Source organism: Rhopalosiphum maidis, chromosome 3 (assembly GCF_003676215.2).
Source record: "Rhopalosiphum maidis isolate BTI-1 chromosome 3, ASM367621v3, whole genome shotgun sequence".
Classification (NCBI taxonomy): Eukaryota; Metazoa; Arthropoda; class Insecta; order Hemiptera; family Aphididae; genus Rhopalosiphum; species Rhopalosiphum maidis.
The window spans coordinates 21,932,387-22,065,795 of record NC_040879.1 but is presented as its reverse complement, the minus strand read 5'-3'; the positions used below and the strand labels follow the sequence as shown (position 1 = coordinate 22,065,795).

The 133,409-nt window shown below is 25.5% G+C and overlaps 8 protein-coding genes across 11 annotated transcripts; 4 read left to right on the top strand and 4 right to left on the bottom strand.

The window, feature by feature from the left end:
* The first annotated feature begins 32,408 nt into the window (after positions 1-32,408).
* Positions 32,409-37,835, top strand: LOC113556435 (pro-resilin-like). Its single transcript, XM_026961376.1, has 3 exons — positions 32,409-32,591; positions 35,416-35,604; positions 37,104-37,835. Exons 1-3 carry the CDS (start codon positions 32,577-32,579, stop codon positions 37,560-37,562), a joined length of 663 nt encoding a protein of 220 aa, XP_026817177.1. The 5' UTR covers positions 32,409-32,576; the 3' UTR covers positions 37,563-37,835.
* Positions 37,836-43,351: 5,516 nt separating this feature from the next.
* LOC113556841 (max-like protein X) lies at positions 43,352-47,604 on the top strand. The gene is made up of 7 exons (XM_026962017.1): positions 43,352-43,870; positions 44,963-45,028; positions 45,117-45,224; positions 45,899-46,110; positions 46,415-46,582; positions 47,013-47,126; positions 47,426-47,604. The coding sequence occupies exons 2-7, from the start codon at positions 45,007-45,009 to the stop codon at positions 47,507-47,509; spliced, it is 708 nt and encodes a 235-aa protein (XP_026817818.1). The 5' UTR covers positions 43,352-43,870; positions 44,963-45,006; the 3' UTR covers positions 47,510-47,604.
* An 18,579-nt stretch (positions 47,605-66,183) lies between these two features.
* Positions 66,184-68,811, bottom strand: LOC113557490. 3 transcript variants are annotated; one of them, XM_026963039.1, is made up of 2 exons: positions 68,625-68,811; positions 66,184-68,069 (listed from the first exon to the last, which is right to left on the bottom strand). In XM_026963039.1, exons 1-2 carry the CDS (start codon positions 68,653-68,655, stop codon positions 66,400-66,402), a joined length of 1,701 nt encoding a protein of 566 aa, XP_026818840.1. In that variant the 5' UTR covers positions 68,656-68,811; the 3' UTR covers positions 66,184-66,399. The 3 variants fall into 3 exon arrangements, with proteins under 3 accessions (XP_026818840.1, XP_026818841.1, XP_026818842.1); XM_026963040.1 differs by lacking the exon at positions 68,625-68,811 and adding an exon at positions 68,143-68,343; XM_026963041.1 differs by lacking the exon at positions 68,625-68,811 and adding an exon at positions 68,237-68,338.
* A 665-nt stretch (positions 68,812-69,476) lies between these two features.
* LOC113556479 (probable ATP-dependent RNA helicase DHX35) lies at positions 69,477-76,170 on the top strand. Its single transcript, XM_026961445.1, has 12 exons — positions 69,477-69,500; positions 69,606-69,651; positions 70,504-70,721; positions 70,994-71,173; positions 71,238-71,378; positions 71,457-71,619; positions 71,681-71,840; positions 72,622-72,770; positions 74,195-74,336; positions 74,422-75,017; positions 75,083-75,236; positions 75,969-76,170. Exons 2-12 carry the CDS (start codon positions 69,624-69,626, stop codon positions 76,084-76,086), a joined length of 2,049 nt encoding a protein of 682 aa, XP_026817246.1. The 5' UTR covers positions 69,477-69,500; positions 69,606-69,623; the 3' UTR covers positions 76,087-76,170.
* A 10,235-nt stretch (positions 76,171-86,405) lies between these two features.
* Positions 86,406-91,546, top strand: LOC113556729. The gene is made up of 9 exons (XM_026961851.1): positions 86,406-86,713; positions 87,510-87,548; positions 88,046-88,100; positions 88,375-88,586; positions 88,671-88,810; positions 89,371-89,601; positions 89,747-89,909; positions 89,969-90,124; positions 91,045-91,546. The coding sequence occupies exons 2-9, from the start codon at positions 87,519-87,521 to the stop codon at positions 91,246-91,248; spliced, it is 1,191 nt and encodes a 396-aa protein (XP_026817652.1). The 5' UTR covers positions 86,406-86,713; positions 87,510-87,518; the 3' UTR covers positions 91,249-91,546.
* Positions 91,547-92,737: 1,191 nt separating this feature from the next.
* On the bottom strand, positions 92,738-107,230 carry LOC113556387 (protein ST7 homolog). The gene is made up of 11 exons (XM_026961290.1): positions 106,852-107,230; positions 105,191-105,273; positions 102,868-102,982; positions 99,581-99,751; positions 99,271-99,504; positions 98,608-98,705; positions 95,143-95,333; positions 94,195-94,297; positions 93,508-93,751; positions 93,294-93,433; positions 92,738-93,186 (listed from the first exon to the last, which is right to left on the bottom strand). Exons 1-11 carry the CDS (start codon positions 106,970-106,972, stop codon positions 93,091-93,093), a joined length of 1,596 nt encoding a protein of 531 aa, XP_026817091.1. The 5' UTR covers positions 106,973-107,230; the 3' UTR covers positions 92,738-93,090.
* Positions 107,231-111,505: 4,275 nt separating this feature from the next.
* LOC113555568 (protein catecholamines up-like) lies at positions 111,506-118,758 on the bottom strand. Of its 2 annotated transcripts, XM_026960000.1 has the most exons (5): positions 118,605-118,758; positions 114,923-115,641; positions 113,575-113,783; positions 112,904-112,979; positions 111,506-111,698 (listed from the first exon to the last, which is right to left on the bottom strand). In XM_026960000.1, exons 2-5 carry the CDS (start codon positions 115,569-115,571, stop codon positions 111,523-111,525), a joined length of 1,110 nt encoding a protein of 369 aa, XP_026815801.1. In that variant the 5' UTR covers positions 115,572-115,641; positions 118,605-118,758; the 3' UTR covers positions 111,506-111,522. The 2 variants fall into 2 exon arrangements, with proteins under 2 accessions (XP_026815801.1, XP_026815800.1); XM_026959999.1 differs by lacking the exon at positions 118,605-118,758 and having other exon boundaries at positions 114,923-115,802.
* A 2,239-nt stretch (positions 118,759-120,997) lies between these two features.
* Positions 120,998-127,417, bottom strand: LOC113556273 (protein Mo25). The gene is made up of 8 exons (XM_026961125.1): positions 126,765-127,417; positions 124,783-124,888; positions 124,107-124,274; positions 123,916-124,034; positions 122,603-122,771; positions 122,355-122,519; positions 121,418-121,522; positions 120,998-121,358 (listed from the first exon to the last, which is right to left on the bottom strand). Exons 1-8 carry the CDS (start codon positions 126,773-126,775, stop codon positions 121,173-121,175), a joined length of 1,029 nt encoding a protein of 342 aa, XP_026816926.1. The 5' UTR covers positions 126,776-127,417; the 3' UTR covers positions 120,998-121,172.
* Positions 127,418-133,409: the final 5,992 nt, after the last annotated feature.

The following is a 133,409-nucleotide window of genomic DNA, read 5'->3' as shown; positions in this document are numbered from 1 at the left end:
AACTTGTTTATTTTATATACCAAAACATTAATTATAAAATGTTACTTATACTATAATATAATACTGTTTTTCTTATTTAGTAATTAAGTATAGTTATGTATTTTAATATTATTTAAAAATATGTGTAGGCACATAATATTAAGTATTTATTTTGTTATTAAAGAGATTTAAATAAAGTATATTAATTGTATTTAAACAAAAATAAGAATTGAATTTTTTGTAGTTACCTTATTTACTGTCAATTGTCTTGCTAATCAATCTTATTTAATTTTAAGTCATCCGTAACTGTAAGGACAACACTTGTATGCATTTGCATATTTTTATTGATTGGTCAAAAAAATAACTAGTTTATACCGACCTTTGTTTCATAACCTAATAATGCAGTGTATGAAATTTTATTTTGCATGTTATGGTTTTTTTGCATTTTCAGGACATACTTAAAGATTTTGTACATCTTAAGAGCATATTTATGATTTTTAAGACTCGACTAATCGACAATCATGAATTATTATTTATTTCACTCATAAAAGTTATTATGGATAATTTAATTTAAAAATAGATAAGATAACTAATCTTAATCGATAACCGGAAAATAAATGTCCAATTTATATTGCATGACAATATCACATAAAAGCGTAATATTGTATTATATATTTTTTTATTCGCATTATATTATATTGTAATATATTTTATTTTATTGCAAATCACGTGAAATAAATTTATCATTTGCAATACTTAATTTATCATGTTTTGATAAAAATATGTATTGACATACAAATCCCAGTCTTAGTAATAACCATTGCTATTAAACGTATTAATATGGACACGGCTACGGCATTGCCGGACGTCGGGAATAGGATCCTGTCTTCACAATCACAAGACATCCGCTTTTTGGCCAACAAAATAAAGGGGAGAGAAATGATGATTCTCAGTTTCACACCTATCACTCGTACAAAAGAAACTTCTGAGCGATAAATAAACTAACAATAAAAATAAAATCGTGGTTAATTAAGACACCAGTTGTGTCAGCTAACAAATAAAAAAAAATTTTAAATCTTAAATAATAACCTTAGAGTTAAATAATTATATAAATTAATTAATTAGTGTAGGTATTTATGTACATTATATATATTAAATCATTATATTATTATTTATTATATTTAACCGTGGCCTGAATATATAGATTAAGCTTCGACTTCAAGAGTTTTTCACACATATTTATTATATAAATATGTAACTCGGCCGATTGCCCGAGCATCCGACTTCCGTAAAATATTTATTCGTGATTAATTTACCTATTAAAGCTAATGAAACAATGAGTAACAAATTTACAAATGCCACCTCCTGGCCATCACGGGATCGTTATTTACTATCCAGTAAAGAATAAAGACGAGTGATAAGAGCATGCGCGTAGTCTTCAGTTGGTACTTTAATAGAGTTCCAACTATTTCCAGCAAACTCTCGTAAAAAATTGTCAAAAAAAAATTTCCAAGTATAAAAATTAAACAAATTACTAATTATTATGCAAAAAATGTAACTGTGTCTAAATAACATGAATCCTTTTTTTGTTGTTTATTGTGTAGTTCAATTTACTAATATTTTAAGATGTAACAAATTCTTACAAATATAAATTAATTAAATATTATAATTTAAAAATGCTATGAATTTAAGTAACATGTCTACATTTTAAGATTCATCAGTATACCTACTTAATATAAATGCTATATAAAAAGGTCAATATGCTATAATTATTAAGTATTTATACTGTATAATATTTTAGTTTCGAGTGTTTCGATATTACCTTTTAAATACAACAAAATATAAAAAACCTATTTTTTCAAAAAATGGAGTTGCGTAAAATATTCCTGTTCTTCCATATTTTATTTTAGTTTTTCCTAAATTAGTTATTACTTATTAGTTATTACGGGAAATATTCACTTTTGGCCTTTCATAACAAATGCAATTTAGTGCCCTTTGGCCAATTTGATTTTTTTACTATCGAAACTTATCCTTTTGTAACTCGACGAGTTGAGTACGATGGTGCAATCAGAATTAGTCGCTCGGACTTACTTTTGAAGTTATAGCCTTTGGAACGATATGACGACTAAACCAAAAGTATGAAGTATTTTAATTTAATTGATTCAATTAAATTAATCTCAAAACAATAATAGTGGGTAGATAATAATATAAAAATATAATATATTATAGTAGTATTAGGTACATTTTATTCGCAAAATACAAAAATACTACGTGTCTATGTTAATTAAAAACTTATGTAACCAAATTATTTATAAACGGCAGAATTACGCTATAATAAAACTTTGTATTATCCTATATATATATTATATTAATTATTATTTTTAAGAATAATTACATAATAAAAAGATCATTAATTTTTTTGTAGACTTACTGGACTTAGTCATTTTTTGGGTGAAAATTAGAACTGTTCAGCAGTAATACTCACGTTGCCACCACTCGCTCGCTGCGCTGCGCTCAGATAAAAAAATCGAAAATATCCCTCGACTTTTTGTGTAAAACCACCTTAAGTAAGCATTGGAGTTAAAAAAAAAAAATGCGAAAATTACAAAAAACGACCAACTTCAAATGACTATAAATTTAGGGCCCGGTAAAGTAGAAATATACAGTAATAACATTTCGATTTTTTTTTTTATTTGTTAAACATGTTTGAAAAACTTACCAATTTTTCTATGCTGCGAAATTATTGTAGGTATTAAACGCTACTTCGAGGTGAAATGATGCTCAATCTACAGCAGTATGTTAAAGTAACATAAGTATATTAAAATGCCAAACTCGAAGTCCTCCGCGCGACATTATTAAGCAATGTTCCGCACATTCGTATAAACGTAAAATTGCAATCTTTGGAAAGCTATAACTTTAAAAATAAGTCTGAACAAAAAATTCTGATTGCACCATCGTTTTAATCATGTTTAAATACGTAATTACCAAAAAATAAAATAATTAATTATGAAAAGCGTGGTAAATTATAGTGTATTGGGTATGCGTAAAAAACTCAAAATTGCTAACTTCCAAAGGCCATAACTTCGAAACTAAGTTCGAGCAACAAATTCTGATTACACCATCGTACTTAAATCGTTGAGTTACATCAAAAAAACCAAATTGGCGAGGGTAAATTAGATATAAAATTTACATTATGCCTAATAATGTATCCATAACAGGTAGGCACTATAAATTGTGATGGATGTGTTAAACTTGAATTCAATTCATTGTAAACAATGAAAAACAATTCTGAACAGTCTTTTGGTAATAAAAGTTATCAAATAATTAAAATTTTAACTTAAGTTCATAATATGAACTTTAAATATATATTTTATCTTCTTGGTATTTTTGATTATTTTGATAATCTTCAATTTTAAATCCCGAAAGCATTCAATAAATTCAAATTTCTATAAGAAACCTCCATCAAAGTTAATTATTAATCAGAACACTTTTTTTATTAGAATTTGAGAATACCGACTTTCCCATCTTAGGTATTTTCCATGCCTTATTTAACGTCGTTATTATTTTATCAAGCCACTAGAAAATAACAACTTGTAATACTACATATTTTTACAGTATAGGTATTTAAAATTTTTAAATGTATAAGTGGCAAGTACATGCATATTCTGTCCTTTTTTGGACTATTTACCCTCTGATCTAATTATAATGGCTTAATAATTTTGTCTTATTAGTTATTAGTTTTTACTACCTATACGCATTGTTATCGTAATTCAGAGACAAATTAATTAAGTTTTTCCACGGTCGTATAATAGTACTGTACACTAAGGTAAAATAATATTATAGCGTACACTGTAATTGGCGTACTTTGAAGGTTTATATTAAATACATATAAATACAACATAATTCATCTGTAATTCTTACTTTAAGATCTCTCTGTTATCGCCTTTTAAAGCAACGGTAAATAATATTACAATAGCCAACTTTGAGGATGGTTTCTTAAAGAAAATAGGATCTAGTTGTCACTCTTCTTCTTATCTTTTTTTTTTTTTTTTTTGGGGGGGGGGGGATTAGAAAATTATCATAATTTTCAAAATTATTGAGAAAAACCAATAAACCAAAATATAGAGAATCAGGAATATTTATGCAACACCCATTTTTGTGTTATAATTAAAAAATTAACAACCGTTAATACTTTAAATTTTCACAAGTGATGTACAAGTATTTAATAGATATTTAGATCACCTCTTAACGCATAATATTATTATTACTTATTATCTTATAATATCTATTTGTATATACTTATAGGCGTTTATTTTGTTTTACGATCATATTTTCTGAGTAAATAATTTCTATAAATGAGTTGAATTTTTAATTATTAATAATTTAACTACTATTTTTAAGTAGGTACCTACCATTAAACCCAGTCACTCAGATACTGAATTATCTACAAATGCACAACAATTATAATTACATATTTATTTTAATGTTAAATGAAGAGATTAAGTTAAATTATTTTAAAAATAATCACTAATCCATTATGAGGTTACGAATGTTATCTAAAAACGAATTATTTCGTAATTAAATAATTCTTATTAGTTTGAGTTAGCTGCTCATAAAATCTTAACTATTATTTTTTCTTTAAAGTTTTGGCATATTTCAAATAAATATCTAATTCCATTATACGTTAATCAACATTCTCTTGAGAAAAATGACTCATTAAGTATATATAAATAATAATGTTATCAATATTATAAATAGTAGATATGGTTTTTATATTATAAATCAATCACCAAAAGTAAATTCAATTTAAATTTTAAAAGCGGACGGCAGGTTTTTGTATTCCTCATTTTTCGTCCACTTTGGCGTCAGATTCTAAATCAAATTTAGATTGTTATATAGATAGTAGATATTAACCGTAGTACCTACAGGCTGCAGGATATATCATTTCACATTAGTCTGTATAATATCGTATAAAAAAAATCATTATCGAAATGTATAGAATTCAAGTCTCAAGACTTTATATGGTTCATTGACTATGTATTTTTGTCAAACAAAGTTTTGAAAAGAATAAAACCACTTGATGTATATTTTTTATTTGCTAACAAATATTTGTATCACAATAAGAATATAAATATTATGCAGAAGGTAAAATATATATTCTATATAATCTAATGATTTTAAAATGATCTGATGTTTAATAATCAGTTTTCTTAACATAACATTTAAAATGCGATACTTTAAGATTCTTCAAATTCTTAATTGTATTAAAAAATTTGTAATAACAGGTAATATGTTGACACATTTAAAATATAATAAATGAAAGAAAAAGATTCTTAATAAATTTATAACCGTATTTTCTGCATAACTTACAGAGATACTTATCATTTAAGTCAAAACGGTCGTGCTTAAAAGTTAAGACTTATCATTTGTCCATTTCCAATAAAGTTATATCTACGCAGTTTCATTAAAATTATCGGAAAAATTCTAAAAATCATTTCTACATAGTAAATTTAAATATAAAATAATATAGGTGATATATTTAATGTAATCGAGATAATATTATACATATCATATTATAATATTGTTTTTATGTACAAGGTTGTAGGATAGTGTACCTACCTTAATATATGTTATATTGTTTTAATAACGTTTATTATATAACCTACTATATTTATTATTCCACAATGATCTGGGTAGTGTGTACTTGAATGTCGGTATATATTATATACATGACGACATGACGTGTCATGTATAACAAAAAATATTCCTAAAAAATATATTTATATATATATATCAGTGGCTATGATTGTCGTGTATTACCTACCTAGTATCTATACATATATGTAGATATTATTGCATTATATAACTGATATAAAGTGCTGTAAGTACCTATACATTATATTTACGTTATACAACCACTAATGAAGCAAATAACAAGGAGTTTTTATTGTGTCAAAGAATTTGCAAGACACGTCGTATTCCCAAGATGAAGTAAAGTAAATCCATGTTTTGTAAATATTACCTATTACCTACCTGTATGATCCTGTATGAAGACATTGGATGTGCAACCACAATAATAGGTGTGTATATAATAATATATAAAATTATAATAATGTTAAATCATACACGGAAGTCTCAAACCGAACAACACGATTCAAAAATATACTTGGGCACTTATTATAAATCCATAATATTGCAAATTTACAAATCGTATAATATCATTAAATTATACACATTTGGAAATTATTATTAGTATAAACTATAAGATGATAATAATCAATGACAATGATTAAAGTTATTAAGTTCTGAGTGTAAATAAAAAATAGTAATTTAGTATTTTTGTAATTAGATACTAGTTGTTAAAAAAAATAAAAATATTGATCATACGTATAACTATATATAAATATGTTGTTTTTATATATATATATATATATTTGACATTTCAAAACGAAGTAACAGCAACAAAACCACAAAATATTTGTTTGTTAATAAATGATAACTATACTTATCGTAGGTGCATAAAAAACTGCACCTACATCATATACAACCACATACTAGGTACTCATATTATTATGAAACAAACTATTTTCGTATAATCAGTGATTCCTACTGATACAACAGCATACCTATATGGCTATATGTACCAATTATTTGAAATTGCAATAGCTATACGTTTATATACTTTATAAATAATAAATTATGAATTCGACTATTGTACACAAAACATAAATAGTATATAGTATAGACTATATGGTCTATTGGTCTATCTAAACGGTCGATCGCGATCTATCGGTCGAAAGCAAACGATTTCAAAGTCGATGGTGTTAGAATTTATTTTTAGGCTACGCACACGAAAATTAATCATGGTGGTTAGGTTTATTATGGAAGTCGATCCTCAAAGGTAAAGTATATTTTTAGTAGATCGCGGCCAAAAAAAGTTTGGCCGTCCCTGGTCTATGGTATGAGAAATAGGTATATTTGATAGCAAGTAGTAACCCAAAACAATATACATTGACATAAAATACGTACTGTATGTAATTATGTAATAATTAAACATTGGTTATAGCCGTTATATATGTATATTAGATAAATCAGTTTGTTATTGTCGGAAAAATAAAAAAAGGTTTTTATTCTATTTTTACAAAATAATACTTTAGCTTATTGTTTAATTTTGTTAGGTATTATTAGAAAGTAATGGCTGATACCGAATTGATTCCCGAGCTCCAACCCTACGTGCCGAATAGGTTCTCGTATAAAAAAGGTATTTTATTAAGTTGAGCCGAATTTGTTTCCGTTTAATTACGCACATTTTCCTTCTCAATTTTACAGGCTCAGGACTGTCAACTTAAAAGTAGGCTTAGTTAAAAATGTGCGTTAATGTGTGTTATAAAAAATGATATAATATAAAAAATTTTAAATCGTTGATTTAGAAGTCAACAAGTCATCACTTAAGTTGGACGTACAAAATATAAATAATAAAATATAATAATACAATTATTTAAAATTGTTGATTTGCAAACTTTGAAGCAAACTTTCAAATTCGTATTCAATTCGCGTAAGCTTCTTATTAAGAGAACGTTATATCCGCATGTGTTGTCTTTGTCTTACTAATGTAGATTATAACAAATTTGCGTTCAGCAGAACACATTTTGTGATGTTAGCTTTAATATTAGAGTAAATTTACCTATTATCAAATTTAAAGTTAAGAATATTACCTAGAAAATATCATATGCTTTTATCAATATTATCATTTTAAAGTGAGTTATAGCTTTGTAAAATATTACAACTTTAAAATATTCATAAATCACTTTAAAATGATAATATCAATAAAAGCATATGTCATTTTATAGATAATATTCTTACCTTTAAATTTTATGGTTGGTAAATTTATTCTAATATTAAAGCTAACAACACAAGATGTGTTCTGCTGATTGCAAATTTGGTATGATCTACACTAGTAATACAGAGACAACATATGCGGGTATAACGTCCTCTTAATGTACTCAGTCATACAATTTTTAAATATTTGTTATTTCTTTCCTGTTTGCTAAGTAAGTTTGCTAGTATTATTACTTCAAAATGTAATATAATTTATTGTTTAAAGTCTCTATAAAATAAAATATATTAGGATTGACACTTGTAAATTTTTTATTCAGCTTTGAATGGAACGATTCGCAACAATTTGTAGTCCTATCAATATTTTTGTCAAATTTTTGACACAAACGGGAACCAATTCGGCTCAACTTAATAAAATACCTTTTTTAAACGGGAACCAATTCGGTTACTCGTTACTCCCAAAGTTATAATTCAAGCATAATATAACTGTTTGTGTGTGTACATTATTTTTTTTTCACGTTTTTATATTAAATTTGTTACTTAAATTAGACATTAGGTATTATACGTTATATCATACATTTAAAAATTTATTGATTTTTACAACTGTTACAACTTATACAGACTATACTTATAAAAATATAAAATTGTAGATACTTTATTATGATTTTGATTTTTAAATTGGTACAAAAAAGTTGTTTTAAAAAAATTTCAACAACAATACCTACTTTTCCTTAGGGCTTAGAATGCTTAGATACACTAAATTATTGGTTGAAAAATATTCAAAAAAGAATTCCTATAGTCGCTGTCGTTTCAGGATTCATCTAATAATGACTTTTTAGATTGTTGTATTGACGATTACTTATTAAGCACAAAACTGCTGTAGAATTTGTACCTACCTACTTATATTATCCATACCTAGAAAGCACGTGCTATTAACTACAGTCTGCAGATGCCAGATACCTATACTAGCTACCATATCGTGAGCATGATATCAATATACATTATATACTGATATTGTGTTTGTGTACACTGTATCACAAAATTATATTTAATAATGCATTCAATATTCATAATACGTTAAACATCGACTTTCGTTTTCTTTTTATCCGACAAAAACATACGATTAGTATTAGTAATAACCAATTAATAACCATTAAACCATGCAGTATTGATGATTTGATGTAAAAATTAACTCGTATCTGTGTTTTGCACTAAATATCTATGGCAGATATACCTAAGTGAGTTGTAAATATATATACTCATCCTTTAGTCACACACGAAGTAGCCTTACATTTATAATTTATGGAATTAAAACTTCTGTGTTTTTTACTTTTTTCTACGACCATGTGTAATCATGCATATAATCACCGTAATTAATATAACGAATTGTTATGCAATTTGAATTCGCAGAAGATAACCTTCACGCCCGACGGCTAATATAATATTTAAAAATTTTTATGAATACAACGTTATAAAATATAATAGAACTTGTATGGGTATCCCGACATACAGTATACCAGATACCGCAGCTACTATATATAGCTAATAAGCAATAAAATAAAACTAATAAAATAACATGTAAAAGTCTATATTATGCAGCTTGTCGTAGATACCTATTCGCGTAGTCGTGTCTTGCATAGTAACGAAATCTAATAAAATATATTTTAAAACATCATAGTAGATTTAAGTTATATATAAATATATGATTAACGCGAGTTTTATGATTTGTGAAAATAAATGTATTTCAAAAATATCTTCATGAATATATATATATATATATATAGGTATAATGTCTGTTTAACTGTGACAAAATCACAACTCTCACTGTTACATAACAATTTATAGTTGTGTAAATAAATGATAATTATGAAATGAATTTTCCTGTTAATGTACTACCAACTAGAATAAAAAAAAAAAATTCATTTAAACAAATCCGAGATAGTAAATAACAAAACATATACCTATATAATAGAATAAACGAATATAACTATTACAGTGGAATATGCCTGGTGTGGCTGGGCATTATAAAGTCGAACATAGATACCTCATCATAAATTTAATAAAATTATATTTGTTGATTGTGCGCTGCATTTGAGCAATTATTATACCAGCAATTTATTGTATCGTCTATCGACGACAAGCATTTATTTTAAGCAAATAAAATCACTATCATAAATGGGCTAAATGGCCATTGTAATTAATTTTTAATCCACTAAACGACGCGCGTATTGTGCAGGAATCAGTTTTAAATCTAGTAGCCAATACATAAACTACTCTGAGAGACCGTCGCACTAGTAGCTATATAATATAACATAATACCTGTACTGCGTTAATAAAATATCTTAATATATAATAAGTCTTAAAATGATCATCGATACTGAAATTAATGTGAATTTCATTGGCAATAAAGAAGACCATAAACAACTACTATATAACAATATACATACCTCTATATCTATCTATATGTATAATCTTTAAATAAGATATACTTAATGTAATGTATATATACACACAGATAATAAACTTAAAGGCTAAATGGCTAATTATTATATGCCGATACCACTGTATAATAACAGTCTGGCATTACAGTCTTTTGTTCAATAAAAACTTGTCGATTTGCTCGTTACAGAACGGAGCATAATATGCAGCGAATGCCGTTTATCCGGTTGAAATGACAGTAAACCATATTCAAAACAATACATTACACCGACCTATAGTGATGATTATATATCTGCATTCCACGTTGTGTACCTATACATAATTGTACGGGACAAATGAGTGTTCGACGGATACGACCGTCAATATATATTATTATTATTAGTATTGGCTGTACGTTTGAAGGTATCTACGTCAGCATATAATAAAAACTGTATGATAATAAATCAATTTTCAAATAATATACATCTTTATCACCATCATTGGGACTATTATTATACCTATCCATTGTACCAGAAATAAAATTAATGCCATAGATACTTTATCATGTCAACTGTTGCACACATTAATACATTATTGTTGGCAGAAATGTAGGTAGGCTAAGTCATAATAATGATATATATATATATATTATGTTATTATTATTTATATTTTATTGTACACGTCATGTGTGTGTTTTTTTTACACTTATATTATAATAATATAGTATTGTGGCGTGGCGCATTATATATACATATATATATTATAAATATATGATGTTATTAACATTATTCAAAAGCGAAAAGAATAAAGTTACAACAATAATATTATGTAAAAACTAACATCGCACAAAATACATTTATCAACTTGTCAGCATCGATGATTTTGAAATGAAGGCCCATCATCGTTAGTCCGGAAATTACACCGGACAACGCAGTGACCAGAACCTAACAATTCCGATTGCATAGTCATTCCATTTTGTTAATAATTTGTATTTTGTTTAGCGGTTTCATAGAATTAGTTTTGACGGTCACATGCGACCCATATAAATATTAAATTGAAACTAAATCAGATGTTTTCGATATGAGTCGGCAGGAATTTAAATAAAAATCAAACACGGGAATTTAATATGCTAATGGAAAACTTACATAATATAACCTATAGCCTTACCTTACCAAAATTACTTAATATATTATGTTTTGATTCGTAATTTACTGGTTTTATGTAATTATAGCTATCCCTTCATTTTTATATAAGATAAAATTACATGAATTACGATTAATGTCAAAACTACATAATATGTTAATATTTCGACTGTAAATATGTATATATAAAAGGATATTATTACCTATAACTTGGAAATACAATAATATCAATTATATAGTTTAGTTTTTTTATGTGTTTTGATTATATTGTGTAGTATATTGGTACAACTAGCATACCCAACCAAGTAACCAACATAATACTTATTTTATTTATGAATATTTAACTTTAATGTCGTACATATTGAGAACGTGTAGATGTAGTAGGTTTAAAACATAATAAATAATAATATAACGTACATATTATATGCCGGGAACTGTGAATTCAATTCTATGCAGACATACGTGTGCATAAACTCATATTTTTAGAATTTTCAAGTATACCAAGGAAAATAATTTTTATTTTTATACCATCAAACAATATATAAATCTAAATTTGAAAGAGTAGTTTTTGAGTATAATTAAAATGTATAATATACTAAGGATAATAGTCCTTGTAAAATTGTTTTATAAAATTATTAAATATTAGAAGATTAATCACTAGTATTTTCAAATAATCACCCATATATTATTGAAATAGTATCGCCTATTGTATATCCTTAACATGCAATGAGTGATACATAATTAAAAAATTATAGTCGTTTGAATTTTGATTATTATTAGGCACATTAATATTTAAAAAAAAGTCATATATGTATCTATAAATAAATAGTAAAAAATGAGGGTTATCGTTAGAAAACAAGAAATTTGTTTAAAATATTTCTTAATTATTTCCATTTCGTTGTTAAACATACTATTAACATCTTCATGTATCTATATATTAATAATTGTATGTATTTTTTTCTCTTATTTTTGTTTTATAAACCATAATATATACCTGTCATGTTTATGTACAAAAGGGCTCAGCCCGTATATTCTAAAATGAAATAAAATAAAAAATATATAAAATAATATATATATATGTATTTGAAAATATGGTCTTTATGAGTATACTTTACTAACCTTTCATTAATCAGAATAAATACATACACGAAAGTGACCATACTATAGGTGAACGATCATTCTGTATACTGACTATATTGTATAGCACACCCAAAACACCCTGGATTCTATATTCTAAGACTATAATAATTAATATCAATTTGGTAATGTAACTAATTATTATTATTGCTGGCATTGGCGGGCTAGTATGAGACATTAATAAACAGTAATAGTTTATTATATAATTTATATATATATATACATTTTATATTTGATGCCCATATATCACTGTGTGTAATATGTTTAATGTATATATATATATGTATATAATATATTATAAGATCCGCCTACATCTCAAACTGTGTATACAGAATATCCCGTCGTATCCCATTTATATATAGATACCTACATTTAAAGACACGCGTCACGCCACGCATACCATATGCATACAATCACGTTCACAAAGCCACAGAGACAAAGAAATTAAACATTCTCTGTGTTGGAGAAATATTCGATATTGCATATTATCGAGGATGTGTAATTATTCAAATCAGGTTATGCGCTGCAGGGGCGGACTGTACCGAATGGCGGGAGGGAAAATCTGCCCATCTGGGCCGTCTAATCGTTCGGTATAATATATACGATTTTAAAACAAAATTTTAATACACGCACGTGTACACCTAATATTACCCACCGTCAAGACCGAGCAAATGAACGATTTTTTTTTAACTTACTAAACTAAGTTAAGTTTATGCGTATAAAAAGATAATTAATAAGTTAAAAGTTACCCTATATTTTTAACTTCGTTAAGTTAAAAGTAAACGGATAAATATCTTATGACTTAAAAATAAATAAATATCGTTTAATTTGATTTGTTATGATTGACAACAAAAATAGCATACTTTAACCCAGAAACATTTGCGCCTATGAAAGAGATGTGGATTTATTTACGTCGAAAGTCGAGTTTCTGGAAAACTCGTCTCCCAATTTTTTCTATAAAGGACATATATATAAAGTTAAACCTACAAAAAATTATACTTAGGAAAAAATGTCATACTCTATAACCTGCATTTTGTGTTCTTTCATGTGCTCCACGACAGAAGCAAAATAATTATATAGACTATAGTGATCAGCAAAACCGATGAGAAAAAAATGATAGATATATTTTTTTTTTAGATGCCATTAACATAGAATACAATTACTATTTCAAAATGTTTCTTTTTTTTAAAAATGTGATGTAAAAAATATTATAGATACCTATTTTTGTTGTTTCAAATACTTTTTTTATTTATATTCAATATACATTTAATAATTTAAATGTATTAATATAATTGTAAATTATTTCTAAGCAAATATTACAGAAGGAATACTTAATTCTTTTTAGATTATTATATTATAATATTAAACGTGTTATAATATTGTATAGTCTATTAAATAATATGATTTCTTAGGTACTAGTTACAACAAGCTATTAAATTATTAAATGAAAATATTACTTTTGTATAAAAAAAAATTTCTTTTTTCACGTATCAATTTTTCTATTAAGAAAAAAATATTGTTTTTTGTTTAAAAAAAAACCTGATATTATGCTGTCCAAATTAATTTAACATACATTTGACATTAATTTTAATCCGATAATCTATGTGTATCGGATGTCGCCCAATTTATTGGTTGACTTTGGACAATTTTTAACTTTAAAATATATATATTCCACCGATACTCTTGCTATAATCAAAATTAGTATCAATTATATTGTAGATTATAGATACCTATTAATTTGACCCAGAATCTTACATTTTTAGCCTCTGACCTTCTTGACCCACGATGTTTATAACCATGTTAGTATAAAATTATTTTTTTATAAAATAGGAAACCTGATTATTCACGCCGATTCAACTATAGAGTATATTACTATACATGTTTATACCTACACGGCTACACGTAAAACCCGTATTGAAGCTGCAATTATATATGTAATCTGATTTATTATCAAAGTGTTTTGTGTTTACATTTAACAAAATACAAATTGTTACTTCATAAACACGTTGCACAAGGTACAACAGTAGTTATTACAATAACAATTACAATATTCAGCATATATTATAATGATATCTTGTTAATTACAATCGAACAGAATCGTAATATATATTACTATATTATTTAATAGGACTGGCATGTTCTATAGCCTACGGGTAGGTACCTCAAAATGTATAACCATCGCCGATACGGCTATACCTCTTTTTATACTCTAACATTTACGATATAATTATTGTATCTATATACGTCTATACTTTTACTTATGCCTATCTACTTTTATTAATATTACATATTATAATTAAATACTTTTTAATAGTACAGTTAAATATTTAATTAATTATTATCTAATTTTTTTTTTTTTAATTCAATTATTTTTAGTTTAGGTAATTACTAACTACTTATACTATCAGTTGTGACTTAAGAGTTACCTACTCATTATTTAGGCAAACGCATTAAAATATAAGTGCTTATTATAGTAGGTATAACATTTATGCTTTTTGAAATATTTTTATTCGCCCATATGGGTATTGGGTAAGCGTACCTAATAGAGTATGAAAGAAAATTTATGATTAAACAGAACATAACAATTCCAATTATTTATTTTTATATTTTACTATGTAGGTACCTACTAATTACTTTATTATATTATTATAAAAATAGCTTATAGGTACTTGAGTATAATAATAATTGATAACTTATAAGCTATTATATAAGTACCTTTTCACTGTTTTCGTCATTTTTGGTTTAACTATAGTTAATCAGTAATTTTAAATTCTATAACATGTAAATGTATAATAATGCTTAGAATTATTGTTAAATGGTAGAATTGATCTGATTTTATTATCGGCTTCGTGTAGAACTATTGAGGGATTTTTAAGATACCTATAATGTATTAATATATAACGCTTTTTTCGTTGTGACGGAGATTACTTTTTGGAATAGTCTTATAGTGATTCATACTTTCCGCATAAACATATAATAATTGAAACACAGTACACAGATAGTACAATAATACGAAATCAATTCCACTTAAAACATTAATATATTCAATAACAGCAATAAAAACATCAAAACACATTTATGGTACAATTATCTTCAACATTTCGTTATAAATAATTTTAAAAAATTGTTTTTTATTTCATCTATATGAATTCGATTATTTGTAATTGCTTTAATATAGCAAAAATAATTAATTGACATTTTAATTAATAAAACAGTAATAATTGGCATTTGAAAATAAAAATGAAGCAAGATAAGTGTCCAATATCCAGTATTTGTTATATATATAGTTATACATTTCTCGTGGAAAGTATTTATTAGATGTCGATAGAAATTTTAATTTAGGTACTCATTACTGTATGTTTATATCATATCATTTTTACCAACAAAAGATACGCGTTCGGGTAGTTTATTATATAGAATTTTATTTTTTAAATTTATAATATTTACAGATTCTACGAATTTTGATTCAATTATTACAAATATTTAAATATTCTGGTGCTGCTGTATCTGTCTTATGTTAATTATTACCACCCAGTTTTAAAAAGAGAAATTATTCATGTCTCGTGAGTCACTAGTCACAACTCATAATTTCGCAATCAAAGGTACATACTAAAATATCATTTAAAAAAAAATTGTATTTCCAAATCATATGTACTCATAACATAAACAATATTATATTATACATATAATTATCATGGTCTGTGCGTTAATATTTTGTACTAAGTCGTAATTAAAATGTATCCACGGTAATAGTAGAATGTAAGTGCTTAAATAATTTTTTTATTAATTTATAATATTTTTATAAATTTCATAATACCATGACACCACGTCGGATGCTTTCTAATAACCGTTAAGCCCCGATGGACGATGATTATATTCTATATGCTGATCTTCTTTTGAAATAGGTACTATTAGGTATTTTATTTTTCAAATTAAAACGTGTATGCAAATAAATTGTATTTATCTAATAGCCTAAATTTTAAATAAATTTGTTGTATACGTGAATAAAATAGTTTAGATAATATATGAATATCATAGTAAATCTGTAAATATCAATTGTCTTAATTATTGTAAAGTATTCGATTCAATTCAAAATTAATTTAAAGGTTATCTTTGTGAATATTAATCTGTTGTTATTTTATTACTTACGATATTAAAACAATACTAAACAATAAAAAAATGTAGGTAAATACTAACGTACCTATCTAGTTTACCTATACGTGACATAATATATTTGTTTTATATCATACGGTATAGAAATACAGTTTGTTTGCATTTTAAAACTAAATTATCAATTATAATTTTACTGTTTTCAATTTATTTCAAAAAGTAATCTTAAAAAAATAAAAATAAAAGTGATAGAAAACTTAGGTTACGGCGAACAAAATATGTAGGTATGCTAAGCTTTTACATAAATATCAGTATACAACATCGAAACATGTATTAAATTGTCGATTGCATGCGCGATGCGCTGTAGGCATTTTATAAGATAACTCGTGTGTTAATGTTAATCTTAAATCATATAATACATTATTTAAGATGTTGATGCAGGAACACCTATACGTTTGTGACCATGGTGTATTGATTTATGCGCACTGGGCGGAACAAATCACACGTCCACAAAGTGTATAAAATTAGTATTTAACCGATCTAATTGATGTGTATTGATGTTATCAATATTTATGCCAGTGAGGTGGTCTTCAACATACATTTTTTTTGGTCATTAAACCATTTAAGAAATAAATAATACCCATCAATCATTATTGACGTTATATCGCATACATCACATATGAGTAACTGTCCTTCGCATCAAAACATATTAGAAGGTAAATATAGTTGAGTGATTTTTTTTTTAATTTGTAACGTAAACACTTACGATTTAGCACTTAATTATTTCCAAGTATGACTTCGACGGATGTTTTATTCGCATAATTTAAAAATGAAATAAAGGCCACATTAAAATTGTTCATCGTGACATCCTTGAACTTTTTTTTTAAAAACATACCGATCCTATTTATTTTAAATAATTTACAGCATATTAAATGTGTAAGTATACATTATATATAATAAGTAACTGAATTCTAAATTATATTGAACATTTTGAAACAAATTAAAATCATATTTATTCACAATTATTGGCATATATTCCCATATTGTACATTTATAATTTGTATTTAGGTATATTATGTACAGTAGAATCTCATTAAATCGGACTAATTGGGATTCTAGGTTGTCCGTTTTAATGAAAGCCCGGATTAAACAAAATAACCATAATACGTGTATTATAGATTTAAAAATATGTATTATAATTTATAAGGTGGTACAAAATATAGTATTAGGCGAATAAAGGAAAATGTGAATGACAACAGTGGCGTATCTGGGGGGGGGGGCACACACTGTCTAAAATGTTATAAGACATATTGTAGTATGCGTTCATGTATATACAAAAAAATATAAATCTTTAAAATAAAAATAGTAAATACGGCCAACGAGGGAGGCCATTGGCCCCTGTGGCCCCTCCCCTGGATACGCCACTGAATGACAATATTTAAATGGTATTTAATCGCGATAACATGTAGAAAATTTGTGAAACTTATTATAACTTGTATTTTAGAATAAAATAAACACGAAAACAGCCTTAATAAGCTGTCCTGTATAAATGGGGTCCTCCGAATTAATGAGGTTCTACTGTATATAATATACGTATAGGTACAAATAGATTGCACAAGATTTTCAAATAAAAACGCAATTTAGTCTTACGAAAAATTGAACGTAACTATCATCTCATCGTCAAAGTATATCTGCATCTGTATAGGTATATTCGTTGCGTCAGATGATTTTGGATTATTCGTGTTAATTAAAAATCGAGGGTTAGATGTTTCTGGAGCAGACGTTTTCGTGATTTGCATACCGATTGCTGATAATGTATTATGACTAAAGAGTGTCTATATAAAAGCGAATATCAATAATGGTCGTTATTGAATACACATTATATATAAGTATATCAAAATTATGTTTTATTATGGATTGGCAATTGCCGATGATGGTCACGAATCATATGTTATATATATATATATATATACACGCCATCATCAAGTGTCTATATATAAGTTCTATATATATATATATATACACGCCACCATCGAGTACTTGAGTGCCTATACATATGCATGTATTATGAAGTTATACTGGGTGATTAGTTTAACAGTTAACGTTCATTATCTCGTAAAGTATCGGTGTTTTTTTGAAAATAATTTGAAATCATTACGATAAAACATATTTTTTCCAAAAAAAAAAATCAGAGTAGTGGATCGACATTTAACAAGAACCGCAATTTCACTCCATCTGGTTCTTATCTACACTTTAAATATAGGTATATGTGCTTGCAAGTTACAGCCAATTAACTATACATGCGTTCAAAATATTATTTTTGTACAACGAAATTCTTTGAAAGATATTCTGCTTCGGAGTGTATAACGTTAAAAAGTTCGAGTCGATCAAAAATCAAAAAACTGAAATAAATATATCGATATAAAAAATAATGAACATTTTGTTTTATCAGACAAATGTTTCCAATAAAGTTTATAGTTTTTGAGACGCTATGGGTGTTTACCGTTAAAGAGTATCACCCTGTACTTATGCATTATATACATTGTACGATTTATATTTTATATATGTATTAAAATGTATTAAACTCGCGCGCAGACTATTCCCATTCCTTTCGTTCACATGCTTTCTTATCGTTTTCTTTTTCGCATGCAAGAGTATACTAGACGTTCTAGTGTGTACCTATGGGTACCTATACGTTTCCGTAACATTAACATAAAAATGCATAGATTATATTACTTTTACTCGTAAGTCGGTGACGGTGATTGTTCCGACACGTACCGTCGTCGTACATGTACATACACAGGTACCTAACCTGATGTATATACTATATGTATAGACGAGACTGCACCATTAACGATCACGAAGTGATGTAAGAACGTCAAATACACTTAATAGAACAGTTCAATTTTGTAGTAAATTTAACAATTGTTTTAAAATATATCACGATATGCATGATATCACTGCGCTAATTCTCAGCACAGTCGCATAGCACTCGTAACTATTGTTGTTCCTTACTATAATAAACATACAGCAACGGTTCGGATTTACAACAGTTTAATTTTAATATATTATATAATATGTTTGTATTATAAACTATTATAAGTCGTAAGTTTGCCTATATCTCTCTACACAGATTGTTTTTCATCGTATATAATTATTTATCACTAAATTTAAAATGTACACATCAGTACATCACAGTGACCTACTTAATGACGAGGTATACTCGACACCTATTATGAAGGGTAGAACAATTTACTAAGAAGGATTTGCGTATTCAATTTTCAAGGCTTAACACAAGTTTCAAAATTGTTCGAAGTTTTTATTACAAAATAATTAGTTTATATTTTTGATTTAATCGATTTCGTCAATTTCTAATTTCAAATGATCATACAATTTGATGAAGATTTTTTTATTTTTTTATTCCAGTAAAATCATTTTTAAGGAACTTTGTATTAATTTTTCAAACTTTTTAGCTTAAATAGATAAAATCGTTTACTGCTGTTAATCATTTTTGAATTACAATAACAATACAAAATTAATTTTGTCGAAAATTATGTATTAGTTATGTAAATATTTCCGTTTTTCTTAATTTTTAGCTTTTTCAAATTATTAAGAAAAAATATAGAGCATTATTTGACTTTTAAACAGCAAGGTACCATTTAAATCTAATTTACTACTATAGAAATCCACCTTTAATTTAAAGTTATGAACCATTTTTTCTACTGTAATAATAAGTGTCTTCACAAAATAAAGCAATATTAAAACATCATATCATAAAATCATATTGTAAAATCAATACATTCCTCGCTCTGCTCCAAACTAAGAAATCACATTTTTAAATTGGTAAAATTCGTGACCGTATGTCGTAACATTTCAAAGATAAGAGCAAGAGCCGCTTAGATTAAATGTAACGCGTGATCGCTAACGAGAGGGAATGTCAATTATTAATCCTGATAGGACCTATATATAGTACATAGCATAGGTAATCTATGTTTAAAATTAAAATGAAATACTCAATAAATCATCATTAATTAAACATTTGTTCCAAAATCTGCCGACACATTAAAAAAAAAAAAAAAAAAAATATTTTTTTTATATTTATCCGGCAAACTTGCGATCAAAACGTCAATATAATCCAATATTATTATAGCTTTACGTTTAATACGCACACGCTCACAATAAGTCATAATACCGCATTAACGCAGGACGCCGTCGTTGTCATCGTCGTCGTCGTCACCGAGGTGCGTAGGCGCAACCGCCTAGCTATTACGAATTGTTTATCGCACCATTGTTGCGTTAGAATAAATCCATTACCAAGTACGCGCGCGCGAGAAGAAGCCTTGAGTCATCTGGCGCGAGTAACGCCCACGCAAACGTGACATTATTATAACATTTCACAATATATTATATTTATATATATATACATAATATTGTATATATATATATAGATCGCCGGGAAACTCAGCCATTCCTCCTTTACACATAAGGATGCGCGCAAACAATCAAAATTACATAATAGCGCCGCCGTTACCTTGAGTGCATTCGTACATTGGTAATAGGTATTCGATATCGGTAAACATATATAATGCGATCAGTAGCACATATTGTATGGAATGATCCATTTAATTAAATGTACAATTATTTTCTATAATTCTCTTCAAAGGTTTGAAATATTTTTACTATTTTTGATCCTGATAGATTTTAATCGCTTTAATAACAAGTGGCAGCTCGTTACATTTTTTATTTCAAGAATAAGAATTTTTTGATTTTTGGAATGTTTTTATGTATTTCATAAACATTGAACACTGAATAAAAAGTTTTTTTTATAATAACAATTTAAAGTTTAGATGAGCAAAGTAGTGGTTGGTGAACTACAACTTTTGCGGTATACTCCTCGCCATTTTAATCTAGTCGTCTACAATTTAAATGTTTATTAAATATAAATAAATATTTATGAGGTCATAAACTAAAAAAATAAACATTATTTTCTAAAACAAAAATAATTGACTTGAAATATTGATCTAGCCATGTAAACGGACCACCTGCGTGGATGCATAAATAATATTACAAAGGATAAATCGTATCGTGTGCCTATACATTAATAATAAATACGTTTACAGCACATAGAAATCGCTCACGATAACAGTTCGTGTATGTTACTATTTTCAGGAGAGAAAGACTTGGACGACGATGACGACGACGACACCTTATTAGTGTTCCCATAATATTATATTATACACATACATTATGTGTGTTTCGTGTGTATTGGGTATTGCCCATTAGGCGTATATATAATCGACAATATAGGCATATAAGATAATGTACGTACTCGTCTATCGTTTCGTATAAATCTATATTATTTTATGCAACCGTGTTATGTTTGCTGCGTGTGTGTAAATAGTTAATTTAATAATAGGTTTGTATTTTTGGGGGAAAATTTTTCTTAATTAAATACAACAGACTTACCGCGATCACAACGTGCTTATATTACGGATACCTATATTAAATATTTTAGAAGGTACCTCTGATAACTTCTCTCGTATTATAAATATTTGTAATACACGTACACCGAAGATGCGATGCTTAGTTAGAATTTCACACGGTCCTGGATGGAATTTCGTCTTTCTTTTTTTTTTTTTTTTAATATGGTAACTGTACGATAACTCATTATGCCCCACCGTCGAACGAATTTACTATAATACAGTACAGGCGTAATAGTGATCGAACACCTGCTGCAGCAAATTTATAATGTAAGAAACGTCATGTAAGACATTAGATATGCGGTCTCGAGAAGGGGTGTCGTTCGTCGTGAATGATGACTTCATTTTTATTCAAAAAAGTTAAATATGCACATATTCATAAACAATATAAATATCTAAATTATGATAATAAAATAAGCGAATATTTATTGATATACATAGAAATATTTTTTATTCTGTACTGTAATTACCATGTACCATTATTAGGTCCTTTACAATACTACCAGCTACTAATAAAGAAATTGAAAACATAATTAATTAAGAATAATAAAGAGTAATTTTGATAAAAAAAAAAATGTATCTTAGATGTTTGATTTGATATGGTCAAATTAAATAGTCGATATAGATCGACTTACACACATACAAAAATAAATTGAAAATTAAAAAACGATATAAAAGAAACCCAAAGAAGTCGCTCTGCTGAAGAGTAATTGTAGAGGTTTTGTAGAGAGTTGTTGTTTCTTGTCATTCAATCAGTCACTATAATGTTAAATTTGAATTCAATAATAAATGATTACATACAAAAAACGATTTTAAATGGATATAGTCTATGTCAACCTTAAAAATATTTTCTAAAGATATGGCATTATATATTTATAACTCTATTAATAATTTTGTTTTTATATTTTATTAGTGTATTTTTTATCAAAAATAAGGGTTAAATCACATAAATTATATAATCATAATTTTTATAAATTATGATATTATTTCATATAAAATTAGTAGCTGTTATTAACTTTTAACAATATAAATTAGTTATGGTATAAATAAATCAAATCATAGTGGTATTTAAGAATTTATTTACCAAGAAAAACAAAAAACCACTCAAATACTCAATCATACAAGAAAAAAACAAATTTTTATAACAAAATTGACTTAAATAATAAAAAAAAAAATGAAAAATTTTAATTTGCCTTTGGGATTTTGACTCGGAAAACCTATTTTCCACTAAGAGGTGAATTTAAACCCAAATAACTTTTTAAAAAAAATTGAAGCAAAGAAAATACCAACGAAAGTATTCTAGGCAACGTGTCTATATTATACATTCAAAATTACAGGCTCTTAACTACAAAACACACACACTAATAAGAAGAAACTCAAATTGCAAGATTTAAATTTTTAAGCTATATATTTTATCAACAAAAAAAATAAATACATTTTTGAATACTTTTTAGTTTCATCTTAAATTATGTTTTAACTTGGTTATACTCAATTCAATGATTTAATAACAAAAAAATATTGAATATTCCCCCTTAATTATATTATCAAATTGATAGTGGAAATAAGTGATGTGATACTTTCAATGTTTACTTTTATTTTATAGGGCAAAGGAATTTATGAAAATGATAATGATAATATTATAAAATTACAAAATTACAAAATATAATATCAACTGTAGGAAATGAGTGAGAGTAAAAATGAAAGTTAAAACAATAAAAACATTTTATTTAAAGGTGCCCTTCAAAATTAAGCTGTTTGGAGCAACAAATCGTTGTTGCCTTTTCCCTAAATACGGCCCTGCTTAAAATTAAAATTAATAAAGACATTTTAAAAATCATATTAGTTCCAATCCAAATGAATAATCTTTTTTGAATTACAATAAAATAACTAAAATCGTTGTTTTCATTTAAATAGGTATCCACAATTGGGCAGAAATTTGGATTTGAAATGTTTAGGACCTATATGACGATACGCATACAAAAACACGTACACATCATTGTAAAACCAATACATTTATCTCTCCTCTCGGAATCTAATATATATTATACATATATATATGAATTGTATTCACACTCACATAATTCTAGTTATGTGATGTTAATGACAATCATATCCTACATAATAATTCATATACATCATCTATAAACATAATATAATACTGTACGTGTTATTACTTATTATCTGTAAACAACAAATACTAAATCGCAGTTAAAAAAAATACTTAGGTTAGCAAAAATCTTTTGCTAAGAGGTAATAAGTATTACATGAAGTCATGACTCATGAGAATTTTTATAAATATAAGTGGGTACCTAATATAAAGCCATTTTTTATTTAATGATGATTTATTCAAATTATAACTTTCGAAAAAATTTAAATATACCTACTTAGAAACTATTTTTTTAAATTTATGAGAATCTATTACTTCCTATTAAGTCGTTTCCTGTGGTGATACAAACTTTTATTTTGCAAATGAAAGCCCCATTTTTTCTGGTCTCACAAACATATAAAATAGGTATAATATCAAATCTAGTATTTATTAAACTGTACCATTTTTATAAATTATAAATATTTATAATAAATTAATATAAATTACTAAAATTTTTAAATTAATATACCTTCATATCTTCCAAACCTATTATCATGAACCTATATTATACTTAGGAATTTAGTATACAGAACTAATCGTTTAAATTTAAATTTTGATGTGTCAACATTTTCAGAAAAATTATCTGCAAAATGATTTGTAAGAGAGCTTAAATGGGAGTTTGTCATTTTAAAAACAGAAATTTTAAACTTTTAAATAGAACAAAAGATCTTAAGAATTTTAAACTATGGTCTTCAGGCATGTTTACAAATTGCAAAAATCAAATTTTATTTAACTATACACTATTGAAAAAGAAAAAAGATGAGGGTGGTATACTTGGTGAATCAATTTGTATACGCATGTAAGTAATAAGTTATTACTAATAACTGTAACTCTTTGTAATGGCGTATTTATGAGGGGGGTGATATAGGGGATAACCGGATAGATTCCATCCCTTACATTTTTTTTAAACCAAATTTAAACACAATACAGTTGTTATTTATAATTTTGTTGTCTTATGGTCAGAAGCGTATATAGATGGGGCATTGGGCTATAGGAGCTACTGCTCTCGGTGGCAAAATTGTAATAAGGTTGGTAATTGGTTTAGTTTATACTCGTATTCAACTAGTATACCTACTGAAACAACAGTCTTTTAAGAGTAAGATCATACTTTACATCGAATATTAAAGAGGAATAATACTAAATGCATTGGCATTTGGCAATATTTACTGCACAACTTGATTAGATATCTATAATAATGTATTATTATATTAATATTATTGCTGCCAAACGAGCTCATCGAAAGTTTTATTTTTTATTATTATCATTTGTTGTTTAATAAATATAGGTATTCAAATTGTATTTTTTCATTTTTGGGGGGGTTGATGTAAAGAGTGGCCAAATTATATTGCTCTGGGTTGTAACTTTTCCAAATATAAGGGCGCATGTAGGCTGTGAGAGACATTACCAATTACCATTGATTAAATATAATATAATATATATATATATATATGTATATGCATATGCATATATTTAATCAATGAAATTACACAATGATAATAAAAAAAATTAAAATAGGACCATTCATCAATACGTTGTGTATAAAAAACAGAAAATTTGAATTTATTTTATAAATAAATATGAATGAGTGAAATTTACTATATTAATTATTATAAAATGTATTACACGGAGTAACTGAAGTTAAAGGTTGCAATAACCATATCAAATTTTATTTTATGATGAATGCCATTTTCGGCTGGAATATCAGCATTAAAAACATTATAGTATTGTACACATTATTGAGGGACTATTATTAATTATATAATTTATAAAGGCACTAAAAAATTATTTAAATGCGTCCCTGGCTTTTTGTACTTTTTATATAAAATAAAAAAAAATGTATAACGTTTAATATCGACAGCAAGCAATAAATAATAAATATATGAATTTACTTGTATTAATTATTTTTAAATAATAATTAGATACGTACTATCGTTTATTATTTTATTCAATCATACGTATTTAATTACAAATGTTATCAAATTTTATGAATGTTATGATAAACATTTTAAATGTGCCATAGAAAGTATAGAGTAGATGCCTACCTAATTTACCTATCTAATAATTGTGTGTATAATGTAAAACTATGTATAATATATTATATATATGCACATAAATATATAATATATATATGTTTTTAGTGTTTATATTATAGATAATATTATAATTATAAAAAAAATATTTTCTAGTTATTAATTAGAAGTCTTTTAATTATAGAAAATAAATACTCTCATCATTATAATGTATGTTTAATTTTAATAACACGCGCAGTTAGGAGGTCTTACATTATTGTTCGTAGATGCATCATAAGTTATTAAACGTAAAGCGTGTAAAATAAAATTGATAAATATAAAATGTAGGTATACCGTACACCTATTTGTATTAATTTATTATTTTCTATAAAAATTCATCATTAAAAATCTTTCTATTTATTACCAGTATTAATATAATTTTTAATACAAAAATGTATACCATGAAATATAGGAAAAATGTATTTAATTAATCTTTATCGGGAGTTTATTTACTTCATCCGCTGAAGTTAAGGGGGAGGAATGGATTTAAACGTGACATAATTATGTCGAAACAAATTTGTTTCTCGTAGCATTTGTAAATGCTAAATTTCGGATCGGCCTGACGACGAATAGTGTAAATCAAATATACCATATACGAGTAAAATACCGCGAATCGTATGTACAAGTCATAAATCTATAAAAGTTACGCTCGGAAAAAATTTGATACCATCTGACATCTCGATCCTGTTATAGAAGTCCACTGTTATATATATATATAAGTCATTGATCACTAAATTTTCACTTGGTATTAAGTATAAGCATACAATCATCAAATTTATGGGACTCCGTTAAGCGTATTACAATTTTTTGTATTTTGATGGTATATGAAATAACAGACAAATAAAAAAAAACTTAATTTAAATGTAGAGTAACGACTATATTAATAATGTACATAAGCAAATAAATATCTAATAGGGACCTTTGTCACCATATTTGTATCGGTACCCCTTTATTTTTAATAACTTTTCATCAATCACTAAAACAAAAATATATTTAACGATAAATAAATTATGAACTAATAAAATAACTATACTTACATAAAATACTTAAAAAAACAACGTTATTTTTATTATCATATTAATTATCTGATATATATGTATAAATGAAATGCAGTTCATTGGTAAGCGCATAACTTGATAACGGGTAGACAGATTAGGCTCATTATTATTTTTAATGTTCGTATTAATCCGGTTACGGAAAAAATAGATAAGTATTTTATTAGATTTAAAATTAGTTATACCGACTATATACATATAATTCAGTAATGTCTAATGAGTTTAATATATAGTATATACTCAAATATAACACCACATGTCCTATTGGCACTTATACCAGTTATACCTAAATTAAACATAATTTACAGTGAAAATAAAAACTAAAGTTATTTAATAATTAAATAATAAAATACAGTTTCAAATCTCAAAATAAAGCTCGTCAATTTGATAGATTAGTTAGTATAGCTTGAGTTAGTTTAACATAGTAAAAATGAAAATATATAGACAAATCTTGTTAATAACTTCGACGTTTCATGCTGCACGTTATATTTTAACATTACGTATTGGCGTATTTATTTCGTATCGTACGTCGTACTGTCGTGCTGTTTCAATAATAAATGTATGGAATAAAATAATTTAACGTTAATAATAAAAAAAAAAAAAAATGAGAATCAAAATACATGCTAGACTGAATATTGTGTGACTTTTTCACTTTATTAATGTCGTCCATCGCTCAAAACATTTTTTTCAAATGTAACAAGATATACATATACCCACTTACCCTTATAAAATCTAAGTTAAGTAACCGTTTATTTTCTTAGTTTATTTTGTTACGTTAAAATTTAAATGACATAACTTAAAAATATTAAATAATAATGTGTACGCGTAAAATACATTTTAAACGTACATGTGTAATTATATAAAAAAATGTAAATCTTCTTTAGGTTGATCACGTATAAAATATAAATTATAATCAAATTAATTAGTTTCATTTCACCTACATGACTACCAGGCCACATCACCAATAAATTACTATTACGCTAATCTAATGAAATATCCATAATAATTATTTAAATAATAAAATATATAAATATATTTTAATCAACGGTAATCAATACGATTACCTACATAATTATGAACTATGAATATTATATTATCGATACCGGCATCATAATATTCACATACTATTCGCATTAGGAATATTATAAACTGTAATTAGTTTATTATTAATTATTTGTTGTTATTAATGCTTTACTGATAATATTATTTCAAAGAATTAACAGCCGTTTTATTAAATACCTAACAAGAAGAACTAGTGTTGGGCACCACTTCGGCTAAGGGCTACACAAGTAGCCAGTGTGTAAACGAAAGTTTTTTCTGATAGCTGATATAACGACTAAGCTAAATCGATTTGAATCTTATAAGTTCTGTATAAGTATAAGTATCTTATAAGTATCTGTCTATTTTAACTTTTAAACAAAATGAACTTATTATTATGTTATAATTGAATAAAAAATTTAATCGTAGGTAACGTACATTGTTCATACAATAAATTGGACAAATTGCATTCATATAACACTCGTACACTTTATAGGCCCTAGAGCAACTGTGTAAAAGTTATGGCCCGATTCGTTATTTCATTTGTGACCAACGGGATTTTGGAAAATAAAATTAAAAAAAAAAGCAAAACAAATATATAAATAGAATTTTCATTTTGTGTCACAAACTCAGTAGGTACTCACAACTGTGTTAGAGAAAATGTATTTGTTATACATAAATACATATTATATATAATTACGTACTTTCCCAACAAGATTTGTAAAAAATGTATTTTTATAAGTTTTTTAGCGATTCACATAGTATTCAATATTATTGCTGATTTACGTTTGACATATTATACCCGGCTCTAGGGTTTTGTATTAAATAGTTTAAATGTGTGTGCAAAAAATAGTAATCTTTGACCGAAAAAAAAAATACATGAAACTATGAAAGTATCTGTGGAAGAATAGACTGCAGTAAATTGTAATTCTCGATGGTACAGACTAGTAGAGGGATGACATTATATTATATATTATATTATTATGTCACAGACATTTTTTCCATAAAACATTCATGCCAACATTAAAAACCACTTATTATATGTAAGCGTACAAGGAATGACGATTTTACTTCTTAACATTCGTTAACCCATATCTCGCTAATGTACAGTTACATTCGTAACGTAACTTATTTGTGATGAGATCGTGTAGGAGTAGAAATTGAACATTATACATAAACATATAAATGTTACGCAATGATAACTGCCACAGAACAGTCGTTGATCGATTGCCTTTGCTTTTATACCTGGCAACAAATATCATATTTAAATCAAAACAAAAGTAAACATGTGCATAATTATTTGATCTACCGCCACTGTATATGTATAATATGTAAATATTAGGGACAACCTTTTTCTTTTTATGTTGTTAAATGATTGCTCGCCCACATACCTACTTGTTAATTTTTTACTAACGATTTGTTATTTTTTCGAATAATGTATTATTCGATGTTCGATTAGTTTGCGTGATAATGTTTGAAATAATTTGCTAATAAAGTAGTGAACAATAATAAATAGTCATACACGCATACTAAAACTGTTACATATTATACTTATTATATAATTAATAGTTATTATATTTTTTTTATGAAACTGGAAAAACTTAAAGCCGGGATCCATATAGTTGTACATTTAAAATAATCTAATGGACAATAAATTATGAAACTAAACCAAACAATTAGATAAATTATTAATCTATGGAAATTGAATTTATAAAACTAAGGTATGTGAATAACAATAATCCATCAGGTATAGATAGGTATTAAAATAGTTATCTGCCTATCTATAAGTATTTTATTATACCTAATCTACAATATAACAGTATAATTATATTAGGTATAACATATACCTAATATGTTCAGTATCGAGGCTACCTAGGCTTAATAAATTCGTATAAATATTTTATTTTCTATTTTAGTACAAACATTTTATTCGCTATTAAAATTCAAGCTATTGTCTATTACTATAAAATATGCATGTATTACAAATTAGTTGTAATAATATTTAAACAAATGGTACGTTTTTACAACTTTACAAGTATCTAAGACATAAAGAGTACACTAAGTGTACTTTATTATTTAACTGATAGGCTTAAAAATTATTACACTGAAATAATATCGGGATAACCATTGTTATTGGTTATGTGTATAGATATAATAGTAATAAGTCAAATATTATTTGTTTAAACTTAAGAATATTGAGTGAATATTAATTATTAGTTGTACCTTAACTCATATTTAAACATACTACCAAATCTAAAAATACGTGATTTTTTTTATAAATAAACCTTTATTTCGAAAAATTAACATTTTTTATCCTTGAACTATAAGATGAGCTATATGTACATAGGAATAATATTTATTTTAATAATAATTATCGTTGTCTATTTTTTTATTTGATGGATAACCCTCAAAAAAAAGTTTGAATTCCACGATCTGAGTAATAGGTAGTTACTATTATGAGCATTAATTTAAAAATCATCTTCAAAATGTATTAAATTAATTTTAAATGTTGTTATTCTAGTATTTTGAACTTGCCTTGAGAACATAATATTTCAATTGAAGAATGAAACAAATATGCTCCGCCTCTGTTTAGTTATGGTCATGAGTAATCTACCTGTACCAACTACCAACTATAGTAATTTGTCTAGACATCTCTGATTCATCATTATCTGAAATCTCTTAATATTATACAAATAATGGATTAAAAATGATACAATGTAAATAAAAATGTTGTTATTGACATACATAAACAAAAAAAAAAAATTCAATTAAAACCCGTTGGGTATATACTGATTATTTAGCATTCCCGTACACAAAATGTACACGTTTTGCCTAATAATAAGTTAATTACGAATAAATAAAGTTTGGCAATAATGAATATTTCAGGTCACACCCAATGTCGGCTATCAACGGTCACGAATCGCACGAAAAACTATTAATTTTTTATATCGAAAAACGAACATCATGTTATTTCGGCGGCGAAATTTAGTCAGACAAGGTTTAATCGTGTTTAATTTGAACAAATATCTCGTAGGTACCTTTGGCGAATAATAATGTTATTATGTTCGGGTTGCATCATCTGTATGTTTAGAGTCGAAATTCGAAATGATAATTATATTTTATTATCGATGTTCGCATCGGGAGCCTAAGGGATAACGATTTACCGTGAAAATAACAACAATAGACACGGACGTCTCTCGCTGGATCGGTTGGTGATTTTGCAGTTCGCCCCGTGGAAACGATACGTCACAATAATACCCACATAATATAATAATACTATCTTTTATAGCTCTCCTATATAATAATACGGATCGAGGCGGCAGCGTAACACGACTTGTCGACATGATAATCTCGATTATAATATTATTTCGTGTATATTATGTATATTTATGTGTATTATATTTATATTTCCAATAGTAAAACGGTATTTATAATGTATACATATACTGCAAGACCGATGGCGTGCTTATAAGCAATAATTTCATTTGGTCGGCACTTTACCGTCGATTCAATACACTATTAACAGTATTAACATAATGGACATAATAAGCACACATTTAATCGCAATATTTTTACCTTTAGCGCACGCCGCGGCGTCGACGTTTACCCATATTTATTTTCTGGAGTATTTATCATTATCATTATTATTATTATTATTATTATTATTATTATTATATGAATCATGCTCCACGAAGTACACATGTAATTTTACTCCAAGTCCATACGTAACATCGCGGCGTGTTTCCGTTGCGATAAATAACCAATCGTTACTAGGAAGATCACGACGCTGCCTCCGGTAATGACACTTGACCTCAGTTTAGTATCGTATAGTTGCATGGAGCAATATTACATCATTGGAATCAGACGATGAATGGGGCTGATTATATAGATGAACTAACCCAGTGCCATCTCGGTCGTTTTTTTTTTTTTTTTTGTACAACCTAGATCTTACATCGTATGCTAATTTCAGTTGCACTCCGTTTGGCGACTATATAAGACGTCCCGCTGCAATCAAAGTAAATCATTTGTGATAGTGCCGTCGAACGGGAAAAATACCAACTCCGTTGCTGTTTATAACTATTCCAGTGTGCGTATATTCTATCGTCTACCTCGTGTAAATATTTTTTACTTACGTTTCACAGTCTAATATTATCGACTACACTACCATGAGCCAACAAAAGGTAAGCGTAAAACATTATTTTATATTTATTTACCTGCACAATACTGCGATTAATTAATGCCTATCTATGTATAGGTACTGATTTTATTATTAGTATTTCTGTGATTATTTTATACCATCATAGAAATATTTGTGTACATTTATAATATAAATGGTGACATTTGAAATAATCATTGCATAAATATTTAATATAGTTGTGACTGTTGAAAATTACATTACGTATAATACCTATATATACAATTACATTTAACTAAACAATCCATTTGAGGTAATATTTTATTTTTCACATAAAATTAATTTTAAATATAATATTATGATTAAAAAAAAAATAGTTCATTAATTCAATTCAAAGCAACTACCTCGGTTAAATCTAAAATATCCCCAAATTGATAATTTATTGAAAGATTATTTTCATATCCTATAATAAAATTTATTGTTTTAATATTTTGAAATATTATAATTAAATACGTTCATTGTCAAAATGTTTACAAACAATTAATATCCAAATATTTGGCTATTTAGTGTCCAATTATAACGAATAATGATTTAAAACTATTTATTTATTGAATCCAAAAATTATTAATAGTGTATATTTTCCACGGTACCTATTAAACTAATTTATATAGAAACTATTATACGATTAAATTTGTCCATAATAGCAGCGTATAATATTTTTTATGACGATCATTGCCTATGAAAACTTTAAAATTACATTTCACAAGTACCCATCTAATCTAATAGACGCCTAACAGTTTTACAGTAATAACCTACTTTATTCAAATCTTGAATACATTTAGAATAACTTAATATAATATCGTATAACAATAATAATTTGATATTTTTCCAACCATTTGATGGAAAAAACTTAAAAGATAATGAAATATTATCACAGACAATATTTTGTCAATATTTTCTCTATTAAAAAAATAATTAATCGCCAGTGCATAGCGCGTATTTGTTTATATATTTTGCATGTGTATTGTGTACTTGTGTGTACCTTTATACCTAATATAATATATTATACATAATTTTAAAGGTATCACTTTAATTTATAATTAGTTATTAAAAACATATTATTAAGCAAATATAATATTATAATTTTAATTATAATGTTAATCATTAATGATTCATAATCACAGTTTAGGTATAGTTAGGTAGGCGCGTAAAATTAGGTATTTTTATTTTTGTCAACATTAAAAAAAATGAAGTATTAAATTATTAACATCTTACATTATGTTTTTTTATTAAATTAATTTATAGACTTAATGAATATGAATGATAACACCTAGAATATCATACTTCATTATAATAACACTTAATAATCAAAACAAATATTTTTATAATATGTAAGTAAGTATAAAATATTAAAATGCTCACAAATATTCTGTAATACGTATCATAATATAATGTCTTATACATATATATGTTTTTTGTATTGTTATAAAATATTTTATTAATAACTTAACAAACTTGGATACAATTCATATTATTATGTTTTAAATGTTAATCTAATATTTTTTGTTTAATTATTATCAATTTTACTATAGTGATAAAATCATAATTTTATAAATATCAACATTTAAATTTTTCTAATCTCGCGAAAATATATAAAACTTTTGATAAGCAAACCATTATAATTTTATCCAATACCTACACATTATAATTCTAACTTACAATAAATTCAATACAATGTTTAGGTATCTAATACGACAATGTTAATTTAAACCTTGTAAAATTGTAACACAGAAAAATTAGAAAATAACATATTTATCTATCCATGGTATTGTTTTAAAGTGAAATAAAATAATTTTCTAACTTATTTACATATTAAATATTTATCAAAATATATTGTAATTTGTAGGTACTAATGGTACTATTTGGTACAATATAAACAATACTTATATAGTTTTAATTAATAGTTTTTATGTAAAATAAGGTAGTCTGTTAAACATTGTTCAATACTATTTTTAATATTTTCGTTTATTTGGTACCTGCCTACAGTACACATGCCCATAGTTATTCATAATGTGTTTATTATAATATATTATATCTTAATGATATAGAATAAAGTGTACTTCTCTTATTTTTCGTTACCATATATGAGTCAGTACATCTTCACTAATTTATGAAATAAATTGTGACCTCTGATTCGTCATTCATTTGTCCTTACTCCTTATAATACAACATTATAATTTTTCTATAATTCACATACTTACAAAAAAACAGTAAACACACAATAGGTACCCACACATGATTTCATTTTTACAATGCACTCTTTATTATAGGTACCCATTTAGTTTTTTCCCAATATTTCATACTTCCTAAAGAATATTTTAAATAAAACAAGAACGTTGTAAATTAAATAGGTGCATACTTTTTGTTGATATTTAAAATACTTAATATTATAAAATGTTCTTTCTGTTATAATTATTCGATAGGTATCTACATAAATATTTCAAATTTCAATTCAATCAAATTATTTGTTATATTGTCATTCAAAATGGTTCTATTACTTTAAATACTATTTATAATATGAATCTAAAATTCAAACAAAAGTACGTGAATAACATATCAATAAATTTAATAAATAATAACTAATAAAATATTATAATCAATGATACATACGATACAATTTTAAGATTTTATCATCTTAATAATTGTAAAGCCGTGTTAATGCCTACCTAATTTTCATAAGGTAGGTACCTTATATATATATACATATATATATGAGTGATAATATGACATATAAATATGTATACAATATACATATATATATATTTACAAAACTAAATACAGTGTTTTCATTACTCCTTTTGTATTTTTAGACCGTTGTCATCCTACTTTTGAATGTGTTTTTAACATCATTCGTCTGTGCCCAATATGGTAGTCCCGTTGGCAACAGCAATCCAGGATATGGTGGTACAGGTTCAAGTGCTGTACCATCAGGAGATTATGGACACAAAGGCCAAAATGCCATCGGAGGCGGAGCTAGTGGATCAGATGGAAATTCAGAGGTAAGTTTTATATTTAAATTTATTTATTTTATATGCGTATTGTATTTCAATATAAACCATATTTTCACAATAAGTCGTTACTATTGGCATAACTAATCATAATTTTGCATAATGCAAATTTCATAACAAAATATTAATATGTACCCACGTCAATATAGGTATTGTTATTTGTTATAATATGGTAGTTAACCATAAACAATGGTGTCAGCTGTCAAGTACTCGAATATTTTCGTATTATATGAGTAGGAATATATTCAATTGAATTAATTATAGCATTGTATCTTGGTATAATTACATAGTTTTTAAATAGAATTTACTAAAACTGTTGATTACCATAAGCCATTGAAACCAATAAATATACTCCTACAAAGATTATGTTTTTTCTTTTTCTTTAAAATACATCATTTTACAAAATTAATTTATAATGTTCAACATACAGCAATAAATTGTACACTTGTACGTCATGCAGTATGTATTTATTAGAAGTCTATATAATCATAGTTACTTATCAATTATTATTTTAAAAGTATATATATTTTTTATTCCTGTTACTTTTAACGTATTGTAATGATATATACAGTGTAGATGATAATAATAATTTTTATTTTTAGCGTCACAATACGACTATAAAGATAATATTATACTAATCGCAAAATATGACGTTATAAATTAGGATGTTTTAACTATTATCTCTATACTTTAACTAAGCTGCACAGTATTAAAATCAATTTATTCAATCATACGAAAATCAGTATTAATTATCGGTAATAGGTTTATAATTATTAAAGATACCCTACACAAATTATATTTGATTTGAAATGGAATAACAATAATAAAGGGTATGATAACAATTGAAACAATTGAATAACTGTGATGTGTCACAACTCGAAAATTACCAAATCATTTAAGTACCTATGGCCCGTGAAAATAATATAAAACTATAAATATAATAAACTTTATAAGTGTTAACCCATGTTTTAAAATTACATTAACACATTAAGCTATCGTGTTTAATGTGTATTTTTTTAGCAACTGTGTTGTAAGACCTGTATAGTTAACGGTGCCATAGGTAGGTTTTACCTGTTTTACATGTTCAGCTGAACATTTTAATGACTTATTTTCGTGCCTAGGTAACTCTTTTCATAATTGCATCTATTATTATTAGTTAAACAATCGTCTATTAACTTTATAAATTACCCCATCATCATTTGTAGAAAATGGGCTAATGTATAATGTAAATTATAAAAGATTTTTGTCCAATGGTACAGTTATCATTCTATTATTTCAGTAACAGTGACAATCGAATAAATTTAAAGTTAAAATTCTGAATTCAGACACAGGTTTATACGTAAATAGATGTAACAATATTGATGATGTAAACGATGATAAATGATCGATGTAAATGTAATATTTTTACAACAGTGACTAATAGCTGATAAATATAAATTTATATTATTAATTATATTAACTGAATAATGTTTTTAACTGCATTAATGCAGCCGGAGCCGTTCAACTTTGCTTATCAAGTAAAAGATGCACCCACCAACACAGACTTCAAGCACGAAGCAAACAGTGATGGCAAACGCGTGACCGGAGCGTACAGCGTACTTTTGCCGGACGGACGTAATCAAGTAGTGACGTACACAGCTGACGAAAATGGATACAACGCTAAGGTCAACTACGAAGGTGAAGCAAAACCACAACCAGCTCAACCCGGCAGTCAAGGAGGTTATCCATCCGCACCAGGTTTCCCTTCTGCTGCCCCTTCAGGTTATCCGTCCGCACAGGGTTTCCCTTCTGCTGCTCCTAGTTATCCTTCTGCTGCTCCTAGTTATCCGTCTGCTGCCCCTGGTGGTTATCCTTCATCGGCACCAGGTTTCCCTTCATCTGCCCCGAGTTACCCAACCGGTGTTAAGGGATCTTACGCCGCACCTCAACCCAAAAACGGAGGATATTAATAAATATGTACCTCTGTGACGTTTATTATTATGTTTAATGATTCATTTTTAATATTTTAAGCGATTTTATCGCCCTTGTACTTATTATGTATCTACATTTTTTTTATTTTTCATAAACGGTCATAATAAGCTATAAAGTGATCGTCGATCAAATTATAACGAACAAATATTAAGTACAATAAAATATTTATAGATGTATTCAATATTTTGACTAAAAATAGTTACTTAATTTAAATTATTTTATTATTTTATAACTAATAAAAATATTGTTTTTTTTATAAAATGCGTGTAATATTGTTATCATATTATAATTATTATTCATCAAATTATCCTCAATAGTTTCTATTTTCTATCGTCATTTATAATGGTCATAAGTTATAACACGGTTTTACAACTATTTTGTGTTTTCTAAATTGTAGTTTAGTTACACGCAAATAATATCTAAAGTATAAACTTTATTTCATTATGACTCAATTATGGTTATAAATATTTATAAATGGATAAGACAATTAAAAATTGTATTATAAGTTCTACCGTATCATCTATATTGTTATACTGGTAATTATTACCTGATATGATTATAAATTAATATAGATTCGGACTTTTCCAACATATTAAGTTCCTTACTTAACCTGATAAAACAATGTTTACACTTAAAATAAATAGCTCAACAGTTACTTAGCATAATATTTTATGAAATCATTACATTATTTTGAAATTGTATTTATGAAAATAACAATAAAATAAAACAATTTATTGTATAGTATGAAAAATTATTTATATTATTTTACTTAATAATGTATAAAAAATAAAATAAAAACGTTATTGGAGTACCTAAACTCCCAAAAGAAGTAGGTACCATCATGTGATTGTTGCTTGATAATGAGATTATAATATAGAAAAACAGTTTCGGCTAGACAAACTTACGAGTTAGTAGTTACGACTGTTCGACTGTTACGAGTACACTATTTACTGTATATTTACCAAATTATTACACTTCTTGGCACTTGTAGTAGAAGAGAAGTTCTCTTACTATGTCGTAGGGTTTTTAATTTCATTGATATAGAAACTCAATAATTTTTAATAAACATAATATGAAAATAAGGAATTTTTTATGAATGAATAATTTAGATTTTCTTAAAGTTATCAAAAAAAAATCGCACTCGAGACTACTGATACTGTCTCCATTAGCTTATCTTACGCACAACTATTTTCATGGATAAATAATTTCGAGCGTTCTTATGCAAGTATATCAGCAGTACATCATGATATTTTATTTTCTCTCTCTGTTCAACGTGGAACATATTATTAGATAATTTGCGTTCGACTGAATCAGCATCTATACAAGAGATAATTTACCTATTAATTATTATCAATTACAATCCATCACATTTTCTGTGTTTATACGTTGGCTTTTGAATTTTTACGATATTTCCATTTTACTGTGATGTGATAATGATCATTTTCAAATTGTAACATTTCACATGCTCATAACTGTTCAAATTGAAAAAATATAAAAAATATGCTGCATATTATACGAACACTGGTAATATTCTTACCTTTCAGTACAATAGGTCAATTAACTTAAATATTTAAGCTAATAAACAGTAATAACGCATTACACAAGTTATACAAATTAATAATTTTAAAAATTGTTTTGCGAAATAATATTGACGATTTTATTTGTCATAACTTTGTTTTTTTGAGGAGAGGGCTAAGACGCCCAATACCTCCTCAAATTGCGCTTATAGTAACATATATTAAATTATTATGGTTGTTCATACTACGTGAAAATCACAATTCATTCTCTAATAATACACTAATATTGTTTTGTAGACTGTAGTTCACACGGTGCGTAACCACTAACCATCTATGATTACCTACATTAAGCATGAGATGATTACCTATGAAACGTGGCTATATTATATCCATCATTATGCAACAGAATCACTTGGTCAACTAACAAATCCCGAATCCTTTTTTTTTTAAAAATTGTATGAAATGATATGTTATGTTGTTTAGAAAAATCTTAAAAAATCTTTTTTTATTGTTCATATTCATTAAACAATTTGTTTTTTTATTAATAAATATATTTTCACTTATCATAAGAGGACGTCGCACTCGCATATATTGTCTCCTTCTTACACACGTACGACATAGTAAATTTTCGTTCACCAGTTTGAATAGTGTGCTTTTAGTTTTGATATTGGAGTGAATTTAGTACAACTTATTAAAATATGTAATAATGTAATATAATACCTACTCAGCTACTCGATATTTTAATACATTGAAGATAAATCTAATAGCCAAACTCACTTTCATTATCAGTAGAATTCTTGGTCCCTACGATGATGGTGAAACGCGATATTCGTATCACTGCCGAAGAAGTAGATAATCGACGAATTAACAAAAAAATAATAGTTTTATAATTTAATTATTTTAATATACAATTTTGAAATTAATTAATGTATTAAAATATAATATGTTTACATTTAATTAAAATTCATTGGCCATTACTAATTTTTATAGATAACAACTATAATATCTATTTAATTTGATAAACATATAAGCGTAAGTAAATCACTTATTTTTTTAGATTCTTAACAAAAGATTATTGATTCTACAATGATGTTATTTTTTTTTTTGTGTGTATTAGTATAAACAATAAAGAGTCAAAAATATAGTATGATTTTCAACTGTGAGTATGGTTTTGGATAGTATTTTATATTTAACTAATAATCCAGAGAAGATAAAATTTTCCAATATTTGTCAAAATAATTGTGAAAAATAGAAATAAGGAAAAATCAGAATTTTTACACAAATCCAATTTTCGACAAAATCGATTTTGTTTTTTTACTGTAACTCAATAACAAAATATAACCAACAGTAGGAATACTTGAATTTTCCACCAAATATGTTTATATTTTCATTTTTGACGAGTATTTAAATTTGAAACATTCGAGCTTTTTTTAATATTTATAGACATGGACAAGTTTTGGATTTTTTTTTATTTCTGTAAATGTTAATAAATCAATAATTATTCATTCAGTAAAAGTTTTTGAAAATGTAATACTAGATTCTGCATAAATTGCGCTTATATATTTATTTAAAAATCATAAAAAGTACATAGGTACAATTTTTTTTATGTACATTTGAAGTTTAAATGTTTACAAAATCCGTCAAAATTATGAAAATTTACAAATCACATTTATACATTCTTTAGTTAAAAATGTATAAAATCTTTGATTTTTATACATAGTTGTTAAGGTATAACAATTCAATATTTAACGTTATAAGTTATAAGTAATTCATAGTAGAATTAAAAAATTTAAAAAAATATATAACCTCGATTTTTTTATATATAAATTTGTAATTTAAATTTGGACGAAAGTATGTATTTAACTTGTGAATAACGATATTAATTATTTTGTTATAATTAAAAACATTGTTCGTACTTCGTTATGTAAAATGTATATTATGAATTTTACTATACGCAATGCAATTTTTAAAAGTATTTAGATTAATTTTATGATGTTATCTATTTGACTATTTATACTATGAACAGTATGAACCTATTAACACTGTTTTACGGTATTCACAGTATAAGGTGTTATTTTCAAAAATTAATTACAATAGTATAATATGTTATCAAAATATATTATTATTATAGTTAAATACCAGCTACTCGTCAATCGACACTCGACAGTCATTAATTATAATTTATAAGTACCTATCGTAATACTAAAAGTAAAATAAATGTGTTTAATAACTTAATCAAAAATAAAATAAAATTATAAGGTAGTACTAAGCGATATAGACTGACAGCTGCAGACCACAGACCATCTCTGCTCAGAATCGTTTTTCGTTTACAAATTTACAATAATAGGTATATTATTGAATTTAAATTTAACATACCCATTAAAGTAACCCACTTGACATTTCAGTACAGTAGAGCAGCATTCACTTGTCTAATTTATACTATTAATAGTACTTACCTAATACCTAGGTACATATTATTTTAAAAGTATAATACTTATCTCTTTATTTAAAAAAATAAATAAACAAACAACACAAAATAACTAGATAATTGTTTTAATTAATTTCAATAGGGGTACCTGTATTGTTTATAGAGTATTTTTATACAAAATATTTCAACAACAATTAATTATTTAAACGTTGTATACTTGTATATAGATTATAGCAAATTTATAGGTATCCGAAAACTAGTTACCGAAGTTATCTAGATAGCTCTACAGACCAATTATAACTTATGAAGACATCAAAACTATAATTAATCTTCTGTGAATTGTAAAACTATAATATTATTATTTTTACATTCGATTTATTTAAAAGCATCTAGTTGTGCAAAAAATTAGGTATTTAACGTACTTATGTACTATTTAAGATTTAAAAAACAAAATAGATATGCTGACAATCAAAAATTGGTTCAGATGTAACTGTATTCAAAAAATATATGCAAAGTAATAAGATACTATAGCACATGATGGTAAGAATTAGGATTGATTAAAGATTTATATAACAACAACTTTTTGAAAGTTTTTATAATATAGTATTTTATTGCGAATTGGCACTTAGCTACAGTCACTATCTGACATAATTACTAGTAAATAGGTAACTATGATTATAGTGCACTGTTGTCTGTTTCTCATGGGAAAATAAATTCTGGAGAAGAACCTACATTCTCTCAAATTTGTCTACGTACAATATAAAAGAGCAAACTTTTAATAATATGTTTTTAACTGTTGTGAATTTTTGATTAATTTATCTGGTTTGGGAAATTCAGTTCTATAGGAATAGCTCTCCAATTTGCGTTGTTTGTATAAGCAAACAATACGTTATTATTATTTTTTAATAGATTTAAATTTGCATAAAAAATATAAGCCTTTTTATTATATTATGATTATTATGTAAAAAAGTATAGAAAAATAAGGAATGAATACTTTTGAAAAATTATGTTAAAATAAGGTTCATGGCTATTAATACAAATTTACCTGCTATTAAGGCTTATATAAGCTACTGAAGTTAGTTTCAAGCTGTAGAATGCGTTTAAAAAAAAAAAAAAAAACGTTTAAAAACCTCTGAGAGTGAGCTAGAGCCTCTTCTAGGATACAAAGATTCTACAGCAAATTAAAAATATTTGTTTCCAAAAAATTAATTGTGATGAACTGGTGAATACAGACACATAATAATATTAAAAAGAAGAAGACATTTGGACATTTAGACATGGTTGGCTTTTAAACTTAAATAATTATTGATACCTAATAAATACAACTAGTAAGTATTCATTCAGGTATAGTAAGTACTAATAGTCTACTACATATAGTCCATAAGACCATAATTAACTACAATAATTATTATTCTCTTAAAGCATAGGGAATGTATACTGTATATAGTTTAATGAATCTGTTGAAAACGTATATTTTTTAGTATTTAATTGTTATTATAAATAATTGTGTAATTATATCATAGTGCGACAGTGCGACACGAAAGAACGTAACCGCAATACCGCGTGACGATCGCCGCGATCGTCTTCCCAATAATCCCATTAACAACGACGACGACGGCAACAATTATAATAACAATAACAATAATAATAATAACTGTTATCAGCGTTTCGTTATCATCGGCGTGTCCCACGAGCCGTATGTCACGGCTCTACAGGTGGTTTAGCCGGTATCCCTCTCCTCCTCCCAAGGACATAGTGGTACGATAAGAGTCGTCGATAATCATTATTCATTACCATTTACGATTATTATCGCAATCGAAAATTTGTTACAACGATATTACAACTATTTTAATATTATTTTAATGAGTAATATCATTATTATATTTTATTATCGCGAGTCTCGTATCAAAATCGGGAGGACGTAGTGAACGTTTCCTATTCCGTCGAACCGCCATGACTCGTCATCGCCGCCGTCGTCTATAGTACAGCCGTACGTGACCGCGTCTTATATACTATGCCTCTCTATCCATTTCCCGACGGACGGCGGTCGTGCTGTTACGTTCGCTAAAAAACACGCCGTGCCGACGACGACCGTGACGGCGCTACCGATTAATGCGGCGCACATAAGATATTTCAAAAACGTTGGTTAAATTTAACTGTTTCTCTGCGTACGAATTATTACTACTCGTTGTTACCGTTCTCCTTCGCATTTCTTTTTGTTTTCGGCCACATTTTCCACACCCCCTCGGTAAGAGGAGAGAACCACCTACTTCGAGTGTCACAGTGGGTGAGTCGCCGGTCATTGTCACCGGCGGAATGACGGACGAACTCTCCGGGATTGGTAATTGGCATTTTTTCTTTTATCTGTATAATGATAGTGATTATTCGGTCGTTTATTGAGTGTAATTTAACTAGTATTATAAGTTACAATTAAAAAAAAAATCAACCATCACCAACTTATGGGTGTTCTTGATGTTAAATGTTGCTACTATTGTTTTAGTTATTCGTGGTGGTGGGAGATATATTTATAAATTCTCTTCTCTTTTCTTCTCAAAAAAAAAATTTTAATACATTACTATTACCAAGGCCATTATAAATTATAGGAGTCTGTACACTAATTAGTAATTTAATTTTTGTCCATTTATTGCTGTCTGCTAAAATTATCTTTGCACAGTCAGAGAATTCAGATTTTTCATAACCAAACAAAAATATAAAACTGTGTTTAAAAACATATCTATTTAAAAAAAATTAAAATTCCCAGGAGTGTGGGGCACATATACTACCCCAGAAACTTCACAAACGCATCAACAGATGGCTAATAAACAGCTTTTAAATTGATTAGTAGTTTATTTTATAATAGTTTTGTGGGCCAACAGAATAAATGCATATTATAGTTTTCATACTTTGTATTTATGCATTTCCATTATTTTAAAATATATGTTTGCCCAAGAAATTTTTGACATTATTGAATATATTCAATATGTTTTTACTTTTCTAAAAATTGTCTACTTAACTTTTATTATTAAATTAAATAATATTTTCAGTAACTATAATCGGTAGCTTTATTGCCATTATTTTATTTTGATATTTTAATAAATATGTTTTAATAGTTCAAATAATTAAGCATACACTAAACTATAAAAATAAAATTTAATTGATATTGAAGCTATACAAATATTGTATTGCTATCAATTATTTAAATATTCTATCCTTACTTTATAAATTAAAGAAACTTGGTATGTACATACATAGTTTCTTTCATTTATACTAGTCATATTCAGAATGGTCTATTGTATTGTATAATATACCATGATTATATGAACACTTCTAATATTACCTAACACAGAACTTAAAATTATGTTTTCTATCTATACTTGAGTTTTATGTAACAAATAAATAATAATAATATTTATAGATGTATTATTATTTTTAGATTAATAAAATTCTTGGATGCATTGCAATCATTAAAAATAAATAATGGATTCTAGAGATAGTGATGGTAAGGCATTGATATTTTTATAATACCTTAGCCTAAAAAATTATGTTTTACGTACTTATTATAAATATACATTTGTTTACATTTTTAGACATGAAAGTTGAACCATCTAGTCCAGTACGAAATACAAATCCATTTAGTCGATCTAGTAGTGGAAGTTCTCTACATGCTGGAAACCATAGTAGTAGTAGTGGTCATGGTATGTATTTAAATAACAAGTCGACTTTGTAGGCAAGTTGTATAATTAAGACTATTTATTTTTGTGTATTTATTTAATTTATAAATTTTAAATTTTAATAAATATCAGAAATATGTAATTAAACTATGTAAAGAATTTTTGAGTTTTAAATTATGTATATCATTATATTAGAACCAATAGGTACATTTTCTAGAACATACATCTATGTTATATACATTTTTATTTAAGAATTCTCTTATTTTTCACAATGGACGTAGTTAAATTAATAATATTACTATATAATACTTAACCATGATTTTAATTATGTTGCCAGTAATCCCGATGTGCAGAATTCGGTATAAACAACTTATACCAGATGATGAGTTGTATACATTAGTGTAGGATGAGAGAATTGGCCCATCTGGATTGTCGATGTCAGTAGTATCACAGTCTATAACTGGGTGTCTCTTCATAATTAATTATAGGTATACCGATGAGGGAGTATAATAAGATTGTAAGTTGATTCTTAATAATTTCCAAAACTTCATATCTATGTTTTCATTCTTTCTTTAAATATTTAAAACTAAAGCATTATTTTCTTAGCAGCTTGCCTCTTTTCATCTTTTATTGTTATCAACTTTTTATTATTCTTGTTGTTAGTTATCATATTTTTACTTGCTTTTCTATATTTGTAGAAGATGATGATAGTGAAGAAAAAGGTTCACCAAACAATTATAAAGAAAGACGACGAGAAGCACATACCCAAGCTGAACAAAAACGTCGTGATGCTATAAAAAAAGGATATGATTGTTTACAAGATTTAGTCCCAACTTGTCAGCAAACAGATAGCAGTGGTTATAAACTAAGCAAAGCGACAGTATTACAAAAATCCATAGATTACATACAAGTAATTTTTAAAAATTCAATATAACTTAAAAATAAAATTGAAGTGATAATTTGGAAGCTTAATAAAAAACAATAATTCCGTACAATTTAAATGTATTTAAAATTTTTTTATATTAAGGCAATAAAGATAACAATATTTTATCATTGTAATAAATTATTTATTATACAAAAAATATGCCTTAATGTTAAATTTGTATTTTAAAGTATGTTTATTATTATATGCATACATTACATACACACATACACATATATATAATATATGCCAAATTTTTACTAATATTTATTTATTACTTTAATTTTACTAGTATTTACTGTTGCAAAAGAAAAAATTAGAAGAAGAACGTAATGCTTTACGAAAAGAAGTAGTTGCATTACGAATTATGCAAGCTAATTATGAGCAAATGGTAAAAGCTCAACAAATTCCAATGGGTCATGTTGAAACTAGGATACCTGATGAAGAAAAATTTCAAATGGTAATTATAGCTGTTATAAATTTATATAAATATATTTTTTAACTTAAATGTATTTTACATATATTTAATTAAAGATAAAATAATGTATAATAAGCACCTATAGATTCATTATTTATTTTTATACACTTGAATTACTCTGGAATCTTTTATTTCGTCTTTTAAATCCTATTAAAACATAGCATGTTGTCTACCATCATTTAAAATTTGAACTTTTTCAATTGGTATTATTCATTACAAATAATTATGCCTGTACAAACAATACCATCTTATAAATCTAATATGAGTCTATTTAATAGGTTTAGTTTTATTCTTTTCGTTCTATCTCTCTTTCTCACCTCTTTTTTTCTGGTTTATGTATAATAATCAATTCAATTAATTTTTGAGCCATCTATATCTAATATGTTTAATTAATAAAAATTGTATTTTATAGTTTCAGAATATTATTGATGAATTGTTCTTTACATTTTGTAATATTAATGTTAACAATTTTACTGAACTTTCTGCTTGCGTCTTCAGTTGGCTTGAAGAACACTGTAAACCTCAGGTGAATATTTTTTACTTTAAAAATATTTTATATAATTCTCATTTATTTTATGATAATTTAAAATAAAAATAAATTCAATATATTTTTTAAAAATGTATAAGAATATTCTCTGATGTAGTAGACTTATTGTATAGTTGTAATAATATAGGTATTACATATTACACATAATACTATTTTGTATTAAATATTTTGTTCTATTATTCTGTCTGTATAGATTTTTGTATTTAATTAATTCACAATACATTTCATGAAGTAAATTTATTATAAGTGAATGTATCTATTAGTTATTCGATTTTCAGACATTACAAAATTTAATAGAAACTGTTCTTGAAAAGGAACCAAAAAGTCATACACCTACCTCAACCGACAAAACTTCACCATAAAGTATATTTTATTTATTGAATTTTATTTTTTACCAAGTATCCGATTATTGTTGTAAAATTTTTAATTATGTTAAAATAAAATATTTTTATAAATATATTGTTTTGTTATTAAAACAAATTCTATTTGGTATAACTCTTAATAAATATAATTAATATTTCATCATTTAAGGTCTCAGTGTATACAGTTAAAATATTATAATAAAGTACTATGCTTGATGTATCATGCTACAATGTCACATATACTTAGGTAGTCATGTGAAATTTGTATGGGGCTGCTATATCGCTAAATACAATTAAGTGAAATTTAGCGAAAATTATAAAAAAATGTATACAATTAATCTTATTTAGATTATACATTTTTTTGTCGAGCAGTTTTATCAATAATAGAGTAAAAAAGAAGTAACAATATTTTTTGTGCATTAGATGTACAGATGCATATTATACCTATAATTAAACCTCCAAAATTCCTTCCCATTTAATCCTTAGAATTAAGTTTACATGATTGTAGTGATAGCAGTACCCACAACATTTAATAAAATAATGAAATATGTCATTTTGTGATCCACTGAATAATTTATTCCCAGTTATTAGTTTATCTTATCTGTATTCTGTTATGCTTTATCTTTATGTGACAGTTAATTACATTTATTATTATTCTATGTATATTAAATTAATAATTGTTATTAGTTTTATTTTCTTCTTTTATTTATATTTAAAAAAATTTTATAGTTCTGAACTTGTGGTATTTTAAATATAATGACTACTTTCCATGAAAAGTAATAGTGTATGAATACTATCTACTGTGTGTCCACTCCCTATTTTCTTAACTTTGTTGGAAAACCAAACATCCTAACAATCTTTCCAGATTATTTTATATTATAAATTATAATGGGCAAAATTCATCCAAACGGTATGGTCATATGACTAACTATTTTTCAGAAAATCTTAATCAATTATAATTTGTTATTATATATTATTACGACATAATATTTCGTGGTAATTGATAATGATTATTACGTATGGTAAACAGCTTTAAAAATCTAAAATTTCTTCTTAATTTTGGCTCGACATAAATGCTTTATTATTTATATTACTTATGTAATATGTATAAATTTATAATGAACTGTAGTAAGGTGAAAAAACTTAATATGTTACTAACTGTAGTCTGTAGGTGCTAACATGCATAGATGATAGATAGATAAATGCATATGGTTGAACCATAAAATATAAATGAATAATTAAATAACGAAAAATAATAATATTTGGCCGTTATATTTTCATAAAAATAGTGTAATTTTATGTGTTAAACCGTATTATTAAGGATATTATAACAATGCAACAAAAGCAAGACCTATTATTGTAATTTTGTAGTACTGTCCCGCAAAAAAAGTTTTTCTAGTCACTATAGTTAATAGTTATTTAGGTATAACTAAAATAAATCGGAAAATTCGCTCTGATGTATAACAAATTTTGAGAACGACTCGTTATTAAGTAAATCACTAATAAATTATAAATTATTGACCGATGTACATGTACAATATACTTATATAAAAAAAAATGTTTTAATTTAAAAAAGGAAATTTCTATAGATATTTTATAATACATGTACTATACAGGTATTAAATTTAAATTATCTATTAGGTAGGAACTAATTAAATATATTTATTTTACAAATATATCATATAAGTAATACGGTTAATTGAACCAATTATTGAAAATTTCATCGCATAGATATTATATTATCTATTAATTATTCTAATATTATATCATACCACTATTAATATCTACAACTCAATAGGTTTTAGTATTCATTATTCAATATCCAATACCGACGCGACGTAAATGGCTTAATTAGGATTCATGGTTATAAATAGCTTAATATTAGTTTAAATATGTCGATACAATTTGTATTATTTTTTTTTTTTTAGTGCATAGAAAATAATAATATGTGTAGATAGGTACATCATAAAATCAAAAAGTTTCAAGTGAATATCAATAACGTTTTTAAATCATGAAAAAAAATCATTCATTTTCATTTTAGTATCAAAATTTGTGAAAATATGAATTTCAAGGGCTTACAAAAAAAAAAAATGTTATGGTACTTATTAACCACATTTTCAAATATCTGAATAGCTCAAATAGAAACCTATACCTAAATATTTTAATAATATAATAATATATAGTATATACCTATCAAGAAAATTCTGATTACCTTGTGAAAAATACATTTAAGTCTCTATGCAATTATTTATTTTGAAATTTTGAATTATTATAAGAAAAAATAATTAGTTTGATCGAACACTGCGTAAGAAATAAAATATTCTAGTTTTCAAGATTAATCTGAAAAATACTAAGATTTTTTTAGTTTTGCCCTCTGGTTTTTTCTTAGATAAATCCTTAGTAGGCCGCATGTGTAATTAACAATAAGCAAAAGTTTTGTCCACTGAACATTATCGTTTTTCCATTTGGTAAGTCCAAACATACTTAAATAATTGTCGGTCACATTTCTTAATTCTTTGGACGGTATTTATTTGTTATCGTATGTATCTAATAATATATTTTAAACATAGATTAAGTACATTTGATTTTTACGGCTTTATTAATTATAAAATTATCAAATTAAGTGCATTGTACCTTTGAATTTTGATGCCTTGATAAATGATAGGTATTCATTTAAAATAAAATAAATTAGGTATTTATGGAATAATATATTTACTTACTAAATGGCAAACACGCATACAGATAAACTTATCTAATAATATTTCGTGTTATCGTAATGATTTTATGTGTTATCAAAAATATCAAGGTTTCATCGACAACGAACCATATTAAAATAATTTCAAGGTCCCAGTCATCGAGAAACCCAAATAAATTGATAAATCCATTAAATAACAAAACTAAATTAAAGTTAGTAACAACTAACAACTACCAAGTACATACTTAATCGGTAAGAATCATCTTATACCTTAAGTGTATTAATAAAAATAAAACGAACGGTTAATTGTTATTGTCTTTTTAATACGTATTAGTACATTAAATATATAAAATTATAAGTAAATATTATACATAATAAATAACACACGGGTACACAAAAACCAAAATAATACATTGATACAAATATGAATTTGCCAATTAAATTACATAAATACATTTATAAATACAATAATTATTATTAAGAAACGATCTTATTATTATTCGGTGAATACATCTAAACACTTCCATTTTTAATAAGCAAAAATGTACATTAGCTTCAAGTTAAAATAGCTTACATTTTCACAAAAAAATAATTAAACATATGTATAAACCGCGTTAAATGCTAGACCGATTCATAGAATCAAATTTCATAAAATTACACAAATTTGTATTGACCTGGCTGTCTGTACTGTACGTTTTTTGGTTAGGTGCTATAATTTTAAATTTCACGGGTGATTTTAGATAGCATTAGCATATTAGATATAGTTTGTAGTGTTTGTATACTTTAGAAAGGTCAAAAATTCCTAGTTTTTTTTTTATAATCAGGAAAAAGAAACAACAAATAAACAAAAAACGGGAATTCTTACAAAAATTGTTTTCTTTATTTTGTTATGATTCAAAAACAAATGACCATAGAAACTTAAAATTTTCATCAAGTACTTATATTACCATTTTCTATGTATGTTATAATTAAAAAAATATTTTGACTTTTCTTAAGGAATTTATGGGGTAAAAATGGTTAAGAATGCTTTAAAATTTAATATAAGGCTACTAATTAGTGATTATTATTCGATTAAAAAATTATTGAAAATTTATATTCACAATATTTTTCATTAGCATTTAAATTTAAAATCTTGACAACATTGAATCTCGTAAAATACAAGTTTTTAGTTAGAAATACATAAAAATATTCTATTATAATAAGATCCTAAGATTATTAAATTGAATATAAAGTTTATTATAATTCATACATTTTTTAACCTAAAAAAAAATCTACCGGAAAGCTTAATAAATTTCGAGCATTTCAATACCTAACAATAAAAAATAATTCTAACAATATTAGATATTCACCTGTATAATAAATAATAACTATTTCTTTTCAAGCGATTTTTGTTGTAATTCAAAAATAAATAACCGTAGGTACTTAAATTTTTTACAAAATGTTGATATTACCATTTACATTATACGATAAAATTTTCAAAAATGATTAACTCATTTGGAGCCATTTATAAGCATATGAAATTTCCATTTTTTTTTTTATATAAATGTCGATAAAAATTATTCAGTGGGCCAAAATCCTTAAAAATTTAATTTAAGATTAAACTTAAGTTTTTCTTTTATCTATATAAAAAATATTAATAATATATAGTTACAATAATTTTATATACGCATTTGAAATTAGAATTTAAACGAAATTACTTATTTAAACGATAAATAACGATGTTAATTATTTTATTATACTTTAAAAACATTATTCGTTGAAATTTAAAAGTTTTACGTTAATTATATAATTATAGACTTAATTATACACAATGACAATTTTGGTTTATTTTAAGATAATATCTATTGATATTATGAATCTATTTTTGCTGTTTTATAGTATTAGTGTTTATTTATGATAATATTTAAATTGTAATAAAGGTATAGTATCCGGTTATTTAATATATAGTACCTACATATTCAAAAATTTCTACTTTAAAACTGACAAAGTACAAACTAGATCTAATTTTCTACCAGAAATCTCAAAGTTGATAATTTGAATAATTTTTCTACCAAAAAAGTTTCTATCGAGATCAGATACAAACATAAAATAAAAATAAATAGCGCATAATTATAAAATCAATATATTCATAGCTTCGATCAGAAATTTTTGGAAGTGTAAATCACCCCAAGACATTCTTTAGAATTTAAATGGTATAAAAATTTAAATAGTTTAAAATATATTTATTAAGTATAGATTGTGTTTAAAAATTCCGAAAATCTAAATCTCCACGAATTTATTATTAAAGAAAAATGGACATGAGTATGCCCAGTAAATCACTCTGTATGTATAATCGTATGCCATATAGTCATATAGATATAAGGTATATTAATTTTATATACTAGGAACTATTTATTAATGAAAATATATGTAAACATACTACCGAAACATTTCGTTTTATATAGATATATATAAAAATACGGAGAACTTGCCGGATGAAATTTCCTATTCCAGCAGTCATCTCCAGTAAAATATTAAATAATCAACTATGTCTAATAAGTTATAAACTATATTTCTGAAAATTAACTTGTGTTAACTAGATGTATAACTAAAATTCCGATTCAAAAACGTGAACGTTCAAGTTCATTTCTTGAAAAATGAACAAGTTCTTACCCCTCACTGGTCAACTTTATACATACTATATATATATATATATTAAAAATACATCATAGATTATAATATAATACAGACTATATTATTAAATTATGTATTTGTAAAGAAAACATTCATGATACATGCAAAACTATTAGTTTTTGATTTTGATTAAAAAATATTTATAATATATAAGTTATATAACTATTAATCAGTTACATTCTATATCACGCTTTCTTAATAAATACATCAATTTAATACATTTTACCTATTATTTAAGTACTGTGTTTTCAATTCAAATTTATTATCTTCAATTTTGTGCAAAATGCAAATGAAATACAAAATTTTTAATTTCAAGGAATGTCAAGTTTATCATTTCCCTACCATATTTCACAAGACATATTTTTAAATAAGAAACATAATAGCTATATTAAACCTATTACATTATTACTATATTTATGTTAAATTTCTGAATGAAATATTTAATCGTATTCATGACGAGTACTTATCTATCTATTTTTTTTACAAGACAAATTAAAATACTAGTGTTTTTTTATGTTTAATTGCCTATAGTAATTGTGTTATAATGCTACATTATAGTAAAACGTAATAGGTACCTATACTGTAATATATATATATAATGTGCGTGTATATATTATATATTATACATATACTAAGTCAAGTTAAAATTAGATTACCCCATAAAAATATTCTCAAAACAAAAAATTAATTTAGTAATTTGTTAATGTTTGGCTTTTCCCTTAAATATTTAATACAGTTTTTACGAGTACATAGAAACTACTGTCCTGGTGTATTAATAATATTCTTTAAAAATATAAAAGATATTTTTTTTATTTGAAAACCATCAGTGTTAGCCTGAGAAAATATAAAAATATATATTATTTCTAAAGTATCCTGCAGTGTATTAGCTAGTAGTAAGGTATATACCCTACTAGGTATAGGTAATAAGTTGGTATTTTATACCAACTTTACTTACCGTTTCTTGAACATTTAAATAATAGTTATGTAAATTGAAAGTAGGTATACAAAAACTTATATTAAATTAACTTATACCTACTTGAAGGAACGATATCGCTCACGGTGTCCACTCGAGTTCTTATGATTAAGTATTTTTTATCTTTGAGGGTCAGAGTGAAATCTGGGCTTAATGCCGTAATAAATTAATTAGGTATACCTACTGTTTACATGTAACACATATTTATCTAGGACAGATTATTATAATATTGAATAAGGTTTACTATTTGCATGTAATTTTTCATATAAATATACGAATAATTATTGCTAACGCAGGTTTATCAAAGTGTAGTTAGTTTAATGATAAATTATTGTTTCTGTTCTTATTTTTAATGTAATTTTACAGTTCTTATAACTACGCAAATTTACTTATGCCGGTTGGCCGTTAGAATAAATAACAGTTATCATTTGATGAATAAATATTTAACTAATTATGGTACCATTCAAATTAAGTGCTCCATAAATGTTAAGATTGATACCTACATTTTTTAATTTTTATGCAGCACTGCATTATAATTTCATTTACGTACATAATTTTGGGTGCATCCGAGTTGTGTGTCTGACTTTCAGAATGAACAATCAAATTGTATGCTTGTTTTTTCTATTATACAATAGTACAATACAATTTTAAAACGTCCTTTTTCCCGTTATTTTACGAATAGGACTGTCGACTAACCAAGCTGGTGGTACAACAGGTGTGGACGTGTGATTAAAAATCGTATTTACGCATGATATATTGTAAATATATTATCGTAATAAAAATATGCCTATAGCCTATAGGTATATTTATATATATATATAGAAGTAAAAATAATAATAAAAGTAACTATTTTTAATAGTTAAATTTAAAAATTTTATAAATTAAATTTTTGGTAAAAGTATGTACGTTGATTCATCGACAATTCAAGACATGTTTTGTTTTTATTTTCATATATTTTAACATTTTATCTATTATGTTTCTTATGAAATAATCTTTGTTTATTGCTTCTTGTAATTTTTTTAAACATTTTTTTTCAATTTAATTATGATTATGAATACGATATAGTAAATAAATTTAGACACATGATATTTAAGGTCTTGGTTTTCATTAATGACATACACAACTCAGACGCACCAAAATTAAATATTGAATGTAATAACTATTCGATTTTTATGATTTTTAATCTTTATCTGCCGTACACAATGTGGATGCACCGATAATTATACCAGCATACTACTACGTCCTCCAAAGCACAGGAACGTATTATATTATTATAATATATGTAGAGGATTGTGAGAATTAATCAATAATCATTATACTTAATTTGAATTATTACAGTAATATATAATAACTATCTCTGTCTATCTAGGAAGGAACATAGTTTTAAAAAATAAAAGAAACCAACTATGCATAATGCATACTTAATTAAACATTTTGATTATTTTGAAATACGCCAACGCAGATATATTATTTTTATAGATAAATCCATTTCAATTATTTTTTAAACAATGAGTTCTAATTAAAATACGTGCTTAATAAATATTAATATCTAAGTATTTTTTAGCTAAAATAATGTTAATTAAAGTTCGATAATATGTATTTTAAAATTTTTTGTAAATGTATTAAAAAGAGGTACTTTGTTTTTGTAATATTAACAATTAATTAATACCTAAAACCTATTACAATAGTAGTATGTCTACGTCTACCTATACTTACATTTCTATGAATCGAAAGCTCAAGTATTTTTTTTTATGCATGCTTCATCAACCTATTAGCACCTACAATTTGACAACATGCACGTATATATATATAGTTATTTTCTTTTTTCGTAATGTGTACCTACTTAGCTACCTATGTATACCCATTATAATTATACAAGGTATTAATACATTTTTCGGACGACCAGCAAACTTTGAATGAATAATAAATAAATCATAAATATTATAAAATAACGCGTTTTTTTTTAATAAAATATTTTACCACGATTTTTAATATTTGTATTATATTTATAGATAATAATTAGGCTGTGGCCTGTGAGTAGGATCATGAATTATTTTTATCTTATTGTGTAATATAGCTTCCTTAACACTAAGTTTGAATTAGGTACCAATTCAATGTTGAAACTTTTATTTTGAATTATATGACTTTTTAAGTTTTCTAATCATTTTCATCCAATAAAACTTTATACGCAGAACATTTTTTAAATATTTTACAGTTTTGTATTCATGTTATACCCACTACCCAATTAATAATACATGTATAAATATATTGATTTCACATTAATTTACACTTGATAAATTTTTACTTTTTAATTTCGATTTTTTTGTTCTTTTGTATGATTATAGTGCATCAAATTAACTGTCTTAAGTTTAATAATTAATAAATAATTCTATTAACTACAATAATATTATATTATAGTTTATAATATAAATTAATAGGTATGTACTGTCTACTATAAATCTATATTAATAAAATAGTTACACCTACATATTATATTAAAGTATAACATTACATAGTGTGATTATTATTGTTACCTGTAGATTGAACTTGTTTTGACTGAGTTCTTCAAACAACGAACAGAAAAAAACTAATTCTAACTTATTTTAATTTTGTTAAACTGGACACACGGAACTGTCTTCTGGAGTGCGACTGTGTGTTAATGAATCTCGGACGAATAAACTACGGTCATTTATTCGTTTTTTTTTAGTGATAGGAAATGAAACCATTTTTTTTTATTTTACATATAGGTAGCCCTCCGCTATTTGTTTTGAATGGCTTCCGCACAATCCGGAAGTAAACATGAATGAATTCATGTAGGTACAATGCATCATTAATAGACTGCAGCGCGACACGCAAAATGTATTAATCGTCCGTTGACATCTATAACACAATTGGTCCAAAATGTACTCGCGCGTATTCAAATTAAAAATCTATCGCGTGTTTATTATTATCAGTCCGGACGTGTATTTTTATTTTAACCGAGTATTATGTATTAATGTACCTATATCATAATATCATATACGTATATATTATTTATTAACCTATATAATATTATATTATACAAGATTGAATCGAGTACTTTTGTAGTTTTGTAACAAACTGATTCTGGAACTACTTATTCGACCGACATTATGAGATATTTTTAAATACATAAAGCATACCACTTAAATAGCTGTTTAAATTATAAGGAAAAAAATAGAACTTTGTATGAAAATGTATGTTTCAGGCGTTCCAGCATTATACTCTGGAACGTTTAGCACAATTGCAACTAAACTTGTTAAATGGATGCAGCAGCGCGGCGCGAATGAGGCGAGAGTGTTGTTTATCGGTAACAACAAAAAAAGCACATAATAATGGCTTGCTTTCCGAAAAAGAAATATACTGTTCAAAATTTGAGATAAAACACCCTTATAATCAATAGTGGCATAGTGCTGACCGCTGAAAAGACATGACGAAAGTAAACTATTCGGGACTCGGGGACATTATTTCGATAGGAAATAGAAGTATGCCATTAATGAATTAGTTTAGATTTCATAATTAACAAAGCCATAAGCCATAAAGGTTACTTACGTCCAAGTTTATAATTTAGGCCTATAAACCAGAGCGACTTACTTGTTTTTGATTTTTATAATATACCTATTATATTATAATAGTGGGTATATTACATATTATATAATCAATGTTATTAATAACAATATTGTTTTTTTTTTTTTAATTGCAATTATCTTTTACACTATTATAATACTTAGTTTAAATTATTCAGTCAAGAAAACTTCATATTAATAATTATTACCTACACAACAACTAATATTTGAACACCAAATAATTTCGTATTCAATGGTTGTAATTTTGCAAATTTTAAATATTCATAATTATTCTAGGTAGGTAATTACATTAAAATAAAGGTGTATACATTTAGGTACCTATAATAAATGCGTAGTAATAATAAATAATACTAAATTAAAGATATTATCCTATCTACCAATTCTAGTATTGCGCATGCAATGTGTAGTACAAATAACATAATAACTATATATATAATATATTTATTGGCGCTATTATATAATTGTTAATCTCATTAATTAATATTGCACAACATAACACAACGTATTTAATTAGTTGCACACCAACTTACATGTATAATAATCAATCACCATCTCAGACCTATGAGCTTTAAGTTGATAATTTATGGACATATATATGACGTATTATCGATATTTTTGGGAAATTGCTTTATCATAACTATACATTATAGGAAACAGTTTGTTATCATAAAAATACTGCTTGTAAGATTAAAATTCGTGCACGATATAGTTATATTGATAGTTTACAATAATGAGATTAACAATAATAAGCGGAGATATCAGAGTTCGACTTCAGTCCGCCCAATTAGCATTAGAAGGAACATTAATCATTATTTTAGTCACGGCCGCTACATGAAATAGGCATAAAAATTAAAAATATCTCTGGTGAAATAATTAATCTCTACATCATAGACCTTAAGGTCTAGTGCTTTACATACACTTATCATATCTCGACCAGACCAGCGTTATTATTGGTATTGCTGTAAAACCTCCGCGACAGTGCATTCCTGCAATTATGAATGTTTAAAATTCTATACAGTTATATCGTGTGTGACTAGGAATTAACTGAGAAAAAATGCAGAGGTAGTACGAATTAAAAAAAAATAATAAATAAATATTTTAACCTGTACTTGAGTCTGGTACGAAACGTCAACAATCAAAATATATACTATAATTATATTTGTACTATATATTTTACTGTTCTAATATATTTTTTTTTTTTATAGAAAAATGAAAATTTGTGAACTAATATCGTCACAAAAAGGAAAAGATAAACTGAATGTTAATATTTATATAATTCATATCCTATATTTTATTTTATTTAATTCGTCGATAAATTGACCTGTCGACATTTAGTATTTGTCGATGTTTTAAACATCGACGTTTCACTGGCTCCCCATGTACCTATTACTAGGTAGGTGTTAGAACATCTATCCAAAACAATAAACCTTAATCTTTAAGTTAGAAAAAATAAGTAGATATTGTTCCTAAGAAAAAAACTATATAAAATATTAAAGACACGTAGATTTTACATTTTAAATATATTTTTATTGCAAAGAAATGTAATTTAAGGGGCTTCTCTACTTAAGCTCTTTTCCAGTCAGGTATAGTGTATTTGTTAATTATATATAAATAATAAATATTACATTTTATAAAAAATATAAATTATAATTATTATAATTCATATTATTGGAATAATGGAGTCTTGTACGCATATACATATACTTATTAATATAAAACGATAAACTTCATTTTTATTACTAAACAATTCCAGATTCCTTATATGTAATTAGTATAATTAGTTATTTCGTAGATATATTGGTATACACTAAACAGTATAATATGAGTTTAATTTAGGGGGAAAATGTACTATAAAAAATATATTCCTATAGATACTTCTTCTATTTATACAATGAAAAAAAAACATTTTTTTAATAAAACCTAATAACCGATTTATATTAATATTATATTGAATAAAAATATTTTTTTAAGATTAAAATTAGAAGCGAAAAAGATCACGTTAACTTTAATCTAGTCAAAACTGTAGACCTTTTGGACTATAAACATTTCTTGCAGAGTAGAGAATGCGATATAGGATCAATAAATATCAATAACTCTTTCTTAAGTTTGGAAATATTTTTAAAATCTGCGATCATTTTTAAAATCTATTGGAAATGAGCTTATTTAGTATTAAGTAAATTATTAAAAAAAAAACTAACTGTACTTAATTGAACAATATAAAAGGGAAGAAATATACTTATCGATATAAGTTTGTCAAATATATAGCGTAGATACTATAAAAAATATTAAACTACCTACTTAGTACCTAGGCTACCTAATTGTTTATAATAAAATACAATTTTAAAAATTTTAAAATCAACAATTTTAATTTTTGACCAATTTTGTATGATTTACAATAATTATGACTTTTTGACTTGAATGTGCTATTTTAAAATATATTTAATTAATAATCAATTAACTAGGTATTATATTGTTTTTGTTTAATTTAAAGCTATTTTAAAAATCGTTAAAATTTTCAAAAACTATACCTATTATGTTTTCATGATATAAGGAGTTATCCAAATCTAAACACTAAAATTTGCGATGGCGGAAAACAGAAAAGTCAATTTTGGTGAATAAATAGATCACATGTATTTTTATCATTCTGAAAATATTCGTGTCCGTAAAAGTTGATTTCAAATGTTTTAACAAAAATGACAATAAATGTCAAATAATGATAAAAAAAAATGTTGTTATAAGAATTAAGAATATAAATATAAGATACATTTTATAAACAACTTAAGAGAAATCTTGCATTAATTTGTCAAGGATATAAATTGAGCAAAAATTATCCATAGAAAAAAAATTATTAAAATCCATCAAAAATTTCAAACGTCTGGTTTAAAAAGGGTTAAAATATATTTAAAATTTTATTATTTATATAAAATAATAATATCAAATTTACAAGTTTTCAGAGTAATTTGTTTTCAAGTTAGGTACCTACACTAAAAAAAAACAAATAGATTTCGTCAAAAACTGGTTGCAATAAAATTTACACTTTTCTTATTATTTTTGTTTTTTTTTCCGATAATTTTGAAAAATACAAGGAATTATTCACTTTTGACCCCCCCCTCATCTCAACTAGATTTCATAAAATTATATATTAATAAAAACAATTTTGATTTTTGCTTCTTTTATTGCTATAATTTAAAAGGTTTCAATATTTATGTAATACTAAAATGTTGCATGAAACTATTCGATGATAGATGTGAATCTATCGGCTGTTATATAGTTAAACATTTATAATTAATGTGATTGCAGAGTGCAGACTGCAGGATATCGTCAGCACTCAGCTTTAAAGAATTTAATAAAATTGCCTAAGTACCTACGTGTATGTGAGTCGTATAAATCTGTGCAAAGTGATCATCGGTGTGTTGTGTGTGTGACTGTGTAAAAAAAATAGCAGAACGCAACAACATGCTCAAGCAACTACGTTCGTCACGCACGTGAACGAGTGAACGTTAATTCCGTACAAAATAATGAATACTTATTAATTGTACTATAATATTATCATTATGTTACTTTTTGTCAATCCTAGCGTCCTACTGATAGGTGATAGACCTAATAATTCGATACAACTTCTAACAACTGATTTGATATGGTTAATACTTAATGAATCTACTTGAAAGCGACTAGGCCATATTATTTTAAGATTTTTAATTTCGATTTCAAATAATCAGACAACAATAAAAATGTGTAAGATTTCTAAATTTCTATTATTCTATTGAATAATAATTAGCTATTTAGCTAACATAAGTTTTAAATGTTTTATATTTTATGTTAATTTATAATTTTACTATAATTTATGTATAATTTTATTTTATGTGGAATTTAAAAAAAAATTTAGCGAATACCACAAATAATATTTTTAATTTAGATACTTTGGAGTAAAATAACAATTTAGTTTTTTGTTATTTTTCGTTAAGTATTGACTGTAGAAATTTGAAACATTCCACTGTTACTTATTAAAATTATCATTTTAGATTTTAAGCGATACAATAAATGTAATGATTTTACAATGGGTTTTTCTTAAAGTTTTCATTGTCTTTTGAGACAATACGACTAATAAGAGTACAAATGCTTTAATTTTTAACTTTGTGGATTGTTTAGATAGCAAATTAGATTCAGTTTGGTACTTTAGACTTTTAAAGGGTCAAAAGAAAAAAAAATGTTCAAAATAATATCTTTCCTTAATAATGCAACAAAAAAAATTAGAAAAAACGGAAAACTACGGTAAACCAGTTTTTGACGAAATGTTTACATACCAACATACCTATCTTTATTTTGTTATAATTTAAAAACGAATAACTGTAGAAACTTGAAATTTTCACCAATTAACGTTTATATTATTATTCTTTAATTTTCAAAATATTTTCTCTTTTTGTGTTTTAAAAATGTTCGATTATTTTTAGTTGTTTTTTCGTTTGAAACACCATGATACAATGAAAATCATTAGTATAATTATTTATTAAAGATCATTTAAAGTTATAAGTTATTTACTACTTATTTATAAATTATTATTACACGCTCTGAAATGATATCATTAAAACCATGTATTTACTATCCTATCAGAACACAAAATTCTAAATTCGTATATATTTTTTTTAACAACACTTATTTTTCTTTGTTTTTTAATAAAAAAAAATTATAAATATCAACAATTTAATTTATAGAAATTATAATGAGTCAATTGTACTTCAATGACGCTATATATTTTGAACTTATCGATATTATGACTGTGGCATTTTAATCCATTGATATTTTCATTCTCAATGTTTTGTACCACATCCATTTTATAGTTCACATCAAGTGATGTATAAAAATTACATAAGATTTTTCTAATAAAAGATACTAAAATATAGTCGCGTTTTGCAACTCATTAAAATGTTTAATTTTAAATGTATAGTTATAAAATAATTGTTTAGATAATTTTCAACATTAGCTATTTAAATCAATTTACATTTTAGATTACTTTTAATAATATAATAAAAATAAAACCACAAATTGTTTTATTTATCAATAACTACCTGTAAGTTAGTTAAAATATATTTGATATCATTGTGTTTTTAGGGCCTGATTTAATAAAATTAGGGCCAAGTGAACAATTTTTTTTGCCCTCAAGTTAAAAAAATGTTCTAGAAAAATTCTACATAGAAAGGGGGGGGGGGAAATGTTAATAATAAAAAAAATATTTATATGTTAAAAGTGGTAAATACCAAAATACCTATCTCAAAACTCATAAAATATTTATATATTATTTCATGTACTATAAATACAATTTTATTACTCAACTTAGTTACTTGGTCTAGTAAATTAAGGACAATGAAAAGGCAATACTAATTAAATAACATAACAAAATTATACTATATAAAAATATTAAAAATACTTAAGGATTTTATTACATAAATTTAAATTAAAATGGTTAATTTTCAGTCTTCCATAAAATTATAAAAATGGAAAATAACTTATTAATTTAACAATTTATTTTATATAATTAAAATTAAATAAAAAATGACCAATTTCTATAATTTCTATCCTTATAACATTTTATCATAAAAGAGTTTAAATTAGTTATTAGGTATCAAATATTTCTGATGTTCAAACAATTTTCTATTATTATTATTTTAATATTTTGTGATGGTAACTTATTAGCACTGGGGTATCGAATGACAAAAATAACCAAAATTTAACTGATAATTTAATGATAAGAATATACTAAAGTTTGAACATTGACAGTTAGTATTACATTTTAGAAAATACATTTTTGTGGAATTAATTTAAAAAAAATAATTTTCTACAGAGTCCGGGGGCACCCCAGAAATTGGGGGCCAAGTGCCAATCTGCACTTGCATAAATCAGAATCTGTGTGTTTTAAAAAGTTTTGATAAATTCAAGTTAAACAATGAAAAAATGAAGTTTTAATCTTAATCAGATTTCACACACATACAAATTTGTTTTTACAGTTTTTATTACATCTATGGAAAGATTTTTTTAAATAATTAATAGGTCTTAATTACTATGTTCCATAAATATAGAAAATCACAACTCTATTTCTTAAAACTAATATAAATTTTATCAGTTATATCCTATATTCTATTGGATCAATTATTTTATTGTTGCAAAAAAAAAAAATCAATTTTAATAGGTTTAAAGAAATCAATATAGATGCAATCAGTTTTAGTGATCTGTCTAAAATGAAGTTACAAGGCAGATTATTATGATCGAACACTTAACATGAATAAAAGTACTAGAAAAAAATGTAATTAATGGAAGAAAAAACTATAATATTTTAACTTATAAGTGAACTATAATTGGTGTCTAACAGCTCTAACTCGAGAACAATTTAAGATTTTGCATACATTAAATTTATTCAATTCTTTATTTTATAGGTATCATTTTTTCAATAATTTTTATATTTTATTATCATAAAATTTGAAAACTAAATACCATTTCTAATGATTATACCAATAAAAAATAACAAAATAAATTGTCATAATTATTTTAATTTTATTAGTTAGGCTAAATAATTCAAATTTGGCTATAGTTGACATTTCTTTATAAAACAAGTTTAACTTGTTAAATATTTAAATTGGAATTAATTAATTAATTTTTTAACAATTTTTTAAGAAGGGAATTTGTCTAAAATATGCTATATAAATTATGAATATGATTAATAAATTAATAATAATACTTATATTTTAAAAAAAGGGATCAAGTAGATACTATTCTGCTGTACATAAGGTGTCAAACAGGTAACTTTTATGGATATGTCAAATTTAAATTCAATGATATATCATACGAAAAATGATTCCGAGCATAGACCGTCTGTCAGCCTATATCACACATGAGTATATTTCATGCTATGTTTTTTTGATATGGCTATTGTTATTTGTTTTAATTTTAGTATTACTATAGTTTAATATATTTTTTTCCAAAAATATTGCATTTGTTATACTATTAGTATTTAATTATTAAAATGGTATATAGTTATAGCCAATTATAGATACCATATTATTTCAACTTCAATAACTTTAAATTTAATACAAACTTTCTGTAAATACAGCAAAACAGCAAAAAGAGGTTCATATTATAAACAAATAATATGATTTAAAATAAATCAAAAATAACATTGTGTATAGTAAAATCCATAATAATAAAATATACATAGGTTTAAGCCTGCACGAATAATGTTTTTGATTTATTAATCATATATATTATATGAATATTCATCATTTAAAAATGTAATTTTATCAAAATTCTAATTTAAAATAACTATAATATTTATTCAATTATATAATTATTTCAAGTTTCTATGGTTATTAGTTTCATTGTTTTCACTAATTGTTTTTGAATCGCAACAAATAACAAAAATTGTTTGGGGAGAAGAATTTATTGCAAAAAATTAATTTTAATTTTTTTAATATAGGTTAAAAACATAAATAATCTTTTATCAAATTTTCAAATCTAATGTAAAAATAGAAATATTTTATAAGTGCAAAATAATGTGTACATTTTTGAGATTTTGACAAATTTTACTACAATTATATTATGACTTTAAAATCTTTAAATTTTCTTAAATTTTCTTAATACTTCATCATAGTTTATAAAATCAAGTTTAGCGTAAAAATTCCTATTTTCCTTAATTTTTTGTTTGTTTTCCCAATTATAAAAAAAAACACTGGGAATTAGAAAATTATTATTACTTACTTAAAAATAATTTTTAATACACCATGATATTGATCAATGAAGTTTGTCTGCTTATGAGTTATATAAAGGTATTTATTTTCTGTTGAAGTATTTCTCTACTTCATGTATAGAATGTGCTATTGTGTTCTAGCTGTATAATATATATATATTTAATATTTAAATTTGCAACCAAATAAATAAGTTGAGTAAAAATATATTTAAATTTAAATTACACTTTAATATATTATTTTATATAGTTAAATATGCATTATTTACCCATCTGCAGACGTATATTGTAAATGTATAGGTAGTTAGAAAGGTCAGGGGAAACCAAGCTTGTTCCAGTAGTATTTAATTTCAAAAATTTATTTAGTTTGAATCAACCTATTTTGAATTTTATTTATATTTATAATTAAATTAAAGTTATTCAGTAAGTTCATAGGATTATAGGATAAGATAAATGAATATCATATGCAAAGAATTTGTTTTTGTTATAATAAGTATAAAAATATTTATTATTTAATTTGATTATAAGTAAATAGTTTATCGTATAAAATTTCATGTTGATAAATGATAATGAATCATAACAATCATATCAATGCATGGTAAAAATAAAATTACAATTTAAATAGTTGATTTTGACATTACACATTTATATGTTCAAATGTATTCATATAATTTAGGCTTATAATCAATAACATTTTAAGTAACTTGCAAAGGATCAATAAAGAATAAAAAATTAAAATGTATTATTTTAAAATTAAAGAATTCACATTTATGCACAGTTTTATTTATAAATGTCCTTTTCAATTGAAATTATTTAAATAATACTATGTACTAAAATTTCTAGTACATTCAATATTTAATAGATTCATTGAGGCAAGACTACTTCTTCAAGTAGGTATATTATTATATAATATTAAAATTTGAACACAATATACCTAATCAATTTGATAAATAATCAAATTTAGTATTTACAAAATAGTAATATTCAGTCTTAAAATTGTCATTTGTTTGGTTTTAAAAGACTTGTTTCTAGTATTTATATAGCAATTGAATATATATCACTTATTCTTGTTTTTTATTTTATCTGGTTTCTTAACTTTTAAGTTTTTTACTCTTCTTAGTTTTAAAAACTATACTTCTTTTAGCATTATTTTTTGTTACATTTTCGATTTCTAATTTTTCTGGTGTATAAGTAAATATTGTAGTCTTCTCTTTATTTTTTTTTATCTTGTAATACTGGTTTTAGATATGGTTTGATATATTCTGGTGATATAATTGAAGTTGATGGTTGTAGGTCATTAATGGGAGTAGATGGATGAGTTGAATTTTTTTTTGGTCTTAAAATATGAGGAGTAATAAAAATATGATTCTTTGGTTCTTTAATAATATTATTTTTTATCTCATTAATTACATAATTTATTGGTTCTTCAATGATACTATTTTTTGTCTCATTAGTTACATAATTTATTGGTTCTTCAATGTTGTTATTTTTTGATTCTGTAGTTATATAATTTATTGGTTCTTCAATGATTCTATTTTTTGTCTCTTTAGTTACATAATTTATTGGTTCTTCGCTAATATAATACTTTGTCTCTTTAGTTACATAATTTATTGGTTCTTTAATGATTCTATTTCTTGTCTCTTTAGTTACATAATTTATTGATTCTTCATCAACATTATCTATTACCATATTGTTGATATCTTCTGTAACTGCTGGTGTAACTATATCCTTAGCAAATGCTTCTCGGTTTAAAGGCCAAATTCCTGACATAAAAAATCCGTCAATAATATTTCTAGGTATAGCAGCATTAATGAATGCACTAGTTGACACTGAAGGCACAATGTGTGATTCTAATTTTTTTCCAGGGTTATTTTCTAGCCAGTCTGACATATATTGATTCAAAAATTGATTAAATGGTTTATATATAGACCTGTTCAATGGCTGGAATTTATGAGAATAGTGAGGTGGAAATGATAATAGTAAAATTCCAGATTCCTTGCAAAAATCAATCACTGGTAAATATAAATGAGATTCATGGCTGTCTAGTAAAATAAGAACTTTTTTATCAACTGAAGGTTTGACATACATGGCAAATTGTTTCAAAACCTTCAAAAATTCAACTCCTTGTATAAAGTTAAAATTATTAGCAGCTTTAGAAAATATATACATGGGAGGAATAAAATTACCTGTAGCATTTATAGCTAAACACATGGTAATTGTGTTATCTTTACTATGCACTTTAACATGTTTATTACCTTGTGATGCAACTATTTTTTTAGTATTTTGGACAAATGTAACCCTTATTTCATCTAAATTGTAAATATCATGTGCTTGCAATTTGTACTTTAATAAAATTGATTCATATTTATCCATAAAATGTTTCACATTTGCCGGGTTGAAATGTATTGCCCTTGATATATTGTTTGTTTTTGGGAGACAAATGGATACTGATGGATTTCTTTTTAAAAAGTCTGTAATCCAATCAGGACCTGCTTCATTATTATGTTTCCAACTTTTTGTTACTGTTAAATCAAGTTTGACTGCAAATTCATAAGCAAGTTTTCGAATATTTTTCAAATTTAAACCAAAATACATATCAGCAGAAATTTGTACGTATTCTGCAAATTGTTTTTCTTGAAAGTCATTAAATATTTTATTATGCGATCGGTAACCTATTGCTGGTAAACAACCACCTGTTTCCCTGTGGAGTTTATATTTTTTTATGTACCTGTTTAAACTCACATGACAAATATTAAATTGCTTAGCTACAGATCGTTCAGACATATGCTCATCCAAACATAGTAATGCTGCTTTTTGCATTGTGCTCTCTGATGTAGTACCTCTATTTGTAGCTTTCACACGGTTACGGGGCATCTTGTCAGCTATAGTCAGATAACAAATTAATAAATGTAAATTAATGTAATAGAAATATCAATAAATTATTATATTACATACCAAGGTGGATGTATCCACTTTGTTACGTACGTAATATAATCTTAAACGATATTTATAGAACTTTCTTGATTTCTTTTGAAAACGATAAACTTACTTAAACATTAACTATATAGACCTTATACTAAGGCACTGTCGAGATTTTTATAGGGCTCTACTTATACTAGTATACAATTGGCGGGGAAAAAAAATATTCAAAAAGGTTCATCCATCAACATCAATACTATTACTGTTTATTATTTCATATTAAAAAACGCGGTGAAGCTTAACTGATAACAGTCAATGACTAAACATATCGAAGTATTGAGTACAATGTTGTACAAATGACACTTCGGTACAAAATACATGTACACACGCAGTACGCACGGCGCATATCGATTCGTGACGTTTCGTTTGTGAGAAGTTTAATACATACTATAGAAAACGAATGAAATTACTAAATAATATATATTATGTGCAATATGCCAATATGTCAATATACTTACCATGAAGGTAGGATAATTGTTCAATTATCATTCAGATCGACCCGACCATGTGAGTTTGATATTGAAAACGAATTTAAACGTCGTATTATGCTAACTTTGGATCATTTAAGCAACTTTTTCCATTTATTAATCTGAAGAATAAACAATTTTAAAAATCCACATAAAAAAAGAAGTTATTTCAGTAAAAAATCAGTTACCCAATCAGTAAGTACCTAATAATAAAAATAAATAAATAATAGTAATTAATCAGTCATAGTTATTTAAATTTTAAAATAAAATATTTAAAATTACATCAGAATTAAATATTTAACCAATCACCAATTTTATTTTTAAACCAGGTCTTAATGACCAGTGTTAGCGTTATTAATATGAATCTTTTTATAGAAATAAAAAAAATATTTAACCAACTCTAAATTAGGTATTGACAACTGGCGTACTCCGAATACCTGGCACCTGCTTAATTAATGCGGTATTAAACGGTATAAGTTAGACACCTACCTATTTAAATTTAATTCAAGTTAATAAAATAGAAAATTCTGAAGACAAAATATACTTGGACTATTGTGTATGATTACTATAATTGACAATTGTATAATAATTATACATTATAATATTATTAATTATTATGGACTATGCTACTATAATCACTGTGGTGTTATTGTAAGTAGTACCTTTGTACTATAGATAGCTGACTAATGAGGGACTAAATGACCGAGGAAATAGTTTACTTAGCGCCTAAATTGTTGTATACATGCAACAGTAGTAGTTGATAACAAATTCGTGATAACTAAATCAGAATATTTCGAAAATAATAACTATAGCTATTAACTAGTAAATATTTAACTAATAACTATTGCATTGTTTTCAATTGATGAGGTATGTTTTATTAATTATTCCATTCCAATAAATATTTTATTGTCTAAACTAAAATAATTGCAAGTTAAAATCTATAACAGTTTATCGCTTCCATGTTGTTACTAGCCTAGGGCAATAAACAAAATGAGCAGTTTTCGATTTAAAAATTGTGGTAAGTTTTTTATTTATTATTTAGCTACATAAATTCCAATTTGTTCTCTGAATAAATAAATGTTAATGAATTTTATTCAAATTTCAATAACATTTAGTCTGTAATTATTTTTTTTCTTATACATTTTTATTCAAAACATCACAGAATATTATATCAATGTTTTTTAATACATTGTATGAAGGATAATCACAAAATAAATTGCATTGTGTCATAGCTCAAAAAGAAATCCAATAATAAATTTTATTTAAACTTGAAAGTTTGCATTATTTTCTTTTTGATTAAAGAAACTTATACTTTGTGTTCCTCTGTTTGAATTTAGAAATTTCTTGTTCAAAAAAACTCCACTAGAGTTTATGACCTAAGTTTCTAATGGTAGCTATGACTTAATCGTCTGAGTTATCGCTCCTTCGAAAGTTCAGTTTTTATGTGGCTAAACACGCAGTCATATGGAGTCCAATCATTGCTATAATAAAAATGCTCCTAAAATTTTTTCTTGAAAATATTTAAGAAGAGGTTTTTTGTGACTTAAGTTAGCTGAATAAGGCATTGCGTTTGTTTGAAAAACCACAATTTTCAATTTTCTAGAAAATAATTTCTTTATCGCCTTCTAAATTTCAGAATTTTTAAACATAAAAATCTAATCATTGGATGAATTTCAATGCTATAAGTTATGACATAGTAGCAGTAATGATTACTTATATCATAATTTAAGTAGTTTTTTCATATAGTACTTTGAAAGAAAAGTTTAAAAAGTATTATCATAAAATTTGATCAAAATATCTTTAATATTCTTTGACTGTTGTCCAAATTAATGAATACTATTTATTTTTATATTACAAATGTTTATTTTAGATGAAAAACCAGGATATGGAGAAGAGGATTCCAATTTTGAGTCTGCTATATCCTCTTCATTTGTTTATAATCCATATATGTCATTGGATTTACAAAGCCAAAGAAATAAATTACCTATAACCAAATATCGTAACGAAGTTTTATATCTTTGTGAAAAGTTTCAGACATTAATATTAGTTGGATCTACTGGTAGTGGAAAAAGTACTCAAGTGTCTCAAGTATGTTTAATTTTATTTATTTTAATAATTAAATGTTATTTTTCTTGTTCATTAATAATTAATAATATTTTTTTAAATAATTACAAATTTACACCAAATATTGACTTTTTTAAATACATATCTTTTCCAAATGTATACTAAGAGCTCTAGTTACTCTATTCTTTCTGTGAGTAATTCTTTTTCATGAATTTATTTATGAACTATATTATTTATTTATTGTTAATTACAATGGTAAAAAGTTTTCACTATAGTTTGTCAATATAAATTTACAGATGCTTTTAGATAGTGGTTTATGCCAAAATGACAAATCAATTGTTATTACTGAGCCCAGAAAAATAAGTGCCATAACATTAGCTACTCGAGTAGCTCAAGAACAAAAAACAAACCTAGGTCAACTAGTAGGTTATTCAGTTAGATTTGATAACTGTTGTCAACCAAGTACAAAAATTAAAGTTAGTAATTAAAAATTATTTAAATTTTGTTTATATGTTCTAACACAAGTTATTTTATAAATAGTATATCACTGAAGGTATTCTTTTGAATGAAATGATGAGCAATCCTTTATTAGTAAATTATTCTGTAATAATATTAGATGAAATACATGAAAGAAGTTTGATGACTGATATTTTAATGGGACTAATTAAAAAAGTTTTGAAAGTTTGTATTTTATTTTTATTTTTTTAAATTGTATTTATGTATTATTTTTAATGCATTTTTTTAAAAAATTATTTTTAGAAACGACCAACTTTAAGACTGATAATATTATCTGCTACTTTGGATTCCTCACAACTTAAATCATATTTTAATTTAAACCAAAGCAATGACCCTTGTAATGATACTGCTACTGTTTTGGGTATTGAAGGAAGATCCTATCCTACAAAAATCTATTATTTAAAAGGTGAAATTTTTTAATGTATATAACTTAATTCGGTATTCAATAAATAATATATTTTTCTTAGATCCTACACCAAATTATGTAGAGGAATCAATTAATACAGTATTGAAAATTCAACAAAGTGGTGTATCAGGTGACATTCTGGTGTTTTTAACAGGAAAAGAAGAAATAATGCAAGCAGTTAATACTTTGGATGATTACAACATTAAAAATGCTAATGAAAAGTACCAATTAATTTTTACTTTCATTACTATATTTACCCTAAAAATGTATAAATTTATTAATATTTTAAATTTACTGTTCAAATAATTAAATGAATCTGTGCAATACTTTAATTTAATTGAATGTTTTTCTGTGGGCAACTAATTAATGTAATATGGGTGATTAAAAACAAGTGCCATACTTTTATTATTATTATTATTATTATTAGGCGATAACTATTCATTTTAATTATATAATATATTTACAATAATTTATTTTAAAAATAAGTATATATTTATTAACTATATGATATATAAATCAATAAGCATGTTTAGTTGTATCAAATTTTTGCTGTTATATACTATACATTGCATGAGTAAATTCATTTAATGGTTAAATGAAATGTAATGGATCAATCACGGTCCATTAAATCATATTTAAAGACCATTAGCTTACTTGATTCATTCAGTGTCTAATAATTGTTTATGCAACTCGGTATTGTAAAGTTTAATATAATAGGCTATAGTTATAATATAACATGTTGTATTAATTTTAAATAAAAATGTTTGTTAGATTACTTTAAAAGGTTAGAAACATAGAACAAATATATTAAAATTCTAATAAGAAATATGATTGAAGATATTACTAAAAAATATATAAATTATTAATTAATACTCAGTTAATTTTATATTTAAAATTATTTTAGTAACCAAGTTAAACTAATTAAATTTTTTTTTCTGTACTACTATATTATATTCTAATTATTATATTATTTTTTGATGTTTAATGTTTCATTTTTTACAGAATAAAACTTCTTCCTGTACCTATGCATGGTACATTAACTAATGACGAACAACTCAAAGCCTTTCGTCCAGCACCTAGAGGATACAGAAAAGTAGTTTTTTCAACTAATATTGCAGAGACGTCAGTTACGATTTCTGGAATTGTTCATGGTAATTTCAACTTTTTAAATAAATCAAAAAGAATACAATAATAATAAATAATCAAATAACTATATAATATAATAGTATACATTTGACCTTGATAAACCAGTTTTAAAAAATCTTCCTGTAAGGTAATTAAATTTAACAAATAGAAATGAAATAGAAAGAAATTAAAATTGTTGATGTATACATTTTCGATAAATATTTATTAATTAAAAAATTATTTTAAAGAAAATTAAAGAATAATTTGAATGTATTTATTTTTATAAGTTATATGAATATATTACATTGGTATATTGTTATTTTTCTTTATATTAAATCATAACATGGTAAATATTTTTTTTTGAAAATTTCATGTAACGTTTTATAATTTACTGGGAATAATCAATATTTATCAAAAATGTTACTATTAAGAGGACCTCAACATAATATTTTTTTTCTCAGACTTGTGTGCATAATAAAATTGAGGGTTTGACATGTAGTTTTTACATTATATTATTATTTTATTAAACTAAAAAAAAAAAAAAAAAAAAATGTAAATGTTATTATTATTATTTATTTATTTTAATTGTTTTAAATTGATATGTCAAAACTTCAATAATATTATTCTATAAAATTATTGTAATAATATGTATTCTAAGATTACTCTTAAACATAAAACAATAATTTTGTGTGAATAAATTTTGTGTTAAGTAGTGTGTATGTCTAAAATAAAAAAAAATAGCATAATTGTAGAATTTTGTATTAATGTATTGTAATAAGAAAATATTGTATAAAACAATTTATCATAAATTAATATTTTTGTTAGGTTAAAATTCAAATATATTTAGCTAATAAAGAACATAAAACTGATTGATTATAGAAATCAAGAGATTTAACAAAACAAAAAATTTCTTAAACTTCAGAAATAAGTAAAAATTACATTTTATTACTAAATAAATATAATAGAAACAAATTATTATCAATGAATCTTCTCAAATTTAAAAATATATATTTATACATACATAAATGTTATTAACTCTTAATTTTTAAGCACTTAACTTAGATTATCAAATTTAATAATGTATTATTAAACATGGTATTTTTGCCAGATTCATTATTACTTGTCCAAAATTATGTAACTTTATTTTTTATTTTTTAATTGATAAATAATAATATATAGAATGTCTTATGTAATATTCTAAAAATATTATTTGAAAATCCAGAGATTCCTATAGTATAATTTATTGTCAAACTAATATTTATAAATAATCCATGTTACTTAGTACAATTTATATAAAGTTGCATATTATCACATTTTAATCTTAATTAATAAAATATTTTCACTATAAATATTATGTTATATTTATTATACCAGCAGTGGTAAATAAAATGAAAATGTGTATAATTATTATTGTTAATGTCACTAATTTTACCAATATCTTATTTTATAGTTATTGACTGCGGATTTGTTAAACTAAAATGGTTTAATTCTAAGTTTGGTGCTGATTCATTAATTGCTGTTCCTATATCCAAAGCATCAGCAGTCCAAAGGGCTGGCCGTGCAGGAAGAGAACGACCTGGTAAAGTTTATAGGTACATGGTAATTTTTAATACTTAGACAGTAAATGCTTTGTCACTTAATTAGTTATTTTCACTCAATTATTTAATTAATTTTCAGATTATACACAAAAGAATCATATCAAAATTTGATAAATGCTACTCCTCCGGAAATGATGAGATCTGATTTAACTGATGTAACTTTGCAACTTAAAGCCATATATATTAATAATGTTTTAAGATTTCCTTTCCTTAGTCCACCTCCGGCTAAAAATCTCCTATATGCTATGGAGATGTTAAAAGCTTTAGAAGCTATTGACGAACAAGGAAATCTTACAAATTCATTTGGTACTATTATGGCTGAATTACCATTACCAGCTAAACATTCAAGAATATTATTGAAGTCTGGTGAAATGGGTTGTTCTTCAGAAATTGTGTCTATATTGGCTATGCTTCAACTTCAAGATGCATTTGTACGTCCAAAGTATGGAGCTACAATACAAAAAGCTAAAATACAACATAGAAATTTTGAAGTCGCTGAAGGAGATCTACTTACTTTATTAAATGTTTACAACGGATTTGAAAAAAATCTATTCAGTCAACAATGGTGTCATCGATTTTTTATAAATTATAATGAATTATGCAAAGCACGTAAAATCCGTTCACATTTAATAGATTTAATGAGGTCATCAAAAATTCCACTTAAATCTTGTAAAGGTGAATAAACATTTTTAAAATCAAATTTCTATAAAAAATAAAAAAATTTTTTTTTTAATATACAGGCAATACAAGAACTATTGTAAAGAGCATTGCATCGGGACTTTTCAAAAATGCTGCTTATTTACATTATACGGGAGTATATAGATCGGTTGGCCTTGACGAAGATCTTTATTTTCATCCAAAATCTGTTCTGAATTATGTGAATCAACCACAATGGTAACGTATAAATCATATTGAAGTTTTGAAAAAAAAATTTTAATTAATGTTTAAAGAGTTATACATCACCAAAAATTGATTAATATTTTTAGTAGAAATAATAAATGTTGGTTAGATTGTATAGATACAACTTTTATTTATTTCTTAAATTTGACATAAAAAATTGAAAATTTCTTTGTGATACCATTATTCTATGTCATATATTTCCTTTATTTAAATTATTGAATTACACCGATTTTTAAAAAGCATTCCATTTCAATAGTATTTAAATAAGTTTAAATTATATTTATTATAATCATTGGAAAATATTATATACTCTTGAGTACAATTATTTTGTTAATTTACTAATCAAGTATTATTACATCATAAATAACTAATAAGTACTCACAAAATTCCCTAAACTAGAACATTGCCATTTTTAATACGGATTTTCATACACATTGTACCAATTAATGTTTAACTATTGTGCATGAGCTATTATTTTTGTTTTAATTTTCTATCAAATGATTTTTAGCTAGTAGTTGTGATAACTTAAAATTATTTCATATTATATTTAAATAAATAAAAATAAAATTTTTTATGAAACCTAAATTGTTTAAAAAAATTTTATTTTCAACCATATTTAAGTGTTAAAATTGTGTATTTTATTAAAACTTTGTTGTATGACATTCATATTTTGTTTAAAGTTTATCTTCAGTTATGTTAATAATTATTATTTTTGTGTTTTTTTAGGGTCCTGTATGATGAACTTCTGGAAACTACAAAAACATACATAAAAAATTTGGTTGAAATAACACCGTCGCTGTTATTAGAAGTAGCTCCTCATTATTTTTCTACGCCAACATTATAAAAAAGTATTATTTCATAATGTTTACATTTTCACTTGTTAATAGATTATTTTGTGTCATTTAAATTTTTAATCCATTTTCTTTTATTATACCATTATTGTAAATATATCTAATGTTCTTTCATTATTTAATTATTAATATAATAAATTATATGAAATAAAAAATTATTTATTTATTATTAATTTTTTTATCATCATACATTTTTAATAATCTTAATTTAATTTAATTAATTTGTTTTACTTTAGTTTGTCACATGTAATTACTATTGTACGTATTACCATGAACTAAAAAGATTTTTTTATTTCATGGTATTAACCAATGCTAAATCAGTTAGCAAATACTCCAGTTGTGAATTAATCATCTATAGATATTTACTATTTGCATGAATACATATACCTGTATGCTCTAAGTAAAGAATACGACAGTCAACCATACAACTAAATGAGTTATAAGTTACTTCGTTACTTGAACTTTTTGCAGTAGGTAGGTAACGCAGTACAGTAAAATGTAAAGTACGAACTACACGCTTTAGAGCATTAAAAAAAATATATATATATATTATGAACATTGATTAATCAAATTTTAAGGTTTTAGTTAGACAGGTGCACTGATTCATGGGACATAGATGCATAATATTATAATACTACTAGTCCACTACATCATTATTATTATGTCTATTATTAAAAAATAAAAATAAAAATAATATTAATTCCATTTCAAAATAATATGATAACAACGTATAGAGCGATATGAGAAAATACAAAACGTTTTGTATAGATATGCTGCTGAAAAACTTGTTATATTTAAATAATTATACAGGCCGCCCCACATCACATATGTGGCCCTGGTGCAGAACTAAACTCGGGCCCCTCTTTAACCCTTTAGAGGGCAATGGAAAACAATTTCCAACAAAAAAAATTAAAATCTTGAAGGTTCTGTTTCAGTAATTCATCAGTAGAGCGCGCCAAAGCAAATTTCAATAAATCACTAAACTCAAAAAATTGTATACTATATATTTCATTTTTTTTCTCTATTTAGTTTTTTTTACACGATTTAAAATATTATTATTATTTTTTTTTTTTTTTATGCTACTAAAATGAATTTAACAATTAATTTTTTGAAATGAATTTACCTTAAACATTAGTTATATGTATAGACTATAAGAGTAGGTATAATTACAAAATAAAATATTAATAAATTTATAGGTATCCCTTAAAAATTGAAAACAGTTGTAATATTTTATACATAGTACTATTGATTATAAATACTATATAGTATATAGTATTTATAATCAATGATAGTACTCACTAAAAATGTATGTTAAACAATAAAATTTCGGAAAAAAAAGTTATAAAACATCTGTTAGGTAAAAATAAAATAGTATAATTGTTATAACTACTTAATACACATTATCACTTAAATTTATATTTCTATATTAACTAATTTTATTTTCTTGATTCTTAATCAAGTAAGTATGGTAATTGAAATGAAAAAAGTCTGAATTTTAAAACTTCAAATATTTGAGTTAAATAGGAAAATGATAAAAAATATAACTCAGTTGTAATGAGTAGGTGGATAATTAAGCTAGCTTTAACATAAAATATTAATGAGAGAGATCCGATATCACACCCAAATGGTATAACGATTTGAATCCACAAAAAAGTCGGCGTGAACAGTCCCAAAATGTCTATGTTTTAACTTTTCTCCAAAACTAATATAGCTAAAAAGTTGGTTGATAGCTCATTAAAAAGGGATTATCAAGTAGATACAAAATGTGAGATTAAAAGTTTTGAAAAAAAATTATTTAATTTTTCACAGTTAAAAAAATAGTTATTTTTTGCTAAATTTTCATTTAGCATGGTAGATTACCGAAACTGGAGAATAAATTTTGTTATTTGGAGTCTTGTTAGATTTATATTAGCTAGGAAAAGTGCAGTGATGATTTTTAGAACCTTATTTTCAATCGTTAATAAAGCTAGAAAGCTAAAAAACATAAAATAACGCCCAATTAAATGTGTTTTAATTTTTTTTTGACGCTCTGTAGTAAATTAACTATAAAAGATAAAGTCCTGAAATTGTTCACTGCACTCCTCCTAGCCAATGTGAATCTAACAAGACCCCAAACAACAAAATCCGCTATCCGGTTTCGGAGATCTATCTCTCACTAAATGAAAATGAAAATAAAATACATTATACATACATATTGCATATTTCTAAAAATTGAAAATTAAGAAAGTACAGTAAGTTTACATGCCCATCTCTGACTTGGCAAGCGTTTTTTCATGAGTTATTGTATAAGTATTAATATTACTTATATTTCAGATAATACATTTTGTTCATACTATAGTTATTATGAAATCCGTAAAGTAAAATACGTAAATATTATTATTATATCTGTGTGTAGAACTGCACGTTTGTCGCTCATACAAAATAAATATATGATAATAATACGACGATATTATATATGAATAAAAACCACGGTATATTATACTAATATACTAAATTATTATGTATACATAATATACCGCGATAAAAACTAACTTATGACTAATGACTAGAAAGATATTCTTCCATTAATGTTACACAACTAAATTATTATGAAAAATAATATCACGTAAATAAACCAACTTTGGTTACTAGCACGGAGTACTACATGATTATGGAATCGATTCGTTTTTTGTTTAAAAAGCGAATAGGTAATCGACCGTCGACATCCGTATTATATCTCAAATATTATATTAAATAATATAATTAACAGTATTATTATATCTACCTACGCACGAATGCGAGTACCATAGCACGTCGCGACGTCGCGTCAACTCGGCGCACTGAGCAGTTTCGAATGACGATCATCGGCGCCGATAGATGGCGTTGGCCGAACGACGGTGTATCGATGACCCATCGAAAGCGATCCGTTGTCTTCGGTTCGCGAACTTTTGTCTTAGCAACTGATTACACCGTGTGACGATACGTCTTTTTACGACTTTTCGATCGGTCTATATCACCGACCACTGTCTGCCGACCACCTTAGGACGTCAAAGTGGCAATGATCATAAACGCAAGACTGGTGTTGGTGACTAGAACATTATAGCATAAATAGGCTGGCGACGCGTTCTACCTTTGCATCAGTAGTGGTTACAACTTAACCATTACATTTCATATGATGAAGCAACTATATGATCTTTACTGATTAATCGTGTTGCGCCAACGAGAACTTCTCCAGAGGATCTCGTTGGAATTCTGATGCCACTCCTAACTACTGATGCCAATTGTTATTGAATAATAGTTAACTTATTTATGTTAAACTTGAGTTAATGCTGGCGTATCCATCTCAACTCGAACTTGATAAAGTACTGTCGATTAAATATATTAGATGATAGTATTATTTATTAATATGTAACATTAACAGTTCTCTAATGAATTTTTCTAATAATATTCTGCTCATTTACTCCCTTATAGAAAATGTTTGATAAAAATGCAAAATGACGCAGAAGCATTTGTTATGAATTAATACACTGCAATAATCACTCATTAGTCATTACACCAATAATACATAGTATTAATAATTACAATACCTATTTAAATGTATAACTATTATTCATATTTACATTTTGTATTCAGTTTTAAACGGATCAAACAATCTTTTGACTTTTTGTTTCACAATGCGTGCCTTATATATTTAAATCCATACCTGTGTACCTATAATCTATATATTTATTTTAAAATTGTTTATTCTCGCCTTTTGCAGCAGTTAAAATACTTTCATTAAATGATCGTCACTGAGTAAATCACTGTATATATTTAAAAAAAATATAGTGATATATAAAATATCCTTAAAATAATTGATCACAGACTACTACTTGTAGTAGTTCATAGTTACTAGTTTAGGAAAGAGAAAGAAAAATTTCATAGGCGATCGATTGTTTTCAAGTTATTAATATTAGTGTGATACCATAGTATTTAAGATGTAATCCTAAATTCATAGCTCATAGATTACGCGTATGATTTTATAGTTGATTAAAAATATCCTAAAATAATATTTGAATCTTAAAAAAAATTTAAGTATTTAAAACATTTTTCTAATATATTTTGAAGTAATTATTATTAGCCAGACACGAACGTCGGGCCGCTCGAAAGTCCGGGGCTCTGTACCTATATATATATATATTTAAATGTATTAATTATAAGTGAACGAATTTATAAATTAATATATAAATCGTGGTACATTTTTATATCTTAAAACTTAAGATACCGATTTGTAGTAGGAAATTGGATGTAGTTGATACTTAGATGGGTCGATATTGAATTAGGTATATTTATAACTTAGTATTTAGTAGTAGTATTATTAGGTATACTGTAATAATAAAAATATTCTTAGAATTATAGGCTCCACTCAGATAGTTTTTCGTATTCCAAAATGCATCATCAAATTATTCAAATTGAAATTTAACACATTCATTAGATACGCTATCTACACTAGGTACAGCTATAGTGACTTACATTCAGAAACTGATTAGATTATCAAATAATCGAAAATTCTCGATTGGCTACGCATCGGGTTAGCACGAGATTGCGACTAAACACCACATAAAGTAACAATTATAGTTATAGCATTTTTTCTCATAGACAACTTTGCAAACCAACATAACAATAGCCAATATTAATAATTAGGGACCGGATTTATATGCAAATGCATATATGTATTGGAATAAGCTTTTTGAAACATGATGAACATTGTTCCCGATTTAGATCATTCTTATTAAAATAACTCTTTATTTTGTTTTGCATATTTTGCATATTTCAACGTTTTTACCTATTAAATGCATATTGAATGCATATTTATAGTTTTATAGTGCACATTATTATTTATAACACATATATTCGTTTTTCGTCGTATTGTCACGTTCACAGCCATATAATATTCGTTTGAACACATTAAGGAACTTATTCTGATCATCCAATGCAATATATTAAAATATGAATTCAATTTTTGTTTTCTGCTTTTATTAAGAGGACGTTTATGGTTATACCTGCATATGTTGTCTTTGTCTTAATAATTTAGATCATAGCAAATTTTTGTTCAGCAGAACACATTTTGTGATGTTAGCTTTAATATTAGAGTAAATTTACTTATTATCAAATTTAATGTTAAGAATATTATCTAGGGCATCTCATAGGATTTTATTGATAGTTTAATTTTCAAGTGAGTTATGGTTATGTAAAATATTAAAACTTTAAAATGCTCATAACTCGCTTAAAAATTAAGATATCAATAAAAGTCTATGAGTTACCCTAGATAATATTCTTATCTTTAAATTTGATAATAGATAAATTTACTCTAATATTAAAGCTAACATTACAAAATTTGTTCTACTGAACGAAAATTTGCTATGATCCACATTAGTAAGACAGAGACAACACATGCGGGTATAATGCGTCCTCTTAATGTGAGCTAATACTTTATAGATTGAAGATACAAAATGTTAAATGGCGACAAAGACGACAAAATACTTTAAAAGCTTTTTTATACTTTTTTTAATACCGTATTAATTAATAAATATTTTTACATAATTTTACATAATACATTTACACATTAATACATTTTAGATATTTTTATATAATTTTAAACAACATTTTAAGTGCATATTTAAGTACATATTTAAAAATAAATACATATTTCATAACATATTACAGCATTTTTAGAAGCATATTTTGAGGATTTTTGTGCATATAAATCCGATCCCTATTATAATAATAAATATTTTATACTATAATAATAGAAACTGAAAAATGTGTAATATATTATATTTTTAGTGTATACGCTGCGACTGTTGTTGTGAATGTAATAACTAATAATTATTGTTATAATACCTACAACCTACGTAAAAAAATAATTTTCTCAATTAGGTAACACGAAAAAATAATAATTATTATTAGTATATTTCATATTTAAGGCATTTAATTAAATTTAAGAAAAAAGTAAATTAGGTATTGGTAATGTTTTTTTTAAAACTATTGTTAGGTAGACACGCAACGCCTTTAACCTACTATACAATAGAGCAAAGTCCATAATTTAAATTAAATAAAGTACCTAATACAGTAATACCTATAGCTATTATACATGGTGAAATCTTTTATAATTAACTTAACCACTCGTAACGTAATACAAGTGCACTTGCAACTGTAAATTGTATTTCTGAAAATACATTTTCGGTATTCTTATGATGATATTATGTTAAAATTGGAACTCGACTACATTTAACGTATTCATCAATACATCTTATGTATATTTAATTATTTGAATATTATTTTACTGTAACTGTACCTATACTGTCATAGATTAAATATATTAATGCTATTTAATCTATTATTATATTTGTACCTACATATACATACATAGATACCAGCGTTAAAATCTCTTTTAGTTTTTTAGACTTCTGGTATTGATACCTAGCTATAGTGTACATTGTGTACAAGCATAAATTGATAATATTTTGATCATAAATCATAATAATAATTAATTTTGAAAAATAATGATAAATATTTATAGGAACATAAAGCTATATACATTACTAAAGCCTCAAAATCAAAAATCTATTTTTAATAAATATATTATACATACTACAGTCAATTTTACATTAAAAAACCTTGAGTATTGTCTGAATAAAGAGTAGTTTACATTGTCCGCAATAATTCTGAAAACAATTTTAATTAAGCAGAAAAATATTTAGATATAGATCATACCGAACATTTAAAAAAATTTAATTTGATTTAATTTTTAACTGTAATTGAATGGATTTTATTAAATCATGCTTTAATATTAAAAATGGTAATTATTCATTTTTCGGCTGAACTCAAATCGTTTTTTAGAATTAAAATCAGACAACGTCAATTTACTTGAATTTTGTCAAAATAATAAATAATAACTTATAAGTTGCCTTAAATTTTGCAGTAATGTGTATTTTATATATTATTATCGAGTATTTTAGTTATTAACATGTGCACGTACAATAATGTTCATACGAATGCATTTATCGCAGTATCTGCATTGAATCTTACTGTCCTCACTCATACTAGAATTCATTAGTTTATGTATCGTCTCAAGCGACGACGACTAAATTATAAATTGCCTAACTGTTGCCCCTTAATCTAAGAATAATTATTAAAAAAAAATTGTAATTGATTGTTCAATATTAATATATCATGACATTCTACCAAAAGTTTAAACATTTACTGTACCTATATATATTAAAAAATTAAAAATTAATTTTGTTAAAACTAATAAATTAATAGATTCTGCAGAACGTATCCCGATATTTTGATACTATATATTATATTGAAAATATTATAGATATATATATATAAAAAAAACTGTATATACTGTATACCTTAATATTATTTATGTCATAGCGTCACACTGTAATAAGAGAAATACCTATAGGTAGGTACTGTGAGTAGTTTTACATTATACTATATAGTCATATAGGTAGGTATATCTGTGTAATAGATTTGACCATACCTTTAAGGCTATATCTATTTGTTCACTCCTTGTGTGGGCTATATATTAGCAATCAGCATTAAATACTTTTTGGGCACCACTGTACTGTATGTACCCACTACTGCAGTATTATTGAATTAGAGCCTAGAGGTAGGTGTATTTATATCGTATATACTATTTGTATATGTACCTATACCTAAATATATAATACTACACCTACCAACGCGTAATATCCGAGGTCGTCGCGCCTGCGAGTAGAACCGATTTTCGTAATATTTTCACTGTCGTCCTCTGTAATATAATAAAAGAATAATATTATTATGCAATGCCGTTGTGTGCGTGTGTGACTGGCGGCTATCACGGTATAACCACTTCCAAATAAGGATTAAGGAGTAGGCGAATCGCCGCCTATATGTGCATGTTGTTGGTATACGTGCAAAAATTGTACGTACTGATGTACTTTTCTGAGGTACCTATATTATAACAGATACAATGCTATATTATGAGTATATGTACATAAACATAAATTATACTTAATTATATATAACAATAACTTAATAATTTTAAATACCATAGATCTGTATACTTAGCCATAACCTAAGTACCCATAACATAGGTTTCATACTACATATACTATTATATATATTATTACAATATAGGTAGGTATAGTGTTATTAAGTAATATATCGTGCACACGCACAACGTTTTTAATTAGGTATCTGTTTATTCTGTTTAGTTGTTCCACTTGTTCGCAGAGTACGAATTTGTATGGACCATAAAAAAGTTTAAAATATATTGTATAAAAAATGCAGAACTTGGAATATGCTATTGATGTTAAACAAAAATACAAAAATATTTCCAGAACTAAACACATTGATTTTTGGTAAAACATTAAAAGGATGATTTAAAATTTTGAGCTAATAGATATCAACCACAGTTAAAGTACAATAATAATAATAAAAAAAAATTAGATGGATTAAAACCGTCTTTCTTTTTAAAATAAATATTAAATATATTTTCAAAATAATGCAATAGGTACATTTATAATTCATGAATTTGTTCCTTCAATTTTTATTATTTGCTTTTTCAAAATTTTAAAAACTTGGCTGTATAGGTATCAAAGTTAAGTAAGTAATGTAAAATATTTTATGCTATTTGAGTGAAAGTTTATTTTTAAAATCATGAATTTTAGTAGGTAGGTTGTAGGTAGGTGATAAATATATATCTACATATTTAAAAGGTATTTTAAATAATTTATAAATTATTTGTATTGTCGTATTTTGATTACATGAACTTGTTTATTTAATACAAGGTGGTTCATTTATTTTACTTTTTTATTAATAATAACTTGAATTGTGATTTTTGATCTGAATTGAAATTATTATAATCTTGTTGTGAATTGTTATTTATAATGTCATTTTTTAAAAATTTAATTTCATAAATTAATTAGTTACAATATTACTATGTTGATTTAGGGATTTGCTCTAAAAACTTATGTCAAATATGCACAAAAAAAAGTAGTTTACCGAATTATTAAAGTTTTTATATTAAATTAATAAAAACTAATTTTCATATTTATTTGTATTGTTATTTTTCTTATTGTACATCTTATAATTATAGATACCTCGGATAGACATGGCTTTTATATTAATGTTATCCGATTCAAAAAAAAAAATAATAAGCGATAGGTAAGTTCTATATGTATAGGCTATAGGCTATAATTATGTTATATTATGTGTTATAAAATGAACATCTCCCACTATCGACGGCGACTGCGAGGAACGTGAATATGTGTATATAAGCTTATTATTTCCTATACTTAAGGAAATAATAAAATTATATATAATATAATATTATAGGACCTATAGTCTCATGCCTACGCACATTTGTATGTAAAATATAAACATTTTAATTTAGATGTGTACATTATTTTCTCCAGAATATGCATAGGTAGGTAGGTACCTAGTTAAGAAAAATATATGTACAATGTACTCTCAAAAACTAGGTGATACATGAATCCGTATATGGTAAATAATATTATATTTTGTTCTATTAAGCAAAATCCTTAAAATAAATAAAATACATTTTCCTTAAAGGTAGATTCTTAATATCCCGTAATCGCATTAATATTTAAAAAATAATACACGTAAATGTCAGAAACCCAGAAGTCTCTAGGCCCTACAGTCGTATATGTAAACAAAACGCAGTAGACAACATTACGAACAAATACTGTTAATATGATAAACATGACGCGAAGAAGTAGGTGTAATAACGACTTTATTAAAATAAATTGAGTACCTACACAAATTCTAATCGAATTTTGGTTTTTCCGCACTAATCATAAGCATAACATTTGAAATGTGCCGCCTGTAATAGTAGTGATCGCGGTAGCGTTCGGCGCGTGTTTTAAATAGGAGGTGGTCTGAAGGTACCTATGCATATTTTTCAAAGTATCTATTCTCTACAGTTTACACCACTGCGGACGTACCTATATATACTACTGATGAGACTACACAGTTAATATATTATATAGGCACTATTGTACCTACGCAGTAACGGGTCGATGGTCGTAATCGTTACAACAATAAAATATTATTGTACTAGCAGCACTATAATACACGTAATAATAATAATAATAATAATAGTTACCTGTATGGACATGTTGCGGGGGCGAAAACCGTCGGCGGCGTTACCCGCCACCCGCCGCCACAGCTTCACCTAACGACCTATCCGGTCGTCTTCGGCGGCGGCGGCGAAAACGGAAGAGTGGGATAACGCCGCGAGTCGTGACTATATGTATTTATTCTACCTACGTGTCGTCATTCGTGTGTAACACCCACCCACCCACCTGCCGTAGTGTACCGCGTTCTTACGGATCAGAGCCAGTCAGAGCGGATTGCGCAACGCCGGAACCTTTCACTGACGACAACGACGACGACGACGTTCCGCCGCCGCCGCCGCCCGAATAGCAAAAAAAATCCGTCTCTCGTCGCGAACGCGTATTGTCCGCTGCAGTTGTCGCCGTTCGTCATCGTCGCCGTTGTCGTCGTCGTCGTGTCGTAACAGCGTCGCTCGTCGGATTCCGCCATTATCCCGTCTGGCGGACACCGTTGACGGCCACTGCCAATCCCGTGAGTACTGTCTATCCTATATACTTACCCTATGAGTATTGTACTGTTAGTATACCTACCCGCCTAAACGTTTTCATCTCGTCGCCTCCCAAGTATTACCCTCCCTGACCACCGGATATCCGCGATGACTGCCGCAGGTGGTTAAGACAATGTCTCATGCGCCTGTGATGTCTATGGCTTACAAGCTTACCTATCTTCCTAATTATCAAGAAATATATGTATAAAAACAAAATTAACCCGTTGAATACGGGCAACTTAACATTTTAAGACAGTTAAATACTCGCCTCCACATCCACTAGTTGAGTCTGGACTAGATCAAGGTATCAGCCATGTTCATGAAATGAAACTTGAATAGGCATTTGTTGAAAATATCGCTTTTCATGGTTTAATTACACAATGATAATCATAAAAAGTCATTTTAATTTTAAGCAGTCAAAAATGGTTAGTCTTTCTTTTAAAGACTAACTTTGGTACACAGTGATAGATATATTTATCAATATTGTCATAATGCCCAACAAAAAATGGACTAGTTATTTTTAGGTATATTATACCAGTCAGCACTCACCAGTATACTAAGTATACTGCTGAAGAAACTAAACAATATAGTACAGGTGTTACTGGTGTTAGGTTAATTGAAGTTAAATTAAGTTGTGTACCAATATATTTAACACTTAAACATGTAGGGGTATAGAGTATTGTATTTTATTCTGAGACCAAATGGTTGAATAGACACTAAACTATTACTTTTTTGATAATTACCTGTACTAGACTAATTAAATCTATTTTATTTTTTCAGGGTCATACCATGGCTAACAAATGCATTCTTCTTTGTGCAGTAAGTATTTATAACTAAAAAGATACATTTATGTTTAAGCCAATATCAAATATTATACAATTTTAGATAATCTAATGTTGACCTATTTCAACAATCAACTAATTTAATTTAAAATAAAATTTTTTTATTCTATCAATATAATATTAATCAGACTATTAAATAATATGTAGGTTCCTTAATAATATAATTTAAAAATTTAATTACTTGTACCTTAACATTTTATTCTTATTAATTTTTATTTGACACTGTTAAATCAAAATATAATAAAATATAATATAACCATTTATGATTGGCAATACAATTTACTATTTAGTAAGAGAGTATATAAATATAGCAATATTTTTAGAAGAACTATTATTGAATAATCACTTTTATAGAAACATTTAATTTGAATGTATTTTCATTAAAAAACTAATTGGATTTACATAGATTTTTAAATATTTGTTAACTAATAATATAATTTACATATTATTTTCTAAATCATTTTGTTATTTTAGTTAGCATTATGCTGTGTTCGTGCTGATCATCTGATGTCTAATGATGCTTTATCAGGTATATATTTTAAATAGGTTTGTTTATTATTATTAATAATTCTATACTAGTTACTGTTTATCTAAATTAATAAAAACACATTTAAGAACATTTTTATTTGTTTTGTAATAAAAAATGTATTCTTTATGATTGAATTTGTTTATAGTTAAGCATGTACTAAGACTTAAATTATTTTTAAAAACATTGTATATGTATTTCTAATTCAGAAAACAATTTTACTATATAATAAGTAATAATTAAAAACTATAATTTGTTATTTTTATTAACCACATAGATCTGAACGATATGTCTAAAGATATTACTATACAATGTAACAATAAAGAAATAAGTGTAACCATTGATACAAAGTCAAAATCATTCACTGGAATAATTTACCCTAAGGGTTTATCCAAAAATTCAAGTTGTATGGCTGAATTTAATTATGAAAAAAGTCCTGTGGTTTATAAACTTCCGTTGAGGTCATGTAACACTATGAGTACATACCTTGTAAGTAAATCTGAATTATATGAATTAAATATATAATATTAAATATAATAATATATATATTAAAAATAACAAAAATATTTTTAGAATGATGGTTTAGTAGAATACTTCAATACAATAGTTTTACAACCTCATAGAAAATTGGTGACAAATCAGGGTAAAGGCTTTCATATTCGCTGTAAATATCAAACAAATGATCAGCTACTAACTAATGTGTTAAATATGAGGTAAAGTTTCTTTTAATTTGAACTGTTTTGTATTACTTTAGGAAATACTTATAATTATATTAACAGTATGCAGTTTATGAAATTAATAAGCTTAATATATTATTATTATATATTGTTTAAAATTTAAAATTATTAAATTATTATTGCTAGGATTCATAAGAGAAAACTAGGTATTTGTTTATAAAAAATATATGTTTGCAACAAATTAGTACAACAATTATTGTACAAATATTTAGTACAACAATAATGAATATACGTCTAGTAGACCATTATTATAACTGTTAATACTAAATATTTATATTATTAAAATAAATATATATGCTAAATTAAATACTATTAAAGAAGTATTATATATTTGCATATTATAAATATAATATAATCCATCTATATAAATTGTTTAACATAATATTTTTGATTAATTAATCATTTTATTGATTAATACTAATTTAGTTATTGATTTTTAAAAATGTTTAAATATTTAATACAGTAGTATTTTAATTTTTAATACATAAATAATAATCTTTATATATTATACAATTATGATTTTTATGATTTTGTAGCACAACAGATGAAGCAGCAATGATTGAAACTGCCAAGATGCCAACATGTACAATGAAAATTTTCTCTGGTAAAACTGTAAAGCAAGACGTAGCGGAAAATGTGAAAATTGGAGATCCCTTGACGATGGTCATTTCAATCAACAATGAAGACACTTTTGGATTGTTTATTACAGATTGTTTAGTTCGAGATGGTTTGGGTTGGGGTGATCAACGTCTTATTGATCAATCTGGGTAAGTTTATGTATATATATATATATGTATATACCTGTACACAACATAAGCATATTAATACAACTTAAAACATCTTTGTTTCAATCTTAACAGTTATAAATTAAATTGAACTATTCTTGTTATACAATTTCTGACTTCATATTAGATGTTCAATTGAAGACGACATAATGGGGCAATTTCAATACAGTGCTAACAAAACAACTGCAGTGGTGAACTTTCAAGCTCATAAGTTTCCTTATACTACCTCTGTATATTATCAATGTCACGTTCATTTGTGTTTGAAAGCAAATGGGGGCTGTGCAAACACGGTAACTATTTTAAAGGCAATTGCACTAGGTACATGTTTTTTGATTTATTTATATTTCAGCCACCAAATTGCAGTAACAGAAAACGTTTTCGGCGTGAAGATCAAACAATTGAGGATGAAAGTCCTGCTACAATAGAAGTTTATAGTGGCCTTTATGTAAATGAAGGAGTAGATTCAGGAAATCCAGAACAGATGGATCAAGTAGCACGAGAAAAGGTATGTTTTAATTATTTTTTCTAAAGTAAAAAAGTGTTTGCAAAAAACAATTTATTATCTAGTATTTCAATAAATTTTAGGTATAATATGGAATTCTAAACACAATTTTTGTATACAACATGTAAAAAGTATTAATTACATACATTTTAGATTAATTAATCTCATGTTGCATTTTGAAATTCAATAATTTCTATTGATAAATTATTATAGTAAATGTCTTGTTCTGTACTTCTAAAATCATGACATATTTTGATTCATATTGAACTATATAATGATAAATGCATTTAAGGTGCTTTAAGGTGTTTAATGGTTTTAAAGTATAAATTTGAAATGCAAATAATATAATTGTTTTTTGCAATCATATAACTGCTGGTTTCACTTTACAATACAAAACATCAATTAATTTGAAATGTATATTATACGACAACATTCCACTATACCTGTGTAGTTTAGATTGTAGTAAAACCTTCTCTAACGGACACCTCAAAGACGAATTTTGGGAACAAACTTTCTATAAATTATAATAACCTTATAATTAGCAGACAACATTTCAATAATTAAGAGTATTCTGTATTTAGAGGATAAAGGAACAGTTATACTTATTGTATTCTAAAATTAAATGTAAAATATAAAAAAAACTGTGTTTTTGATGAAACATGAATTTGACCATTAAATATTTTAACTAACTGTTTTCCACAAAAAGTTACTTTTTAATTTTTATAAACTGTGTGGATACTGTTATGAATATGATAACATAATAACCTGTTAAATTAACAAATGCCTACGTGTTTGACAAATTTTACCATTGTTACATTTTTAAAGTGCTGTATGTAAAAAGAACTACTTCATATGAAACTTACTAGAGAAACAGTTAACTGTAAAAGTATTTTAATAACAACAATTTTATTATTTTGTTACAGCTTTTGGATGATCCATACAATATTTGTATTTCTCAGCGAAATTTTGCTATAAGTATTGCAATAGCCGGACTTATCCTTATGCTTTTAACAGTAATAACAGCTTTAATATTGTTGATGAGAAGACACAAAAAGTCTGTTTCTTCAAGTGGAAGTTCTGTATACAGTGGCCCATACACAAATACAGCATTTAGTCATACTAGTTAAATATTAGCAATTAAGAATCTGTGGTGCTCTTTTTATTAACATTTAACAAAATTTATTTTTATTTTATTCCCAAAAAATAATCGATATTCATAGTATGTAAGAAATATCAAAGGTTATGAGATTTACTAAGATAATTCTCTATCGTTCTAAAGCATACATTTATTTTTAGTAATTTAGTATTTTTTTATTAAATGAAATTTAATTTGAATCGCGGACATATATTAAGAAGAACTTTACTCTTATAAAATGTGTTTTCAGAAATAGATAGCCTATTCTTTAGCTAATATGCTTTAATTATTAGACTTTTCCATTAATACAATTTGAAAATGTATACAATAATATGAATGTATTGTAATTAATATTTTTCATTTTTTTATTATGTCATTTAACCATGTGAAAGAGTGTATATTTTAATGATAATAACTATTTATATATATTTTTTAGATAAATATAATTTTCCTCAAGTTCCTTCTTTATATTTTGTCAAAACTAAATTTAGTTTTATGTTATGAAATCATATAAATTTATGTATTGTATTTTATATTTATATATCCATTATATAAATAGTTTGGTCTCTGTTGTATTAATATATGTCCCTGATTTAAATATTTTATTAATATTTATATTACTTTATATTATGAAATTAATATATTTAAGAATTATATTATATTTCAAATACTATGATCAATAAAGTGTGGTATTATTATTATTATTATTATTAAATTAATTTATATTTTTATGTATTTAATATTGTGTTGTTATTTAGACAATCCGATGAATGTTAAGAAAACCAAGTGTTAATACTAAATTTTGTTGAAGATCAACACAAAAAGAAAACATAATTGGTATTATAATTTATATATAAATTACCTTGTAACATTAATTTTATGTTATAAAAAAATTAAGTGGTTTTTGTAGTAATTGATATTTTATAAATAAGTCATTTATGTTTTGATTAATTCAACAATATTTCCTCAGATGTAGCATCTAATATGCCTAATCAAAATGTCTGTTTATAAAAAGAAGAAAAATTCTATATTTTTGTAGTACTAAATGTACCTTACACTACATCAAGTATTGATATTTTTAATACCCTTCAAATGCATTTACTTATGAGGATCTACTTATTTGTTTTTATTTTGAAAATTTTTATACGAGCTTCTGTAAGAAAAGTCTTTTACGCTTCAGTTAACAAAAATGTAGCTGAATATATTGGTTTAAACTAAATAATTATCGTTAAAGGTTATATTCATAACAGTCGTATGTCTAAAAAATGAATGTTTGATAGATGAGTTACAGTGTGTGTATCATCAGCTTACTTTTGAGGTAGATATCAACAACAATTTATCCTAATACTTAAAACACCAAAACGAGATTAATGTTTTAAACTTCTATAACTATTCACACATTACAATTTTTAAATGTGATTTTCAATAAATGATAATCAAAATAAAAATAACTTTCATATTATGATCATTTATTAGTCGAGTTTTTTTTTACAAATACTTAAAAGCAATTTCACCTCTAATAAAAATAAACATAATAGCTAAATTTAAGTTTATATTTAATATATTAATATTTGACAATTGTTCAGTATTATTTTTCATCACTTGTGCTTGTCCCATGGATTGGACCCAGGTTGATCAATACTTACTTTAAACTTGGCTTCAATTTGACTAGTTCCAATTTAATATTAATTTAAAACTGGTATTATATAAATAAGATAATATTATGATCATAAATTACAATGTCAGATCGTTGTGCTCTCCTTTGTTAAATATATACATAATACATATAATATTTACAAAGAATTTAATAATAATTTACAAAATATAGATCAGATCAAATGTTTGAGAGAATATCCATAACATTATTTGGAAGCATTGTCTCCAAACGATCAAGACAATAGTTTACTGGCACAATAATCCACATGCCTACCTATAAAAATTAAAATGACAATTTTTAATAAAACATATATATATATGTTACTTTATTAGTATTTTTAAACTTTAATTTATATTAAATTGAGTACAATATTAACTTACAACGTAAACTAGATTGCCTGTGAATTGTGGATGGAGATATATCAGCAAAGCGAGTAATGCTGAAAAGGAACTTAGACCAGCCGTAAAATGAATAAAGAATGGCAAATCCTTCTTTGGAAAAACGCTTACTTTGTGAAAAGCTAAATAACAAAATTAACAAATAATATTAGAAACAAAGAAAGCGTTAAACATTATAGGGAACTGAATGAATTACTGGGCAATAGTTCTCTGTCGGCTAACTCAGTACATGTTGGATAAGGGTGAAATAGATATCCTTTTTCTAAAGGATATGGAATTTGGTTAAATGCACTTTCCCACGATACACTAAGTACAGTCAATGCTCCTTTTATTCGTTTCCAGTGTGCCAAGTGAAAAAATGCATATGCTACAGCTTCCGAATCTCCTCTTTTCAGTATGTGTTCAGGAGGAAAGATATATGATTTCATTTCCAATAAATACTGAAAAATTAAAAGTTATACAATCACACAGGGAAAATTAAATTAGGTTATTTTGTTTAAAAGAAACTAATTAAGGATTTTATAAAAATGTTTGTTTGAAAAAGTATTTTTATCACTAAAATATTGATATGTCTAACTGTATTAAGTAATTATTAAATTAATTAAAAATGTTCTTTCAAAACAAACTAATTTAACAGTTTTTTTTAAATAGATATGAAGATGATTTTTAAAGTACATATTTGTACATATTGTTTAATATTATTAAAAATAAAGTAATAGAAAATGCAATTTAGATTATACATAAATCTTTAAAATGTAATTATAATAATTGATACACAGGTCTTAGTTGTATAAATAAGAAATATAGTGAACAACAGTACTCTAATATCGTATAATTTATAATCAATTATAATATTGAAATTATTTAGATTCTTTTAATATACTTTTGGAACATGTGGATTAAATTCTACAGCTCGATGAATAGCTTCAAGCGCCACTTCTTCTGCTTGAGAAAGTCCTTTTTTCAATGTATTTCCTACATGATATCTGTAATTTATTAAATTTTCGTTATATTATAAAGAAAAAACTATCAAAAAAAAAAAAATATTAATATCATTTAGGCAAATTAAATGCAATACAATACAATATACAAAATAATAATGTCCATGCGTTTTAGTTAAAAAAAATTTTCATTTAATATTACAGTAATGGATACTTTTTTTATTTTTATTTTTTTTTATTATAACATCCATTTTTTAACATTTTTATTTTTTAGCAATTTGAACAATTTTAATTGAAAATTTGATGACGTGTGTGAGGCCCATTTGTAAAAATTAATCTGGTTTATAGTTAAATAGATAACTTGAAATTCAACAAAGAAGGACTAGAAAATATCAATATTCCTCATGTGAATCTATTTTAACATAACACTAAAAAGTTTGTTGTTAACAATGTAATAAATGTTATTAGTTTTCATTAATTATTTTGACATGTAAAATAAGCAATACAGTTTTTAAATATTATGAATTATGATTGTAAATTTATTATCTATAAACAGTGCAGCATAATTTATACTTCAGGAGTCAGGGTATCAATTAACAACTAATAACATATGATTGGTATAAAATACTAGAAACTTATTCTTTTTTAAAGATATTATCAACTACTAAGTCATATCTACTGAGCACTACTAAGGTCTAAGGTAATACAACAATATTAGGTATTCAAATTTTAAGTTATGAATAACTTAAGTATATTTATAGCAATACAAGCTTGTTTAACTAATTATCAATATTAAACAAATGACAAAAATACATGCATGGACTTGAATAAACCTGAAATTTTCTATGCAAAGAACATAATTAATATAATCATATCAATAATAAATTTACTTGTCAGCGATAACACGGATTTTTAACAATGCAGAAGTATAACAGATGACCGCCGATTTAGGTAGATTTATATCATCGTATTTTGCTAGTACCGATTGTACGTCGGCATATGACTGCGTTTCTAATAGTACTTCTATTAAGTTTTCGTGAACATTAAGTATGTTCATTATTGGAGGCATTTCCTTGCTTAACTGTTAATAATAAATCCTTTCATAAATATAGGTACACACACAAACACCTCACACACATACTACATACATACAAGATTCATTATTTTCATGAATTCATTAGGATATTATGATGAAGAGAAAGTTCCGTATTGATTAACAAATCAATAATACATTTTAAGTTTTAAGTAAATCATTGGACTTTCCTTCAGCCATCAATATAAAATTATAACTTGAATTTAAAATGTAGAATTTAGAAGTGCATAAATATTAGTAAAATAATTTAATTAACAACCTAAATATTGCAAGTCATTATTTAAATTATTTTAAATCACTTTTTTATCCCATAAAAATTTCAGTTAAATATTTAATTAGTTAACAAATTGAAATATATTTAATTAAAAAATCAAGTATACCACTTTATAATTTGAATATCAAAGATACTAAAACATTACAGATATCAAAATTAGTATACTCGTATTTAAATAATTTCTTTAATTTTTATTATTCTTTAATGTATATAAGTCTGTTTAGTAAAAAATGAACATTCTAACATCATAATATATTTACTTCATAGTTAATTTTCAAAGCACTATTCTCATGGAAATAATTGTACAAGGTTATTGATAATATTAATTTATTTTTCTTATCAAAATTATTTTTGGTAAAGGCGGTAATGTCTATTGTCTACTACTAGAGTAAAGACTACGTTGGTTGGACGACAGGTATAAATTTTCTTATTTAGTTTCATCTAAATAATTCCAATTCTATTTTACGATTATGTAAACATCAATCAGTCGAGCATTAACTACAATGTTACAATTATGTTATGATACTATAGTGATGTGCCAAATGGAATAATATTTTTGATGCAAAGAAATTTAAAAAATACGTGAAAAGTTTGCCTATGCCTAAATAATTAAATTTACATAGTTTATGTTATGGTTACAATATATGTATAATTTTGTCATAACTCTTAAGTCAAAGATAATGCATAGTGATAGTAATGCTGTAAGTAAGTAATATATATGTTATCAAGGTGGATTTTGACCATTAACTTAATTATACATAATGTATATATATTTTTAAACATTACATTGTGGTTGTTTTAATGTTATATAAGACAATATGAAATTAAAATGGAAAGATGAAATAGAATTATTATTGGCATATTATTATTAATATTTAAAAATTATAACTACCAATTATTACATATTAAGCTATGCTATTAATTGATAGAATTATACTTACATTTATTTTGTTTTGTATTTAATATCTATGATCATATAGGAAGGTTTAATGTTTAAATATTTTAAATCTAAATAGTTTAATTATAGGGTTAATTAATTTATATACAGGGTGATTCTTTTATCAAACAACACTCATTATTTCAAAAAGTATTAATATTATTTAAAATATTTTTTTACATAGTTTAAAATTGTTAAAAAACAACGTTTTTATTAAAAATTTATATTTTTAAATATTTTTTATCCTTATAATTTTTTAAGTTTCTTACTTTTTTGAATGACAACATAGATTTTTAATTCCATATTCCAAAGCAGAATAATTTTTTGAGTATTTTGATACATAAAAATCGAATTTAAGGTGAGTAGTTTATGAGTTATACGTATTTAAAGTGTAGTTGCGCGGAGTGGAGTGGTATGGGGTTACCCCACAAAATTTTTGTCCACTACGCTTGTCTAAACTTTAAATAAGTATAACTCATAAACAACTCACCCATTCAAATTTTATGTATTAAAATACTCAGAAAATTATTCTGCTAAAATACTATGTTGTTATTCAAAAAAGTAAAAAACTTAAAAATTATAAGGATAAAAAATATTTAAAAATATAAATTTTTAATAAAAACGTTGTTTTTTAACAACTTGAAACTATGTGAAAAAATATTTTCAAAAACATTAATACTTTTTGAAATAATGAATGTTGTTTGATAAAATATCATCCTGTATTTGTTTATTTTTAATCCAAATTTCAAATAAGTGCGTGTTATCTGACACAACATAAGTAAAGAAGAAAATAATTATTATAAATAATGTAGAGTTACATATCCTATAATCATCGGTTAATGTTGAAGTTGCCTAATATTAAGCAATATAATAACATATAAACATATATGTATATATATATGTTTGTAGTACCATAATTATAATTTTATAAAATAATACATAATTAAACAATAAGAAAAAAAAGATTAATAGTGGAAGTTCTTTGTGTCATTAATCTTAAATTCAGTTTAAGAAACTTAAGTATTTTAAATGGATTAATAAAATGCATTGATTAAAATCTGTTTATATTAGTGTTATCTTAATGACTTGGATCACAAACATGAGTTTTTACTTGATATCTTAAGAATGATTAACTTGTACAGTTGTATACAACATTTGTTTTAGTCATTTGATTAATTTATATAATTAAATTGAAAAATTACAAATTCGATGAAAACAATTTATCATAGTTTTAGTTGAATATAGATTTTATAATCCATGATGTATTATATGTAATGGAGTGTATTATTTATTATTAATTATAATGGACAATGAACATAAACCCAAAATAACAAAATGCAATATGTTTTAGATAAATTATCCAAATTACAAAAAAATAAGTTAGCAATTCATAAAAGTTATCCAAATTAGCCTTTTTCATGCACCAGGTTATTGCTTTACTATTTAAATAATTTACAGAGCGCATGGAATGAGAAATGTAGTAATGCTTCTTATGAAAATATATTCCAATAGTATTAGTTAAATTGTTATTCAATCTTGTGTAGTATTATATACTTAGGAAGAATTAAAAAATATAAATTAAAATCATTTCTGATTAATAGTTTAAAATCTAGTGATGACATTATTTTTCATTAAAATTAAAAAAAGAAATAAAAATAGTTCACATTAATTAATATTTCTCACTATATCTAACTTAATATAATTATTATTTTTTAAATAAATATATATAAAATGACTGAAAAAAAGACAACAATTTAAACATTGGATACTTAACTACTTAAATCGAATCAGGAACCTTCACTTGTCATAATTTTAAATCTATTAAAAGTTTAAATGCCATTAACTTAAAAATATAATTTTAAGATCTTGTACGTTCAATAATACAAACATTTGAAATAATATTTAAGACAGCTACATCATCAACCAAATAAGGTCTTTTATTTAATCAATTATTATTTGAAGAATTATTATTGCTAAGCATACTAATGATAAATGAAAAAGTTAATTGTTAATAGAATATTTTTAATATCATTGAACAACTGTTAACTTACGTCTCTAAACATTTTCACAGCTTCTTTTAATTTTCTTAGTTTTCTACAACACATAGCTATGCGCCTTTTGATGTATATTAAGACATTGAGGTCACGCCCTGGAAAAAATAAATAATATAAATATTTATGTAACTATTATATTTTTATAAAAATATTTTCAAAAATAAATAAATTCACTTAAAATATTATTAATATTATGTTATCTGTATTATCTAGTAATTTACTATTTTTGGTATTTATTTTGAGTTTATGGTAATTTATTATTATCTTATTATTTACTTCTATATATTTAACAATTATACAATAATAAAAAATTTTCCGCTTCAAAATAGATTCCAATATAGGTGTGATATAGTCTCCTATTATTAAGTATCTAATAAAAATATATATTTTGTATTCATTAAATCATTAAGAACTTGTTTTGCTTCTAAGTTTTAACAGCTTTTTTCCATTTAATATTAAGATACTATTAGAGTCAAAGACTTAAAATCATCAAGTTAATATACAAGTCTTATAAGCATAACAATAATAATACAATGATTTTATTTGAAGACCTATACATTTAATTTCTATATTTTAGTTTTTTTCTTATATATAGATTATTAAAATTATTTATCAAACTATGACATATAAATAGATAAGAATCATAAAATAAAATATTACTGTGTTGCATTTCAATATTAGAATCTAGATGATGAGATTTTTGTGTTTTTTTGTAGTTTGCTTCGGCTAGTTTTAATGCTTTACGTAAAATTTTTTCAACTTTTAGCATAGTTGGTGCCTCTTCTTCAGCCAACATAATAAGAGCTGTGACGCACTCTGCATTTTTTTCTAAAGCCAAATGTGCAGCTTTCACTCTTGCGGCTGGTACCCTTTCCCTCCACGCAGCTTGCATTACTTAATTCAAAATAAAATATAGGTGAGTTAAAGTAATTTATGCAACAATAATTTAATGGTATATATTTTTTTTTACTTTCGTAATCTGGTTTTCCACTATCTGCATCACAAATGAAAAATGCCTGATGGTCTTGAGCTGATAAATTCATATCATAAAATGTCAAAGGTTCTCGTTTGGTACAATTGAGGTATCTTGAATATTCTGCACCACGAAAAAGTCCTAGTGGATTTCTCCATACTTTGCATTCTAAAAAAGATAATAATTTTAATTTAAATAAAATTTAATTTAACAAAATTGGCATATTTATAAATAAAACATAAAAGTTGCAAACATTAAACACTAAATAATGTGGTTTATAAAAGTCAACATAGTTATATTACAAAATATGAGTTATTAAATTCTTAAACCTAGTAACTAACGCTAACTAGTATCAATTAGTTAATTTGTTAAGAAGACGTTGTATCGACTAGTGTTGTCTTTATCTTACTAACTACATACCATATGAAAATATTCAGTAGTTCTAATTTTATATGTTTAAATTAAATTATCTTAAAGTTATACATTTAAAATGAATAATTGTGTAATTGCAGTCAGTCTTAATGAGAATAAATTGTTTTCGATGATAATAATTAACGGATTTTTAACAGGAAATTTAACATGCTAACATTGTAATTAAGAACTCCACATTAGAATATTGGCATAAATACTATACATCAGAATTTCAAACATGTTCCTGAGTATTTGAAACACAATAATATACAATTTATTGATACACAAGAAGAATTTTTCTATAAACCATACATTTATGGAAAATAATCTATAACGATGTAGATCTATAAAGAGGAACTTATTTCACTACAAACAAGTATGGAGACAATCAAAGTGCGATCAAACTCAAAAAAAAAAAACCAGAATTTCATAGAAAAATAAAACATATAGATATTCACATCACTAAATATGAGAAAAATCGAACGAGGCGTTATTTTCATTAAAGTAGATATCTAGCAAAAAGCAAATTGCAGAAATTATGAAATATTTAATTCCATCAATGCAATTCCATGAGCTTAGAGACAGCTTTAGGCAAAATATTACCTAGATAATTATTCAAATAAATTTTTATTTGAATAATTTTGTTAGGGACTATAAATATTTATTTAGAAGGGTATATTGTTTAAGTGAAAGTATTGGAATTATAAACAAAACACTCTATATTATGTGAATTAAACAAAATATTCACACTATAGTACAACAGGTAAGTATAGACATTTTTATAATAGTATAGCATGCATATTTGACTTATGTAGAAATAAAACAGTTAATTATAGATTTATATTATATCTTGTAACATCATTGAATATCATATAATTTTACTATACACCATGTGTCTGTAGAAACAGGGTACACTTAATCATTAATTACCTGTAAATATTTTTCAATTCAGTTTGCGGGATGTTAAACTAAACTAATGGATTGTAGTTTCCTATGACTTATAATTTTTTTAATGTGTATGCATAACACAACTTCCCTTTTTTGGCAACCCTTATTTTGAATATAATTTTCGAATTAATCGATTTTTTTCAAGTCATTTTGATTTGTCAACTTGTATTTCAAACTCAAAATTGGCAAAATTAGAATTAAGCACAACTTTAAAAAATATTTATTAAATATCAATTTTTTTTTTTAGTTGTACGTATTTTTTTTGTTCTAATAACACTGTTATGATACATTATACATTTCTTTTTAGAGTAATAAATTATTTACTATTTATGCTATGCATTTATAACATAATATTTGTTATTAGATATGTATAGTATTGTTCAGTGGTGGCATAAACATTTTTCATTCATGAGACAAAAACAATTTTAAGGTCCACTCACCCCCAAAATTGTTAAGTATTAAAAATAGTTATATGGTTACCTAATATTTTTGATAATAAATAGTTTACGAGTACTTTAGATTTATAATAATGTCAATAATATAATTGTAGGTATATATTGTGTACTAACTACTAACACAGCATCTACATCCACCTACTCAAGCAGCCATGAGACCCGGTGGCTGGGTCTCATAGAGCCTTTGTTACGCTGCCACTGATATTGTAAAAAAAAAAAATAGAAATTTAGAATTTTATTTCTGAAAATATATGTTTTTATAATAGATTATGTAATTTCATAATGTGTAATAATAAAATAAAAATGTATGTATCATTTAGTGTTATTAGAACAAATTAGCTCTAATTTTACCAATTTTGGGTTTAGAATACAAGTTGATAAATCAAAATTTAATGCAAAAATTGATTAATTCAAAAATATTATTTAAAAAATGGGGTTGCTATTAAAAAAAATTAAATTGTGTTGTGCTAGTGCAAAATACATGTTAAAAAATTGTAAGTTATGGGAATTAATTATCCAATAATAGTTTAACATTCTGCAAATAGAATTGAAAAATATTTACAGGGTTATGAGTGATAAAGTATACCTCGTTTCTGCACACATATATTGACATATATTCAATTTAATTATATTGTTAAGACAAAAATAAGGAGATAATAAAACCTGGCAATAAATAAAACAACTTTAATAATTTTCAAGCATAACATAGGTTGATTGGTTATTAAATGATAATTTAAAAAAGTTGAAACTTGAATCAATTTTTTCGACTATTTACCTTATTGTGTATAAATAAAACATAATACAAAAAAGTGGGCAAGTGGGTATCGCTTTGCTGTATAGTAGAGATGGAGAGTAAGTCACTAGTCACTATAATGGGTGTGTTAAATTTGAATGCAATGACAGATATCATTGTATATAAAAAACGATTCTGAACGGAGATGATTTGTAATATATCGTTATTTTACGCGATTTCGTAAAAAATTAAATTTCATACGCTCATAAAATTTTTCCTATATTGACGCTGGAATTTTTTTTTTTACAGTTAGGTGAAAATTTCAAGTGTTTGCAATGATTCGTTTTTGAGTTATAACAAAACCAAAAAATCGATTTTGTCGAAAAGTGGTTAAGCGTAAAAATTCCCGTTTTTCCGTTATTTTTTCAGGGTCTTTCCTGACGCTTTAGAAAACTACTGGACATTTTTTACTTTTTACCTCCCAAAGAACCAACTAGATGAATTTTCCTTTTCAAAAAAGGACTGAAGTTAAAATTTAAAGTATTATTACTACTCCAAAACATGATGATAGACACAAAAATAAAAAAAAACACACATCTTTGTAGAATCAATATATTCATCACTCCGTTCAAAATCTAAAAATTACAATGATTTATCATAACTTGCTACATTGTCTTTTCTCACTAATTCTTATGATATGTTTTTTTTAATTGTTAACAAATTTATTTTATATATACCTGGTACTTGTTGATTATTATCGTTTCCTCCGCCAATCCATGGACTAATATAATTCAATGAAAACTGTTCAATAAATGATACTCCATATTTTTGGAAATATATCCATTCAAGAATCTGAAAATAGTATTATTTGAAAAATTTTCTAAATCAAAAAATGTACATTAAATAAAACGATACATTATTCATTACTAAAAAAATATCTAAAAGACCAAATAGTTATATAATATGTATTTATATATTAAAAAACTGAAGGTACTTAATTAATAATTAGTAAACACAAATTGAAATGTGCAAAAAATAATACAATAGTTTAATTTTTATAAAAATTGTAATCTATTTTATTGAAACTTGGACTACCTTTTAAATAAAAAAATGTTAATTAAATGTAATTATTTGTTAATTTTACTATAATTTGTTTTTCTCTTTCTAAAATTTTTATATTTGTTTTTATTACAATCTAATTTATTGTGTACCTATTTTAATAGGGGTATGTTAATTTAAATGTATTTATTTTTAAGTATCAATTGGCAATGTGTTATATTGTAATGTAGGAATTAATTTTAAATGTAGTATATTTCACTATCTATATTATATTATAATAAAAATTAGTAAATAATTTATGTTTTATTTAAGCTTGTAATATATATTGACAAAAGTACTCAGAACATTAGATTTTTTTCTTTTTGGTGCATACCAAACTTTAAATACTACAGCACATCACTGTAACATAGGTAAGAGTTAGTTACAAGCAAAGAAACCAGAATTAAATGTATTAAAAGTATTAAATATTATGAAAATATGCATGACAAAAATAGCAAAATATGCAACAATATATTACATACCTAGTAACATTCAAAATATAAATTAGATTAATAAAAATAGTTAATTAACATTAATAATGAAATAAGGAAAAACTATAGCAGTAACCATATTATTTTTTTTCTTTTATAGAAATAAATGCAATAAAATATATTTTTTTTAAATTAAGAAATATTATTTTTGATTTTTAAACATTTTATCATGATAAATTTTAATTAATTGTTGATTGACATATTAATTCTTAATCTTCATTGCAAAGGAGCTAGAGTTTTTTTAATTAATTTATGAAAAGTGTACAAAAATATACAATTATAAGCTATGATAACCAAATATGTTTTAACCCTTCAAATCTTCGTAAATATGAAAAATAATATTTAGTCCATAAAATTAGTTTGATTTTAAACCTCCACATTACAAACTATCAGTCATGCATACACTCAGTAGAGTATAAAAATTCATATAATTCCAGTCTTTAGTTACATAAGTAATAACATGGATTTTGATTTAAAAGCAAATGTTTTTTTAATTTTTATACAGAAATGTGTTACTTTTTATTTCCATTCTTACAGATAAAAATAAATTACACCATCTTTGTTTTTAGATATTTTGTGTTAAATTATTTGTAACACATTTGATACAGAACAAGTTTTACTTAATAGATTAGATTAATCAACGTTTTGTACAACGTAATTTGATTTCTAATACAAAATACAAAACACAAAATCATAATTATTATTTGTGGTAAAAATCAATAAGAGTTTGATGAGGAGATCATGATAATTAGGAAACTAATACCCCAGATAATTCTTTATTTATAAAATATAAACCGATAATTTTGAAGTTAAAAGATCGTTTTTAATGTACAAAAATATTTTAAATTTAATCAGTCTACTTTTTTTTATGGTTAGTTAGTCAAAATAGAGGAATGAACATTTATTTTTCAACAATAAATAATTAATTGTTAGTAACATTAATTTATTATTCTTTTTATATATTTCATTGAAAATTTAATATATTTCAATTTTATTTAGCAACATTTTTAAGAGTAATATAATTTAGGTAATATAATTTTACAACCAAATAAAATAGAAATTAGTTTTTAAACCAATGTAAAGTTTTTTTATTACTATTAAGATTTAATCCAATTTCAAAATTATTTTTAACTTAAAATACTATTCATAAGTTGACTAAATAAATGTATTATATTTAATGTATATAAATGATATTGAAGTTACCTTTAGGTATAGATTTTTTTTTACTTTTATAAAGTTAACTGCATTTTTTACAAATTATTAATCCATTGAAAATTATAATGTCATTAATAACCATAATTATAGAAAAACTTTTAAAATATTAAACAAAAAAGATATTACAAACATAACTTTTAACTACAATACCCAGTATATTAAAAATTTTATTTTATATCTGTTACTTAATATAATAAATATATATTTCATAGTATATTATTTGATATTTAAAGTAATAAAAATATTAAAAACATACCATTATTAATGCTGAGATGAATGATGAAGTTGCTGTAAGAGCAATGTAAAACTTTGGTGTCAATGAATCCATAAAAACTGCCACTGTAAGGATACAAATAAAGGTATAATTTAAGTTTTAAGAATAATTTAAAAGCAAAACTATTTTAAATACCTAAATATTAATGTAAAAAAGGATAATATACATTACATGATAAAATGCAAGTGAATTACTTATTATTAAACTAAGATTTGTAGTAAAAAGCATTTTTCTAGCTTTTTGTGAAATTTAGAAATTTTAATACTAAGTTTGAATTAATATATAATTCAATTTCTCATTTTTTTTAAAACATATTTTGATTTTCAAATATCTTTTTGTTTACTAAGGTTATATTTATTTGTTTTAATTGCATTTAATAATAATTTTTAACAATTTCTGCGGATTACCCTTATTTGTAAATTTTATTTATTATGTTATTTTATTATTCTATCTTATGACTATATAACTGAAAACAGTATAACTTGTTTTATAAGATAATTAGGAATATTGTGACAATTATGAAAAGGTACTTGAAATAAGGGCATTGGTAAAGCAGCGGCATGTTTAGGGGGTGAGCCTGGTAGGCAAGTGCCCACCCACATTTTTATATGAGTACAAGACTAGTCTAAGTTCAATGCTCAATGAAAATATGATTTATAGTTAGAAAAAAATTGTTTTGATTAGGTTATGTATTTTAATAAAAATGTAATATTCGAATATTTAAAGAGAAATTGTGGATTTTTTTTTATATTATATAGGATATTGTATTCTAAATATTGTTTTTGTTTCCATAGCTTTTCTATTACAATAATTTTTAGTTTATGGTTAATCTAAAAATAAAATATTTAAGAACCAAAGTAAATTTTATCAGAAAGTCTATATTTTAATAAAAAGTAGCTACCATTAATTATAAAAATTTAAAAATTAGTCATTTTGAATAAAAATACTAAAACATAAATACATCAAATTATAGTATGAGGAGGGGGTAAAATCATTCTGAACTTAGCTTTTGTGGCCTACCCAAAATAAAAAGTTCTGAATACGCTACTGTGGTAAAGTGTAAATATGAGTAGGTGGGTATTTAGCCATAAGAAAAATATATTTTTGAAATTTATTAAATAGATTTTTTTCTAAAAATATTTTCATATTCTGATGTAAACACATCAATCGCATTATTTAGATAGATACCCACCTGCTATTCCAACAAATGTTGTTTTTATGATGTCATTCATAAAAGAGAAGTTATCATTTCAGAATACAAAAGTTTTTGACTGTTAACTTTGTTTTTACTACAATAAATAAATTTAAAAAAACCGTTATGATATACCTAGTCATATAACAGTAATAATACAGTCATTTAAAATAAACAGACTTGAGTCTAGTGACTAGTACCCTGCATAATTCACACGTAGCCCCATGCAAACCATTGGGAGCAATTGAATTGGCTCTCAAATCTAGATAGTCGATGTTTTACCATTGAATATGCCACCTGAGTAGAATGTAACGAGTAAAATACTTACGAGCGTCTGACATGAATTGTCATCTAGTATCTACACCTACCACACTTAATCGAAAAGAGCTTAACCGGTATCGTCCCTAACAGTCAGCACACCCATTGAGTAAGATTATGCGTTATCACCCACCTACGTCCCAGATGGCCTTTTTCCTCAGACATTCCCTGGTGTAGCACACAACCAAAATAATGGCCAGATACCACGCCCACCACAATTTTCTCCAGATCCAACCGAGGAACGTCTTGACCATCTTCGTACGGACACACGGAGATGTAGCTCAGCTTAGGTAACGTGCGACTTCCGCCGCGGACATTACCGGTCGGCGCGCTTGACGAACCGACAACTGCTACGATTGGAAATGTATCGTTTAAACGGAAACCAACAACATGGAGTTGTGGGTAAGACGTCGGGGCCAAGTGACTACGAAAAAACGATAAACGGATAGTTAAATCGCCGCACATACGAGACGGCAGACGCTGTTTGGTCGTTTGGTGTTTACTGTTTAATGTTTATGTCGCTCGGCCGATCGATACAGGGCTTATCAACGGCCGGCGAGACAGTATTCGACGCGCCGTAATCCGCGAAACGTTTCGCCGCCTACTCGCACCGCACCAAATAATGGCGAAAAGCCGACAACAGCTGATTGACCAATAGCGACTGTCATCGACCGACGACCACAAAGCTATTTAATTTGACTGCATCGAATTCGAATATCATATTACTATAAAGATAGACATCTTTAATCGTGTTACTGCTTAATATTTATGTCCGGTCAAGTGTCGGTTAACGCTAACCGACTGATAACAGATTTCATTACCGGCAGAATTCCGCTTAACCGGACGTTGTAAGAACGGCCCTTAGCTAGTTGCTAGTAGCTACTTAAAATAATTTTATTAATATTAATGTTTAAATAATAGTATGTTTTCAGTGGTGGATCAAAGGGTATTTAACCAAAACTGCAGGGCATTATAATTAGTAAGAAAATTAAAGTTAAGTTAGAAAGTTTAAAGTTACTTAAAACGCAAAACTGCATAGTGCGGACTTTCAAAATTCTAATGGTTTTGTCTATGAAAAGAAACAGGTAATTAAACTGTTCTTTAAGAGTTGATCAACTTATAATTTTGATATCTAGGTTTAGTTGACTGTAGTTTCATAGTAACCTAACCTTTTAAGTGAAAATCGGTATGGCCTAACAACGTTTAATCTAATTTCTTTTTAAACAAAGTGTCTTCTGTCAACTAGGGTTAAGTTCTTGAGTCAAAGTTATCAACATATGATCCCAATACGAGGCATAATATAGATATTTCCTTACTTCCTAACAGCAAAGTATATAATAGAATATCATAATAATTAGTAGGTACAAAGTATTATATCCTTGTCTACTAGTAATTCATTAATATGCTCTTTGTTAAATGGATTACCTACATCATAAACTATAATTATTTCTGAATTTTTAATTGTAAATTGTATTATTAGCTTTAATTTATTGATTGTTGCATTTGATAGAAGTTGTTTTAATTAATTAGTTTATTGCACTTATTTGTTCATGATGTTTCTACTGATTGTATTATGTTTGAACCTTGATCACAAACTGTTGCTAGTTGCTACCATATTTCACACATCTCAAAACACTTACTAAAACTTATAAACTTTCATTATTGGTGTTATAGCTATCCATTAGTAAAAGTAATGTATACCATTTGGCTACTTCCATTTTTTACCTTTAGGTATCTTAAAGTATGAAAACTGAATCGCAGTAGATTAATTAGTAACAGACTGATAACTGACCAATGTAGTACTCCGGTGTCTAAAGTCTAGTGATTACACTCTAGTCACTAGTTAGTTATGCGACTAGACGCAATACGATACAGTCACAACTCACATTTTATTTGTTCTAACATCAGAAGTGGAATAAATTTGTCTGAGTGTTATGCATTGTGCCAATTTGTGTTTTTCTTACATGGATCGACCATCAGAAAGATAAGTACTCGATTTCCCAATAGTTCAATTATATTATATAATTATTTTATTTTTTTCCTTGGATCTACTATAACTATATGTGTTAGAATAGGAAAAATTCAAAAATACTACTATATGGTTTTGAAATAGTTGATTTTATTATTTCATCAAACATCAAGGAATGATTTAGTAGTTAGTGTTTAATTGCCTATTTTTTTCATCAGTTTCCAAAAATGTGTAATATTAAAAAAAATTTAATTAAAAGATGTTTTATTTATTATTTTTATTGAAAATATTAATGTGTTATCTATCAGTATATTTTTAAAATATAACAACTAATTTTCTTTATTAGAATTTAACAACTTTATTGACTTTTCAAATAATAAACATTTTACTTAAACACAAAAGCATCAACACACCTCACAGCAGTGTAGGTCGCCCAAGCTTGCTAAAACAACTGGTTTACTTTCACTAAGCAACGACATCTGTAGCATTGGTGAAAACAACAGTATCACTCCTAATGAGAGTGTATAAATACACTTATTATAAATATGTATTTAATTTAAATAGTGTTGAATATGATATTGAACATTCATGGTCTATGGACAAATTATCATACAACTTCTATTTAAATCATATGAGTGATTATTTTATCAAACATTACTCATTATTTCAAAATTTATTAACGTTTTTAAAAGTATATTTTACATAATTTCTAGTTAAAATATTTCTTGTTATTTTAACTTTTTTTACCTTTTTAGACGGCAACATACTTTTTTAATTTAATATTCTGAAATAGAAATATTTTGATTCATAAAAATCAATAAAATAATCATACAAATAATGAATGTTGTTTGATAAAAGAACCATTCTGTGTATTAAATACTCTTGTAGAACTCAAACCTATAGAATCTGTTTTGAGATTATCAATCAAGATTATAAAATAACAATTGTCTGTAAATTATTAGTGATGTTTATAGGTATAGTAATAATTTTAATATTTAAATGTTATACTATAAATTCTGTTTGATACTACTATATTAATTAAAATTTACCTATGGATCTTATTGATTTGGTTGGGTTTCTATAGTAAATATTAGCAACATATTTTATAACAGTTAGTAAGTAATTGTAATACCATTAATTTAGGCACTTAAGCTAAGTTCTACAAGTTACAAATTATAAATATATCAGTGGGATGTCGAAGTAAGATTTTTTGAGACTATTTTCTCAAGACCAAAATAAGTCTTAGTGGGTACCGGTCAATGAATGTAGTGCGATAAAAAGTTTTTAATAATAATATTATTTATATTACTTGTTAAGTAAAAAAAACGAGTATCAACACTGCATGCAGATACATTAGTACATGTTTATTTCTTACGGCTACTGAAGAATTTACCACAACAGTAAGTTATAAATATAATTATGAAAACTAGGGGGTCTCCATATTTGTATGTTTTTTTTTAATTATTGGTGAAAAGTTGAATCGGTTTCATTCATGACATCATGACATCATGGTAACGCTCAAAACTCTGAATAACTCTCAGCCAAAAAACATATACATGTAAAAAATGTAGAAAACTGTGGGTGGAAAAATGTTAGTTTGCTTCAAATTTGAAAATTGTTCAGTATGCTACTGATATTTATTGTATAATTATTTATTCAATATTTAACTAAACATTTGATACCTATAAACATACACTATACTATTACAATTTATTCTACAATGCATACTAATTACCTGCTTAAATATATTTTAAACTATGTTGATAATGATTTGTTGTTAACAATTTTTGTTTATCAGTTATTCAATATGAATTATCTTTAGTAAACTATTATTTGCTGAGAAAACAAAATCTTAGTATGTGATAACTAAATTTGTAATAGAATTTACATAAAAAAAAAGTAAACAGGATGTAATGGACATAATTACTAAGTCATCTTCTACAATTTAAGACAAAATTCATAAAATATGTGTTTTAATTTCGTAACAAAATTACAATAATTATTCAAATAATACATCAGCGTTTCGATAACATAATACAATAAATGGTCATATAATTTTGATATTTTTATTTTTAAATATTAGAACTCTCATTTATAACAATACCTGCATTAATAATTTAGAAAAAATTGGTAGTTATTATAATTTACATATGACATAATATGAAAATAGTAATTGATAAAAAAGGCACAATAGATACATTATTATAAAAATGGCTCATTTGTAAACATCCTTAAAATCTTTGAATAATGAATATTAGTCAGCTTAAACTTATTTATTTGACTAAAAATTAAATTATGTATATTATCAATATATTTGATAGTCGTTGTTATTATGCATATTTTCTCATTTTATAGTATGTAAATAAATGATGTTTTTTTAAATAGATGTGATACTATTGAATACTGCAACCAATATTTAAAAGGGACTTTTAAAAATAAAGAATTATGAAAAATTAATTTGATTTAAGTATTTTTTAAGAAAAACCATCTTGATAAATAATCCAAAATTGATTAAAAGCTTAATAAAACAATTTTTTTTCTTATTGCTTGAATAAATTAATCATTATTTTGGAATTACAACAATGATGGAATATATTATATACAAAAACATTATCACATATCAGTTCATGAATATTATATATAATCTAAATAAAAATACCAATATATCCTATACAATTGCATAGGTATTGGTTTTTTTTTATTAAATGTAGTTTTAAATAAATTGTAAAAATGAAATTTAAAACAATAATAATTGTATTCTTGTTAAATAAAATAAATATGTGCCAACATGGATGTAACTTCAGTCAAATAAACTATATAAAATTGTTTATTTATTTATTCATATTTAGCAACAAGAACCATTAAGTAAACTCCTACTAGTAAAGCTATAATTTCTTTAATAGACTGTTTAAAACTAGAGTCTTCTAAAAGAGACGGTATTACGTTCACAGTTGCAATATAAATGAAACCACCTGCTGTAAATGGTAAAACCCAAGAATTTGCTACTTCGCCTGAAAAAAATTAACATTATTATGCATGATAAAATAATATTTTCCAATAAATGTTCAAGTGAATATAAAATTATCAAACTGTTTAAAAGTTAATTAAAAATACTAAATGTATAATGTATACATAAAATATTTAATTTCACATTTAAATATTTTGGGATTGCTACACCAACATTTGATTTCTTTGTCTATCACCACATAATATAGGAACAAAAAGATATTCCGTACTTCCACGATTACGACTCTCTGGTCCAGTTTAGGATAAAAGCACCTATTATATATTTTGTAAGGAATATTTCTTGTGCATTGACCGGATAGATTTTTTTTATATTAACATTACTTTTAGCCATTAAAAATGTAAATATTAATAATGTATTAGGTTAATGCACAAGATACATTCTTTTTTATAAAATAATATAAAATAGGTATCTTTGTTCATATATTATGTAGAAGATAGATAGAGAAAAAAAATGTTGGTATCGCGGTGCCTTAATCCAAAAGCTTATTTAAAATATATATTGCATAAATATACATATATTTATTAAGGAATTTTTAAGTTTCTTATTACATAGCATATTATGATTTCTAATTGTATTAATAAATTTTAAATTAGTTTTCTTATACTGAATTATTCCTAATGGTTTTAATAAAACCTACAAATCCGTAGTATGTAATATTTTAAATGTATTTATAGTGAAAAAATTTAAAATTACTACTAATTGATTCAAAATACATTCGAGTCATGATAAATCGAAGTTGAAGGGAGATAAAAATTTGTTCTGAAATATCTGACTCAAATTTATATTAATTTATATTTCTAGAGGAATAAAAAAAAATTTAAGTTGTCAAGTTTTTAGGCTTATTGAGGTTTGAGTTATCCCAACTTGAATATAGTTTATAAAATAAAATATTGCTTGTAAATTTATTATATAACAGCTCACATAAGTTTAATTAGCATATAAATGATGTACATGATGTTTTTATTTATAATTAATTAACTAGAATTTGTATGTTATATGAAATTATTTAACAACAATTGTGTATTATATAATTTAAAAAAAATGTATTTATAAACTATCAGAATATACTGTTTTAATAATAATATAATGTGTATAGGTTAATACTTGGAATATATTTTAATTTATTTTTATATTATATTCACTTGTAGCTGAGAAATATAAAATTATTAAGAGGTTGTACAAACTTACTATCTTTCCCAAACGTCAATGATACTAATGTACCGCATATAGCTCCTATTGCAGTTACTAACTGACATTTCATAGCCTGCAAGAGAGAATACAATTGTTTGGTTAATATTATATGAATTTTAAAAATAATAAAATAAAATGCAAATCAATTAATTAAAATTAAAATGATTAAGCAATCAGATTAAAATAAATACTTCTAATTCATTATTTAAGTATGTGTTTATTCAATAAATGTATAACATAGTAAATCTTCATTTAGAAATTGTATGTAGTTAGCTTTAATATTAAAGTAAATTGTTCTATTATCAAGTTTAAATGTAAGAATATTATCTAGGGTCTTATCTAGTTTTTTGATATTTAAATTTTAAAGCAAGTTTTAAAATTTTTAGGTGTCTTATGTAGAATAAAATCATAGCTATTTACAATTAATTTACTTCTCTATCTTTAAAATGATAATTGATTTAATAGAATTAGATATTTAAAAACACAAATTTATAAGAACATTTTGCTTCAAATAAATAAATCAACATCATATTTTTTAGGAAAGTCAAGCAGTACAAACATAGTATGGTATATATTTTTATAAAAAATGTAATTAATTATTTAATTTAATAATCTTAATTTATTATTGCTAACAAACCGTTAACAAATTTTAGAATATATTTACTCACGTTTGCCTTAGAGCTACCTTCTTGAATTAAAATTGCATAATCTCCAATTTCGTGAGGAACTTCATGAAGTAATACTGTTATTGTTGTAACTATACCAATATTTTGGCCAGCTAAATATGCAGCACCAATGGCAAGTCCATCAGTAAAATTGTGTGTAAAATCAGCAACAACATTTAACCATCCAGCTACTGATAAACTTTGTTTTGGTGCTATAAAAATATAATAATAATTAATAAAATTAAACACATGTACCTAGGATATTTAATATAATTTACTATATTAAATTAATATTTTTATTTTTAAGACCTAAGTGGGCACCTTAACAAAATAGTTAACTTAAGTAGGTACCTAATGAAATAAATAGTATGATAGTTTTTAAATTAATTTGGTATTTTACTTAAAATTTATAAATATTTTATTTATACACACAAGAAACTGAAGTTGCTCTTGTGTATGTAATTTTTTAGAATTATTATATGTATCTATTTATTTTAATTATATCATTATTCATATAAATACACAACCTAGTTTTCAAGTTTATTTAAACTAAAATTAGATTAGATAACATATAGAGTATATAATGTATAATATGTGTTGTGCATGTATAAGAAAAATTAAAAAAAAAAAGACGAATAAGAATCACATGATAACATTTACATTTTTCTTAGTTCTTAGTGCCTGACTAAATAACTAATAAGTACTTTAAACTTTGTAGAATAATTAATTAAATATCAACCAATATTATTGTGTGTTAAAATAAAAAGTATAATTTAACAATAAATGTATTATTATATTTGAATAGAATATTTTTACAATTGATTTTATACTTATTTAATAAGTTTATATTTGTTTGAAATGTAGGTAGATATTAGATGTAATGGCTAAAAAGTTAATTTATTTGTTTAAGTAAATATCTAGATAATTCAATCAATAGCATATCTAGGGAGATCCTGGGCCATGGTACATTGTGAAATTTCAGATTCAAATGTTCAGTTAAAATATGAATTATAATATAGGTATGTTAATGTCATAATAATAAGTCCTAGCACCTTGAAATATATAATTGGTTCAAAGTGAAAATAATACTTAATATACCTACCATTGAGTTTGGTGTATTACTTATATATCTGAATCTATTGAAATAATGCTTTACTATACTTACTTAAACTATAATGTATTTAATATCTAGGTACTTGTCTGATTTTTTTGCAGTTAAACATCCCTTTTTACAGGGTTAACATGCGTATTAAAAATTAAAAATTTTATCAGTTTAAAAAGTGGGAAATTAAGTTAAACATAAATTTTATCTTATTACATATTAGACTGATACAAAAATTATCAAATTTACTTGTGAGTTTCACATTTTTGTCATTATCTTCATCTTCATCTTCATCATCACTCAACTTTTCCTTGGGGCGTACAGACGAATGTGAATGACTATGACCACCTTTTATCACTCGAACCATTTTCTCAACAAATAAGAAAACCAATATGCCGGCCAGGATCCACAATCCCACTCTCATCTCGTTGCCATGGTCATGGCCACCCTCTGAACCATGTGAATCGGCACTACAATGTTGACTGTGATCATGGTGATGGTGATCATTGTGATGATGATCACCGTGTCCGTGGTGGTGATGTGTGGACAATGAATGTGGGATTAAGTGAAGGAATGCGTCGCCCAACAATCCACCAGACGCAAAACTCAATAGCACTTTCAAAAACGACTTATGTTCGTCCTTGTTATCGATTGGTATGAAGAACAACACGAAAAACGGCAGTATGCTAATGGCCACGGTGGATGACAATGCTTTGGCCCAGAGCATCGAGTCGACAATCGGCGCGGACACGGGATCGGCGGTATGGTGATCATGATCATGTTCGTGATCGTGGTGGTGGTGGTGTCCGTGGCTCAAACAAAGTTTCGGCAGCCCGAGAAACACGAACGCGAATATCAGTGTCCAGCAAACGTATTTGATGCATTTCTTTGACAGCATGATTATAAGTCAGCTGATTCGCCGGGTAATTTTGGTTTGTCGGACACGGACCGACGACAAACAGGAAACCCTAATAAAAGTTACAAAAACAATGAGAAAAACAACGACGACAATAGTGACGTCGAGTTGTCATTTCATGCGTGGAGGCGGCCAACGGATAAGACGGTACTTGGTTAGTTTCGAGGGGAAGATAACGATGACGGCGACCGTAGAAATGAGAAAAGAGTGTAAGACACGGACGGACGATGAAAAGAGGCTTGTGAGTGAGATAGCACGAATGGGAAAGTAGAAGGGAGAAAAATGTCGGTTGATAACAGAACGCGTCGTCGACGGTATTAGGTGGTAAATGATAAGAGGTTGCAACAACGCGAGAAAAAATAGGAAACCATTTCGATTTGTTTAATCGAACCGTCTGTAAGGTACGTCTTATTTTCCGTATTCCGATTTCGTTTTACTAATAATAAAAATAACCATTTAAATTAAAGCCGAGGACTAATCGGCAACACAAATCAAGCACTGAATGATTATGATTTATACTATTATTTAATATAATATAGGTAGGACATAGGTCGTAGGTAACTATAACGATATTATAGTGCACCTACCTTTTATATTAATTTGTCAAAATAATTTATATTATTAAAAATATGAAAATTCAGCAAGTTTAATGTGCTACTATAATATGTCTTGTGCAGTTTTATGATTATATCAAACATATACATATTTTCATATTGAAGTAGGTACCCACTTATTTGATAAATTAATAATTGACAAAATTGAAAATCAGCGGCAAATATATATGTTTATTAATACAATAATAATATAGGTACTTATGTGCATTCGTATAAACAAAGTATATTTAATTATTATATCAATGCATTATTTAATAATTAAAAAACTTATTTTGAATACCTGCATATTGAAATAAATAATATAGATATAAAATACCTGCCTATAGGTACCTATTAATTTGTGGAAAAAAATCCATTATGATGCTAACTTGTTTATTTGTAAAACTATTAGTATTAATTTTTTGTGACGCATTTTGTCAAAATTTGAACTTTAAATGCTTAAAAAAATAAATTATGCCTGTGTATTTTAAAGATTTTTATATATCTAAAAGAAAAATTTATGCGGGATTTTGTATTAAATTTTCAAGGTTTTGGACCGAGTGAAAAAAATTTCATCAATATTTAGAGAAAAAAAAGAAAAATGTTTATAACATTATAATAATAGCACAAAAAAGCCATTGGCGGAAATCGGGGGGGAGGCTCGAGGGCAGCCCCACAAAAGCCCACCAAGCCCCCTCAAACATTCTTGCAAACATAAAAATTTTGTAGTTTCAATTTCATATATTATATTCTTAAAAAACTAGAAATATAACACATAATAATTTTTATGTTATAAATTTGTTTGTATAATATTTTATACGAAAAATAAAATTATAAGTTGGAACACTGTTCTATAGTGATTTGTTTTATCGTCTGTCGAATAAAACTTAATATATAAAATTATATTAATTTGGAAATACAATATATAATCATTTTTCACAGTTAAAAAAATAGTTATTTTTGCTAGATTTTCATTTAGAGTGGTAGATTACTGAAACTGGAGAACGGGTTTTGTTATTTGGGGTCTTGTTAGATTCGCATAGTCTAGGAGGAATGCTGTGAAGATTTTCATAACTTTATCTTCAATTGTTAACTCACTACAAAGCTATAAAGCTGAAAAACATAAAAAAAACTCCTAATAAAATGTGTTTTAATTTTTTTTGAAGCTCTGTAATGAATTAATTATAAAATATAAAATTCTGAAAATCTTTACTGCACTTCTCCTAGCCAATGGGGTCTAACAAGACCCCAAACAACAAAATCCGCTCTCCGGTTTCTGAGATCTATCTCACTAAATGAAAATGAAAATAAAATCCATTATACATACATATTGCATACAATTAATAAATTTCTAACGGCTTTGGTTTATGAAAAAGATCGTAGCCCCCTCAACTTTTTCAATGGATATCCGCCTATGAAAAAAATTCAAAGTATTTTAAAAATTATACCATGCATAAAAAATATTGTAAACAGTTTTTAAAAATATCAAGTATTAAGTACGGTTATTCGTTTTAAATTGTAACATAATATTAAAAATTGTTTAATTTGAATTCGTTACCTATATTACAGGTGATATCACCAATGTAAAAATTTGAACTCACGCTCATAAAAAATTAATGTCTTTTCAGTTAACTTAATTTAAAAAAATAAATAAAGCTTATACAATAGGAATCTTTTATTAAATTAACTAATTTTATATTTAAAGACATTTTTTTTATGAATATTCGAGATTTTGCCAAAATTCTAAATTTAAACGTTTTTACAAAATAATATATTGTAACCATGGTTTTTGATATTTTTTAATTTGTAGTAATTTAAAAACTCATGAAGAATATCAACATCTTGAATTAAAGTTTTCAAGCATTTTGATAGCAAACATTTTTTTTATCGATGTTTAGAGGAGAACAATTTCAAATATTTATAATTTATAAGCAACTGAAAAAATTTTTAAATATTCTTAAAATTGTATCATGTATATTATGATCAATATCAATATAAACATTTGGTGAAAATTGTATGCACCAAAAGTTATTCATTTTGGAGTTTCATCTAAAAACAAAATCGATTTTGTGTTCTACGTAAAAATTTCCGTTATACATCAGATTAGTCAGTACTCATTATTTTATTTTATGTTTTTTCAGTTATTTTGATTAATAAATACTAGGAATTATTACTTTTGGCATTTCCGAGTACCAACTAGATTCAATTTTCTATCAGAGACCCACGTTGTACTACGCCAAATGGTGATGAAAGAGTATTAGAGCAAAATAAAAAAAATAACAAATCATATATTCATCGGTTTGCACAGAACCTAACACGGACATTTAGCTATAGGCATTATAGCCTTTAGGTATACCTTCCATATATGTATATTGTGTATAATATACATATATAAATAATAATAAAAAGAATAGGTACGTACCTTAATGTAGGTATCTACGGGTGATGTAGAATTCTGCGCCAGACCGATATAATATTGTTACTTATCGGTTATATTATTAAAAATAAATAATAAAGGTATATTTATTATTTTTGCATTTTTATTAGCTAGTACTAAGTTTAGCCTTTACCCAATATTTACAAATATTCAATAAGTCAATGAATGTTAACAATTATGATTTATGATGAATCTCATAAACAAATACGTACATAATACATAATATTTTATGTACATACACGGCGTGATATCAACACCGCATGTGTGTGTCGTCTAGCTATCTAATATTTATGTATAAATACGGCTAATGTACACGTAATAATACTTGCAGGCTATACGTACGTGTTTCTATTTGATGGGATATAGCTATATAGGCAGATGATAATAATATTATTATGATGCCGGTAGGTACCCGTCCCTCCCCTCCATTAATGCATTGCTGCTGCCGATGTATTATTTGAAAAAATGAATATTTTACAATAATCGCCGACGAAGAATATTAATGAACAACGACATAGCTTAGTACAGTTATGTTCACTAATTATCTAGCTGATGTCCAAACTCCAAAGGAACTGCAAAATAAAAAAAAACTGTTATAATTTCAATGTGTGTAGGTATGAAGTAGTATAGTAGTGTGTACTGTGTACTGACTGTATTGTACCGTCTGTATTACTGTGTACATTCACCAGACTGACAAATTCAACTATTCAAGTGATATGTCATGATTAGGACCCGGATTTTTAAATCCTAACACTATTAAAAAATAACGAAAATATTCTAAGAAAATGTATTTTAACTGAAAAAGGCCTAATTTTTCATTTAAATTTATAATTTTTATTTTATTATAAAAATCTGAAAAAAATATAGATATGTTGACGATGGTTTTAAGAGTTGACCAGAAAAAACATTACTTTTGAGGCTGAATTTCTCATTTTAAACAATAAACATAACAATATTTATATTTTTAATTGAATTTATTTGAGTATCTACTAATAATTTATATTGGATTTATCACTACAGATGTTATGAACTATCAGTCATAAAAATAACGATTGACGGTAGTACGCTAATGGCCATGGTGGATGACAATGCTTTGGCCCAAAGCATCGAGTATATACTATTCGTAAATAAAAAAAAATACTTTATATTTTTCAAGTGTTTTTAGGTAATGCGGTGATACAAGGCTTCCTACTCCAAAGAAAATTTAAATGTACTACTATCGTTTAGTGTGGCCGTTCGAGCGACTGTTTGTGTAACTTGTCACATATTACACAAAAACTGTTTTTATAACTGATGACTTTGGTTTCAATAACAATTCAATTTAGAACAATAAAAATATTACTTTTTTTTTTGTCTACAGGTTTTCTTCTAACATACATATTTAATAGTTTAACATTACTATTTTGCTGAAAATAAGATAAAAGCGTTCTGCTTGAAGTTTGTCAGGATAAGGAGACATGATCCTTAAAAGGATAATCCTGTTTTAAACAGGGGCGTATAATTACTATATTGGAGGTAATATAATAGTATAAAATAAACAATTTTTTTAAGATAATATGTTTGTTGCATTTTCACATAGAAAATATTACAGTTTAATTATTGCGGTAGTTTCATTTTCTATTTATAATATTAACAATTGTAAGAATAAAAGAATCTATTCAATTTTGAACTATTTATTTTAATGATGTATAAAAGACTTTTTATAATCTAAATAATATAATAACTACTAAACTGTCTTTTGCAATACAAAAATACCACATAATTATTATTACCAAAAATATTTTTAAAACATTTGTTAATGTTTTTAAGACACATTTGTAGCAATATTAATTAATAAACCAAAAATATTACAACGACAAACAATCAACAAATTAGTTGGATGAAATTCCAGAATAGATTTTAGCTCAAAAAATAAAATTTAATAGTGAACCTCGTTTAATGTACTTTTTTAATGCATAGGTAACAAACATTAATTTTTCTAAAAAGTCCTTTTATATAGTATATAAATATAATTAGTTAAATATTTTATTATAAACAGATTGTTTATAATTATAAAATAAGGATTTTTTTTCTAATGAATACAATGTATAAACAATTTTAAAATGTTTAATACAACAGTATTCTAATATAAAAAATTATTTTTCTTCTTAATGATTACATTGATTATCCATATTAACACTTGACAAAATTATACACATGCACACATATATGTATATTGTACATTGTATGCATGTATGTTTACTAATAGAAATTACAAAATATAACAAATGAATACAACAAGATTGCATCTACATTCCATATTCAAATGTTATAATTCCTATTATGCAAACAAGTATAATTACATTTATTTAACGCTGAGGCATTTATAAAACAATAAATAAATAAATTATGTTTATTTGTTATGCGTAAAAATTTGAAATGCCCCTTGGAAAACCAAATTATATAAATGTGTTATTACCCCTAAATATAATCTAACTTAAAATAAAATGATGACAAGTAAAGTAATTATCAACAACTCGAATAGTCATAATTTCGAGTCGCATACACCCTAAATCATTGATCACTAGTAGTGGGTTTGAGCTCTTTAATTTGTTTGATCAGATACGCCTTTTCATCATTGAACTGTTCATCTTCAGATCGCTCGGTATGAAATCTTGTCAAGAATTCAACCAGCTTATCTTGGTTACGAAGCAAAATGTCCAGAATAGGCTTCGGTTTATTAGGATTAGCAACAAATACCTAAAGAGAAAAAGTAGTATTATATTGTATTGCAAATATTTGCAAATTAAAATTTATACCTTAAAAACATGAAAAGCTTCAAATTGAATATTTCTAGATTTTTCTTTTAACATATTCATCATCAATTTTAAATTGTCCGGATTTGATATGTATCGAGTCATTACCTGAAACAAATAATAAAATATCTTTAATACAATCAATCATTTCTTACGAGATTTCATTCTGGGGATGCATTTATAATACTCATTTTAAGAATCTTAAAGTTACATTGAATTTTTAACTTAAATTCATCTTTAATTTGCCTTTTTTGTATCCTACTTTTAGTTTATATAATGTATTATTATTTATTATTTTAAACTTAAATTCCTTATGCTTAAAATAATGTATAATATGAATGTCATCATTGCTGTTCTAAATCATAACTTATGTACTCGTCTTAAATCTAAATTAAATGTTATTTGTAACCATTTTTGGGCAACATAGCTCCAAATACACATTCATACAATTTTGCATAAGGTATAAATTAAATTTAAGTAATAATTTTAAATTTTATAAAAATATATTGTTAACCTAATCTAATCATTCTGAACGCAATTAACTTTTCATAATATTGACAATGCTTTTTAATTCTGATTTTTTTTAGTCAAGATTTGTAAACTTATTTTAGTCTATACTTGGCTCAAAATGAGAATGTATCTTGGCGGCGACCAATTTTCGTTAGCGACGGTTAATAAATATTATGTTTTTATTATTCCATTATTTGGAAAACAATTGGATCTTGAACATGTATTTTGAATATGATGGAAATAATAATTATTACAATTTTAAGTTTTTTATACGTTAATCATAGTATAAAATTATATCTCCAGAAAATGTATTAATAATAAAAAAATTAAAAAGCACCTTAAAAATGTAAGATAAAAAGATATAATTATGATAAAAACAATTCAACCAATTTATAAAAAAATGGAATATTATATATAATTAAGTATGTACCGTAAAATTATGACGGTCTAACAACAGTTCACCAAGTAACTTAAGACTCTGACGACGAGTTACATAATTTTCAGAATTCAGCAGCTGTTGATAATGTGTAAACACTTTATCATAGTTGATTTCAAGGAATTCAGCACATAGTGGTTTGTGTCTAGTCAGCAATTCCTATGTTACAAAAATAAGCAATAACATTAAATAAAGTTAGTGAGAACAGAGTGGTATATTTTCATAATTAATTAGTATACAACCTTAAACGTGGAAAATGCATCTGAAGCAATATCAAAAGTTGAAACTTCTACATAACGAAAAAAATTAAAAAATTCTTTTGAGTACAGCATTATTTTTGCTAAAGCTTCATATCTAGCACATTCACGTAACATTGTTCCACAGTTAAGAGCTATTTCTTGATGTTCATACCTTTAAATAATATTTATGTTATTCATACAATTATTAGTTGTAAACTATGTAACTAAAAATGTAAACTATAATGTATTCCTAACAAAAATTAATACATTTTAATTTTTAAATCTCCATAAATGTTTGTTTTAGTAGAAATTATAAATCCAATTTTAAATATTCCTCCTATATTAAGTGATATACATAGACAATTAAGTATTTGAACTTGGTATATCAAATTAATTATAAATTAAATAGTTTGTGAAATTTTTAAGACTGAAATCATAATTATATCTTCTGGAAATTTTTTTAGATGATTAAAGCCTGTTTGATGTAGAAATCATTAAAATAAATAAAAATAGTAAAATGTATAAATTAAAATAAATAATAAAAAAAAAACTCAACTTATAACTATGAGTAAATATGTATTTTAAGTATTTTTAATAGGATATATTTATTACTCAAATATTTCATACAATGTTATACATTTTACATCTGTTTATTGTTATGATTTAATACAGATCAAATATCTATAAATTATAATTTATAAATAACAGTAGACGTTTAGCTACAAATAATGCGACATGCGCAACAAATAAGGCAGTAACTCCACTTTCACAACTTCAGGAAAAGCAAAATAAATTTTGAATTACGATTATATACTTTTTTAATTGTATTGAAACAAGAAAACAATCTTATTTGAGTAGAACTAAACATGGTTTGATATCTATTTCACTGCAATTTTGATAGCGTGAACAAATGTATGTTACAAAATAGCAGTAACTCAATTTTGCATTTTTTCTAGTTACTGCCTTATTTGTTGCGTATGTCGAATCGTATTTTGCGGTAATAAATATTTTGGGCAACCTGTTTATGCTAGACAATTAAATTGAATCAAATAATTTAACTAATTTTATAAATAAATTTAAAAATATAATATTTTAATGAATAGTAACAAAAACTTTCATAAATTAGTTTTTTTGCCATTGAAGTGTTTATTATTTATATTTTAACTATTTAACTTGAAAAACAAAAAATTCAAATTTATTTATATTATTCTCCTAAAGATTCGAGTTATTTATACTCAACTCTACATGTAATATGGATGTATATTAATACGGTAAACCTCAATAAATGCATATAATATTAAAATAAACTAACTTACCCAGCAATTAGAGTAAACAGAATTTCAGATTTTGCACAAATATGTTCAACGGTAGGTGATCGGCTACCCAATTGCCGACGAAGGACATTGTTAAAAACTTGAGCAACGTCCTTTTTTCCCTGCAATATTCAATAATATAACATTAACAGTTTTTTTAGAATAAATTTAATTAATCTATTAAAATTCCATACTTCAAAGTCTATTTTTGTCAAATTTTGTACCAACATTAGCAATAAGTTGTTGTTGTACATTTCTTGTGCTAACTGAGCAACAACAATATCAGACAGGGGCTCAGTATCTGCTGTTCCATATAATAAATTTTTTATGATTAAAAGATTCTTGCTAACATCTTCCTGTGCCTGAAATAGCATAAATATTACAAAAATTAACATGATCATGTAGTAACAAAATGTGTATTTATTAATAGTTCAATAACATTAATTAAAAACCCGAGAGTTACCTAAATTATTATTATTATTTATTAGTATTTAATTTACACAAATTGATCTACACTTTGATCTCTATGTAAACATTTAATTATCTAATAATGTTCAATAAAACCTATCGGATATCACTTGAAATATAATGTAATCACATAATATAAGTTATAATAAATAAGTATGATTGTTATTTTATGAGATTTATATTGCATCTAATAAAAATAAACGAACAATCAAATCAAGTAGAATACAAGTAATAATACTAAAGAATTAAATGCAAAAACTAATCAAAAACACATAATAAAATATACATATAAACATATGATAAAAAAGTTAATTGTTTGAAATTTTGACAGAGGAAACAAAATTAATAATTATATAATAAAATTACCCAATCAAATAACAGTTCTTATTATATTATACTTACTTTTTCTAACTTTTTATCTCCTTTTTCTAATGCAACAACAGCTTCTTTTATTTGTTTCACTACCTCCACTGGGTTTTTCTGTGATTTCCCAAATAACGGCATGTTTCTAAAATAAATAATACGATTCATATTAATGAAAATCAACCAAATATTATAACACTATTAATATTTATACGTAGTTGATAGTAATAATAAATTATAATAAATGAATGGACCACACTAAATATTATTATCGCATTAGGAACCATGTTAATAAATAAGACCATAGTCTCTAAAAAAACAATGCATACATATAAAGGTATATTATCATAATATAGTATTATAGCGAAAACAAAATAATGTATAATTAAGATAAGAGTTTTGAAAGCACATACACACACACATTATTTATGTTATCTTTTAATAATATGGTACAGATTATATTAGGTACTTGTTATCTCTTTAAAAATATTGTTAATTTAAAAGTATTAAAAAAATAATCAATAGATTTGTTGATAATGGTTTCGGTTTTGTTTACTAAGATTTAGAAAATAATACAATTAACGTAAAATTACTTTTGATGAATGGTGTTCAATAAAATATTACAATAATACTAAATAACAGTAATGTATATTTATCGTTTTAAAATGATGAAATATAAAAGAAGCGTATGAAATTTTTCTTTAAAATTCAAAGTACCTAAATATAAAAATTGTTGACACAGACATAGTTAGTTTATCAAATAAATATCAAAATACGTTAGGTATGTTTTTTAATTAACATATTGGAAGAGTTCCAACAAATGGACATATAAACAGAGAAATTACTATAAATGAAGTTGCTTAACAATTATTACAAAGAAATATTTTAATAAAAACCTAAAAATGAAAATGGAAATTTGATTAATAAAGCAAAACAAAATAATTGATGCAATACCTACAAGAGAATAAGGTTCAAAAACAACCTTATTATTTGTATAGACAGCTTCACAATAAAGAATATTTGTTTATAAACAACAACCATTCCTGTATTTCCTGTATATTGTTGTAATATAGTAAAATAATATTATTCATTAGACTTTAACATTAAAGCAATAAAATCAAGATCTATTAAAGACACATGGCACATAATTGTCATAACTACTAAGGACTAAGGTAGTAGTCGATAATTGGTGATAAAGAAAATAAATACAAAATAATCTAAATTGTGCTTTAGATGATAAATAAATTTAAACTTGGATTAGTCATTTTGCAATAGTTGAAGTAAATTATAAAATTATGTTTACACATTTTTATAAGAAATTATAAAGGTATGTATTTTATTTCTTTTATTTAAAGAGCTGTTGTATTTTAACAACTAAGCTTATAACAAATATATTGAATAAATGGGATGTTTAACTGCTCCCCAGCAATATAATTTATCCAAAAGTACTAAAATTCTGACAAGAGAAATAGGAAAAAAAAATTGATGAACACTACAAAGTAAAAGAAATAAGTAAATTAATGGATCAAGTTAAAGATGACTATGCTAAAATATACTTACTTATTCTGAACAAAGTGGAGAATTAATTTTAAACCGATTAAATAATCATTAACTATTTAGTAATAGCATATGCATAGACATGCTGTCCCCAATGACACAAAACGCCACAGTAGGCATACAAACACATCAGGTGAAGAAAATAGAGGACAGCCGAGATGATATTATCAAAGTTGTAACCACCGTTGGTCACAAAACGGTTGGTTAAGACATTATAGATCCCCGGTGGGTGGCCTAGTGTTCAATATCGATCCAGGTTGATACGGACGAAACAACGCGAGCTCTAAAGCACATCGCCAGACTCGTCAGAGGAGAGCCGCTGGCGGAAAATTTGCAGTCAAGACGGTCGTGCAGCGTTGTCGGGTACGGCTAGATACTGCGACACAACCCGTCGTGTGCGTTTACACCCAGACACCTAGTGGTCGTTCAGAGTCAGGCTATCGCACAAGTACATTTACACTCACCCGGCTAACATAAGACGTATGCAGTTGGTATATTATAATGCGTTTGGTGCAGTCTTGAACGAAATGACGGCGACGTGCGTCTCCGACGGTCGTCGGGTCCGTTGGATGGAGAGCGCGCGCGCGCGTGTACGTTACGGTGGTTCAGACGACACGGAAATTGCAACGGCGACGACGAAGATAAATATTGTAATATTATTGTGGCAATCAACTTGTCGATGAGGTCCGTCAGGCAGTATCGCACCATCCGCAAACTCGACACCGGAGACGGCGGTTATACTAATTGTTTATTTATTTATTTTTTTTATTAAACGCACTTTACCGAACCGTGCGACAACACGACGACGATCGCCAATATTGTTGTTATGTAGGTGTATTATTAGGAGAGAGAGCGATGAGCGTCCTTCCGTAATCTGTTGTTGTGTTTACGACTAATCACGTCCCGTAGTCGACGGACGACGGCGATAACGTTCAAACGTGTACTATTATAATGTATTACGTGTGCGTATGAAATGATATTGTTAATTATTATTATTATTATTGTGGTTACTGGTAGGCACAACAATAATAATAATTATTATACATTATGTTATTATTATTATTATTATTTTATCGGTGTACAGATACGTCTCGCTATCGGCTTACGCATGCCAAATATTTTCGTCGAGACGTGCACGCGCGTGCCTGCGCGTATGCGTGACAAATGTGTTAGTAAATTACGTACGGACGTGCGTGCGTGCGCGCGTGTGCGTTGTCGGTGCACTGCAGCAGCAGCTGCTGCAGCCGTCGTCGAGTCGTTATCATTTTTAGTCGAATAAATCATTGTAACTCATATACATTATCATACGGTTTTTCCATTGCGCACGATCGCAAGATATTATTATTATTATTATTATTATCTAATGATATTATTGTCATCGTGATGAGCCTGGCCGGAAGGGTGGTGGGGAGCCGTTGACCGTGGAAATAATACGATGGAACGAGAAACGCGCACGTCTTCGCACTGTTGCCACTTACCCATGTAGACTTACAAATAGTTATTATACTCTATCGTCTACCCGACCACCTCCCCGCCCGCCCACCATCCAAAGATCTGCTCGCGGCAAACGGACCAAAACACAATCTTAGGCCCGGATTAATACAATCGTAGGCCCTAGGCAAAGCCGTAACTGGAGGATGGTCCAGGAGTTCGGACCCCTAGCACCCAAAAGAATTTGTTAAAAATAGAAACATTTCATAGCGGTAAATAAAGTTAATTGACTATACATTTTCAGTATTTATATTTAAACGTAGGTATTGAATTTCGGTGTTAAAACAAAAAAATTAAATTTAAACATTTATGTGATAATAATTTTAACAAATCTTAAAAACAATTTATTTTACTCCAAGTCTTCAAATATATAGAAAATTAAATTGCTAAATACCATAAAAAAACAACTTATTTTACACCAATTTGGATATTTTTTTTTGTCCCTCGTATTTAAGTATAAATAAGATAATTATGTAACAAAAAAAATAGTAGCCAGTAGCCACATATTTTATTTTTGTTGGCCCCAAAAATAGGCATAGTGCCTATGCGCTAATACGGCCATGCGGAAGATATTATTAACCGTGGACCAAACAACCGGAATTAAAAGTTTTTCAGATTCTGCAGAGCGGAGCGATGATTGTAATGGTTTTACAACAATGTGCGTTTTAACAATTTTTCTTAAATTATCGTGTTTGTCGTCACCTTTTGAAGCACTATAGAAATGTTTCAATCTATTCAATAATATAGTTTCTGGTAAAGTGGCGAAAAAGTAAATCCAATAGGCAGTATACGGTAGGTAGGTAATTGGATATTCATTATTGCCGAAATATTGTATTTATTTTATTATTATAATAAACTATATTGTATTATTGTTATTAACTTTTAAGTATTTTTTTGACTTAGGACTTAGGAAGTACCTGCAGTAGAATGCTAAATGAATAGCCGCGAGTAAGTTCGTGGTAAATAAGCAAAAGCATAAAATGTATCTACTATCCAAATAATGCTTTGAAAATGTCAATGTGTATTTGCATGTACTCGTATAAAATAAATTAATACCTATGTAAAAGTTTCAAATTTCCACGAATAATTACAATTCATAGCAACATCCTTATTCATTGATTAATATTCAATTTCGTCCAAACCTAAACTTCAAATGTCCATTATGGAAATCGTATACTTGTATATATTTTCTTATTTTTTTTTTGTTCCAGTACCAACGACATACCTAAGTTTTGAGGAACCTTGTATTAGTTGTATTCAATTTTTAAACTTTTTAATTGACCCTAAAATGTTTTATAAATGCTAAAAATTAAAGACATTTTAAAATCCTATAAATAGCTAAAACTGAGTCTAATTATTTTGAAAATTTGATTGTGTTTAGAAAATAACAATTTAAATAATAGTGCAATATTTCATTTTTCGACAAAAATCAAAAACATTTGGTGAGAAATTTTCTTGTTTACGTTAAATATCTAATTTTATTAAAATATACACTTAATTTTTTTTTTTAAATTCTAGTATTTTTTAACAACTTTTGAGGAATTACATATTAAATTTTCAAATCTTAAGTATAAATATTAAAATGTATTAATTTATAACTACAAAATAATTTTTAATTTTAAAAAGAAGTTTAGTCATAAGAATTTTTATGAGCGACTGAAACTCAAATGTTGACGACATTGAATATTCTAACTTTTCTAATTTATAATAACGAATCGGCTTCAATTGACTTTTGTTATTTTTATATTATATTAAAAAATATTAACTATGGAAACTTTAAATTCACCATTGGTGTTGAAATTATTATTTTATGTACCTACTCAATACTCAATGAAATTTTTAAAATATTAAAACTAATTTTAAACTATTTGCAGCGATTTACAAAAAAAATTTCATTTATTTTAATACTGATATTAAACAATAATGTTTAGTTTTAGTCAATAATTTTTACATTTTAATACTAGTCTATAATAAGTTGTTCTTACATAGAAATTTAAAACATTAAAAATACAAAGTACAAAATTCAATATGTCGCAATTGAAGTTCAAATTTTGACAAAATACTTACGTTAAAACCACAAAAATTGACAAATTAGTGTACTTCATACGTATGCAGTAGGTAGTCAGTAGGTACGTTTATTTTGTAGCTAAGACTTGAAAATTTAACATAAGAAGTCAAGAAATCTAAAATATACTCATCAGTATATTAAACTCATCAGTCATTAAATTTTTTTTATATACATTTGATGTTTGAAGTTAATATTTTAGTATCTAAATGAAGAATAACGATTTCAGTTATTTAATTATTTCATAATTTTGTAATTCAAAAATATTATCTATTCGCGCCGACCATTATTGTTAGCAATAAATAGGCTCAATTGTACATATACTTTTATACAACGGTACCTAATCTCTATTCTTTAGTCATACGCCCATCACTCATCTTTCAAACTTTCCTATATACGATATACCTATGTTGTTATATTGCTGTGAATTTTGGTTACCACATTTATCAAACTATTGTTATTTTTATTTTTAGATAATTTATAAAATGCACTTATTATTATTATTATATTATCTTAGTATTCTTTGTATATTTACCTATCTGTTGTTGTTATACATTGTTCGTCGTTCTTGCCGTTCCACTATAGCTTATTGGCAGAGTATAGGTACATGCATCAACATGGCAAAATATTTAAATTTACTATTATTCATTCCAGTTATTTTCCATCATATATTGTATAATTGTGCAGTCATTGGTGTTGTAACGGGTCTTGATGGTAGTATTATACTTACATATAAACCAGTTGTCCACAGTTCACCTACGATTTACTTAAATAACCTATATAAGTTATATGTATACATGCTCCTTTATTTACAATGTAATTAAATGGACCTGTAACCATTTGAACCAGACCGTTTTTTATTAATCCTTTGTGACGTAAATTCCTTGTCCTTATTGCTATCGCTGTGTATTAAATTACCTATCAAACACATCAAGGCGTGTAAGTTGAATTACCCACCCAATAAATTCCAGATGTTTTAATTATTGAATTAAAATGGGCTTTCGGGTATTCTCTCTTTCCTAGTTTCATGCTCATACAGCGTGCAGCGGCAAAACAAACAATGCAATATTGAAAAGCTATTAAAAAACTACGCAACGTCAGAAATGAGGTGTATTCTATTTTATTTGGTACACCATGCTGTTTTATATATTAAGTTTTGAAAATAACATCAGAAAGTTGATGACTTCCAGAAAAACATTATTGAAGGCGATTTTTGAAGTTTGATGACCCGATGATAAGATGGCCCATGCGCTCACTCGGTTTAAGCATTCGCAACTTCTTTCTGTGAGGGTTACCTGAAAGAGAATGTTTTTGAACATTGTCCTCACATCTTAGAAAACTCAAAGATTGAATTCGGGAGAAAATCGCCACTATACCTGTCGATATGTATAAAAATGCGGCCGAAAACTTAAAAAATCGTTTTTAAAAATGTATTGTTGCAGGATGTCATCTATTTTTTTATGTCATTTTTAAAACTTAATGTATACAACGGTGTGATGTACCGAATAAAATAAACCTTATTTCTGCAAGTCGCGTAGTTTTTTTTAATGCAGGTAGCTTTTCAAAACGGCTTTGTTTGTTTTATTTGTTGCACCTGTATATTATCTATTTATAGAAATTTGAAACTTTATGTATATTATTTTATTCTACTATACACAATGATATATTAAGTTATTAACTACATGTTAGGCAAGTTATGATATTCTAGTATATTATATACTTATTCACACCGTTTTATGGTAAGCCAGTATTGAATCTAAATTTAATAACAATAATATCTTCGCAAGGCTTCGAAGCTGGCCAACGATTCATTAATTCCCTTTTAAATATAGATATCTGAATGCTCCAAATCTCCTTAAAAGAGTTTCCTTTATAGAATACATTTGACATATTCGATTCTGTATAACATTGTAGTTTATTGCCAAAGGACTGTGCTAGGAAATCTAATATATTGCACAAGATGGACCTAAAAGCTTGGGGTGGGGTTATTCACAAGCATAATCTCAAAAAACCATTCAAATGTTAATATGAAGGATTTGTTTAATATGGGCAAGTATATAATTGAACTTGATGTTTTATTTAATTGAATAAGTAATTTATATACATTATATAATAAGATATTTAAGATACATTCATTTTTTTATTATAATAAAATATCTTGGTATCCGTATGCGTTATATTACTACTAACACTTTAAAAACCACTATAATTGTTGGATGAGAATCATGATGTAGATCGATGAAACTACGAAAGATAACTCAGTTAGTTAGGTATAGCATAAAATAAAAATAAATAATATTACACTAGAATTATGTGCAATACAATTAAATTATGCATACATATGTGACATAACATTGTAAATTTGTAAATATTAAGTATAACTTTGAATACTGTATTGCAGTAGTTACATCAGCTTATATACAATTAGCCTTTTAAGTTTCAACCATATTATTTTATCTTATATTTATGTATGTTTTAAAAGTGTTCAAACACTTCAAACCATTAAATTACATTATTTAAAAAAACTGTAATATCTTAGAATTGTATATACTATATACCATTTAAATTATTTTATACGTTAATAGTATTAAATAATTTAAAAAATATGTTATAATATAATATAAAATAATATATGTGCTTGCTAATTTTGTAATGATATTAAAAGAAATCTCCCACTCAGAAATATTCATATATCATATATTTGATAAAATTTCACTCAAAATAAGTACAAACGAAATTTTTATCATACTTAGTTTAATGCTATTAGTAGATTTTAAAATAATTACAATTTACAAAATTTTAAAAGAAAAAACGATAGAAAATTATTTTCCAAAGTTTAAGAAAAAAACTATCATAAAATATTTTAGATGGTCATATTTTATTAGAATAGTTTAAATTAAAAAAAATGTATAAATGGGACATTGCTCATTGCCCGGGCCGGACTGCTTTTAAGTTTACCAACAGAAATTATTCTGGATATACTGCTAGTATGTCAACTTGAACCTGTGGTGTAGGTACTATAGTAACATTGCTCGTATATTATTATTTATAGAATTATTATAAATGGTTAAAATATTGTTACAAATATTAATATAGTTTTAAGCTGACAACAATATGGGGCCGTCACATACATGAAGCCGTGGAATGTGTTCATCTTAATTAAGTCATGCTTAAAAAGTTGAAAGTTTACCAATTTTTAAGTATCAAATATTGTTCTAGAAAGAAAGAAAGTTAGGATAACAATACATTTTTAGAACTATTTATGTTTAGATTCATTAATATTTTATTAACGTAAACTACATAAAATTATATTTTATGGTATGCACAACTAAAAATATATTTATAATATATATGCGTATGAAATAATATTACAATTTAATGGAATAATTAAATAGACATAAGTAGTGAATAAATCGATTATTATAAATACGAGTATTTTAAGTTAGTGATTAGGTTAGGTTAGGTTTCAACATAAAATTAACAAAATAATTGGTACTTGCATTTATAACGGACTTATTAAAAAATATCTCCAATTTTTTTAATTATTTTTTTG

Bases quoted from the DNA above. Each gene is read 5' to 3' on its own strand.
- LOC113556435 (XM_026961376.1), top strand. The intron at 35,605-37,103 runs GTAAGTTTTATA...GCATTAATGCAG, and splicing joins GATCAGATGGAAATTCAGAG to CCGGAGCCGTTCAACTTTGC.
- LOC113556841 (XM_026962017.1), top strand. From the start codon at position 45,007: ATGGATTCTAGAGATAGTGATG. The intron at 45,029-45,116 runs GTAAGGCATTGA...TTACATTTTTAG, and splicing joins GGATTCTAGAGATAGTGATG to ACATGAAAGTTGAACCATCT. The intron at 46,111-46,414 runs GTAATTTTTAAA...TAATTTTACTAG, and splicing joins AATCCATAGATTACATACAA to TATTTACTGTTGCAAAAGAA.
- LOC113557490 (XM_026963039.1), bottom strand. From the start codon at position 68,655: ATGATAATTGAACAATTATCCTACCTTCATG. The intron at 68,070-68,624 runs GTAAGTATATTG...ATCTGACTATAG, and splicing joins ACAATTATCCTACCTTCATG to CTGACAAGATGCCCCGTAAC.
- LOC113556479 (XM_026961445.1), top strand. From the start codon at position 69,624: ATGAGCAGTTTTCGATTTAAAAATTGTG. The intron at 69,652-70,503 runs GTAAGTTTTTTA...TGTTTATTTTAG, and splicing joins TTTTCGATTTAAAAATTGTG to ATGAAAAACCAGGATATGGA. The intron at 71,174-71,237 runs GTTAGTAATTAA...TTTTATAAATAG, and splicing joins AACCAAGTACAAAAATTAAA to TATATCACTGAAGGTATTCT.
- LOC113556729 (XM_026961851.1), top strand. From the start codon at position 87,519: ATGGCTAACAAATGCATTCTTCTTTGTGCA. The intron at 88,811-89,370 runs GTAAAGTTTCTT...ATGATTTTGTAG, and splicing joins ACTAATGTGTTAAATATGAG to CACAACAGATGAAGCAGCAA. The intron at 89,910-89,968 runs GTAACTATTTTA...TTTATATTTCAG, and splicing joins ATGGGGGCTGTGCAAACACG to CCACCAAATTGCAGTAACAG.
- LOC113556387 (XM_026961290.1), bottom strand. From the start codon at position 106,972: ATGGTCAAGACGTTCCTCGGTTGGATCTGGAGAAAATTGTGGTGGGCG. The intron at 98,706-99,270 runs GTAATATTTTAT...TATTTTTTCCAG, and splicing joins TAATATTGAAATGCAACACA to GGCGTGACCTCAATGTCTTA. The intron at 93,752-94,194 runs GTATATTAAAAG...TTAATTTTTCAG, and splicing joins TTAATCCACATGTTCCAAAA to TATTTATTGGAAATGAAATC.
- LOC113555568 (XM_026960000.1), bottom strand. From the start codon at position 115,571: ATGCTGTCAAAGAAATGCATCAAATACGTTTGCTGGACACTGATATTC. The intron at 113,784-114,922 runs GTAAATTTGATA...ATATTTTTATAG, and splicing joins CAAAAATGTGAAACTCACAA to CACCAAAACAAAGTTTATCA. The intron at 111,699-112,903 runs GTAAGTTTGTAC...AATTTTTTTCAG, and splicing joins ATTGACGTTTGGGAAAGATA to GCGAAGTAGCAAATTCTTGG.
- LOC113556273 (XM_026961125.1), bottom strand. The intron at 124,275-124,782 runs GTAAGTATAATA...ATGCTATTTCAG, and splicing joins GAGATAAAAAGTTAGAAAAA to GCACAGGAAGATGTTAGCAA. The intron at 124,035-124,106 runs GTATGGAATTTT...TGAATATTGCAG, and splicing joins TGACAAAAATAGACTTTGAA to GGAAAAAAGGACGTTGCTCA.